The following is a 144,179-nucleotide window of genomic DNA, read 5'->3' on the forward strand; positions in this document are numbered from 1 at the left end:
CATGTGACCTTCAAGCTGATTAGAGAAGCATACTGGCACCAGTATTGGCTTTATCTAATAGAATTAGTGATGCTATTAATGCCTTCCTCACTTGAATGAGTTCTTACTTTTGTAAGACTGGCTTAACTAGCATCTGAGCAGATTCCCCCTTTACGTTTTTCTATCCACATGCACCTGCTTGTCCTTTCCCTGTTGCCATGAGTTTAAGCAGCAGGAAGTCCTTACCAGAAGCTGAGAAGGTGCCATGGCCTTGGGCTTCCCTGCCTCTAGAACCATGAGCCAATATAAACCTCTTTTCTTTATAAGTTATCCAGCCACAGGCATTCTGTTAGAGCAATAGGAAATAAACTAAGACACCCTGAAAGAAAATAAGAATGAGGTCTCCCAAGAAAACACAAGAACTAAAACTGATGGCATGATAATCGTACCATTATAGCATTGGTTAAGATGGAAAATTTAAGCTTTAAAAAATGCTGAACTGAAATCTTTAGATAATAAATTTTGTGCTTCATCAAGTATTGTTGTGTTTTTTTAAAAAAAAGCCTAAATCGTATTCAATGCTTCCCATTCAGGCTTTAGTCATGGAGCTTGATCTGACTGCTCAGCTCCACTTGGATGCCTCGTAAGTTCTACAGGCCCCAGAACATGCTCCACAGCTCTCCAACCAGGTCTTTTTCCCAGCTTCACTGTTTCCATAGATGGCAGCATCGCCCATTCAGGGACTTACACCCCAAACACTGGGGCTAACTCTGACCATCTCCTTAAGGACTTCCTCTCTGCCTCTTCAAAATCATCCAGTAAACTGCTGACTGTTTTTAATTTACTTCAGACTGTAGCTTTCTGGATGAATCCCTCATTCCTGCCTCTCTGGGTGAAGACAATAGTCTCTTCTTTCCTCCCCTCCTCTCCTCCCCTCTCCGCTCCTCATTTCTTCTCTTCTTCTTGTTTTGGATTCTCATCTTCCTTCAGCCTCTGCAGGGTGGTGACAGAGCACTGATTTCAAAAAAAAACTCTTATTCTCTCATATCCTCACCCCGATCTCCTAATCAGCTCCCACCAACCAAAAGTGCAGTCAATGCTCCTACCCATGCCTTCTGTCCTCCTCTCCTCCATTCTCCAAAAGAACACTACTCTCAAACAATCCCAAGGTGCTTGTCGTTTGCTATGTGTTATGGCTTTTCTCACCTTTGTGTCTTTGCTTATGTGATTCCCTTGTCCTGGAATTTCCTTCCCACAGGCTCAGGCAATATCTCTTCCCAGAAGCTTCCCTGAAACCCTCAGCCTGCCTCCCTTTCTCTGATTCTATGGCAGTTCTAACCAACATTTACCCCCCTGAATCCACCCCTTTGTCTTCACTCTGTTGTAACCAGCCCAGGGTCAGGAATAACCTTTGTTGTGTGAATCCTCAGTGCCTGGCATCAAATCTCCCTGGGGAGGGGAGACCAAGCTCTTAACATCTTAAATGTCAGGAAGTGTCACATACAGTTACAAATATGATGTTATTACTTCTGGTTTAATTGCCTGCCAACTCTTTTTCCTTTAAGGAAATTATTATTTTTTAAAAGTTCTTATCATCTGATAAGATATCTCAACTCAAACGAAACTTAGTGAAAAGGCAAAATAAACAGAGCACTGAGAGAAAATGCAATACAAGCTTTAAAGAGGGGAAGGATGCCATCAGATGAAGCTGTCTCCTGTTCCTTGCAGAACAGACTACAGCAGTTTCAGAATTTTGCTCCTCTCTCTGAGTAACGGGCTGCATTAGGGCACTGAGCCACAGACCACATGCCCTTAACTAGAAAACAATGCCCTTTAGTGTTAAGAGGGTGGAGAGGGGACAGGGAAGCTTTTTCCCCACAGCTATCTCCAGTGATGGGCTGGCTGTTTATGAGCTTGTTCTCTGCTGAGAAAGGTACATTTCATTGCTCTCACATTCCACAAAGTACTATTTAGTGTTTGAACAGATGTGGCCAGATGTGCTGGTTACATGATGTTCTAGAAGCAGGAAGGCACTAAATTGAATTCTAATAGCTCGGACAAATAAGTCTGCCCCACCAAACACCTCAGTAACCACTAGGAAATGCCTTGGGCACTGGGGATCACTCTTTGTTAACTAATATGGATCAAGGGTTTGTATGGACACCTGTGAGTTGAGATGTTCAGCAGATGTTCGGATGATGGCTTCCCAAATGACACACATTTTACTTAACCTTGGGAAACAGAAGGGCAACCAGATTCTGAATCTGAGGAGGAGTTAGGGTTATCCATTACAGCTATCCACATGCTGGCTTGGGAAATATATTGCTGTGTGTGCAGGGAAGGACCGCATGGCTGGTTATTTAATGTGACAACCATTCGTGCTTTGCAAAGGGAACACAAAAAGAGGATTTTTAGAGAGTTTGCTGGTCTCTGATGATCTCATAAATATCAAGAAAGACATTTCCATTAAAAATGATCCCATTACTTTCACTGCATTGTAAGAACCTCAGACTTCTGCAAGAAACCAAGATGCCTCCTTGTTTGCTCCTTTTTGCCTAGCAGTCACAGTGAAAGTATCCAAATGACTACAGGATGGGATCTGATTCTAAAGACTTCAACTGGTGATTATAGAAATGTAACACCAGATATGCTGCTATAGTTTGGATCTGATATGGCCTCTGAACTCATGCAGGTTGTTAAACCCTGAGTGGTGCTAAGGAGTGAAAACAACCTTGTTATGGTGTTTAGGAGGTGGTGCCTAGTGGAAGATTCTTAAGTCATTGAAAGTGTGCCCTTGGAAGGTAATTCTTGCAAAGGGATCATGATAAAAGCCCAGTTTGGATCCAGCCTCTTGTCTGATCCTGGCTCAAGATATAACCACTAATTCTGACATGTGATCTTCCCATTGTCATCTGCAAATGCTCACCAAAGGCCAAACCAATGTGGGGTCACCCAGCCTTGGACTTGAGACTCCAAAACCGTGGGCTAAATAAAATTCCTTTTCCTTCCTAAGTAGCTTGTCTCAGCGATTTCATTGCAGTAACTAAAAGTTAATACATATGCCAACATTTTTTCCTGTCTGAACATGAATACACACACACACACACACACACTAATCTGTACATTAGTAAACTGCTGATTGTTAAGGAGCATTAATACTGTGAGTTATCCTTAGTACTAACAATAATAAAAATAATTTACATTTGTAAAACACCTTGTGCTTTAGAAAGAAGTTTCTCAGTTTCCAATTTGATCTTTATAAAGTCACTGTGAAACAGAGTAGCAGCCTATTATCTTCCTATTATTCTATAGATTGGAAAACTGTAGCTAAGAAATTATGTGGCAAAGTTAAGAATTTGCAGTGAATCTTCTGATACTTAGTGCTTGGTTTTGGGAGTCATGGACCTCTGAGTTAGGTAAAAGTTTGAGACAGCAGCTTTGCTAAAATTGGGAAGTATCAAGAGCTCTCATATGTACATTCTACTCAGGGTTAGCTAAGGAAATCACAATTTGACATCTAGGCTATTGCACAGAGGAAACATCCTACGTTTGATTAGGAGGATTTAATGAACTATTTTGAAACTTGAAACATGTTTTAACCCAGTAATTTGTCATGGATAATGCACAAAACAAGCTGCTTAGAGTGAGAATAAATGAAAATTTGCAGGAAAAAAAAAGAAAGAAAAAAGGAGAAGGTGCCAAGGTAAGGTGATCAATGGTGAACTACTCAGTGGTGACCTGGTGCAAGACCACAGAAGGTTCTAGAGTTCTATTGGGTTCCAGCGACCTGGGCATTATTCAAAACTGTGGTCAGAGCTGTGATTATAGAGATCAGAAGAGAATTAGCAGGTGCTTAATATTATGGGGCCACAGTGAGCTGGGACCTAGGTATGGTTTTACAAAACTTTGCAGGTCAAGGAAGCAGTTTTACCCCTGTTCAACTTAGCCACATCTACTTCTTAGTTTACAAATCCTGGGGCTGGGATCCAACAGCAGGAAAGAATCAATTTCCACTATTTTGATCCACTCATCATTTGTCTCTCCCCTAAGGAATATGTTTTCAAATTCAGTATTCAGGGGCCAGCACTGTGGCACAGTAGGTTAATCCTCCGCCAATGGCACCAGCATCCCATATGGGTGCCAGTTCTAGTCCTGGCTGCTCCATCCAGCTCTCTGCTATGGCCTGGGAAAGCAATAGAAGATGGGCCAGGTGGTTAGGCCTCTGTACCCATATGGGAAACCGGGAAGAAACTCCTGGCTCCTGGCTCCAGCTTTGGATCGACGCAGCTCCAGCCATTGCAGCCTTTTGGGGGAGTGAATCAGTGGATGGAAGACCTCTCTCTCTCTCTCTCTCTCTCTCTCTCTCTGTAACTCTAGCTCTCAGATAAATAAATAACATCTTTAAAAAAAACAAATTCAGTATTCAGATACCATTCTGATCCATTGTAGAAGAAGAGATATATAAGTTGTGAATCTAAAGGACGTGTGTCTATGTAGGACATCTTTTCAAGTCTAAAGTGAAGAGCCAAGTTATATTCATAATTCTTAGATACAATGGCTCATTCTACATGGGGAGAGGTAACCAGGATATTTCATTATTTATCTTTGAGGCCAGGAGACAGTAGAACTATTCCTTCCCTTTACAGGTGGGAATGCCTCAGCTGGACTGTGCCTTCTCCAGCTCCATTTATTCATCCTGCTGTTGTTTTAAGGTCTTTTGAGATCTACTCTCCACCATTATGGTTTGTAGTTGATCCCCATTATTCACAGATTCCACGTTTGTGAATTTACTTACTCTCCAATATTTATTTGTAACTCCCAAATCAAGACTCACTCTTGCTTTTGCAGTCATTTACAGATACATTCAAAGTAGCGCCCCCCTCCCCAAACTAATTGGATTGTCCAACGTGCATTCTCAAGTGAGGTCTAACAAGGTATTTCCTTCCTGTCTCAGCTCTCATTCTGTGTACACATGTCCTTTTTATGGTATATTTAGTACCACGTTTCCTGTATTTTTATGCATTTTGTTAATTATCTTATTGTTTTAAATGCCTCCAAGTATTGCAATGCTAAGTTCATAAGTTCAAGGAGGCTGTGATGTATTTTATGGAGAAAAATCCCTGAATTATATAAGCATCATTGATATAGTGCTAGTTGCCATGAATCCAATGCTAAAGAATCAACACTAATTAAAAACATTCAGTAAGATATCTTCAAACAGAAACACATATAACCCAAGGTTACATGTTGATTGGTTGATGGAAAATGTGATCACAGGCTTGCAAAAACATTCTGTATTTTCCCAGGGAGCAATGGTTCAGTATGCACTAATTCAACATTGGCATTGACTTTGTACGATACAGCTATGGTGATTAAGAAGAACTGATTTCACTTTTATGTATTACAAGCTGTGTACTGCAAGAAGTCAGAGTAACTTATGATTAAGCAGGTAAGCTCTGAGTTCAAATTCCAGCTTTATCATTTACCACAAGGAAGAGCTTCTGCTTCAATGCCCCTCCTTAAAAAATTACCCTCATTCATACTGCTGTTGTGAGGTTCAAGGACATGGTGCTCTCTCACACTGTCACACTCAGAAAACGCTTGGAATAATATCTAGAAATCCTGTCCTCAATAATAAGAGCTGTCACTGTTGTTTATCATTTTATAGAGCCTGAAACATGAGAAACCCTCAGAAAAGTTCACAATATCACACAAGAAGAGGCTGAGCTGAGACAGGAACACGCTTCCTCTGAGTCTAACACCAAACTCACAGGGGATGCCAGCTGAGAGAGGAGTGAGAAGTGGTGTTTGGAGCCCATGTGTGTGACTGGTCATCGGCCTAAATATAGAGTTGTGTGCTGGGTCCTGAAATGCAGGATGCGATGAAGTCAATCAGTAAGAGAGAGGAAAAGGGGTGCCTTTGAGCAATTGCAGCCAATTCAGGTGTCAGATCTCAGACCCTCAGTTTTGCAGCTTTTTATAGAAATGCCTGTGGAAACATAATGGTAGGCAGGGGTGACCGCAGTTCAGAATTTCAGACATATCATCTTTTCTCTCTAGTGCTGCAGGGGTTATGCTACAAATTGAAAGATCTAGCTACATGAAAAGGAGCTGACACATTGAGCCAGGAAGTCTTTTCTTGTGAAGAAAGCTCTGATCTTCAAGTTAGCCAATCTGGAAAGGGAAGATTTGACAAGAATAATTCCACATTTTGCACTCACAGAGACTGCAAGCCTAACAAGAGAATTAGGACCATATCTGGGACTGATGAACTAAAAAAAATCCAAATGTGAATCTGAGATGAGGATGGGAGAAAGCGGATACAGAACATTCCAGCACTTCATAGACCTGCCAGTTGGATCACTTCATGTGTGGAGTTAGGAGTAGGCTCCTTGTGGCTAGGTGTGTTTGCAAGACAACCTTCTTAATCAGCATTGCACACATTGTGGTAAGATGTGCCCTCTGCATGATGGCGTTACACTATAGCCCAGGGATGGGACACATTCCTTTGCTTTTGGAAGCAGCATCCTAAAAATATTCATCCAGCCTTGTGAGGGTGAAGGAACTGGAGGGTGGTGAATCGCCTGCCTCCTGGTAGTCTAACCTTTCTGGAAAAACCGATGTTCCCCTTAGCATGAAGAGAAAAGGGAGATCAGTTTTAAGAAAGGAGCTAGTAAGATGAAGAAAGGTTATAAATAGGTGTTTCAGGTACACAAGGGGGAAGTAAAGATAAAAAGAATTATTCATGTACGTTTTAGAGAACCCAGCTGCCAATGCGGAAGGAGAGAAAGCTGTTTTTGCTGTGAGGTGGGCAGCCAGCTGGATGCCGTTCACACGTGCCTTTGTCAGTGAATGGCTTGAACAGTCCTGGGAGGCAGCTAGAGCTTCTCTTGCTTAACTAGAAAGGAAATAGGCTCAGTGAATTTTCAGAACTCACTCAAGGTGACACAGACAGCAAAATGGCAGAGAAGAGAATGAAATATGCATCTGTATGATTTTATGGCTTGAGGTCTTTGCAACAGAAAAGCCCACAAGAACCATAAGAAAAGCTACTATCTATGAAGCACGTTTTAAGTCCCAGATACTTGTCTACTGATTTTATATGCATCAATTAGTTTAACTTTCACCGTGATATGATTAATGTATGATTAAGCCCATTTCAGAGATGTACTAAGTGAGGCTTTTATAAGTAACTTGCTAATAATTAGGAGGACTATGAAAGAAGATATATTGGAAGGAAGATTGCCTAGGCTTCAGAGAAATTCTCACTAACACTTGAATTGGTATTTGGGCAAAGATTCAGTGTGTGGGAAAGGAGGGCAGATGAGCGGGGCTGATTCAAGTGGTAGGGAAGGAGCACTTGATTGTCTCTATTGTGTTATCACAGAGAATGTGGAATGGGCTAGTCCCCAGTAGAGACACTGGGGAGAGTTCCTTAAATAAAGGGAGTGAGAAAAATGAACATAGTATATTGGGGGTAAAGATGGAAAAGTGGTATGGAGAGAAGCTGGCTAAAGTCATCTTAGCACAGTGAGTGGCTCAGCTTGGTGATGCTATGCAAGATGCTGGCCCTCAGCCAGAGGCAAGACAGGAGTTGAGGGGGCAGGGCAGGTGGTCCTGGGGTAGTTGACTCACTGGGAAGCCAGAGTGGATCTTAATGAAGCATATTCCATAAAGATCTCCATTTCTCCAGGTAGTACAGTCCATAGGAGACAGCCTCCTAGACCAGGCACACAGACTTCAAAGTCAAGGATAAAGATTGATTGAACTGAAACTGCCCTGAGCTAAGGAATAGCACGAGACAGGACAAGGGGCCTCCTCAAGGTTTGTTGTCCAACGTTTTGAGTGGTTCTTTAGAATGACTCCACATCCGGCCTGCTCACGTGCTGGACCCAGGAGCATTGTGCAGAAGAGGCACCTGCCCGGGAGTAGAGGCAGGTGGAGGAGTGCCCCCGGCCCAGTGTATACACATCGGCAGCCCAGAGGGCCTGATTCCCTCTCCCCAAGTTGGGGCAGTCAAAATTGAATTATTTTTGCTTCCTCAAAACCAGAGGCCTCACTTCATTAATTCATCCAGAATTAGTATTTACCATAGTCAAAGCATGAGTGAGAACAATCCCTCTGGCCTAACGCATCTACGCATTTGACTATATTTCTACAACGAAGCACATGCATTTCCCTCTGGGCTCTCCAGATTCTCACAACTGTTCAGAAGGTCACTTTCCCCTGCCTCCCTGCTTATGGTGTAGGTGCAGCTGCTGCTGACTGAGCCATGCAACTCCAAGTACGATTGATTTTAAGAGAAAATTGCCCACCTTTTAGAGTAAATAAAGTTGAGAGCAGAGCTGAGCGACTTCATTTCCACTTCCTAGGATAGCAACTGAAGAGTGAGCTTCCTTCAGTTTCAATTGCTCTTCTCAGAAAGTTTTTATTTAGCTTAATAGAAGAAAGCACAGTTTCCAGACCAAAGAGGAAAAAAATAAGACAAGGCAAGGCAAGTAAGTAAAAGACATTTCAGCTCCATTTTTTTTTAGAAAAAAAAAAAAAGGAACTCTCTCTCTCTCCTCTCTGTCTTTCCCCTCTCTATTTTATTTGTATTTTTACCAACAATCAATTGCAATAGATGTTATGAAGCATCAATATAATAGGCAATGGCGTGGTGTATAAATGATAAAAGAAAAGAGGAGGAATGGAACACAGGAAACTGAAATATGCACTCAAAGCCCTTGCTGTAAATAATATATCTTATAAGAAATGTCCACAGGGGAGCTGGTAGGTAAAAATAGTACCACATGTGAAATAAGAGTTGCACTTTTTTTTTTTTTTTTTTTAGAAGCCACTGCTGCTGTGTCAGTGAGCTAAGATGCTAACAAAAGAATGCACTAACTAATGCCCCTTAGATGTCTGTCCTCTGTGTGGCACATGTTGTGTGTTATATAAGCAGCTCACTTTGCCCACCTACATGCCTTTTTTCCTTAGATTAAAGGAGACCATCCTACGCAGAGCTGTCAGGCATCAGTCAGTGTGGGTTAAAATTAACCACACTCAGTGACGCCCAAGTGGGTTTAATCTGAAGAGACAATGAAGACACTGTACTCACAAGTTTAAATAATGGCATATATGTTATTTATTTTCACAGGCTTTAATTCAAATAACCAACAGGACGGGAAAAATGAAAGAATAGAAGATTGCACATTGTATTTCTTGCAGTAGAGGTGTCTCAACCTAATGAGTCTCTTGGATCCTGGTTTGCTTCTGAATATCACCAGGGGTGATTATAGCTTGTGAAAGTAGACCAGAAAAAGGCATGCCTTCCTATGTCTCGGGCTGTAATTAAAGCCACAAGCCATCAGATAGCAAACAGGCCAGCTGCAGCCCTTCAAACCTTTAGCACCCTGGCATTAAAAATAGATTACAGCACAAAATATGTACCAAAAATAATCCCAATAAAAAAATTTGCACATTTGATTATTATAATTGATTTTTTTCTTCTAGATATGAATAAATGACCCAGGCTAAATGCCAGTTCCTTGCAAAGAATTTCATTTAAGCTTCACTGAATTGAAAAGGCTCAACCAGACTCAACATTTCCAACTTCCTAGCAAGTAGCAGAAAATCTACCTGACAGTTGCTATGGAAACACGAACAGGAAGAGTGAACCACCAGCCTATAAATCCACAGAGAAACCTTTCTTAATTGGAAGGCCTTTAACCCACACATTTTTCTCATAGCTGCAGAGCTTATTTCTAAAGAGATTATTAAATTCCTCAATTGACTTATGAAGGATGCTTCCCACTATATTACTGTGCTTTGAGTTGCTCGTTCTTTATATCTGTTTCCAAAATTACAAAGCAGACCAGGGATAATAAAAGTTAACACAGATGTTTCAATGAAAAATCCATATGATGTTCCGAAAATAACTTCAGAGTGGCAATGCTGAAAAAAAAAATAGTCCAATACAAGGACGGAGATGGTGCAGGATGTGTTTGTTTTGAAGCTCTAAGTCACCAACTTCTTCACTCCCCCTGATTTTGACATATTAACGCAAGTGAGAAATCCTGACAACATTTTCTCATGTTTAAGAAGGCTGATAGAATCAGAAGAGCGAATAAATTAGGAGGTGGGATAAGCTGATGTTATACTTGTTCTTGATTTTTTTTAAGGGCTATTTACACTTGTTAAATGCTAACTAGTATGGGACTGACCGAGCAGAAAGCAAACAAACACAGCATAAAGTTTCAGTGGATCTCAACTTCATTGGGGGTATTTTTGGTTGAGTAATTCATTGCCTAATTTTATTTTATTTTTTAAACATTTATTTATTTATTCGAGGGTCAGAGTTACAGACAGTGAGAGGGAGAGACAGGGAGAAAATTTTTCCATCTGCTGGTTCACTCCCCATAGGGCTGCAATGGCTGGAACTGGGCTGATCTGATGCCAGGAGCTTCTTCTGGTCTCCCACGTGGGTACAGGAGCCCAAGCACTTAGGACATCTTCTGCTGCTTGCCCAGGCCACTAGCAGAGAGCTGGATTGGAAGTAGAGCAGCTGTGACTCGAACCTGCGCCCATATGGGATGCCAGAGCTGCAGGTGGAGGCTTAATCTATTATGCCACAGGGCCAACCCCTCATTGCTTGATTGAATGCTGTAATGCAACCTATTGAGAAGCAGGAAGTAGCGCAGAGAACGCAGCGTTTATGCACCTGCCCATATGCACATGCAGCTTCTCTACTTCCTGCTGTATTAAAGGAAGTCCCTCCTCCCAGCTCAAGTGTAGCCTCTTCCTGCATTCGTGGCCTCTCTCTTCAGCTCTCTCTCATCTTGTCTCCCTCTATCAGTGTTTTCCTACAGACATCACTTCCTTTCCTTTTCCTTTTTCAGCCTCCTCCAAACACCTGCCTTTTTGTCATTAGCACTTAGACTTTACGATCTCAAAAACATGAACCAACAAATCCTCTCCATCTCATGTTCAACATTTGTACCACCCTCTCTCTCTCTCTCCTTTCCCTACAGCCTGATATTTGAATGCATATTGTCCTCCTCCTCCTGCCATCCTTGCTCCCTGCCTTACGTCCTAATCTCCTTAGGGTCTCCCTGGAAAATGACTCCTCTTTCCCATCTCCACAGTCTTTGTTTACAGTTACTGACTTCTTACCTGCCACGGTGGACTACACCTGCTTTCTTTATGTTAATTATTTCCTCGTCTCCATCTTATGTCAGTCTTCTGGCTCTACCCCCATCTTTTCTATTGCCCATCCGCTGCCCACACTGTGATGGTCCTCAGGATCTTTCCAAAATTCTCTTCTTCCATTTTGTGCCATTGTTAGCAACCTCAAACACTCCCAAGACTTCTATCCCCATCAATATGCTAATGACTCACTAACACTTATTACAGCCTCATTGTAAAAAGGGGGACAAAAAATATCTACCTCCTCTTGTTGTTGAGAATCCTGGAGACAGCATTTAAAACTTGTCTGACACGTTATCAGTACTCAGTACAAATGTTAGCTATTATTAGTATGTATCCGAGACACCTCAAAGACAACATATGCAGAATGGAACTCACTTCCTTCTTTTCACAGTGTTTCTTCAACTGATTCCTTCTTGGTAAATACTCTACTTACTCTTTAGGCACATTTTAATCACCACCTTTACCAAGGAGCTCCCATTAGCCTGCCTTAGTCAGGAGCCCCTGGTATGAGCTATCAGAGCATGCTGTGTTATAAAAGTTCATATCCATTGCAATTTGTAAATGCCTATTTGCCTGTCTCTATTCATTTTGAGAGGGCAGAAATCATATAGTTTGCTTTCGTATTTTAACCCCAACAAATATTTATTTAGCCATGACTGAATGGAAGTGGAACAGTGTATAAAATAAACAGTTAACTAGAAATACCCCAATTTATCCTTTCATGGTTACCCTGCGAGATCTTTAGTAATTTTCCATTTCTCTTCTCAAATTCTTTTATGAAAATCTAGTTGGTGCCAATTAACCTTAAGGAAATATGCAGTATCACTTAATTTTCAGGTGATACAGGGAGATGGCAAATTATGAGGCTGAGGGGAAGTCTTATGAAAGATTAGGGTATGATATATATAACCACATAATCCTTGTCTAAGCTGATTTCATGTTGCTGTGACTGAACACCACGGACTGAGGAGTTAGGAAAGAAAAGAAACATGTTTCTCAGGGTGTACAGGCTGGGAAGTCATGATCAAGGTTCTGTCCTGCAGTGAGGAGTTTCTTACTGCATCCTGACCTGCCAGGAAGCTTCACACAGGCAAGTGAGGGAGCAAGTGGGTGGGAACACCAGAGAGCTGAGGAAGCTGGACGTGCTTGTTTAGCAAAGCTACTCCCCCAACCCCTCAGTAACAGGGAGGAGCCCTTATGACCTGATCACCTGTTTAAGGCACCACCACGTAATACTATTACCTGGGCCATTAAAGTTCACCATGAGCTTTGGAAGAGACAGTCACTTAAGTAATAACCCTGGTCTATAAAGACAGCATTTTCTCAGAATTTCATTCATCTGGAAAATTTTCCTGGTAATTTGGTCATTAATTATTAATAGCCGGATCATTATTCATTTGCAGAAAATAGTATGATCTGCCAAAGACTCTTCTTTGGTTAACGTGCTTTGGTCATAACTCTCGGACCACGCACTTGGGGGATCTTCAAGCTGCTACCACTAGGGGGCTGGGCACAGAGTTCAGGTCTCAATAGAGGAAAAAAGTGGGGATGCAAGAGCATGTGGTTGCCATCTAACTGTTGCTGTGGAAACACTTATCTCACATCCAATAAACTTGGCTAAAGCACAGGAGTTGGAAGTCCTCCTGGTGTAAACAGATGAGCGTAGTACACTCCTATCCATTCCTGCGTGTCACCTTGTAGCTTACATTCCCATTCAATGTGTTCAGGTGCACACGGCTCTAACTTAAAAAAAAATTGAAAGGTCCAGGGTGGTACAGATTTAAAATGTGTTACTCTGATATTTTTACTCAATAGAGATTCTACAAAAACTTCCATGACACTTGAGGAGTGTACATGCAAGAGTGGAGCTTGGATGTGCAAATTGGTCAAGATGGCGGAATAGGAAGAGAGCACACTGATAGTCCGGGGAGAGACAGTTTAATAAAAGTGGAGATACTGCAGGTTCAAGGAAGAGTAGGGGAAGAAACAGCAGAAGTAACTCTTCCAGAACGAGTGATTCACAGTGGACCTGCGTGGAGAGTGTGGGAGCCCACAGTTCGGGACACCAGCGGCAGACTCAACACACCAGCACTGGGACGCGAGGTGAGCCGAACCTCAATAGCCCGAGACACCGGCAGGCAAGTGGAAAGAGGAGACTAGAGGGAACGACCCTGGGGGGAAAAGTTCACCAGGCTAACTAGAAGAGAGAGAGAGAGAGAGAGAGAGAGAGAGAAAAGTGACTCATACAGACGTGGGTTTGTCTCTCTCCACTCACCTCTCAAAGGCGAGCAAGACAAAGAGCAGGTGCCATCTTGGACATACGTCATAAGCAGAGCGACCTCAGGTCTGCACCGGCCCTGAGCTTAGCAGAAAAACCTGACTGTGGGCGGGGTGAATTAACAGGAGATTAGGACCTAGTAAATTTGTGGTGCTACTGAACTGAGACTGTGAAAAAAGAGATGGTGGGGGAGAGAACTCACAGAATTCACGTGAGTACTCTCCAGAGATGCTACAATTCCGTAACTTTGGCAACCCAGTGGGAGACTGAAGGAGAATCTGAGCCCACTCTGAGGGCAGAACAGATTCCCTGTGTGGTCCTTGGGAAAGAGCTTCTGATCTCTGGCTCCTGTGGGTAAATCATTTGCCTGATAACTACCTCCAACTTCGTTCAGCTGTGCGGAATTACTTCCCTTTTGAATCAAAGAAAGAAAGAAAGAAAGAGAGAGAGATCTACCACGCAAATTGGTCTGATTTTGAATCTGGCCTTGTTGCTTGCTGGCTGTGAGGGTTTGAGAAAACTTACTGAACTTTAGCTGCATCCCCTGTGAAGAAGAGATAATGATACCAATTTTAGGGTATTTGACATAATTTTATGAGGTGATATGGATAAGCTTGTTTACGTCAACAAGTAAAACATGGCTAAAGAAGGGATGCGCTAAACATATTCCATCTTCCTGAGGGCATCGCAAGTGAACATTGCTGCTGCTAAATGTTCCAGTGCAGTGATAAAAGGGATGGGTGGATGAAGCAGGTCATGTATTGTTTTGCCATCTGAAATATCATTTAGAACTCAAACACTAATAACTGTTAGCTGTCATTTTAGCTCTGACCCTGTTGGAACACATAATTTCAAAAATATTTCACTGCAGTAGGTTTTCAACCCACTCTTTAAAATTTAGAAATGGAGATTTTTTTGAACTTCCGCATTGAAAAAACATAAAATGCTAAAACAATTTTCATGGTGGAGCTTTATATTTCAGAGTCATTATATATATTGGATGAAAATAAATTTTTCTGTATAGACATTGGAATTAGATTTTTTTGTTTATTTTACTTCTCACTAAAAATTAAAAAAAATGTGCCCAAGGCATGTATCTAAGTAATTGTGAAGGTAGAAGTTTGAGTCCCTGTTTTGATTCAATCATCTGCACTCTAACTATGGAGATGAATATTTCATATGATATTGTGCCACGTATTTTTATATCAGTTAATTTAGTAATTATCATAACATTGGAATAGATGTAGAGTTTTGGAAGTCATTCTTATTTTTACAGATGAGAAGACTAAACCTCAGAGAAGTAATTTCCAAAATTCCACTAAGAATTAGCTAGAATACAGATTCAAAGCCAGCTGTATGACAACAAAGACTATTCTTTTTCTCTGATATAACTTTCACTTTTAACATAATGAACTTTCCCCTTCTTGGTAGTACAGTACTTTTATAATCCCAGTCTCTCTATCTTCCCTCATTCCCTCCATCTCTCCCTTACCCCTTCCTCCCTCTCTTTCTTTTTTCCCTTTTTGTGCGTATATATTTCTCTTATTTAAAGCACCTATCATTCTGCTTAATATTTAGTAGACTACTTAGCATAATCACTTGTCTGAAGAGACTTGAGAGGCTGGTATTGCGGAATGGTGGGTAAAGCCATCACCTATGACACTGGCATCCTCTATGGGCACCAGTTCATGTCCTGGCTATTCCACTTCTGATCCAGCTCTGTGCTAATGGCTAGGAGGAGCAACAAAAGATGGCCAAAGTACCTGGATCCCTGTCACCCACATAGGAGACCCAGATGAAGCTCCTGGCTCCTGGCTTCAGCTGGACCCACCACTGGCCATTGCATCCATCTGGGGGAGTGAACAAACATAAGGAAGCACTCTCTCTCTCTCTCTGTCTCTCTCCTATGTGTGTGTGTGTGTGTCTCCATCTCTTTGTAACTATGATTTTCAAAGCAACTAAATAAATCATTAAACAAAAAAAGACTTGAGCATGATCATTGCTGGTTCTCTCTTTTGTGAAAGAGGGGGATAAACTGCAGTGCAGTTGGTCATCACTCCCAGATCCCTGTCGTGGCTCCTTTATCTCCTGCTGCTCAAATTTCAGCATATATCCCAACTCAGGTGAGGAAACATGCGTGCTTTGTTTCTGCTCTCTTTCTCAGTCTCAGTGGCATGTCTTGTTGAGTTAAATATGTTTACATATATAAAATTCTATGGGCGATCTAAAAATTTTAGGACTATGAATTTCATCACCAATACAAATTCTGGTTTATAAGCTTTAATATCCAAAACTTCACAAGTAGAATTTTCTCCTAGTAGAAAGTATGGTTTATCTGTATGTAATATTGTTAAAGTTATTTTATAATGGTTTATTACATAGAAATCTCAAAGGACCACATTGAGAGGACTGGAAAAATAATGCACAGGATACAAAAACAGTCTTTTGAACAAATGATGACATATTTACTTGTCTTAATGCACCTATTGCTTTTTCCAAGATATATTTGAAATAAAAATAATTTTTACTCTTTTAAAATCTCTATCATTGTGTGTGTGCATGGCTTATGTTTAAAAAAAAACTTACAAATTTCTATTTCTGAAAGAGGATTTAATGCCAGAGAGAAGGTATATTAGCACCATCACCTTTACTTGGTAAAACTTGTTGGGGAATGACACTTCTGTCTTGATGCTGTCGCATCCCCCTCCTGTTTCCAATGAAGGAGTCAAAATCAAGGGCAAGTCATGAGAAATGAATAAGGCTATGCAACGTTATTTATAGAACTTAATGAATCAGGTTCTAAGAGTGCCTAAGACTTACAGTTGCTTTAGCAACCTGAGGAGCTATATTAACTCTAAGAGCTCCCCTGTCCCCAAAAGCTTTTAAGTTGCTTAAAAATGTTAAATTCAGTCCTCTTTAGTTGTCTTTAGCAATTCAAGTAGAGAAGGAAGGAATTTTTTTTTTTTTTAGTTACAAAATAGCTGAGAAAATGGCCGTCTTAGAGAAGAAGAAATAGGAAGATTGCTAATGAAACAACTTGCCTGATAGTACGTAAGTAAGAATTCAGAGAAAGCTTTTTCCACTATGTCATTTCTATATTTGAGTCCCCCTACAAAAATTTCGTTGTTTTATATAAGATGAATTCATATTTTAAAATATGACTTTAGGTTTTAAATTTCAGTAACTGTAGAATAAGTTATCTTGGATTTTCTGCTGCTGATAATTATTATATTTACAAAGGTATCTGTAGGTAATAGAGACGTACCCAAATGAAGAACAAACTATAGGGGTACAACTCGTAAAAAGAAGGAAAATCTGGCTGAGGCTGAGGCGTAGCAGGTAAAGCCACCACCTGCAATGCCAGCATCCTATATGGGCACCAGGCTGAGTCCCAGATACTCCACTTCCAATCCAGCTCCTTGCTAATGTTCCTGGGAAGGCAGTGATGGATGGCCCAAGTCCTTGGGTCCCTGCACCCACATGGAAACCCAGAAGAAGCTCATGGCTTTTGGCTTCCTTCTGGTCCAACCTGGGCCATTGTGGCCACTTGGGGAATGAACCAGTGGATGGAAGATTCTCTTTCTCTTTCTCTCTACCTCCATCTGTCTCTCTATAACTCTACCTTTCAAATAAATAAAATAAATCTTTAAAAAAAAAAAGGAATGAAACCACAGTGGGTAAGAACTAGATAATGTAGCTTCCCTCTGAGGGAAATTCCATGTGCCCCTCTCCCCCCAGCTAGAGATGCACAAAATTCAGTAGGAAGACAAAATCTTACAGGCCTGATAAGTAGAAGATAAAATCCAGGGATGAACACTGGGTGAGAACTGAGAGGTGGGGAGCACCAGACAGAATGGGACCAAAGGAAGAGGAGCTATTGATGCATGCTTCCAATATGTCAAAGTTTGAATGGTGTTTGTGTGAGAGCAAGTGACTCAGGAGCAGTTTAGAGCTGAGAGAGGTGAAGAAGTTTCAGTAGCTAACCAATTCCTAGGAGACTCAGATAGGAATTCAGTTTCCCTGGGTTAGCAGCATTTGGTAAACATTTTAGTCTTTTCAAAGGGTTAGGAGAACCACATCCAAAGGCTAAGGAGTTCACAGTAGAATTAAGGGACAAACAAAAAATAGATTTATCTTAACAAAGTTTGTTTATGCATTTATTTTTATTTTTTAGAGAGAGAGAGAGGGAGAAGTAGAGAGAGAGAGGGAGAGAGAGAGAGGTCTTACATCTGCTGGTTGGAGCTGGGCAGATCCTAAGCCAGGAGCCAGGAGCTTCCTCTGGGTTTCCCATGTGGATTCAGGGGCCCAAGTAGTTGGGTCATTTGCTGCTGCTTTCCCAGGTGCCTTCACAGGGAGTTGGATCAGAATTGGAGCAGCCAGGACTTGAACCTGTGTCTATAAGGGATACCAGCACTGCAGGTGGTGGCTTTACCTGCTATGCCACAGCACCAGCCCCTTAACAAAGCTTAAAACCAAGCATCTACTAGTTAAAGTTAATTTACAGTAATTTACCTACTAGAATAAGAATCTTCATTCCTTAGAGAAAGATATTAGAATCCAAAGTTTCGGGAAAAATATTCTGTAATTTAATTTCCTTTTTTTTAAAGATTTATTTTATTTATTTGAAAGACAGAGTTACAGAGACAGGTAGAGATGGAGAGAGCGATCTTCCATCTGCTGGTTCACTCCCCAGATGGCCACAGCAGCTGGAGCTGTGCTGATCTGAATCCAGGAGCCAGGAGCTTCTTCCAGGTCTCCCATGTGGGTGCAGGGGTCCAATCACTGGGGCCATCTTCCACTGCTTTCCCAGGCCATAGCAGAGAGCTGGACCAGAAGAGGAGCAGCTGGGACTAGAACCAGCACCCATATGGGATCTCGGCACTTTAGGCCAGGGCTTTAACCTGCTGTGCCATAGCGCTGGCCCCTAATTTTCTTTTGAATGGAAAGGTACACAAAGAGGAAAACAACATGTAAACATAGACCTCCAGATGAACCACCTGTAGGAATTAGCAGTTAGGGATTATTTAATAAAACATATATATATATATGTGTGTATATATATATATATGTGTATATATATATATATAAAGTAATCTGTAGGAATGATGAATGGAAATATATATGAATAAAAAGCATAATGACAGGAGTATAAAAGAAGAAAGAGGGTATAAATGGAATCATTGTTGTGAAATTCTTTAATTTAACACTAAGTGGTAAAATGTTAATGTCAAAATAGATTGTGCTAAGGTCAATGCATGTACTGTAATAGCAGAGAAACTAAAAATTATACAAAGTAATTTGTATAAAAAAGTAGAGGAAATGAAATGGAATAATAAAAACATTGATTAAACAAAATAAGGCAAATAAAGAGAATTAAGGAAGAAATAACACAGAGGACAATGAGAAAATAATATTTATCAATAATAATTATATTAAATATAAATGAATTATAATAAACCTTTTACTTATTCTGGGATTTTCCTCCAAAATTTTCAAGACTTTTTTTTAACTTTTATTTAATGAATATAAATTTCCAAAGTACAGAATATTGATTACAATGGCTTCCCCCCATAACGTCCCTCCAACCCACAACCCTCCCCTTATCCACTCCCTCTCCCCTTCCATTCATATCAAGATTCATTTTCGATTCTCTTTATATACAGAAGATCAGTTTAGCATACATTAAGTAAAGATTTCAACAGTTTGCTCCCACACAGAAACATAAAGGGAAAAATACTGTTTGAGTACTAGTTATAGCATTAAATCTCAATGTACAGCACACTAAGGACAGAGATCCTACATGAGGAGTAAGTGCACAGTGATTCCTGTTGTTGACTTAACAAATTGACACTCTTGTTTATGGCATCAGTAATCACCCTAGGCTCTTGTCATGAGTTGCCAAGGCTATGGAAGCCCCCTGAGTTCACTGACTCTGATCATATTTAGACAAGGCCATGGTCAAAGTGCAAGTTCTCTCCTCCCTTCAGAGAAAGGTACCTCCTTCTTTGATGACCCTTCTTTCCACTGGGATCTCACTCGTGGAGATCTTTCATTTAGGTTTTTTTTTCCCCCCAGAGTGTCTTGGCTTTCCATGCCTGAAATAGTCTCATGGGCTTTTCAGCCGATCCGCATGCCTTAAGAGCTGATTCTGAGGCCAGGGTGCTGTTTAGGACATCTGCCATTCTATGGGTCTGCTGTGTATCTCACTTCCCATGTTGGATCATTCTCTCCCTTTTTTATTCTATCAGCTAGTATTTGCAGACACTATTCTTGTTTATGTGATCCCTTTGGTTCTTAAAGACTTTTTTTTTATTTGACAGATAGAGTTAGACAGTGAGAGAGAGAGAGAGAGAGAGACAGAGAGAAAGGTCTTCCTTCCATTAGTTCACTCCCCAAATGGCCCCTATGGCCAGAGCTGTGCTGATCCAAAGCCAAGAGCCAGGTGCTTCTTCCTGGTCTCCCATGTGGGTGCAGGGGCCCAAGCACATGGGCCATCCTTCACTGCCTTCCTGGGCCACAGCATAGAGCTGGACTGGAAGAGGAGCAACTGGGGCTAGAACCCGGTTCCCATATGGAATGCCGGTTCTGCAGGCGGATGATTAACCAAGTGAGCCAAGGCACTAGCCCCAACATGTTGATAATAATTATCACAGATTTTACATTTCTAACAACGACTTAACAAGTAAACATTTACTTATCAAAGTTATCAATGAATGAGTGAAAGCTGAAGAACTTATCAATTTGATTTCATGCTAAACTTGTTGAAAAGAGATGCCATTCAGCCCCTTATAAACACCCTGCATCAGAAGAATGGGCTAAACCCAACAACATAAAATAAGATATAGAGTGGGGGAAATCTAGGTCAAAAATAATTCATGAGATAAATGCTGTAAGGTCAATCTGGTGTAATAGAAAGCACATATGACAACAATAGCAAGTGCCAGTAATTTTACTGGGTGAGGGTTCCAAGCCAATATACAAAATATCATTCTGAGCATTACATGTACAGTATTGCATTCAATTCTGAGTTTGAATGGATTTACCTATTAGAATACTTCAAGAGGAGAATGAACACAAGATTGAAAAATCTATGAAATCAAGTCCATCAAGCATAAATCTGCAGCTGGCACCGCGGCTCAATAGGCTAATCCTCCACCTAGTGGCGCTGGCACACCGGGTTCTAGTCCCGGTCTGGGCGCCGGATTCTGTCCCGGTTGCCCCCCTTCCAGGCCAGCTCTCTGCTATGGCCCGGCAGTGCAGTGGAGGATGGCCCAAGTCCTTGGGCCCTGTACCCGCATGGGAGACTAGGAGAAGCACCTGGCTCCTGCCTTCGGATCAGCGCGGTGCACCAGCCGCAGCGCGCTGTCTGTGGCGGCCATTGGAGGGTGAACCAACGGCAAAGGAAGACCTTTCTCTCTGTCTCTCTCACTGTCCACTCTGCCTGTCCAAAAAAAAAAAAAAAAAAAAAAAAAAAAAAAAAAAAAGCATAAATCTGCCAATAAGAGGCTAGAAAAGAATGACCTCCGCATAACATGGTATCTGAAGGACCATCATGTTAAAGTATATATAATAATTATTTCCACTACATAGGAAAATAAATTCTGTTGAAACATTTAATGTAACATGCTACTTACTCAGTCTATCCTCTCTGGGTTCTGGTAACCTGATTACTGACTGATATTAAGTAACTATAATTTTTTTACTATAAGCTTTTTTTCATGGGAATTAGATTAATGAACTAATGTGAAATGTGAAATAATTGCTTTTAAAAACAATGAATGCAATGTATATATATGTCTGGTGTACGTAAGAGACATATGCGTACACATCCTACTTGGTCTTCAGTAGTCAACTGATACAAGCATCTGATGATTGTAGCAATAATACTTGTCTCTGGCTTTGTGCTGCCAGTTTATTCTTCCCTTAGTTGCATTCTGCTCTAGTTCATCTTCTGTGTGGTCTTATATTGATGATGGTTTTAAATTGGTTACTTACCTTGTCCATACAATGTTCATCTGCAAAACCCAGAGAAACTCTGGATGTATATAATGGTCAAAAAATCCAACATATATGTAATTAATCCATATTTAGTTATTTCTATATAATGTTATTTCTTTGCTTCTCCTGGGTTATTATCAGCACAGCATGATAGTGAAGAGTGAAATTTTGAGCCAGATGTCCACCATGGAAATACTGACCTTGCTGCTTGCCAGCTATGTGATCCTTGACATATTTTACCCCCTTTTGCTATAGTTCCCATCTCAAGTGTAGAGTCACTATGCAGTGATTCAATGATGTAAAGTGCTAAAATAGTGTCTAGCATTTAATAAACACAGTTACTATTTTAAATTCTTCTCTGATAATCTGAAATGACATCTGGCAAAATTTTATATGCAAGGTACTTGCCATCACTCAGTGTGCCCTTGGAAGTAACATATGTAGTCAAACCCCTTGGTCTTATAGAACACACTTTTGCTTGTTATTTGTATCATGTTTAGAAAATGAAAATGTAATAAAATGCAATGATTATTTGTCTTCAAGCCTTTTTTTCTTACTAACTTGAGTTTCTTGAAGTTAGGCACAAGGTTTTATGTTTACTATAGACCTAAAATGTTCTCAGCAAAATCTTAGACAAATACTTTTTGAAGTTAGAGAGAGGTACCATGATTAATTTAACTTTAAGGAAAAACTGATGATATACCTTGTAACAAAACACAGGCTGTTTTATTAAATACAAAAGGCTGGACTCTATATAGCAAAAATATTGCAGAGATTTCAAAACTATATTAGAAATTTAAAAATCACTTTCCTCTATTTCTATAATACTACTGTTTTTTTGTTCTTTTAATATTTATTGAACACTTAAAATCAACAAGCATTATACTATTAACCAAAAGGAATGTCTAGATCAGAGATAAACAAGAAACCAGCTTGAATAAATAGTTCAAGCTCTAACAGAGTTAAGCACAGTTTTTTTCTATAATGTCAGTTAAGATGCAAAATCATTTGAAATGACTATTGAGCTAGCTAATGAAGAACAAAATACAATCAGTTTTAAGGTCTTGGAGGAAAAAGACTTAGAAAATTCACTCTAATAACACATAGGAGATGGAAGATATTCCCATACCCCCATTTTTCAGAAATTAAAATAAGATATGGAAAAGTAAAGGAAATGTCTTGTTCTGGGGATTTAATTAGTGGTAAAAACAGGAAGAATTACAAAACATTTAAGTTCTAGTTTCTAGTCTACATACTTAGGTTTTCTCATTAGACTTAGAACTAGATCTAATTCTACATCACTTCTGTTTAACTCTATTGCATTAATTAGTCTTCATGATAGCAACATGGTAAGATATAAATAGTGCTAATAAAAATAATTTCTTAAGGCAAGCAGGAACATTTTAAAAGCTCTCCATCTAACTTTCATTCTGTTCTTAGAATTTGATAGCTTTTCCCAAATGACACGAAGTTGAATGCCCACCCAGACTTCTGGGTGTAGCCTTTGTTTTCCTTTGTGCTTTTCATCTAGCTCAGTGGATTTTAATCTGAGGTTCCATGAAAATTACACCATAGGCTCACATACAAACAAAAAAAAAATGCCACAACAATGAACTATATTTTATGAGTGATTTGGATATTTACTAGGTTAATTTATATACAAATGTTATTTATGAGCTAACTTCAGATGGGAATCTTCAAGCAAGATGTTTCTCAACTGTTTTCTTGTTTCAAAGGTTAGCTATTATTATTTTTTTTAACAGGCAGAGTGGACAGTGAGAGAAGAGACAGAGAAAAAGGTCTTCCTTTGCCGTTGGTTCACCCCCCAATGGCCTCCGCAGCCGGCATGCTGCGGCCAGCGCATCGCGCTGATCCGAAGGCAGGAGCCAGGTGCTTCTCCTGGTCTCCCATGGGGTGCAGGGCCCAAGCACTTGGGCCATCCTCCGCCGCACTCCCAGGCCACAGCAGAGAGCTGGCCTGGAAGAGGGGCAACCGGGACAGAATCTGGTGCCCCCGAAGGTTAGCTATTATTATAATCACCAAGCATATTAGCTCTTTATATCTGTTGTAAAGTTGAGTAGTTTATTCTTGAAATAGATAGGAAAACTGACATGGTTGCAATGCTTTTCTTAGTGCCTCCCCCTGCCCCATCTTTCTGGCCCCAATTATGCTTTCCTGCAAATATCTTTGAAGAGCTCCTGACAAAGGCCCCTCCCTCTATGTTGCCACACCAAGAGGGCTATTCATGACAACACAGCATGTAAATTCACTTTACTCAGCCATGATGAATACCCAAATACCACCAGGAAACTGGTGCTAGGACAAACTCAGAATGAAGTGCCATTTAAAGACTTCCAAGAAGCAGATATTAATAGGCAAAGTCATTCTTGTGCTTCTTTACCCAACTACATTTAGAAAGATACTTTGCCCTCAAGTGTGGTTGCATCTGGTTTTCCCACGTACGAATCATAAGAGATATCCATTTCACTCCCTTACTTAACTCTGTTCTTCCGATCTTACTCCCAAAGATCAGGACCAGCTGGAATTTTCTGATGAAATTTAGGGAGATACCATGAACTTGCTCATTCATTATGCATTGTGATGGCTTTCTAGACGGAGATCCTGAAAAGCCAAAAACTATTTTCAACACTTGCTTATGGCTGACATTCCTCGGTGTGCTTTGGGTCTTTCCAATTAGATTCTCTCTTTTGAAAACTGGATGTGACAGAGTCAAACGAGGAAAGAGGCAGGACTCAGGGCATGCATTTATAGTGGACTGGATTAGGGACAGTTTTCTCCTGGAATTTTCATGATTCGCCAGCTTTCTGGTCAGGGAAGTAGAAGCAGTAGTGCTCTTCCTAAACTCAGTTCTGCAATCTGGTTTTGAGAATCATTCCTGGAAACTCAAGCTTAGAGTTGGTCTCTTAACTAATTGTATGAAGCCATCTAAATCATTTAATACCATCTCTGCTAAAACTTCATTAGGTAATATATCTATTTCTGCTTAAGCTACCTACAAATGGATCATTTTCTCAGAAATTGAATCCTTCCCAATACACTCTGAGGGGGACATTGAGGTAGACACCCAAAACTGAGAATTCCTGAGTGGGTAGGAGTCTGAAAACTCTCTCTATTCCTGAATCCCTGGACATTTTCACATAGGTTGAGTTCCCATATGACTACCATGGCCTATAGGATTGGTGAAGTGTTACATGTTGCAAAAAAAGTTAATGCTTTCAGTAGTTTTCATCCTTGGGAACCACAGAGAAATAGCATCCAACTGACGTCTCTAGTCATCAGTTTCATAGGTTTTAGGATGGAATGAAGTCCTCTGACTCATAGCACTAGAGTTGGAGAAGGCAGAATAACCTCTTTTAATAAAGATCATGCCTTAGCAAGCTCATGTTTGGTCAATATTCAGGAGAGTTTCTTGCATATAGAATTCATAAGCCACACATTATCAAGTGAACATATTTTAAAATCAATTGAAGACTTGTAGCATTATTTTAAAAGTCTCTCTTCAGTTTACTTTAACAATTCACCTCATTATTCTTTTAGTTGGGCAGTTATTCCTAAATACTTTGATGCAATTTTATCTTCCTTCTTCTTTAATCTAGCACTTGTTAGTATAACCTAAGGTGATGTGGGTTGTGTATAAGCCATTTTAATTTGCATAATGAGCCCCAGGGCCTCTCTAGCATGAACGAAGAACTAAGTATAATTTTGACAGCTTCTAGAGAGTCAAATTTTTTGGCTCTTTTTGGAGGGACAGGGGAAGAGATCCGTTTGTAATCTTCTAATCAGAGCTTGAAGACAATGCACAATGTCGGCAAAGATGGCACCAGTGATCAAGGATTAGGAATTCCATGAAATCTCACCAGAAATGCCACCTTTGTAGTGAAAACAGGCCTTCATTTTACACATGCCTTTGGGCAAGCCAACAAACTACTTCTACAAATAGCCCTAAGGGAAAGGAGCCAAGGGCATAGGTCTAAAGAAGAGGACATCTCTGTTCAGGCAAATTGATAATAGCAATGTAGGTATCAGATGAGGTAGCTGTAATAATGTGTGCTTTTTAAAAATTTCCATAGATATCACATAATGATCATAATGCTTTATGTGAGTTATATCCTGACTCCATATGATTGTCATGCAAGCTATGGAGTTGATGTTATTATAATTAGAAAATAGAGTCATAGAAATTATATAGAAATATATAGAAATTTATCCAAATCATACAATAAGTTAAGGCAGGGTTGAAACCTAGGCAACTGAATTCAATTGCAAGAACTTCTAGATAGTACATAATTTGCTATGGTTAAGTCTTACCTTCTAGGTTGCTGAGAGAGTTCTATATGGATAATCTAGACTATTGAGTACATCCTCATCAGACACTAGACCAACACACCAACATGGCACTATGGAAACACAAACCAAGCCAAAGTGGCAATAGCTGAATCTGTATAATAAAACATCATAGCTGGACCATGTAATTAAAGAGCAAAGAGACATACTTTTGGGAAAGACACAGGTTCTTCTTTTCAGGAATGATTTTGCTACTCCTTGAGAGATATTGAAAAGCTAATACAGAACAAATAATCTAGTTTTTTTTTTTTTCATTTGGTTACACTGCCGTGTGATGAGAAATGGTCACTTAAATCATTGTAGTGAAGTTTGCAAAAGCTAGTCAGTGTATACTCCTAAATTTGTAACTGTGAGTTTGAGTCAAAAGTAATATGAAAGACATATACTTGAGGTAATCTTAAATTTTCTTTCACTGATAATTTCTATGAAATAGTACATTGAAATGATGATAGAGGTAGAGATTAAATTCTTTGAAATTTTATTTATTTGAAAGGCAGAGTGATAGAGATTTCCATCCAGTGGTTTACTCCCCAAATGGCCACAATGAGAGGGGTTGGTACAGGCAAAAGCAGGAGCTTAGAAGCCCATCCAAGTCTCCCTGCTCCCCACCCCCCGGAGTCCTTTTTTTTTTTTTTTCTTTTTTTTTTCACAGACAGAGTGGACAGTAAGAGAGAGAGAGACATCTTCCTCTTCCGTTGGTTCACCCCCCAATGGCCTCTGCAGCTGGTGCTCTGAGGCCAGTGCACCACGCTGATCCAAAGCCAGGAGCCAGGTGCTTTTCCTGGTGTCCCATGCGGGTGTAGGGCCCAAACACTTGGGACATCCTCCACAGCACTCCTGGGCCACAGCAAAGAGCTGGACTGGAAGAGGAGCAACAGGGACACAATCTGGTGCCCCGACCGGGACTAGAACCCGGGGTTCCAGCGCTGCAGGAGGAGGATTAGCCTATTGAGTCGCAGCGCCGGCCAACAGAGTCCTTACTAAGTTTTTGGAAATGGTTGTTTTGAAAACAAAATTGCATGTATGTCAAAATGTATGGCACCAAGATAAAGTTTCCTTTTGATTCCACTTGCCTTAAACATTTTGAAACACACACACACACACACACACACACATCCTATTATTCTTTTTCTCTGGAGAAGCTTGATTAATGCAATGACATTGTAATTCTCTGATTGGGAATATAGCTTGATATAGTTGGAAGAATAATTGTTTTTTAAACCCGACCATCCCTAGTTTAACTCCTTGCTCCATCATTTACAATCTTAGATAAATCATTGAATTTAGATAATTCACTTCAAGTCTCTGAACTTCAGCTTCCTCCCCTTTAGACTCCTTAGAAAAAGAATGCTACATGGGAGGTTGATAAAAGGATCAGTGATAATGTATTAAAATCCACCCACATACAGGTAGATACTACACAAAGAAGTGATGAGAAAAGGGTTAGCTAATGTGTTGGGAGATTACTCTATGTATTATCTCCTCATTGAAGAGATTAGAAGGAACTGAAGGACATAGGAGATATTCTCCATCTTATATCTCCCTAAATGTAGCTTTAAATTATGAAGTTTTTGGCTCAAATTGTGGCTAGCTGGACAAAAACATGCTTGCTGTTATGCAAAAGATAACATCCACCCAAGACTTGGATTTTTGAGATAAGTCTCAATTAGAAGAGGGAGATGTGGACCAACCCCATGAAGAAGGAATTTATAGAGTGTCCCCAGCATGCCAAAACTTAGCTATAACCACATCAGGGATTATGAGTGCCTGAGAGGTGTGGGCAAAGCTTTGAGGCCTTGAGAAAGTAAGGTGAGCTTCTATTTTTGTCACTTGTTCTATTTTGTCTTCATCTGCCAGACAATGGGAGCTCCTGCCCCATACAGTCACGATGAGGATGAGCGATGTTGTAGATGCAGGATCTGGTCCCTGCACTGGCAGTACAAGCCCAGGATTCTTGTAGCACACAACAGAAGAAATGAAGGTACCTTGATAGTGACAGAATTGCATTTTTCCAGCTAGGATGGCAGGAGCTCATAATAGATTAAATTTGGTGGAAAAGGGGAAGAAAAAAAAAAAAAAGGAGCACCATGGCCTTTGAGATTTTGTGTCATGGAATAATTTTTACAATTTTTCAAAAATATTTATTTAAAGGCAGAATGACAGAGAGAAAGAGAAAGAGAGAGAGAAAGAGAGAGAGAAAGAGAGAGAGAAAGAGAGAGAGAGAGAGAGAGAGAGAGAGAGAGGAGATTTTGAAGTTTTCAATCTATGGATTCACTTCCCAAACAACTGCTATGACCCAGGGTGGCCCAGGCCAAAACCAGGAGACAAGAACTTCATTTATGTCTCCCAAGTCAATACTTTAGCCAGGTTTTGTATTTATTATAGTCCCAGTTTCATAGTGTTTCCAGTTTTTAAAAGGCATAGACTATTTTTTAAAATTCTTAACATTGAAAATCATTCTTTTAGTGTTGTAGGATTCTATGTCTCACCCCACAAATCATGATTAAAGGATTTAATTTTAAAAATTAAGAGAGAGGTGAACATAAGGAATCATAAATACTTTAGATAAGCTTGATATTGACTCAACTATATGTGAAGGGATGCAGACATTATCACCTTAATTTTTGTATATGTGGAGAATCACATGGGGTTTTAAAGATTTGCCTGTATTCCTACAGCTCTTCCCCAGCAAAGATGCGATTTGCAACAGTACATTTTCCTACAAGCTATTGTTCTTTCTGCCATGCAGAGTTGTCGCTCTAAAGTGCCTGGTGCTCCCTGGGGGAACAAATTATGAGGCAAGACTGAGACACTCCAAGCGAGGTTGTTGAGATTTTATGTCACCTTCTTTTTAGCAGAGAAGTTCTAATTTTAAAAGGGCTTAAGGAATCTTTCTAAACATGTGCATGTTTAGCTATGAGACTAAAGTTTGGGGGACAAGAGACATGAGGGAGTGGTTGAGGGATCATCCTACAGAGCCTCTGTGGTCCTGACAGCACCCCAAGACCAGGAGCAAGCTGTGAGAGGATGCAGATGTGCTGAGGTTTTGCATTTCAGCTCTCAGTTCACACATTTTTGGGGCTCCCACATGTGAGGTGGGTAAGCCTTCTCTTTTCCCTCATTTGGGAGACAGAAAAGTAGTCACTTTGTTGGGGCAAGGGTAAATTACAAGAAGACAACCCAGCTGTGTGAAATCATCCATTTCCCTTCTATGTTGGCTCTGACTATCCACAAATGGGAAGAGGAAATCTTATTTTTTTTTTTTCTTAACCAAAAGTTTCTTCAGTTCTCTCTGAAACAGAATCCTTGCCAAATCAACCACACTACATGCCCTGCCCTATAAAAAGGAAGTTAAACTAAAGACCCAATGGAAGCTGGGTGTCTCACCAGTGGATCAGGAAACACGGGCTACATTTGTCTTTTCTTCTTTTTTTTTCCTGATACCATTTCACACATGAAGAAAAAAGTGGAACAAATGCAAATTTGAAAAATGTTGGCAAAATAATTATAGTACTTCTTGAAATACCCAGAGATGCTGGGTGAAAATTCAAAATGCTTATGTATGAAGAAACAAGGCAGTATTGTTAATTTTATAACAGGATGTCTCTTTGGCTTGTCCTACCTGATCCCTATCCCACCACTGCCCAACTTCAGTAAGCAACATTGCTAGGAAGCAAGTCAGATACAAACAAAACAGACAGAGGAAATACGTAAAGTGAGATCGAGGGATGGTTTGGACTTTGGATGACAACGCTATCCCTACTCTGAATCTTCACATTTTAGGTGCTGTAACATGAGTATTAATGAGAGATGAGCAAGGTGTGTAAACAAGCCAGAATTGGCACTTCCATAACAGAGAGGGATGATCAGACTGCACAGATGTAAACGTCATTCTGAAAGCCCAATACCCCTCTTTTCTCTTGTCAAATGTGTGTTCTTCCTCAAAATTATCAAATAGCCTAAGGAATATTTCTCAGCATTAAAATCCTCCCTTTGTTTGAGACATGTCCAGTGTTTTCTTTATATCTTTTTATTCCTCCCTTTCTCTATTTCTATTTGCATAAAAAAATTGGATCTCAGAGGCACTTCTAGGGAATACATAAAATCTGTTCTCTATATTAATAAAAACATTTTTTAAAAAGTATGTGGATGAGCTAACACTGTGGCACTGCAGGCTAAGCTGCAGATTGTGACACCAGAACTCCACGTAAGAGTGTTAGTTTAACCCTGGCTGCTCTGCTTCCAATCCACCTTTCAGCTAATGTGCATGGGAAGGCAGTAGAAGATGAACCAAGTGCTTGAGTCCCTGCCACCCATATAGGAGACCCAAATGGAATGCCTGACTCCCAGCTTCAGCCTCTCCCTGTCTCTCCTTCTTTCTGTTCCTTTGCCTTTCAAACAAATAGATCTTAAAATAAAAATACATGGGAAAATGGAACTAACAGACAAGCTTATTTTGGTTCAAACATTTTTGACATCCAAGCATGGTTTTCTGTAATATGCACTTTTCATCAACATTTTGAGGACCTCTTGTAATTTTTCAGGTCTCAATGTTATCATCATCATTTGCTTTCCCCTCCACTTCAATTCTCAATTCCCTTCATTTCTGTATCTCTTAAAGGTATCAACTCTAATGTTCAATCTGGATACCCTTTAAAATATGTAGGATTTGTTTTGTGCTTTTAATTTTTTAATTTTTTTTATTTTTGGTGCTTTTAATTTGCATAAGCAGTATCGCACCATGGGTCTCACTTTTTCATTTTGTACTCTTTTCTTTCAACATAGTGTTTTTTTAAAAGACTTATTCATTTACTTTTTTTAACTTTTATTTAATGAATATAAATTTCCAAAGTACAGCTTATGGATTACAATGGCTTCCCCCCCATAACGTCCCTCCCACCCGCAACCCTCCCCTTATCCACTCCCTCTCCCCTTCCATTCACATCAAGATTCATTTTCGTTTCTCTTTATATACAGAAGATCAGTTTAGCATACATTAAGTAAAGATTTCAACAGTTTGCACCCACACAGAAACATAAAGGGAAAAATACTGTTTGAGTACTAGTTATAGCATTAAATCTCAATGTACAGCACACTAAGGACAAAGATCCTACTTGAGGAGTAAGTGCACAGTGACTCCTGTTGTTGACTTAACAAATTGACACTCTTGTTTATGGCATCAGTAATCACCCTAGGCTCTTGTCATGAGCTGCCAAGGCTATGGAAGCCCCCTGAGTTCACTGACTCTGATCATATTTAGACAAGGCCATGGTCAAAGTGGAAGTTCTCTCCTCCCTTCAGAGAAAGGTACCTCCTTCTTTGATGACCTGTTCTTTCCACTGGGATCTCGTGGAGAACTTTCATTTAGTTTTTTTTTTTTTTCCCCCAGAGTGTCTTGGCTTTCCATGCCTGAAATACTCTCATGGGCTTTTCCGCCGGATCCGCATGCCTTAAGAGCTGATTCTGAGGCCAGGGTGCTGTTTAGGACATCTGCCATTCTATGGGTCTGCTTCAACATAGTGTTTTTTTTTTTTTTTAATAATCTGTCTACCTTTTTGGTCTGAGTTCTCCTGAAAAACAATCTCAGACAAAGGCTCCTGTGCAGGTAGATTATTTGAGAATAATCCTAGGGTGCTTGTGCAGGGGGACAAAATAAGTGAGGAGATAAAGGAGAAACTTGACATAGGAGTATGTTATGGCATCATTTCTACTCCTACAGTATGATGGGACCTTCTTAGCAGTGTATGAACTGCATCCTCAGAATTTTCTTCTAAGGCATCAAAGTGGGGAGCATTTGTTTATCCATTGGTTTTTGCCTTTTTTTTGAGCAAGTGGGGTCCCTGAGGCTCTAAACTCCCTTGCATTTTGGTCTCATTTGCAAAATCCAACACCACAGTTTCAGAGAAGCCCTATGGAAGAAAATAATGGTGTGTTGTATGGACCAGAGTCAGGCACTACCAGACTGTACCTGGATAAATGTCTTTGAAGTTTGTGCAAAAGTGGTTGCCAAAGCAATGTCTGGAATTCTTGGTGGATCCACCAAGATAAGGAGTAATCTCCAAGAAGTATCTGATATGCTTCCCTACTGCATATGATTTTGCATTTTACTGCATACATCACATATGCTTATACAGTTTCTTCACATTATCTCTTACTCTCTGAAACCATACTTGTATTTGAATGATGATCCTCCGACATGGTAATGTCCTTAGTCATAGGAACAGTGCTCCTGCCCTTGGACCTAGGCTTCAGGTAGTGCTTTGGGCTCCTTCCTTGAAATTTCCCAGGTCACCCTATCATGGGAGGGACTGATCAGGTTGACAGTACCATCAAGGCTGCTATCCTGAGCCTGAACTGCAACTTCCATAAATTTCAGTTTTCACTTATTTTCTTTTGGGTTCTTTCTGACTCTCTACCTTGCTTGTGAGGTTGACCAGTTACCCTGTGGAGCTCCAGGACTCATGCCTTTGGGTCCTTTCAAAACTTTTGGGCCTATTTGCCATGAGATTGGGAATCAGGCATTGACATATTGTATTAGTCTGCTTTTCATTGTATTAACATAAGGGTTTTCTTTGAGAATAAAAACAAAGTTCATTTCAGCATATAATTTAGAGATTATGGTTTAGGACCAGGCAGCCCTATGTTCTGGCATCTGTGGAAGGTGGTCAAGGTGGATGTGAAGGCACAATCACTTGATGAGCCAGGAAACAGAGAACCGAGGCCACATTTGAACTAAAAATGACCAGCACTGTCATGAAAAGCACCCTCCAAGGGTGAGGATCCAATGACCCAAAATCTCTCCTGGGTACCACCTCCAAGCCACCAGGATTAGATCAAGTCTCTACCCTTCATCCATCAACCATTAACATTAGGACATTGGAATTTAAACATCTGCAGGAGTTTGGGGAAGATAAATTCTGCTGTGCCCAAATTTGGGCACACACATTAAATTTGGGAGAATATCTAAGGTGACAAGGAGGATGTCACCCATCCTTTACACTATGTGTCACTCTCAGCTGTTCGTCACCCTACAACTGGCACCCAGAGTGGTCACCCCACCCCCTGCAGGTCAGGCACCCTCTGTTATTGGCACATCGATCTCCTCCAGGGCACCGTGAGGCCTGAACTGTTGCTCTACAGTTCTAACAGGTCTTTCCCAGCAATATTCTTGTGCCTGCTCTCAACATGATGATGTCATACTCTCTCTGCTGAATCTTAAGCAATGACAAATGAAGGAGGGGCATTCATTGAGGACATGATATTGGCTTTCTTTCAGGGCCCAGGGTCCCTTTGCCTCCTCTAAATCCTGACAGTGTATGAAAGAGGTATAGTTAACATGACAGGGAATCATATTTTAGAAATATAGTAATTATGGTGAAAAAGGTCAAGAGAAGACATGGAATTAAATGATATGTCATTATACTTGCATGCTTTTATCTAACTTTAATTTTAACTTTGTTTAAGTTAACTTTAACATGAGTAGAGAGCAAATTATCCTCCATGTTGTCTTGCATTATCTGGGTGAGACTTATATTTGTCATTGTCAATGAAGTATAGCAAGACTTTGAGACAGTCATTGGATGTCATTATTCATGGATAGAGAGATCCAGAATAGACAACAATGTCATGAATAGTGATGTAACCAGCACTAAATAATTGATATGATAGGACTGCATAAGCAAAAAATTAATAATAGGCAACAATAGTCAGTTCATTTTTCTCATATCCAAAGATTTGAACTTGATGACTAGAAATGGCATGATTGACAATAATGAACATGAAGATATTCATGGTTATATTGGAGCAGAAAGAGATTACCTGGACATTGGGACTGATGCTCATATGCACTAATTACACTATTAAAAACTTTCAATTCCTCCTCTGTATCTATTATTTGAAATCAGTCAGTGAACCACTGTACTCACATAGGTTCCTGAATTTTGAATGCAATTTTGATCAGATTATATTCAGAGATCTGAGTTCTGCCAGAAATACTTGCTTTAATCCCACATACCTCCTGAGGAGTCTTGTTCATATATATCGCTTTATGAAATTAGTTGAGATTCTCTATGATACATACCTATGCAAGGAGAGGGATTACTAAATTGTAGCATATACATAAACATATTTCATTTCACTAAGTACCACCAGATGGCTTTCCAGAAGGCAGCTCATTTTTCTCCCATCAACACTGCTTGTAGCTCTAGTTTCTTCACATCTTTACTGTTATTATCATCTGATTTTCCTGATTTTTACAGTCCATTGGATTTAAAGTGATATCTCATTGTTTTCGCTTGCATTTTGTTAGTCACTACTACACTAGAGCATCTCTTTTAATATCTATAGACTATTTGGTTTTGCCTTCTGTATTATCATAATTTGTTCCTGTGTGTCTATTGGTAAACCTACCTTTTCTTGCTGACCTGAAAATGTTTCTGTAGAACGTATAAATTATTCATTTTTACTGCAGATATTGGCAATATTTTCTACCATTGATCACCTATTTGTTGCCATGAATTGGATAGAAATCCTTAATTTAGATGCAATTCAATCCATTGGTTGATTCCAGGAAATCTCCTTCCAGAACCTATTTTCTATTCTAAGGCACTGCAGTATGTAATCCAACATGTATTCATTTACAGGTAACAGCCATTGCAGTCTCTACAATACATTGCTCTCTCTACAGTCCTTCAACCCAAGCGGACAAATGGGAACTAAAATACTTAAATGCAAATTCTAATTTTGAGAAATTTTAGTAGATTTTTTTAAGATCTGAGTTCTGTTAAGCCCAAATATACATAAGTACCCAGAAGACTTTCAAGCCTATATGATACGTCTGCTTGTTTTACTGGGCCAATGATGAAAGTCTTGGGCAGCTTCAGCTGGGAGTCAATTCTTTTTTTCTTTTTGGATTTTCATGTCTGCATAACAGGAACAGATGCTTTGTTCCAGACTATCTTTCCTTTATTTTTAAAAAAAGTTTTATATATTTACTTGAAAGGTAGAGTTATAGAGAGAGGAGACACACACACACACACACAGAGAAAGATCTTTCATCTCTTGGTTCAGTCCCCAAATGGACACAGCAGCCAGAGCCCAGGCTGAAGCCTGGACCCAGGAGCTTTATTGTGATCTTCCACATGGGCACAGGGGCCCAAACAACTGAGCTGTCTTCCACTGTTTTCCCAGGCACATTAGCAGGGAGCTGGATCAGAAGTACAGCAGCTGGCACCTATTTGGGATGCCAGCCTTGTAGATGGCAGCAGCTTAACCTGCTATATCTCAATGCTGGCCCTCCAGACTATCTTTTCAAGGATGATTGTCTAATGAATAATCTTGGAGGAGAGACATAGTGCTTCCCAAAGCTCAAGGAAATCAAAGTTTTAGGCTCTAACTACTAAAAAACTCACTCACTGCTACAAAATGTCACTGGGTCTCTTCTCATTGACCTCTGGGGGATGGGAGTTGGGGAAGAGAAGCAATTTTGGGGTTGATCATGGTGTTCATTGCTACCTAAAAATATTATGTCTTCTGCTACCATTCATGGAACTGCGGAACATATACTTGTTATAGCATTTGTAAGATAAGATCTTACACACTACACAGTTCTTGAAACTTCCTAGAAGTTATTTGTCTGTTTATAACGAGATAATTGTGTGTACTTCTACTTTCATGATCCAACCCTTTCCTCTAGAACTTTCCTTTGAGTTTTCTTAGGGATATTTTAAATAATTACCATTTTTAGTATGTATGACATCACATTCCCTACAGTTTTCTATTATCTCTCTGACTTTTGCACTCTAAGTATCTGTGAAATTTCTTCCTCACCAAACCTTTAAATGATTAGGCTTCAAAGACATAAAAGAGTAAACCTGACTTTCTTCTTATTCTACATTCTCCTTGGAACTGGCCTTATTTGTAACCATTGCTGCAGTTGTCATTATGACTCACAATTTCACCAACTGTATACCCCCAGACCTCTCTTTTGGTCTGCATGGGTACACGCAACTCAAGTAACCTGCTGTTTATTTAACATTTCCATCTGGATGCTATATAGGAAGTAAAACTCAGCACATCCAAAACAGAATTAATGATTATCCCTCTCCAAACTTAACTCTGAGACTTCCTGTCTTGATCATCAACATCATCATTCCAGCCGGAGTTTGGTAGACCTGCATTTAATCAATCATAAAACCCTGTTGATGCTAACTCTTGAATAAATTTTCATGCAGGTCTGATGTTCTCTATTTCCACATTCTAACCATATTCTGAGAAACATTGCTTGTCTCTTTTAGTATTGCAGCAGTTTACTGAATGATCTCTCTGCCTGCACTCCCGCTCCCTGACAAACCATTTTATATTCTATCCAGTGTGACCTGTCAAAAGTGAAAAAATCTATTCATTTAGTTTCCCTATATAAAAATCATTGAATGACCTCCTTCCATCTCATTTACACTGAAGTCCTGCAGCCTCAATGAGACCTGTAGGACCATGTATTTTTTGGACTAGTCTCATCTCATACCATTTTTTTCTTCCCCTCTTGTAACCCTGTGCTCAAATACAATGTACTTCTCTCCTTAGAATACAGGCAAATGGTTTTAGTTGTACCTTGAGAGTCTTATTTTATGTGACAGATTAAGGATGTCACAGTTTTTGGTTTCTTGACTCCCTTTTAAAGGGAAAGTCTGTTTTCTCATCTGTTGAAACTGTACTGGCCATATAACTACTTTAAACGATCCTAGGTATTTCTGAGTCTAAACCTTAAGGAAACTTGGTCATTTTTGTTTTTGTGGTTTTGGGACCCTTGAGCTGTCATCTAAGAAATTTGGCTACCTTTCTTGATAGATGAAGGGGCAAGAACCTATATATAGAGAGATGCCCAGCCACCATAGCTCCTGGATCCTGGCTTTGGCCTAGCCCAGCCCTTGCTGTTGCAGCCACCTGGGAAGTGAACCACTGGGTAGAAGATCTCTCTTTGTCTCTCCCTCTTTCTCTGTAACTCTGACTTTCAAATAAATAAATAAACCTTGGGAAAAGATAACAACCCCTCCCCCCACAAAAAACTACTTAAGCCTTCAAAACAATCACCAGCTAAATGACATATCTATGTGTTTCAGCACTGTTGAGATTCCCAAGGTTTGCAGTGCCTACTAATGTCATATGGAACAAAAGAATTACCCAAGCAAGCAGTGCCTGGGAAAGCAGCAGAAGATGGCCCAAGTGCTTGAGCCTCTGCACTCACATGGGAGACCTGCAGGAAGTTCCTGGCTCCTGGCTTCAGCCTGGCCCAGCCCCAGCTGTGTGGCCATTTAGGGAGTGAACCATCAGATGGTAGACCTCTCTCTCTGTCTGTCCCTCTCTTTCTGTAACTCTGCCTGTCAAATAAATAAAATAAATATTTAAAAATAAAGTAATTGACATAGTATAGAAAAGGAGGTATATGTTTGGAATTCAGAAGATTATTGGGAGTATGTAAATTATTTGAAACTCATGTGGTTTTAGGATATGTGGAGATGTGCTATTCTTCTTGGCTGTGTTAATAGCCTATTTTTTAAAAAAAAATGATTAATTTATGTTTGCACCAAGAATAATGAAATGCTTATTCTCAAAAAAAAAAAAAAAAAAAAGAAATGGTTATTATCCAAAAGAACAAATATCTTAAGAAAATCTATTAGACTTGGAAATTGAGTCTTGAACCAACTACTTAGTAGCTATATTGAATTTAACTCAAAGGGTTGGTTAATTTTTAGTGGTTGAAGGAAAAAGTAGATAGAGCACTAAATGATAAGGAACTAGAAAATGATTCAAAAGCAAAAAAGACATCTAGACTAATGGAAAGCTGCCTGGTAGAAAAACCAAAGATAAACAATGCAAATTGACAATAAATCAAGCTTAGCTCTTGCTGCCAAAATGTATGAAGATTTAGGGAAGTGGCTGTAATACATGTTTCTTTTATGTCTGATTTCTTTTTCCATTACTATAAATCATCTCTTCCATGACCATTGTGGAGTCACCGAGAGTACAAAGTTAACATGAGATTGCAAGTAGTATATTCATAAGAAGGGAACCTCAGAAAATGCGATCTGATTTCATGGTAAGGTAGTGGACTCTGTGTTATGTCATAATCTACTGACTTGTTCTTGCAAGTTTGAAAGATAAAATCACAGACATACCTATAAAATATCTCAATTTCTGTGTTCCACTTAAAATTCTAAAAGATATTGGCTTCCTAAATAAGAAGATCCTGAAACTAAAGCAGTAATTAACTTAACTTCTTTGGTCTCAGTTTCTGTACCATGTGATATTAGAATTACAATGACTTTAAAGTTGCTGAGGATTAAATTGGGTAATGTCTCATTGACATCTAACACAAATATTTGTTGAACTCAGCATGTGGTTTCCATGACGGTAAGGACATGAACAGACTCTGATTTCATTAAACTTATAAAGCTACTTATGGGGCCAGCGTAGCAGGTTAAGCCTTTGCCTTCGATGCTGGCATCCCATATGGGTGCAGGTTCATGTCCTGGCTGTCCCATTTCCAATGCAGCATGTGGCTAATGGCCTGGGAAAAGCAGTAGAAGATGGCACAACTGTTCGGGCCCCTGCCAACCATGCAGGAGACCTGCAGAAGCTCCTGGATCCTGGCTTTGGCCTGGCCCAGCCCTGGCTGTTGCAGCCACCTGGGAAGTGAACCACTGGGTGGAAGATCTCTCTTTGTCTCTCTCTCTTTCTCTGTAACTCTGACTTTCAAATAAATAAATAAACCTTGGAAAAAGAAAACAACCCCTCTCCCCACAAAAAAAAAAACTACTTATAAATATAGATATTTGAGGATATATCAGCTTGATAAATTGTAACCATTTGCTGTTTAAAGAAGATTTTGGCAGTTAATTAAGGTCTCCTGTATACAAAAGAATTCGCTGACTCTATGTGTCTGGTATCAGAGAACCAAAAAAAAAAAAAAAAAAAAAGAAAAGAGAAAAACATCCTGCGAACATAATAGTTTGGAAATAGAAGTCAAATCTAGATTTTTCTAAAATCTGAACATCTCATTTAAACAAGGACAAATATTTAACCTTCATATAAGACATTTAAATAATACATTAATGAATAAATTAATTTCCTAATTTGTTTTGGATATCATCAAAATGTTAAGCTATAATCTATCACACATGTGTTTTGGATGGTTGTTTATAGAAAATCTTTAACTATTAAGTAAATAAGAGTCAACTCATATTCTAAATTCAAGCTTTGAAAATTCTTTTATTTTCATTTCCAGAGTTTTGCCTAGGCAGGGAATGCTCCTACCCCCTTTCATATGGAAATTATTTCCACAATATGCACCATCAATATTCATCAAGTATCACACCAATTAACAAACCGTGAATAATCTGGAACAAAAATTTAATGCATGAAAACCCACAAACATCTAGGTGGCTGTTAATAAGGCTATGTTTGAGGTAATCACACACAAATTTAATTTTAAATATGCTTCCCTTAAGGAAAGAGTATCAATGTTAATTTAAGAATTTAATTTGTATAGTGTTTTTAAAATATTTTCCAAGGCATCTATATGAAAACACCAGGCCAATAAATTTGCTCACCAACCAAAGATTTAATTTTCTTTTATGGAATTAAAATGGACTATGTAACTCTATGGTGGAGTTAATATAATTCTATAATATCTAAGTAGAAAAGTAGTTACAGAAATTCTTTGAATGTATTATTATGTAATTAATAAAACAATTCATTTGAAATTACTACCAAAAGAGTTTTTTTTTTTCCAGCTTTCAGTACTATTAAAGCTTAGTCCAGGCACTTTGAGGTGGATCATTTCTGTGAGTTTGTTCTGTGATTTTATAATTTATACACATTCTAATCACTCTAATTGACTTTCCAAACTTGCTCTCTCATCCTTGATAAACCCATCATTTTAATGTTGTCTTGAGCAAACTTGGTGTCAGAGGGAAAAGAAAAGGAAACATCTCCTATACAACTAAAACCCCACTGTCCAGAATTGTGTGATTTTTCCAGCAACTAAAGAGTTGCAGATTTACAACTAGACTATGTCTCCCTATGCTTACTAAGTTTTTTCGCACTCAGTAAAAGAGTAAAGCAAAACCAATAATGTTGAGGAGAGGAAATTACAAAGACATAAGCTCAAATTAATTGCACTGGAAATAAAGATATAATAGAAGAGATCAACAAGAAGAAAAGCTGATTTCTGAAAGACTAATAAAGGAGATAAATCTGAGGCATGAAAAATGAAGGATCAAAAGACTACAGAGATAAAGAATATTAGAAATGTAAAGGAGGATTAATTATAGCCAGAAAAAAGTTTTAAATGTTACAAGAGAAAATATGAAAAACACTGTGGCAATAAATTTGAAAATAGCAAAAAATATTATTTTTAAGAAAATAAAATTCACCAAAGTGTATTGAAGAAGAAGTAGAAAATCTGAATAGGTGTATCATGATTAAAGAGATTGAATCTACAGTAAAAATTACCCCTGCTCAATTAAACAAAATAAAAACATTCTAGGCCAAAATGACTTTTAAACTTTCATCTTCCAGTTAAGAAAATAATATTATAATATTACATAAGTTCCATAGAGAGAAAAGAAAACAAGGAACATAGCTTTATTCTATTATTATTTTTTTGGAGATCATACAGCATCATAAGTAAACTCCAGTTACTAGAGTATGAGAAAAAAAATTATATTTCAGTAACATAGACGGATGTAGACAAAAACCCAAAGTAACTGTTATCAAACCAAATACAGCAATGTGCATATGGAAACAACTATATGAAAGTCTTGTTGGAGGGGCAGGCACTTGGCCTGATGGTCAAGATGGTGGTTTAGATTCCCAAACCCCATATTGGAGTCCTTGGTTTGAAGTCCAACCTTGGGCTCCTGACCCCAGCTTCCTGTTAATTTAGGCCAGGGGAGACAGTGGGTGATGGCTGAAGTATTTGGGTCCTGGAGACACAGACTGAGTTCCAAGCTCTTGGCTTCGGTCCAGTCTAAGTGGATGGGAAACTCCATCTCTGTCTCTGACTTTGTCTCTCTGCTTCACAAAGAAAAAGGAAAAAAAAAAAAAAACTTTTTAAAAAGTCAGATAATCTTTATCATATACCTAGAATATTTAATCCATTTGCTTTGATTTGACTTATAATTTATTTCTAGTGCTGCAATAAATGGCTCCAGGTTGACCTGATTTTACCTTTATTTTGCTCTTTCCTTCTTGCATTGTTTTCTGAGTAAATGGATATTTTCCTTTCTTGTTATTTTTTCCTTTTATGTGTTCTATTATTCCTGTTCCTTTTTCACACTTTATTCTTACTTTCTTTCTTAATGATCATAAAAACATTCATCTGGGGCTGGCACTGTTGCGCAGTAGGTTAAACATCCACTGTGGCATTGATATTCCATAGGAGTGCCGGTTCGTGTCCCAGCTGCTCCGCTTCTGATCCAGCTTTCTGCTAATGGTCTGGGAAGGCAGTGGAACATGGCCCAAGTGCTTGGACCTCTGCACCCTTGTGGGAGACCTGGAAGAAGCTCCTGGCTTCGGCTGTTGTGGCCATTTGGGGAGTGAACCAGTGGATGGAAGACCTCCCTCTCTGTCTCTCCCTCTCTCTGTAACTCTGCCTCTCAAGTAAATAAACAAATTTAAAAGAATAACAACATTCATCTTATTTTATTTCCTTTCCTTTACACATGTTGATGTTAAATATGAAGGTTTTTGTGAAAAATTTTTAGCAAGTCTGAAGTGTATCTTAAGTTGACAAAAATGAAATGTGTTTGGCATATAAAACAAAATTTGGAAATGGTTATATAGCATTAATGGATAAATCAAGACAATTATCATATGCATTTTATCATGTACCTAATTTTTATAATGAGAATACTTAAAATACAATGTCCATTATTTTCCTTAGTAGGGCACTTTTTTAAAAAAGATTTATTTATCTACTTGAAGGGCAGAGTCACAGAGAGGCTGAGGCAGAGAGAGAAAGAGAGAGAAAGAGAGAGAAAGAGAGAGAAAGAGAGAGAAAGAGAGAGAAAGAGAGAGAGAGAGAGAGAGAGAGAGAGAGGTTCCACTGGTTCACTCCCCAGATGGCTGCAATGGCCATAGCTGGACCAATCCAAAGCCAGGAGCCAGGAACTTCTTCCTAGTCTCCCACGAGGGAGGGCACATTGTTACTAACTATTGTAATTATGTTGTAAAACAGACCTCTTGAACTTATTCCTCCTATGCAAATGAAATATGTTCTCCTTTGACCAAAATGCAAGCAAAAAGTTTATCTGTGATATCTTTATTTTACTCTCATCTAGTAAAAGACTTTAGAAAGCCTTTCCTCTAATCAGTCTCCTTCCCAATTTATATGATAAGGTGTTCTAGCATTTTTGTTTTAGCTTAATATTCTTTTTTTAGATTTTTAAAAAGATTTATTTCATTAATTGGAAGACAAGTTTACAGAGTGAGGTAGAGAAAGAGAGAGGTCTTCATTCACTGGTTCACTCCCCAATTGGCTGCAACAGCCGGAGCTGCGCCTATCCGAAGCCAGGAGCCAGGAACTTCTTCTGGGTCTCCCACAAAGGTGTAGGGGCCCAAGGACTTGGGCCATTCTCTACTGCTTTCCCAGGCCATTAGCAGGGAGCTGGATAAGAAGTGGAATAGCTGGGACTTGAGCCCATGTGGGATGTTAGCCCTGCAGGCTGGTTGGTGCTTTATCCTACTGCATCACAGCACCAGCCTCTCTTTTTTAGATTTTTAAAAATATATTTATTTATTTCAAAGGCAGAGCAAGAGAGAGCGAAATTTTTTTTTTTAATTTTTTTTTTTTATTTTTTGACAGGCAGAGTGGACAGTGAGAGAGACAGAGAGAAAGGTCTTCCTTTGCCATTGGTTCACCCTCCAATGGCCGCCGCAGCCAGCGCGCTGTGGCCGGCGCACCGCGCTGATCCGATGGCAGGAGCCAGGAGCCAGGTGCTTTTCCTGGTCTCCCATGGGGTGCAGGGCCCAAGCACCTGGGCCATCCTCCACTGCACTCCCTGGCCACAGCAGAGAGCTGGCCTGGAAGAGGGGCAACCGGGACAGAATCTGGCGCCCCGACCGGGACTAGAACCCGGTGTGCCGGCGCCGCAAGGCAGAGGATTAGCCTAGTGAGCCGCGGCGCCGGCCGAGAGAGAGAAATTTAAGTGAATTCTTAGCTACGTGAAAATATCACTTTGTCCTTTTTTTTTTTTTTTTTTTTTTTGACAGGCAGAGTGGACAGTGAGAGAGAGAGACAGAGAGAAAGGTCTTCCTTTTGCTGTTGGTTCACCCTCCAATGGCTGCCGCGGCAGGAGCACTGCGGCCAGTGCACCATGCTGATCCGATGGCAGGAGCCAGATGCTTCTCCTGGTCTCCCATGGGGTGTAGGGCCCAAGCACTTGGGCCATCCTCCGCTGCACTCCCAGGCCACAGCAGAGAGCTGGCCTGGAAGAGGGGCAACCGGGACAGAATCCAGTGCCCCGACCCGGACTAGAACCCGGTGTGCTGGTGCCACAAGTTGGAGGATTAGCCTAGTGAGCCACAGCGCTGGCCTGTCCCATTTTCTTTTAAATGTCCTTCTTGAACACTGATTAGCTATTCATTAAGCTTCTTTTTTCATTCTAAATGTCTTGTCTTTTAACCTCTTTTTAGATTATTCCATATCTTGGTTTTCTTAGACATTTTTAGGCATACAATTGTTTATAACATTTAGTTGATAAATTCTTTTGGCATATGTGTTTATCTGCTATTTAATCCAGTCATTGGTTATATTAATTTATATTTTATTTTTTTTATTTGGTTCTTTTAAGCACTTTCATAAATTTTTAAAGATTTATTTATTTATTTGAAAGTCCGAGTTACACACAGAGAGAAGGAGAGGCAGAGAGAGAGAAAGAGAGAGGTATTCCATGCAATGGTTCCCTCCCCAACTGGCTGCAATGGACAGAGCTGTGCCAATCTAACGCCAGGAGCCAGGCATTCTTCTGGGTCTCCCACGCAAGTGCAGGGGCCCAAGCACTTGGGCATCTTCTACTGCTTTCCCAGGTCATAGCAGAGAACTGGATTGAAAGTAGAACAGTCAGGTCTCAAACTGGCACTCATACGGGATGCCAGCGCTTCAGGCCAGGGCATTAACCTGCTGCACCTCAGATCCAGCTCCCACTTTCATAAATTTCTAGTGGATTCTATTTTTTGTTCAAAGTTGTATTTCAAACATCTCTCTCTCTCTTTCTTAAGGATTTATTTATTTTATTTGAAAGGCAAAGTTACAGAGGCAGAGAGAGAGAGAGAGAGAGGTCTTCCACCTGCTGATTGACTCCCCCAGTGGCCACAATGGCAGGGGCTGGGACAGGCAAAAGCCAGGAGCGAGGACCCTCAGGGTATCCCGCATGGGTGACAGGGGCCCAAGCATGAGGACCATTTTCCACTGCTTTCCCAGGCTTATTAGCAGAGCTGGGTCAGAAGTGGAACAGCCGGGAATGGAGCCAGCACCCATATGAGATGTTGGCAAGAGGTTTAACCTGCTGCTACAATGTTGGGACCATCTCCCTTTAAAAAAAAAAAAAGGAATTCTTTCTTTCTTTGAAGGTGAGAGCAAGGGTGGAGAGTGCTGGTTCAAATGACCACTACAGCTAGTTCTGGGCCAGTCTGAAGCCAGGAGTCAGGAACTGCATCCAGATCTTCCACATGGGTCATTTTCTGCTGCCCTCAGAGGCACATTTGCAGGAAGCTGGTTTTCAAGTGGAACATCTGGGACTTGAACTAGCACTCTTATGTGGGATGCCAGTGTTCAAAGCCGCAGCTTAACCCTCTGCCATCACACTGACCCCTCAACCACTGTTTTATGTCTTTTTCTATATATGTATTATTTCTAACTATGCTGCTTCTGTAGAGTTGTTGGGATTTATGAATACATATTACAAGTATGTATCTCTTTAGTTTTCTTTTATACTTAATGTTTATTTTATAGGAAATATGCTGAATTATGAAAGACATTTGATATCCTTGTTCATTAATGAATTGATTTTATTATTTTCAGAAATTTATTTATTTCTGAAATTTGTGGAGAATGACTGACTGCAGGTGTGGAAACCACTCATGGAAGCCAAGAATCTCTTAGTAAATGATAATGCTCTCATTAGACAAGGACAGAAAGTAAGATGTTAGCTCACCACAATTCTCACACCTCTTACAATCCAAACCAAAAATAGAGCAAAATTTATTATTTTCAGAAATTCATGAAAACCCATTTAAATTCTCAGAAGAATGTTAGCTTCATTTATTAGGGTACTAATTTATTATTTCTCTGTGTTGGTGCTTGCTTTTTTTTTTATTTGGTCCAGGTCATGTTTGTACAGAAGAATCTGCATCACCAGTTTTAGCTGAGGTTGGTTCTGATGAGAGCCTGTATCTGGTGATTGGTGTGGAAGAGCTGCTTTGCCCTCGCTGGGGTCAGGAAGGACCAGAGTCCACAGCTGTGGCTTCGTCATAGGTGGACACAACTTAGCCACAAGCTGAGATCAACTGAATTCACGCTGGAAAAATCAGCAACTTATTATCCAATTGCATTTTCCCTTTTAATTTCCACAGGACTTCCAATCTGAACCTTGAGCTTCCCCAAAATTATTCCTAAGCCACACTTTTCCCTTTCTGATTGAGTTTTGGGTTTTGGTCTCTTTTTTCCTTAATTCTCTGAATCAACCTCTCTCCCTTTTTCAAAGATTTACATATTTATTTGAAAGGCAGAGTTATATAGATGGAGAGAGACAGAGGTAGAGAAAGAACTTCTTCCATCAGCTGTTTCACTCACCAGATAGTTGGAATCCTCCAGGCTGGGCCATATGGAGCCAGAAGCCAGGAACTCCACCCTAGTCTCCTATGTGAGTGCAAGGGCCTGAGCACTTGGGCCATCTTCCACTGCTTTCCCAGGCACATCAGCAGGGAGCTGGATCAGAAGTGGAACAGCCAGGACTTGAATTGACACCCTTAAGAGATGCCAGTGCTGCAGGATGTAGCTTAACTTGCTACACCACACAGCACCAGTCCCTCTGAGTTCATTTCAATTGTACCTTTTAGGAAGTACTCAGAAGTTTTTCTTTTTCTTTCTTTCTTTCTTTTTTTTTTTTTCTAGTGATATCTTTTCTTGTTTTTCAGTGTAGTTGTGATTTTTTTTTCTTTTCAGCTTCATGTGGTATAAAGCAGAATTTCTGAAAGGAAGGTGCTTGTGTTAATTTTACCATCTTTTCACAATCCTATACTCTGCCTTTTTAAAGTTTCTGCTGTCGGGGATAGTGTTGTGGCACAGCAGGTTAAAGCCCTGGCTTCAAGCATCGGCATCCCATATGAGCCCGGTTCTAGTCCTGGCTGCTCCTCTTCCAATCCAGTTATCTGCTTTGGCCTGGGAAAGCAGTAGAAGATGGCCTATGTCCTTGGGCCTCTGCATCTGTGTGGGAGACCTGGAAGAAGCTCCTGGCTCCTGGCTTTGGATCGGCTCAGCTCTGGTTGTTGTGGCCATCTGGGGAGTGAACCAGCGGATGGAAGACCTCTCTCTCTGTCTCTGCCTCTCTCTCTGTAACACTGTCTTTCAAATAAATGAAATAAATCTTTAAAAAAAATAAAATTTCTGCTGTTTTGTTTGCTTCACTGTAATAACACCATACTATAATTTTCAATATGGTTGCACCATGGTTTCAGCATGCTCAACCATCACTATTTAACACTTCCACAGTTTTACTAATGTAGATAATAAAATAGGTATACTGAAAGATACACATTTTTACTTATCTATAATATTTCCAAAGAAGCTTGCTTGGAAACAAAATTTCTAATGTCTTTGAAAACAACTGATTGTGACTGAATTTTATAAAGAATTGCTGGTACAGAGGCCTGTGCAAATCAAAGCTAAAGTTTAGGATAATACTATGTGGTGGAATAAGACACCCCAGAGGCTAAATTTTGGGTGCTTCTGCTGTCAGCCTATCTGAAATGCTGATTAGGAGCAAATGACTGATTTCACCATGCTATGTCTAACTAAGTTTCACACTAAGAAGAAAAAGTAACACTTCTGTCAGCTGTTTCAAAAACCATTTATATGCTATATACAAGAGTGAAAGGAGATGTCATCACTTCCATTTTTATACCTGATTCTACTAAAGCTATCTTTGCATCTATAGCTGGCAAAATATGTAATTATAATATATGTATATATATGCACATCTATCAACTGATAGCTATCTATCAACATGTGTATATCTGTGTGTGTGTATGAGTGTGTATGTGTGTGGTGGAAGCTTTTGTCTATCAAACACTCAACTCACATGTTGAAATCCTGACTCCCAATTTGATGGTATTTGGAAATGTGACCATTGGAAGGAAGTTGGTATTAGTATGATTGGATGAGAGCCTTCCTAAGACAAAACATCAGAGGGTCTCCCTTTCTCTCTGACCATGTAAGCCCACAGTAAGAAGGGAACTGCCTGAACACTAGGAAAAGAGCCTTCTTCAAAACCTAACAGTCTGACACCCTTATCTCGGACTTCCAGCTGAGACAACTGTGAGACATAAATTTCTGTTGTTGAAGGGAACAAGGTCTAAGGTATTTTATTATGGCAGCCGGAGAAAGCGAATACTACACACAAACACTCCTTTGACTCAAAAATGGAAAACTTCCAAATGTTATCTAATGAATTTTAATCCAAATATTTAACTATAAAATTCAAAGATTCTCTCCTTTGGACCTCTAAGAAAATTTTAGAAAAAAAAAATTCTGTTTCTTTTTTATTCAAAGTTTAGCTCTTGGTAGCACCAGCATTTCTGGGTTGCTAACAAATAATTCAAACTGCATGCTACTCTTCATAGTGAAGCTTGCTTTTGGCTGGGACACCTAGTGATAACTTTACATTTCTTTTGCTCTATTTTTGGTTTGGATTGTAAGAGGTGTGAGAATTGTGGTGAGCTAACATCTTACTTTCTGTCCTTGTCTAATGAGAGCATTATCATTTACTAAGAGATTCTTGGCTTCCATGAGCGGTTTCCACACCTGCAGTCAGTCATTCTCCACAAATTTCAGAAAAGCTTTCTTCTTTTTTCAGCTGAAAAGAGTAGGATGAACAGTTCTGTAAATACACCTCCAATCATTGTGCTGTATAAATGTCACATTTTACGAGGATTTTTAAAAACCAATATTCTGCCAGGATGATTTTCTGAGATGAAATCCCAAGTACCAGAGAAATGCAGCTTACAACGGGGCAAAAGATTAAGTACAGGTTTGGAGCGCAGTTGAACTCCTATATCTGTAATATACTAGTTATGTGACTTCAAATGAGATACCTAATTTCCCTGACTTAGGTTGTGTGATCTTAGAGTAGAAATAAATGTACTACTTCTTGGGTGTGGTTAGGAAGATAAATATACTGTATCTGAAGTCTGTAGTTTGACTCCCAGGCCACTGTTGGATCTAAGTGGAAAAAGCATAGTGGTTATTATTACTGTTATTACTTCTATTACTACTTTCACAATTGTTTTCTTCTTTAGCTTCAGTCCTCGTGAAATATAAACCTACCTTTGTATCTATTTTTCAGTGCTCGGAGTGTTACTCCTTATATAGGGTTTTCAGACACCCAGCAATGGATTACTTTCTCAGTTCTTTCGCACTTTGATTATATGATTATGAAAAAAAGTGTGAAGTCCCTCTGTGTCTTATTTTATTCATGTGTAAAAAGAAAACAGCCCCTACCTTACAAGCATTTAATCCGTGAGGATCAAGTACATTAAGGAATGCATGTACATATGTAAAACACCAAGAATAGTATCTGCAAACTAAAAGTTTACATCAAATTATATTTTATATTAGCAATGCTTTATAAAGTTAATTTATTAAAGTTAATTTATGGGTTTCTGAGAAAAACCCATTCAATACACTGACTCCTCTTGATTTGTTCCATACCTTTCATGTCACAAGATCATTTCTTCTCTACCCAAATCCCAATTTATTTTCTTTGTTTTATAAAGAAGAGATGTTAGAGAGAGCAAATCAAGGAAATGCCGCAGGCTGTTAAAATGCACACCCCTAAAAAGACTTTTAAGAGAGATATGAAATAAACCATTGTGCCCAAAGAAAAGCAAAGCAAACAGATAATAACTGCAACATACACCATGAAAGAAACCCCAAAGTAAAAAGGCGGCTAAATACAGAGCTAGGGAACAATGTAGGCTCTATAAATACAGACAGAATTTCAGCATCCACTGTTTCACTGTTAGATGTGTTCCCTTTTGAAATGTTCTCATGTGTATTTGTGACAAAGCCATAGTGAGCTTCTCCCATTACCCACAGCTCTTAAAAACATATTCTCTGGGTCGCAATTTTTAACATTTAAGTTTTACTTAAATGCATTTAAAGAGAGTTTGACATCCCTGGATTTGGAAGGAGATAACATAATTCCTATGGCCAAACTACGTTTTAACAGTTAAGGCCCTACTGAATTTCTAATTAATCCCAGGAAATACGTATGGAAAAATAAATTCCATACAAAACCACAATTTGTATGGTATTTGAAAAGATAATGAAGGTTTGGCAAGTGACAATGAAAAATAAATTAGTTGAACTCTTAACTTTAAATTCTAATTTATTTATTTTCCTTTTATCTGCAAGGCAGAGACACAGAGATCTTCCTTCCATCCAGTGATTCACTGTCCGTATGTAGGCAGCAGCCAGGGAGCCCAAGCCAGGAGCCCAGACTTCATTATAGGTTTCCCATGTGGGTTGCAGAGACCCAAATACTTGAGCCATCATCTGCTGCCTCCCTAGATACATGTTAGCAGGCAGAGGGATCAGAAGTGGAGGAACTGAGACTCCCACTAGGCACTCTGATGTAGGGTGTAGGTATTTCAAATGTTAAGTTAACCTTTCTGCCAAATGCCCACCTTGGAATTTTATCTTTGATTTATTTATAGGTAGTATTTTTTCTAAAGATTCTGTATTTATGAATATGCTTAGAATGTTTAATGATGTTATCTTTAATACTAGATTATATAAGTTTTAACTGAACAATCATATCATGAGATTTTGGTAACAGTTCCTTGTAACTCAGGAGAATGTTCCATTAATACTGTTTATACACAGAAAGTCCATTCTATGGTTTCCTTCCTTCCTAAAACTCATGTCAAAGTTTTGCATTTCCCATTTTTTAGAAGAGCAATGTTATAAACTTATTTATAATTCCTTTCATTTTTAATTACTTTGAAAGTATGTAAGAGAGAAAATTGGTTCTGACCCTAGTCCAGAAACCTACTGGAAAGATTATGAGTATTTAGAGATAAGTATACAACATGATACATTTTCTTTGCTAATCTATGCAAAAGTGGCATTGATGAGAATCACAAATTATGAAGCATGACCTCCTTAGTAGATTTGTTTACCAAAGGGACCTCTGCTGATTGCAACTGACCACCATGAGGACATCAACTCTACAGACACAATTACACACTCTTCCACTTCCCAGGCAGAACCAAACGATACAATGACTTGTTTGCTCACCAGGGAACAGAAAGAAAACAGAAACACAATATACAAAAATGCTACTATAAGCGGAAAAATAGCATTACATCCCTTGCCAAAATGGAGAAGAACTCCAGATAAAATTAGAAACGGCAGGCATACAAAATTATTGCATCCTTTCCTGGGAAATGCACTGTTTATGATCTTTTGCAGACTTAAACTGGTTAGAAAAATAAAGAATTAGGTGGAAGAAGACAAAGCCTACAAAATTGGAAAGCTTGGAGCATTAGAGAAAATAGTAATAAGGATAAGAGTTATATTTGCTTAAACTCTTTTTGTGACTTTGGATTTACAATGACAGCATATTTTTAATTAATGCATTAAAATGAGTATGTGAGAAAAGGACTTTCTCTGATATTCACATTTAGTTGAAAAATTTACATTGAGCTTCTTCAAGGCTGACATCACACTGGTGGTTGTTAAACCCAAAAGCTAGGTGTCTGAGCTCATGAAAATTTGCCTCCAAAAGCCCACACCTGTAGACACATCATTTCTGGGTAGAAATGGTGGATTGAAAACCACTGTCATTCTCTTAAATTGTATCAATTATCGACTACAATCTATAATGTACACAAAAGGGACTTTTTAAAAAGTCATAAATCCTAAGTGTTGTCTAAAATAATGTGTCTGTTAAAGAGAACACCTCTGAGAAGCCTAGAGAGTGCTTCAGACGACAGGGCAGAAATTTTGCCATTGGTACGATGGGGAATGCCATTTCTGATTACACTGAAGAAGTGAGAGAATGAAAATGAACACCACCAAGGACAGTTAAGAGCACCTAGGAAAGAGAATTCAGTGATTACCATAAAATAATCTCTTTAGCTCCAAGTTATGATTTAAGATGATTTCTTATTCTCATCAAAATTCTTATTTCAATGTCAGGCCATTAACAAGAAAAGAATGATTTCCTGAGAACTGAAATGAAGACATTTGAGAGGATTCAGATGAATCTGAAGGTCTTGCCCTCTGTACATATCCCTAGAAGCCCATCAGATACTTTCTCCCTTCCCCTTTCTGAGGAAGCTTGCTTATCTGAGCTGGAGGATCCCAAATGACCTACATGGGAAGGGTATGCTTATTTCCAAAAGATTCACACTTCCCATTTCTCATGTCCTCCAGCCTACAGTCAGGTCCAACCAAACCAAGGGAAGTGAATACCAAATTCGACCTGAGAAGATTCAGTTTACATAGTCAAAGAATTGCAAAGTGTGGTTATATGCACAGAGATGCAATAGAAGTATACTTGTCTACAGCGGAAGCAAAATAACATTGAAATGCTAAATGTACCAATATGGGTGCAATTATGAGAGATTCTGAATTCCATATGTTAGCTTGAGAAACTGGGAAAGGCTCTCACAATTTACTTTCGGAGTTGACTGAAGCCTGGACTCAATGTTGGGTTACATCAAAAGAAGCTGAGATGTAGAATTTCATTGCTCTGTTGTAGAAGCATAAATCCTAAGGCTTAAAGAAATAGAAAGGTTGGAGTGACTGATTTGACTGAGCTTGTCCTTACCGTGTGTCTGGGGAGGGCTCTGAGGCTATTGTGAGCACAGCAGCCTTGCAGCAGTACTTTGGTGAGGGGAGTACCTCCATGCTTGGAGAGCTCTAGAGATGTCCTCTGTGGGTTGGGATGAGTGTGACTGCCCTTGAGGGGACACCTGCTATATTGTCTTGAGTGTGTACTGTCCATCCTCCTCTATCCTCCCCCCACAGGGACTGGGAGGCATTAACTAGAGGAATCACACCTTTCAGAAAGTGATATGAGTCCTGTTGAAGCATTGGTACCAATGCTGAGGGAGTTAAATTGCCCTGGAGTCTGTCAATCAAGCTGATGACTTAGGAGGACTGGGGGATAAGTTTCTGGCCTCTTTTGCTCATTGGGTCTAATGGGTCCACCGATCTATCTGGAGGTCCTTCGGCAGCTAGAAAAGACAGACTTGCAAGTGACATAACCCAATCAGCAGTTTCTAACCCCATCTCCTTTTCTAAAGCTGCCTGAACATGTTGGCAATCTGTGTTCACAGTCACATTTCTTGTTCTATTCAAAAGGAAACCACACCCTTCACTCACGCCAAATCCCATTATGTTACACAAAACAGGGTTACAAAATTTCTAAAGCACTCCAAAAATTCTAAGTGTAGGTCTTTTATATTTTTGGAGGGGGAACATTGCTAATACTAGAGTTCTTATCATCCTCCATCTTGTCCAACTCTTGAAGCTGAGCTGTTAACTCTTCTTTTTTTTTTTTTTTTTTTTTTTTCTGATAAGCAGAGTGGACAGTGAGAGAGACAGAGAGAAAGGTCTTTCTTTGCCATTGGTTCACCCTCCAATGGCTGCCACGGCCGGAGCGCTGCTGCCAGCACACCGCGCTGATCCGATGGCAGGAGCCAGGTGCTTCTCCTGGTCTCCCATGGGGTGCAGGGCCCAAGGACTTGGGCCATCCTCCACTGCACTCCCGGGCCACAGCAGAGAGCTGGACTGGAAGAGGGGCAACCGGGACAGAATCCGGCGCCCCGACCAGGACTAGAACCCCGTGTGCCGGCACCGCAAGGCGAAGTATTAGCCTAGTAAGCCGCGGCGCCGGCCTGTTAACTCTTCTTAACTTGAGACAGCTGAAACAGTAGAGGGAGACTGATTTTTCTAAATGTAATCAGAATGTTCCCATGGACTATAATATTTTTTTAATTTCTCTTCTTACTACATAAAATCTACAAACATGTTTTTACATGATTTTTTTCAAATTTGGCATGTACAACTCAATAAAGAGTTAAGACATGATTAACAAATTGCATCACAAAATATTCTGATTATGAATCCATTCTTATGCACTATCTCTTAACAAAACACAGTGTACATGTTAAATTTGAAAATGTGAAATACGTGTGAGAACACAGCTTATCAGGATTTCAGTGAGCATGCCAACAGAATTTCTGCCATCTCAGATCCTATCACGTGGATGCTATCATGCAGAAAGTTGAAGCACACACAGGACTGAACAGCGAGTTGAAACTGCACTTCCCAGTCCGGCAACTGTGCAGTCAGTGACTTCAGCACGCCATTGCCCTGATGTCAAAGGTAGCAAGGTGCTGAAATCTAACACTTATCTCCTCACTTTCGCCTCTTTGTAAATGAGATGACTTGGACTACTTGGGAAGATCCGGGAGTGGGAGAGAAAAGAGAATGAGGATGGGCAGTGACTAGCCATTGTCCAATAGCTGTTTATGGCCAGGACATTGTTGCAGCTTTCTTTAAGGTATCCAGAAAAGGGAAAGGTTAGTCAGAGAATTAACAGATGGTGATATCCATTCAAGTTTTTCTATCATAATCTGGTTTTAAGTCAAAATGACGTAAACAGAAGATGCACAGACTTCCTGAGTCTATCAGTGCACTCTTGATCATCATTTTATTATTATTCTAGGGACCAGCAGTAGAATATATTGCATTATTTTAGTTATTGTGTATGGTTATTATTTCCCTGGGGGGGGACATAACATTAAAGGGACGACAAAAAACCTCAAAACCAGGTAAACTTTATTAATAGAAGGTGACATACCTGGTAGGAAAGTAGGGATTCACAACATATGAGCCTGACATGTGGACACACACAAAAACCGTGTCCATCAGAGAAATGTCTCCGTTGCCTCAGTATGACCCAGTCTCAGAGCAGGTGTGTGCTGATGCAACACAGCACTGATGTTCCTCTTTCAAGGCCTAAGGTCTTGCTGGGGACAAGGCTTTGCTCCCTGTGCAGCGCATCTGCTACTTTCGCTCAACCTTGTGGTCTCACAGCCTTGGCATTGCCTGGCACTCAGTCATATTTGCTTAAATAGTGTACTGGGTTTATATAACTCTTTTCCCTCCTTAATTATAAGGAATGTTTTTTCTTCATAGATTATTTTATAAGTTGAGGATATTGTAAATTGCACAAATCTCAAGGTTAGAGCTTGGTGACTTTTGCAAAAATATCTCTTCTCAGATAACTCTAGCCGTATCAAGGCATAAAGCCTTTCTACTGCCCTGGAGAGTTGCTGCAGGCTCTTTCCCATCAACTGCCTTATTCCAACAGCCACTGTTAGGGTTTCTGTTGCCAAGCAATAGGTTTACTTGTTTTGAACTTCATTTAAGTGTAATCATGCCATTGGCACTCCTGACCAACAGTGGTTCTGCACTCTCTCCGCATTACTGAAAATATCAATATTTCCTTCCTCTTGTTGCTGCGAAACAGTTCATTTTATGAATATGCATAGTGTGATACGCATTCTCTTGTTGATGGATATTTGGTTTCCTTATAGTTCTTGTTTATTTTATGTGAGGTGCTGTGCATATTTCTTGCACAAACCTTTTGGTATACATCCAATTCCCTTTTTTTTAAAGATTTTATTTTATTTATTTGAAAGACGAGTTACAGAGAGAGGTAGAGATAGACAGACTGATTCATTCCCCAAAATGGCTGCCAGGAGCTTCTTCCAGGTCTCCCACATGGGTGCAGGGGCCCAAGGACTTGGATTGTCTTCCGCTGCCTTCCCAGGTGCTTTAGCAGGGAGCTGGATTGGAACTGGAACAGCCGGGACTTCAACCGGAGTCCATATGGGATGCTGGTGATGCAGCCTGGGGCTTTGACCTGCTGCGCCACAGTGCCGGCCCCCCAGTTCCCTTTCTCTTGGGCATACAGACCTGCGAATGGAATTGCGGGGTAATAGGGTAGGTGCATTCTTAGAACTTCCCCAAATGTTTCCTAAGGCCTTATACCATTTTGCACTCAACCACCAATGTGTTAGAGTTAACTCTGTAGAATTGTTAGCCCTTGATATTATTGGCCTTTTCAATTTTTGCCATTCTTATAGCTGTGTAATGATGTCATATTGTCATTTTATTTTGCATATCCCTTACAATTAATAAAAATGAGCACCTTTGAGGCATTTATTGTGAAATATATGTTCAAATACTTTGCCATTGAAATTTAATTAATTGACTTATGTAATATCTTCATATAAAGAAGTATGACTTCTTTGTATTATGTTTTCTCTTAGTAACTTGACATTTAATTAACATTAATGTTTTCTACCATATAATTCTGAGAACTTCATAATGTTTCATCTTATGTATGCACTATCATTTACTTAAATAGCTAGTTGCATATAATTCTTTTTATTATATTGTTATAATGAATGTCTTTGAAAGTGTGTAATATATATTTGTATATTATATATATATACATTATTATTGCTTCTTTTCACCTCATATCAACTTCAGATCCTGTACAAACATTTCTTAAGGAACTCAAACTAGGTCGTTTGAGGCTCTGAGTTTTAATTTTACTTTTCTGTTAATCATCATTTTCTGATGCAAACTATGGCTTTCCAGTCCTCTGTTATATTTTTGTCATATTTCTTGCTATTTAAAAGAAAGATCACTCCCAAATTAATGTGGAAGGAAAGGAATTATATGTATTAAGAAGCTCCTAGGTGCCAGACACCTAGGATATTCATGATTTCATTATATGCTCTGATTAACCCGATGAGTTTCGCTCTGAAGACACTGAGACCTAAGACATCCACACATGCCCAATTAGCAAACGGTAGAGGCAGCATTCAAGTCCAGGTGGTATGTCTTGTAATATCAGTGCTTTCTTCCATTCACCTTCCAAAAATAATTGTGGTGTAACTGATACAAAATTAAAACTTTGGTTAGTCCCACAGAGCTGAGTGTAGAACACATTATTCATACAATGCTATCATTCTTTTTAAAAAGACACAAAATGGAAAAAAATAAAGCCTGACTTCTTCTGTTAGGAGAACTGTCTTTTGTCTGATGAGTAGGTAGACAGAAAGGGCCAGAACTAACATATTCCTTTTTTAAAACCTAATATTAACTTATCAAATTAGACTACATCATACCACATTAATAACCTGCTGAATAAAATGCAGCTCCTACCATAATCAGAAGTAGCATGTATAAAAGGAAAACACTCTTCTTGACCGATACATTAGCATCAAAGCCCATTGGAAACAAGAACAGCTTTTGCTGAGTTCTGAGTCTGATGATATACAAATTTATTTTCACAAGTTCCTGGATTTGAAATAGTAAATGAGCAAAACCATAGCAGTAGAACAGATGCACCTGACTTCTGGGAAATGCTCATCACTGAAGAACGTGAAGGCACCGTGGGAAGGTGCTGAGGTTAATGTATTCTCACAATGGCAGTCTTATGTCTACATCTCATAACGTAGTTTCCAGGGCATGGAAGGAAGGGTTTTCAGTTTCATCATTGCCAAGCTTTCAAGCACTGAACTTTGAGAGTCTGTCTAGTTAGGTAAAGAAAAGTAGAAGAAGTCAATGTAGTGGAAAATATAACAACTAAAGCAGTTTTTAGATCTGTAGAGGGAGAAACCTTAAGTATTTTACTGCTAGGTTAAAGGTAATTTATATTTTAGGTTAAATTTTGATAACATATGTTTTAAGAACTGACCTTTTTTTAAAACAGCAATTTTTCCTAAAACATTTACATTGGCTCTAAGAGGACTCCAGCCCTTCAGATGCATGAGCAAAATCATATCGAATTATCTTAGAAGATTTCAAAAATGTAAGGTTATGTTCTACCATATGTTTACCTGCCCATACTAAATATAAAGTGCATAAGGCTTTGAAATATGAAAAATGAGCCATATGCAATTAGAGGATCTTCCTATTCATGGAAAATAGGATTTTTTTAAACAATTTAACTTGACAGGAAATCAAAGATAGCACAGAGTTTTCATGTATATATACACAGTTAACATTTACGGTTAATGTCTTGTATCAGTATGGCTCAGCTCTTCCCATATCAAAATATTACTGTTAACTCAGGTCCAAACTTTATTCAGATTCCCTAAGTTTTTTTAACTTAATATTTTATTATTTCTGTGATAAAATTTTTAATTTACATTATAGTCAAAGGCTTGATGCTCCACTAAATAAAGAGTTCCAACAAATAAAAAATATAATGATTGTAGTTCAGAAGGAATATAGGCAAGGGCTATACACAATAATCAAATGAAAAGATATTCAACTCTCATATAAAATAAATTTTGGAAGAGTCACAGATCATTAGGACTATTGAAATGTATAATTCTTGACACTTTGTTGGAGAAAGATTCAAAACAATTTTGACAAAGCACTATATTTACAATATAACAGATATAGGCATTTCTTTTTTTTTGATTCTTGATTTTTTTTAAAAAAAATTACCTCTCATATAATGGATAACATGTGGTCCTTTAGTTTTTATCTAATGTCTTCTTTTTCTATTGCAGAATCCCATCCATATAGCATATTATATTGTCACCATTTCTCCTTAGGCTCATCTGGGCTGCGACAGTGTCTCAGACTTTTCTTGTAGTTGATGACCTAGGTAGTTTTGAAGAGTTGCAGTCAGGTGGCTTATAAGATGCTCCTCTGTCAGAGCCCATTCAATAGTTTTTTCTTAGTTATGGTGGGTTATGAGTTATTGGCAGAAAGATCACAATGATAGAGTGCCATTCTCATCCCATGTCAAGAGGACCTACCACCAACAGGGGTATCCCTGTCAACATCAGTCTTGATCACCTGGCTGAGGTCACATTTTTCAGTCTTTTCATTAGAAATTTAGTCTTTCCTCACTGCCACTCCCCTCCATACTACATTGTTCAGAGGGAAACCCTGTGCACAGCCCATATATAAGGAGTGAGGGTTTATTAACAGATACAGAACTATCTAGTTTTTTAAATTTTTTTTATTTAATGAGCATACATTTCCAAAGTACAGCTTATGGATTACAATAGCTTCCTCCCCCCCGTAACTTCCCTCCCACCCACAACACTCCCTTCTCCCACTCCCTCTCCCCTTCCATTCACATCAAGATTAATTTTCAATTATCTTTATATACAGAAGATCAATTTAGCGTACATTAAGTAAAGATTTCCACATTTTGCTCTCACACAGAAACACAAAGTGTAAAATACTATTTGAGTACTAGTTGTAGCATTAATTAAACACCTAAGAGTAATTGTGTATTAATTACAGATTTCAACCAATAGTTTTAAGTAGAATATAAAATGCAACTTTTGTATTGTTGTGGCTTCCCCCCCCCCAACCTCCCTCCCTCCCGTGGCCCTCCCCTCACCCACTCCCTCTCCCATCCCGCCCTTCATCACGTTTCATTTTCAATTACCTTCATATACTAAAGATCAACTTAGTATATACTAAGCAGGGATGTCAACAGGCTGCACTCACACAACCGAACCAGGTATAGGGTATTGTTCGACTAGTAGTGTTGTTTTTGAGTTTCATAGTTAAACACATTAAGGACAGAGATCCTGCGTGGGAAGCATGAACCCAGTGACTCCCGTTGTTGATTTAACAGTTGGCACTCTTATTTATGATGTCAGCAATCACCCGAGACTCTTGCTATGAGCTGTCTAGGCTATGGAAGCCCCTTGAGTTCACCAACTCTGAATTTGTTTAGTCAAGGCCGTATCAGTGGAGGTTCCTTCCTCCCTTCAGAGAAAGGCGCCTCTCTCCTTGATGGCCTAATCCTTCTGCTGGGGTCTTGTTCACCAGGATCTTTCATTTAGATTGTTTTTTGCCACCATGCCATGGCTTTCCATGCCTGTGAGACTCTCATGGACCTTTTAGTCAGATCCGAATGTCCCAAGGGTTGATTCTGAGGCAGGAGTGCTGTTTTGGGCATTTGACATTCTATGAGTCTGCTATGTGTCCTGCTTCCCCCGCAGGATCATTCTCTCCCCTTTGATTCTATCTTTCATTATTTGCTTACACTGGTCTTACTTGTGTAATCTCTTTGACACTTACCCTATCTTTTGGATCAGTTGTGTATTTATACTTATCACTTTACCAAGTGTGCTGGCATTGGTACCTGCCTCCTTGGTAAGGTTGAGTTGAAATCCCCTGGCACATTTCTAGTTCCGCCATTGGAGGTAGGTCTGAGTGAGTATGTGCCGTCCTATATGTCTCCTCCCTCTCTTATTCCCACTCCTATGTTTCACAGAGATCAATTTTCTGTTAATTTTTAAATGCTTAAGAACGGTTGTGCATTGATTGCAGAGTTCAACCAGTGGTCTTGTGTAGAGCAAACCGAGCAACAACAACAAAAACAACAACAACAAAAATACTAAAGGAACAAAATAGTAAGATGTTCCTCAACAGTCTAGACAAGGGCTGCTCATGTCATTGTCTCTCATAATGTCCATTTCACTTCAATGGGTATCATTTTAGGTGCTCGTTTAGTTGCCATCGATCAGGGAGAACATGTGATATTTGTCCCTTTTGGACTGGCTTATTTCACTCACCATGATGTTTCCCAGATTCCTCCATTTTGTTGTAAATGCCTGGATTTCATTGTTTTTTACTGCTGTATAGTGTTCCATAGAGTACATATCCCATAGTTTCTTTATCCAGTCATCCGTTGATGGACATTTAGGTTGATTCCATGTCTTAGCTATTGTGAATTGAGCTGCAACAAATATTGAGGTGCAAATGGATTTTTTCACCCTTTTAATTCCATTTGGGTATATTCCAAGGAGTGGGATGGCTGGGTTCTGTGGTAGTGCTATATTCAGGTTTCTGAGGATTCTCCAGACTGTCTTCCATAGTGGCTTTACCAGTTTGCATTCCCACCAACAGTGGATTAGTGTCCCTTTTTCTCCACATCCTCGCCAGTATCTGTTGTTGGTTGATTTCTGTATGTAAGCCAATCTAATCGGAGTGAGGTGGAATCTTATTGTGGTTTTCATCTGCATTTCCCTGATGGCTAGGGATCCTGAGCATTTTTTCATGTGTCTGTTAGCCATTTGGATTTCCTCTTTTGAAAAATGTCTGTTAAGGTCCTTGGCCCATTTTTTTATTGGGTTGTTTGTTTTGATTCTGTGGTGTTTTTTGATCATTGTGTAGATTCTAGTTGTTAATCCTTTATCTGTTGTGTGGTTTGCGAATAACGCCTCCCATTCTGTTGGTTGCCTCTTCGCTTTCCTGACTGTTTCCTTTGCTGTTAAGAAACTCTTCAATTTGAGGTAATCCCATTTGTTTATTTTATCTTTGATTACCCGTGCCTGTGGGGTCTTCTCCAGGAATTCTTCGCCTATTCCGATATCTTGAAGGGTTTCCCCTATGCTCTCAGTTAGTTTCATGGTGTCGTGACACATCTCTAGTTCTTTGATCCATGTTGAGTGGATTTTTGTATAAGGTGTAAGGTAGGGGTCTTGCCTCATACTGCGACATGTGGACATCCAGTTTTCCCAGCACCATTTGTTGAAGAGGCTGTCCTTGTTCCAGGGGTTGGTTTTAGGTCCTTTGTCGAATATGAGTTGGTTATAGATGTTTGGATTGATCTCCGGTGTTTCTATTCTGTTCTATTGGTCTATCCATCTGTTTTTGTACCAGTACCAGGCTGTTTTTATTATAACTGCCCTGTAGTATGCCTTGAAGTCTGGAATTGTGATGCCTCCGGCCTTGTTTTTATTGTAAAGGATTGCTTTAGCTATTCTGGGTCTCCTGTTTCTCCATATGAATTTCAGCATTGTTTTTTCTAGGTCTTTGAAGAATGACTTTGGTATTTTGATTGGTATTGCATTGAACTTGTAAATTGCTTTTGGGAGAATGGACATTTTGATGATATTGATTCTTCCAATCCATGAGCATGGCAGGTTTTTCCATTTTTTTGTGTCGTCTTCTATTTCTTTCTTTAGGGTTTTGTAATTTTCATCATAGAGGTCTTTGACCTCCTTGGTTAAATTTACTCCAAGGTACTTTATTGTTTTTGTGGCTATCATGAATGGGATTGATCTTAGTACAGAACTATCTAGTTTTTCAAAAAAAATTATTTATTTATTTGGGAGGTAGAAATGGAGAGATAGCAACATGCACACAAATACACATGGTGGGGGGCAAGAGTGTGCTCCCATCTTCTTGCTCAATCCACAAATGCCTGCAGCAGCTAGGTCTGGGCCAGGCTAAAGCTTAGAACTGGGAACTCAATCCAGGTTTCCCACATGGGAGGCAGGAACTCAATTACTTGAGCCATCACTCTGCCTCTGAGTGAACTACCAGGAAGCAGGAGTCAGGAGATCAAACCTAGGTACTCCAATACAGAGCCTGTGAGTCCTTTCATTATTTTAATTTGCAATTCCCTGATGACAAATGATGCTGACATTGTTCATACACCATTGAATGGCCTTTCACCATTGAATGGTCTTTCCTTCCTTGTCAAAAATCATTTGACTGTAGAGGTGAAGGTTTATATTTGGGCTGTCTATTTAATTCCATTTGCTTGTATGTTTGCCTTTTTGCCAGTTTCACAATGTTCTAATTGCAGTAGCTTTATAATAAGTTTTGAAATAAAGAAGTGTGAATCTTCCAACTTTATTCTTCTCAAGATTATTTCATTATTTAGGGTCCTTTGAGACTTCAAATGAATTTTAAAATACTTTTTTCTATTTCTCCAAAAATGTTTTTGGGATGTTGATATGAATGCATTAAACATATTTTAGGTAGTTTTGACATCTTCACAATATTAAGTCTCTTGGGCCATGAATAGGGAATATCATTCCATTTAGTTATGTTCTCTCCCTTTCTCTCTTTTTTTATTTCTTATTTTTTAAAATGTTTTATTTATTTGAAAGGTAGAGTTGCTGTATGTGTAGATGGGCTGTGTGTGTACTTGGGCTGTCTTCTACTACTTTCCCAGGCACATTATCAGGGAGTTGGATCTGAAACCAGTGTGCATATGGGATACTGTTGCTGCAGGTGGCAGCTTAACCTGCTATACCACAACACTGGCCCCTTTCTTCTTTTGAAAAAGATGAGAGAGAGAGGGAAAGAGAGAGAGAGAGAGGAGCACAAGAGCGAGAGGACTGTCATCCACTATGCACTCCCCAAATGCCTGTAATGGTCAAGGCTGCACCAAGCTGAAGCCAGGAACACTGGTCTCCCATACTGGTGACAAGGACTCAACTACTTGAGCCATTAGCTGCTGCTTCCTGTGGTACACATTAGTAGGAAGCTGGAAGTGCAAGTGGAGCTTGTACTTGAACCCAGCTGCTTTGCTATGGGATGCAGGAATCTCAACCACCAGGCCAAACACTGGCCCCTATTTTATAATTTTTAGTGTACAAATCTTGCAATTCCTTGGTTAGATTTATTCCTAAATGGTTACTGGACATTTTTACTTTATTTCCCTTTTGAATGGTTCATTATCTAAAAGTTCCTGTCTTCTGTGAACAGAGAGATTTTCCTTCTTTCTTTGCTATTTAGATGCCTTTTACTTCTTTTTATTTTCTTACTGCTCCACTATTGTTGAGTTTAAATGGTCATTTTTTAGGACACAAGTGTTTTATCAGATATTTGTTCTGTAAACATCCTCTCCTAGTCTTTAGTCAGTTTATTTCATTTTCTTAGCAGTGTATTTTTCAAAGCATAAGTTTTTATTCTGAGCTGGAATTATGAGCTTCTTAACTTTATTTATTTTTTAAAGATTTATTTATTTATTTGAAAGTCAGAGTTACACAGAGAAAGGGAGAGACAGGAAGAGAGATCTTTTACCTGCTGGTTAACTCCACAGATGGCTGTAATGGCTGGGGCTGGGCCAGACCGGAACCAAAAGCCAGGAGCATCATCTGGGTCTCCATTGTGGGATCAGGGGCCTGAGCGCTTGGGCCATCTCCCCCTGCTTCCCAAGCCATTATCAGGGAGCTCAATTGGAAGTGGCACAGCCAGGACACAAATCCACACTGATACAGGATGCTGGCATTGCAGGCAGTGGCTTTACCTGTTATGCCACAATGCCAGGGCCAAAATAGAAGTTTTAAATTAAATCAGACATAAATATTTTCTTTCATTGACCATGCTTTGGTGTTGTGTGAGACACTCATGTACAAACCCGAGGTCACTTACATTTTCCTCTCTATTTTCTTCCACAAGTTTCAAAGTTTTGTGTTTTATACATACATTTAAAATTTATTCTTCATTCATTTTATTTTTAAGATATTTATTAGTACACTGGATTCTTAGGATCACAACAAATGCATGATAATTACTGCAACACAATTCTCATGTTAATGTGATTGTAATACAAAGAGAACAGATTCAATGTAGTTCATAGATACATTTCTAATATAATGATACTTCCTTTTCTCTCTTCCTTCCTTCCTTCTTTAGTTTTTGAGATAACATATTTTTATAGAAAACTCTTATTTCTATAAATACAAATTTCAAAAGTATAACTTTTGGATTATAGCAGTTTTTCCCTCCATAATCTCCCTCCCACCCGCAACCATCCCATCTTCCACTCCCTCTCCCATCCCATTCTTCATTAAGATTCATTCTTAATTATCTTTATATACAGAAGATAAACTCTATACTAAGTAAAGATTTCAACAGTTTGCACATGCACAGACACACAAAGTATAAAGTACTGTTTGAAGACTAGTTTTACCATTATATCTCACAGTACAATACATTAAGCACAAAGGTCCTACATGGGGAGCAGGAGCACAGTGACTCCTGTTGTTGATTTAACAATTGACACTCTTATTTATGATGCCAGTGATCACCCGAGGTTCTTGTCATGAGCTGCCAAGGCTATGGAAGCCTCTTGAGTTCACAAACTCCGACCTTATTTAGATAAGGCCATAAGCAAAGTGGAAGTTCTCTCCTCCCTTTACAGAAAGATATCTCCTCCTTTGGTGGCCCCTTCTTTCCACCGGGATCTCACTCATAGAGATGTTTATGTAGGTCATTTTTTTTTTTTTTTTTTTGCCACAGTGTTTTGACTTTCCATGTCTGAAATGCTCTCATGGACATTTTAGCCAGATCCACATGTCTTAAGGGCTGATTCTGAGGCCAGAGTGCTGTTTAGGGCATTTGTCATTCTATGAGATAACATATTTTTAATTTACATTGTAGTCAAAGGTAAATGCTCCAGAGATAGAAAGAGGCAGATAACAGAGTGAGACAGAGATAAAGAGAAGACAGGTCTTTCAGATGAAAGGTTCATACCCCAAATGAACCTGCAGGTTCATACCCCAAATGCCTGCAACATGCAGGCTGAAGCCAGGATCTTGGAATTGATTCAGCTTTGCCACATGTATGGCAGGGATCCAAATGCTTTGAGTCATTACCTGTTGCCTCCCAGGATGCACATTAGCAGGAAGCTGGGATTGGACCGGTAGTTGAGACTTGAACCCAGGCTCGCCAATACGGGATTTAGGCCTCCCAAGTGGCATCTTAATGGCTGAACCAAATACGTGCTGCTATAATTCATTCGGTGTTAACTTTTTTGACAATTTCAGATCTATTGCTAGACTCATTTTTTGAATGAATTTTCAATTGTTCTAGCACCATTTGTTTAAAAAAAAAAAACTACTTTTTCTCCTTTGAATTACCTTTGCCCCTTTTGCAAAGTTGAGTTGACTATATTTGAGTAAAACTGTTTCTGGATTCTCTACTATGTCCTTTTGTTCTAAGTGTCTATGATTTCACCAGTATCACACCTTATTGATTATTGTAGAGATGTCTAATAAGTCTTGAAGTTGGTTAATATAAATTTTCCAACTCTGTTCTTCTGAGGATTGTTTTGCTATTCTTGGTCTTTTGCTATACTATATAAACTTTATGATTAGTTTGACATTTTCTATGAAATAGCTTGTTAGGATTTTCATTAGTATTTCATTGAATCTATGATTCATATAATTTTAAAGCTAAAAAGTTCCTAACCCCTTTCCTATCAGATTTTCTCATTTTATAGAACACTAAATTAAAATTCTGAGAAGTTAAGTAACTTGATCAAAGTTAGGCAACTGATTCAAGGTAGACTGCTGGTCTGTTTCTCAGTCTGCTTTTTTTGTTTATCAACCTATTGTTTTCCTTCTAAGGATACTATGTTAAGTTCTGTGCACAAATAATCTTTCTATAGAAATATAATTTCACATATAACACAGAATTATCCATTGATTTTCAAGTGTGTACTATTCTGTAGACTTTGAAAGAAATGCAGTACATTAATCAGCTAAGTTATTTTTGCCTAAGAAATACATTTCAGGGGCCAGCACTGCGGCACAGAGGGTTAAAGCCCCACCCTGCAGCGCTAGCATCCCATATGGGTTCTGGCTCAAGTCCCGGCTAGTCCACTTCTGATCCAGCTCTCTGGTATGGCCTTGGAAAACAGCAGAACATGGTTCAACTCCTTGAGCCTCTGCACCCACTTGGGAGACCGAGAAGAAGCTCCTGGCTCCTGGCTTCAGATCTGCTCAGCACTGGCCATTGCGGCCATATGGGGAACGAACCAACAGATGGAAGATCTCTCTTTCTCTCTCTTTCTGTGTCTCTACCTCTCTCCATAATTCTGTCTTTCAAATAAATAAAATAAATCTTTAAAAAAACACATTTCAGGGGCTGGCGTTGTGGCACAGCGGGTTCAAGCCCTGGCCTGAAGCGCTGGTATCCCATATGGGTGCTGGTTCGAGTCCCGGGTGCTCCTCTTCCCAACCAGGTCTCTACTATGGCCTGGGAAGGCAGTAGAAGATGGCCCAAGTCCTTGAGCCCCTGCACCCTCGTGGGAGACCCTGAGGAACTTCCTGGTTCCTGGCTTTGTATTAGCCCAGCTCTGGCTGTTGCAGGCATCTGGGGAGTGAACCAGCGGATGGAAGACCTCTCTCTCTGTCTCTACCTCTCTCTGTAACTCTTTTAAATAAATAAAAATAAATCTTAAAAAAATAAAATAACACATTTCAGTGGCTTACAGAAGGGAATTATTTTGCTCTAGCAGTACAAGTCATCTTTGACTCTCCATTCTGGGACTCATCTGTGTCTATGTTATTATGACGTTGCCTGCATACAAGTAGTGGGGGAAATGGTTGTTGCAACAATGTCATGGTTTGTGAATCATCAGAAGCACATTATCACTTTTATTCATATTTTATTGGCCAAAGTCAGCCAGTGGCCAATGTGACCTCAGTGAAGTGAGAAATATAAGGATGCAATAAGAGTGGGTCTAGAAGGGAAGAGAGTGAATATTCTAACAGTAAATGCTACCCAAATATTATTGCACAGTGGTTAACACCACAGATTGCCCAGTTTTACCTCTTGTTCCTGCCAATTCCCAGCAAGGGGACTTTAGGCAAATTACTAAACCTCTTTCTACCTCAGTTCCCTAAGAGGATAGTATATTAACAACTTTTCAGGGTTGTTGTATGGATTATTGGTGTAACAGAAAACACTTGGCAATGTCTCTTCCATGTGGTGTATTATCTAGGTCTTCCTGTTCATTATTAATAGGAGCAGCTAAGGGAAGGCAACTTTTGTTCAGCATTCATTCCTTAAACATTTGCTTATTAATTACTAAAGAGCACACAATCTTCCTTTGTTATTTTCACTAAAGTATTTACATAGCCCTTTATTTAATGTTTTTGAATTATTTTTGTATGCCAAGTAACAATTATCCAAGTACAGATGTATGGCATATTCACGAAAAAAAAAAAAAACAATAATGGGAAGGCTTTGTAATTTGGTCGTATTTTGCTGTCAAAAAATTCACAGAACTATTTCATTGCCTATTAACTCTGAGTTTTCCTAAATTGATAATGGATTGATTCAGTCAATCAGATACTCATTGAATGCCTACTCTGTGCAATGTTCTAGAGGTAAAAGGAGAGAGTTGAATGTTTTCATTGTTTAGTGATAGACAGAATATGTGAAATATAAAAATATCAGTTTTGAGTGGAGGGAGAAAAGGCGAGGAATAGTGATAAATTAGATTGCAGAAACTTATAAGTATGATTCGAATTGAAGCTTGATGTCCCACTGCAACTTAGACTCTCTTTTACTTAACAGATGGAAATATCCCATTAATTGAATACAGGAATTTGAGGCTACACAGCGAAAACTTATAGAGAGTTGAAAACAGTAAGTAATTTTAAGCTCTTTTAGCATGTTAGAAGTGAAATTAAGTTAATTTCTTTCCTTGTTTAAATGATTAATTTACTGTTGTTATTTGGCCATTCTCTCCAATGATTGCTAGTGGCCTCTAGCAACTTGGAGTTTCTGAATTGTCAGCTTGGTATGCTAAGTAAAATAGCAGAAAGTGTTACTATGCTCAATAAATGCAGAACTGAAATATATCATACAATTCTGGGGTGCCTGAAAACCATTTGTACCTGCATTTCCATCATGCGATTCCAAATGCTGGGCATATTTTAGCCCTTTCTCTCCCCCTGGGGTTGTAAATACCAAAGATGAAGTGGGTTCATATGGGATCTGTTATACTTAGGGGTCTCCATCCTCTATGGCGCACTCAGTAATTCACTTCTTCATGTCAAATCAGACCTGTATCTCTGGATATCAAGAGACAGAGATCTACCAAAGATTTTTACAACCTGAGTGCTATGGAAAATGCATTGCCAACCAATAAAAGTATTACCCTAAATCAGGACCAGCGACATGATTTTCAGATTGCAGCACAAATTGAAAATGCATGGCCTCTTGTTTAAATTATTAAGAGTATCAAAAAGGATGACAGTAGGGCACTAAACTATCCAAGAGTCCCTTTTAAGTTAAAGCTCTATGCATTTGTTCAGTTGATACTGTCATGAAGGTGGCTCTGCCTTTGTTATTTTCATCTCTACTTAAAGGTGAAATCCCTTAGTTGGTCACAAGTTCCTTGGAATAGAGGTGAATGGAAGAATTTTCCATGGCCTACACCACTCCCTATACTTCTTTCTAGGCAGGGCACTATTTGAAACTTTGCCTTTAAAGAGGCATTGGGAACCTCTTCATAGAAACTTAAAGGAGCCATGAAAGTCTGATTTTCAAAAAAACAGAGATCAAATTGGAATAGGTTGGGGCCCGGTGGCTGTGGCGTAGTAGGTTAAAGCCCTGGCCTGAAGCACTGGCATCCCATATGGACGCTGGTTCTTAGTCCCAGCTGCTCCTCTTCTGATCCAGCTCTCTGTTATGGCCTGGGAAAGCAGTAGAAGCTGGCCCAAGCTTGGGCCCCTGCACCCATGTGGGAGACCAGGAAGGAATTCCTGGCTTTGAATTGGTGCAGTTCCAGCCGTTGCGGCCATCTGGGGAGTGAACCAAAAAATAAATAAATAAATAAAAATAAATAAACAAATTTAAAAAATGGAATAGGTTTACAGAGCTCCTCTTTTCTTCCCTTGTTTAAATCTTCTTGGATGGAAAAAGAAAAGAAAATTCACGTCTTACTTAAGTAATTGAAACAAGCAGATTTCATTTTCTCCTAGTGAGAAGGAAAAAGCAAGTTTGTGTGATACATGCACCTTAGTCAGTATTGGCAGAGTTATGATATGGAAACAACCTATGCCCCATATTTCAATTGATAAATATGGGAAAGGCCAATTTCCTAATTTCCTTCTTACTCCATTGTGAATCAGGGGATTCCCCAGGGTAATTGCCCTTTTTGTACAACTAAACTTACTACTTGAGCAATTCACATGGAGGAAAACCATAAAATCCCTATAGGAGTAGTTTGTATACATTTAATTGTCTTGTACTTAAATACATGTTCAGTATCTCCATAGTGGCAAACTAGGTCCAGTGTACAGTAGTCAGTAATAGAATGTAGTTTACGTCCTTCATAATATTGTCTTTTCATTCCAGGCATTAGAGCACTATCCTAGTCATACACACACACACACACACACACCACACGCACACTTTTCTTTCTCCTGGCAACATGCAGTGAAGTTTTGCATCAGGAAAAGTACAACTGCGTTTCAGAAGCTTTTTCAGTATAGAGAACTTACTCTTTCTTTGCTTAAGCAAAATCAACCCAGAAGTCAGATGATACATTTCACTTCAATCAAGAGTTTCACAGAGCCTCAGAGACACAAACAAGATTTATGGTTCTTTAGAAGCTATAGTGTAAAAAACTAAATTACTTCAAAAACTGTATTTTCTTGAAGTTAGTTGCAAATCAAATAAGTCGGAATCTACTCAGCATTTGTATGCTGCCACTTGCCATAGTGCCTAGAAAGATAATAGGATTATTTAACATTGGTATGGCGCCTTGTATTAACTGGTTTTAAAAAATCACTCTGTTCAGTCTTTTGAAATCTTCTCCATGAGCATTGACAGGCCAGTTGCACTCATTTTATAGTTGAGGACACTGTTAAGATCTGAAGTACCCGTGGTGTCCCATGGATGCTGATGCATGTTGTAGTAAATTCTGTTGTCTGAGAACGAGAGGCCTCTGTATTTCCTGCCTAAACTGGTGAGTGGGATTGGGCAGAAATCTAAGCCCTGGACAAAACTAAGGCTTAAACCTTCTTTAGTTTAGCCAGTGAGTGTCAGTCACCTCAATCTTTTGTTTTAACTTAAGTCCTGCTTGAAAAATAAAATGTATCTCTTGGCAGGTGTACACTCATGATTATGGTAGATTAGAAATTTCTGAGTAGATAAAATATATTTCAGATTGTATGTAATTAGCATTGACCTAGCTATCTCATCATTCCCTCACTCCCAAAGGTTGGAACTCATTGTGTCTTAGAACCGCAATGTAAAGGGCCTTGAGGTCAAGATCATGCTGATTCCAGCAGGGGATCATCATCTTATTATATTTGGTACAAATTGCACACATGGGCATGGATTCTCCATTGATAAATGTGTGATATTTCACAGTTAATTCTGGACACATGTCAATCAGAACAATCTACCACTGGGGGTTTCCTTGTTGCTATGGTGGAAAGAAAAAAATGTCAAAGTTGGATCTAGAAATCCTCATGTCTTCCAAGAAACTTTCCAGGATCTTGCTTATAAAATTCAGTTTATATCATTATATTATAGCCCATTAGTACCCAGACATAACTGTTTTCACAGATTATTTTGGATACAGACATTATTGCTGTATGTATACATCTTCTTGGCTCATGTGTGAAATACCTGGGGGTTAAAGTCTCTTTCTTTGCATCTGTCTATGCATATATTTTCACAAGTCCTAATATAGGATTTTTGCACCTAAGTTTCCTGTTTAAGTATGCTAAACATAATTTAATAACATCAATCTTATACACTTATAAGTATCATTTAAAAGCAGCAACCTGAATTTTAAGGTTCCTCAAGATGTCTCCATTTTCTATAATTATTAGACCTGTTTCTAGATGCAATTATTTACATTATAAATGCTTTTAAGGAATTTTCTGACCCAATTTATTTAAAAACTCTGTATGAGAGGGTAGCTATCTGGTGTAGCAGTTAAGAAGTCAGTAGGGATACCTGCATCCCTTATCAGGATGTGTGGGTTCCAGTCCCAAGTCTGTCTCTGATTCTAGTAGCCTGCTTCTGCAGACTCTGAGAAGCAGTGGTGGCTCAAGTACTTGGGTTCCTGCAACTTAGGTGGGAGACCTGGAATGAGTCTGGCCAAGCACTGGCCATTGTGAGCATCTAGGGTGCGAATCAACTAGTGGATGAGAGTCTCAATCTGCCTTTTGCATAAATAAAATTGATCAATTCATTGAAAAAATTCTGAATGAGAATTCCTATCAGTGTACAAGAAAACACAAGAACCCAGCATGAACTCTGAATGAAATAGAAACTAAAAATCATAGTTTGCTTTGAGTTCCTTAGGACTCCATCTATGTCATCTCATTTAAGAAGCTTCTGCAGTTATTCCTAGATCAAGTCAGACATTTCCTGCTTTGTTTCCCTTCTGGAGTACTTTGAACTCTGCTGGAGTTATAGTATGTGGTACACTGTGTGACATTTATTTACATAACTGCTTCTAGTAACAGAATGTAAACTCCTTGATAGGAAGACACTGCATGTTCTGTCTGTGAACTGGGTCCTTTGTATAAAACAGTGTTTATAAGAATGATCAATATACTTTTATTAATCATAAGTGTTTTAAACTTTAGATATTATACCATGATAGAATCATCATATTGGAGGGACTGGAAACAGATGTTTATTTAAGGGAAACATAAAATCAGCTACTTTTTCCAGTGTTTGGAACAGAAAGAAGAAACATGATTGGTGAGAAACTAGAGTTATGACATCTACCCCACAATTCCCAGCAAACTCGAAAGCAAAGTTCTGGCCCCAAATATACATCAGTTCCAGTAATGACCATTTGCATTGAGAGCAAGGAGTAACTGGGAGTGTCCTGAACACTGTGGGGGTTATTTTGTGGATAATGTTGAAGTGGATGATGACCACACAACTATAACTGAAGTAATTTCAAAGATGCCCACCAGTGAATGTTTAGGGAACTCTTCTTTATGTCCTTTTCCTCATAGTCTCATTAAGGGAGGAAGCAATAAATTGGGAAATAAGCTAAGCTGCATCTTCATTTTTTTTCTTTTCCTAGCTTAGTTTTGTCCCCTGTTTATTGAGAATTCTAAAAGATGAGACTGACATTTTAGTCTTAATTTAATTAAGATTTAAATGGCAATCTGCTTACTTCATCTTCCTTTCAATTTGCATCAATAAGCACCTGCCAAAAGAATATTCAGAAGCATGGTGAGTGAAAGTTTGTTTCAGTAATTATCATGTCAAACTCTGCCTTTCTTGCTTTTCTTTTTTATAACTTCCCTACTACCATACTTCCTGTATAAAATGACTTTGATTGTATGACATAATTAAAACTCACTTTTTTGGAAAAGGAAAAAAGAAATATTATTTATAGTTTAAGGTATATTTTGATTCAGATAAGCAAAAATAAGGAAAAATTGCACCTAAAGCAATAGTCAGGGTCTTCCATTTTATCTGAGGTGTTTTAATGATCTGACAGTAGGATGGTCTTCATTTTGCCTTGCAAATAATCCTGGAAATTCTTTAGTCATTAAAAGATCTTCTAGGTCCAGCAGGCTATTGCTTCACCCTATTCTTGGTGATAAACAGGAAAGTCTTATTGGACTTGAACACTTATCGCTTGAACATTGAGCTCTAATCTAAGTTATTCAAGCAGCGGATTAAAACCCTGACATGAAGTGCTGGCATCCCATATGGGCACCAGTTCTGGTCTCAGATGCTTCTCTTCCAATCCAGCTTTCTGCTATGGCCTGGGCAAGCAGTAGAAGATGGTCCAACTCCTCGGGCCCCTGCACCCATGTGGGAGACCCAGAAGAAGCTCCTGGCTCCTGACTTTGGATCAGTGCAGTTCCGGCCATTGCGGCCACCTGAGAGTGAACCAGCAGATGGAAGACCTCTCTCTCTCTGTCTCTACCTCTCTCTCTAACTCTGTCTTTCAAATAAATAGAATAAATCTTTTTTTGAAAAAAAAAAAAAAACACTTATATCATAGTACACTAGATAACCCTTGTCTCTGTAGAAAATACATTTTTTTCTTTCTTTTTCTTCTCTTGTTTCTGATTTAACATACTGGATAAATCCTTTTCTCCCTCTCCCTTTCCCTCTACCTCTCCCTTACCCTCTCCCTCTCTCTCTCTCAAAAGAGATCTCAACCACTGTGTCGCTCTCCAAATGCCTACAAATGGCTAGAACTGGGCTAAAACAGGGCACTAGAACTGCAATCTGAGTTTCTCATGTGGGAGTGAGGAGCCCATTTACTCGAGCCATTACCTGTGTCTCACAGGATGTACACTGACAGGAAGCTGGAGTCAAAAGTCAGAGCCAGGAATTAAATCCAGGTACTCCAATATGCGATGCTGACACCTCAACCATAGGCTAAGCTCCAGGTTCCAAGCCATCTATTTCCTTGCTTCTGCTTTAGGGATGCTGAAGTTCAATCCTGAAAAGCGTATTGCATCTGATGTCCATATGTCAGCCCCTCCAGACCCATTCTACCCATCTCTGTCTTGTTGGATACTGCTTTCTTGGACTGAATCACTTAATCTCATTTTTCCTTTGACCTCTTTTTTGATTCAGCCCATATGAGGCATCGGCAATAGGTGACAGGATAGGAGGAGAGATCAGTTAGAATATTTCTATCCTCAGCTCTGTGTTTTCAGAGGCAAAATTGGCAATGGTTACAATCAATTGCCAAGGGCATAGCTACTGTCAAATGGTACAATCTAAGACTATAGATCTTTCTAAAGTTTGCTAACTCCTTGACCTTTTCTCTCAGTCCTTCCACTTTCCCTAGCTTGTGACTTGTCTTAGGATACTTTTACAATTTTCTCTGGTTTCTCTTTGTACTACCAACATCCTTATAAATGGAAATACTTGTATACTCTCTTCAAGTATCACCTTTTCCCTGCCAGGACCCTGTCTAAAATACAGTGACCTCTGCATCTACATCCACATTCACCTGTGTAAGTTGTTAGATAGATACAGATGGAAAAAAAGATAGATTAAGACATATGCTCACATATTTTAGTTGGTAGTATTATAGTTGACACTTTTCTTATTTGCATTATAATCTTTTCCACATTTTTCCCACTGAACATGTCTTTCACAAAAAGAAAAAGTCAGTATGAATAATAAATGACGATGAAGTCTTGTAATTCCACATCAACCTTGCCCTGGCTGTTACTTGCCAGTATTTCTTTCCATTCCTAGTTAACCTCATAGCTCACAACCTGTCTGAGTGATCTCTAACCTTCCTGGATGACCAAACAACCTTTGCCCCAGTCCTTTCCACCAACTGGGCTCTGCTCTCGATGAAGACAAGAAGTACAACTGTTGTAAATTCTTTCAATTTCTTTTGTCATTACTTACAAATTCCATAGTTTCAATAATATTATATATTTTCCTATTTTGAAGAACTTTGAAACTATTTTTCTTTCCAAGATCTATATATTCACCTCAATGCTTCAAACCACTACCTCTTACTTTCTATAAGACTTGTCTTCATGAGATTCCTTTCTTAAAAAAGTTTTTTTTTTTCCTGACAGGCAGAGTTAGACAGTGAAAGAGAGAGACAGAGAGAAAGGTCTTCCTTCTGTTAGTTCACCCCCCCAAAGTGCCACTACAGCCGGCTCTCTGCGCCTATCCGAAGCCAGGAGCCAGGTGCTTCCTCCTGGTCTCCCATGTGGGTGCAGGGCCAAATCACTTGGGCCATCCTCCACTGCCTTCCTGGGCCACAGCAGAGAGATGGACTGGAAGAGGAGCAACCGGGACAGAATCTGGCACCCCAATCGGGACTAGAACCCAGGGTGCCAGTGCCACAGGCAGAGGATTAGCCAAGTGAGCCGCGGTGCCAGCCTTAAAAAAAGTTTTTTAAAATTAATTTTTAATCTATTTAGAAAGCAGAATGACAGAGGGAAGGAGAGGGAAAAAGAGAAAGAGAGGGAGAGAGGGAGGGGGAGAGAGAGAGAGCGAGCGAGTGAGCTCTCATTCAGTGGTTCCTTCCCCAAATGCTGCAATGGTTGGGGTTGGGCAGGGCCGAAGGCAGTGGCCACGAAATCCTTTCAGATTTTCCACATGGGTAGCAGGAATTGAAGCACTTGTACCAACTGCCTTTCAGGCCCATCAGCAGGAGGTAAATTTGGAAGCATGGAGCAGCTGTGACTCAGACTGCACTCTAATAGGAGGTGCAGGCACCCCACATTGCACTGTAACGTTCTAGAACTGTCATATGCCACAGAATTTGGATCACATGAGGGTTATCCCAGTAGTTTTAGAAAAGTATAAAAACATTGATGATCTTTGAAAGCAAAGTTGCAGAGCACAGAATGAGAGGACAAATAAATGGAGGGAGCAGTGAAAGTAGTAAGGAGATGAATGATAACTACCATGGAGAACGGGCATTTTCCTCTTAAAACGGAAGTCAGAGAATGGAAGATCTCTATGCATAATAAAGAAAAAAATATTGTGTAAGGGTAAGACTAAGAATCAAAGAGACTGATGTGGCCAGCGCTGTGGCATAGCAGGTAAAGCCGCTGCCTGCAGTGCCGGCATACCATATGGGTGTTGGTTTGAGTCTCAGTTGCTCCACTTCTGATCCAGCTCTCTGCTATGGCCTGGGAAAGCAGTAGAGGATGGACCAAGTCCTTGAGCCCCTGCACCACGTGGGAGACCCAGAAGAAGCTCCTGACTCCTGGCTTCATATCGGCACAGCTCCAGTCATTGCAGCCAATTGGGGAGTGAACCAACGGATGGAAGACCTCTCTCTCTCTCTCTCTGCCTCTCCTCTCTTTGTAACTCTTTCACATAAATAAATAAATAAATCTTTTAAAAAAAAAGAATCAAAGAGACTGAGGACTTAAAATCAACCTGATGGCAGGCATTATGGCACAATTTATCAGGGATCTTTAATTTTTTAAAACATATGTCAGAGGCAGAGAGACAGACATACAGAGAGTGATTCCATTCACTGGTTCATTCTCCAAATGCCCATAATGTCCAGGGTTAGGCCAGAACAAAGCTAGGAGCTAGAAACTCAATCCAGGTCTTAACTACCAGGCCAAATATAAACCTCTGGTGTCATTTTAAAGTATCATCCAGAAGCCCTTCCCAAACCACATATCTCAATTTATCATTATCTTCTCAAAAATACCCTTGTATTCTCATATTCTTGAGAATAAATTGCAAATTTCATAGCATGGCACTCAAAACAGGTCCAAGTCTCAATCTTTATTTTTCAAATTTGCCTCTACTTGCTAACTTTTCTTTAGTTCTACCATCCAACAATGGAAACTACTAGGACCTTTCTGAATACATCCCACACTTGTATGCTTTTATAATGCTGTCTCTTCAGAATGTCCTTTTCCCAACTCTGCTACTGAAATTCAACTCATTTCTAAAACCAACTCAAATGTCCTTAGTGAGAATTTAATGCCTTGCAATCATATTCATCTCATGTTTATGAGTAGCCATCTTTCATTAAAATGTGAGCCAAGAATTCTTTGCATTTTGGTGCAAATATAATTTGGGAGTCATATTATAGCCACATTTCAAAATGGAGATGGGGAATGAGATTAAAGAACCCTCAAAAATGTCCAAGGCTAATATCATAATATTTATTTCGTTAAGAGTGCTATATTTTTCAGGTATGGTTATGACACTGAACTTGGAGCTCTCTCAGTTCTTATTTTTAAGTAACTCCCCAAGTGCTTTTGATTGCATCCATTTCTTGTGTACATTCTTCTAAAAATTCTCTTTACCCTTCAGTTGTGCTTAACAGACTACATCTTCCCATGTGATACAAATGTAAACTTCAGAAGCACATCTCCCTTTATTGTACAGAATTCTAAATTGAAGTGCCCCAATGAGTGAGGATTTATTACCACCCAATGTATTTTCCTCTCATTTTGATGATACCACAAACTTCTAAGGTCCTCATAAGCATTAAATACTTTTACTCTGTGATATTGCTATGAGCGTGGGAGGAGAGAAATACTACTTTCCCCTAATTTAGGAATAAAGAAAGAAAAGAGGAGGCAGGTTGGGTTACTTGGTAAGATCACCCACGAGATAGAGACAAGTCAGCACCCCACTTCCAAGCAGGTTGTCATGCTTTGCCCTACAAAGGCTGCTTTCCTGCTGTGTTCCCCATCTACCAAATAGCTTTTAGATTTAAAAATATTCCAATTTAACCACTAATTGTTCTGATCTTTGCCAATACTTTCAAAGAGAAAATTAAACCATGGCAGAAAATTACTGAATTCATGTTGTCTCTTAGGTTACATAAGGATCATTTTTCCCAGGTGGTATATTTTTTATAATATAGACTTTTCGTATTTGGTGTCAAAGTGGAGGACTTTGGTTTTCCAACCCTGATTTTTGTTTTTTACTTAAAGTGAAAGCATATGTGACCCAAGAAAATCTGAAACAGTGTGAGCAGCACATACTTAATTGAGGCTGTTCCCACGGGCCTGCGTATCTGTTAATAGTATTTTAAAAACCTGGAACACCTTGGGTAATAATCTTAATTCCACTCCTCAGAGTGGATTTATATATTTTTTCTTCCTGAGAAATTGAGAACAGCCCATTCATCATTCCCCATTGCTCAGATTATGCTCAGTCTCATCTGCCTTGGCTGATCAGACTTTGAGGATAAGAGTAAATCCCTTAAAGTAGAGGGTTCAACAGAGCAAGCCAATGGGGACAGCCAAATAAATTTCAGTGCTCTGGGAATGAAATGGAATTTGTCAGGAAAATATAATCTCCTCTAGATTCTCCTACCTGCAAACCTGGCCCAAGACTTGAAACCCACCCAGTTGGTGGCTACAAGCCCAGAAAAGTGAGGCACCTGACTCTCTTAAGCCAAGAATCTCTGGAATGGGAAAGACAGGTAAGCAATGAAAAAAGCCTCTTTCTAACAGCACAGATGGCCACTGCCATTGCCGCCAAATGGCTCACCAGGTTTGACAAAGGGGACTGGCTATCAAACAGATGAAGGCAGAAATGACTGTTCTAAATAGTACTGGAAAGTGTGACAGGGATGGGGGAGGCAGAAAAGAACAGAAATAGTCAATTTATGGAAAAATTATTGCTGTCTCCTCCTGGCAACCTGTCCCTTCGACATCTGTCTTCCTAGCACTCTTGGATTTTATCAGCCTTGGCAAGTGGAGATCAGGTGCTTGGGCAGATGATATACTCAGTTCCTGCTGGGATAGAGGCTGAGTCACTGTGTTTTGTCAGTTACTCCGCCCCAGTGATAGATGGGGATGTGAGAAAGTCACCACTTCATTGGCCTGACAGAGTTCTCTCTCTCTCAACAGAGAGTGGGTCTTGAAAACAAAAGTGGATGGCATTCAAGAATTACACAAAAAGAGAAGGCTATTGAAAATGTAGGTGATGGTTTGCAACATTGGATCTTCCAGGGAGCTATTATATGTTAATTATATATGTTAATTCTCACAGCTTTCCCATTCAATCAGACTTATTTTCTTTCAGTATCATTTTTCTAATTCTCTTCATATTTATACATATAGAAAATGTATCAATCTAGGTGTTTTAGAAATGAAATAAAACCTCTGCCTTATTTAGTATAATCCAAAAAAGAATCACAAAACTTCACACAGGAATGATCAACTCACTATACCCAAGTTTTTCTTATTGAATTATTAAAAAAAAAACTTTGTAAGCTATTTGTTCTTATTCCAAAGCATTTCCTGAAAGGGAGTTAATAAAAGTGGTTGTGCACTAATGCTACATAATACTAATACAACAAACATAACTTTTCTGAAAGTTCTTTAATTACAAGGGTAAGATCCTGAGAAATATATGCAAGATAACCTTTGACCCAAGAATTCATTGGAAATTTTTTATGAGACTAATCTGATATATTCAATGATTTATGTATTCAGATATTCATTGAAACATTAGACAGAGCTTACATTAAAATAGGATATTTGTTAAATTAACCATGACATGGTTATATGAAGACTTTAAAAATATTAAATTATGCCATTATTGGTTTGTATGTTGTAAGATATGCTGTGATAACAATAACACACTCTCTCAATCCTGTAGTTTACAGGAATACAGTTTGTTTAGCGACTTCAAGTGTCCATGGTGTACTGATGGGGAATTCTGCTCCATTCCTCTTATTGGGGGGTGCAAGCTACAGTAAGCTGAATAATGAGTCCCCCAGTGGTATCCAGGTCTAAGTCCCTAAAACCTGTGAATATCTCCTTCTGTGGAAAGAGTCTTGGTATATATGATTAAGTTAAGGGTCTTGAGTTAGGGCAATTAACCATGGATTATATAGGTTGACACCAACTGTAACTAAAACTATGTTTATACCTTCACATGATGTTGCCTCTGAGTCGGTATTCTAATATCTTCTTCTTTTTTTAAATATGTAATTTTAAGTATCTATATTAAAATTTTATTTATTTAGTTTAGAAGCAAACAAAGAGAGAACTACAGAGTCCACATCTATTGGTTCATTTCTCCAAAGCCTGAAACGGCCAGAACTGACTCAGGCCCAAACTCGAAGCTGGGAGCTCAATCCAGGTCTCCTTTGTGGGTGGCAGGGATCCAACCAGTTGAGCCATCACCTGCTCCTTCCCAAAGTACACATCAGTAGGAACCTGGAGTCAGAATTCAAAGCTGGGCATTGAGCCCAGGCACTCTGACAGGGGGTATGAGCGTCTTGTCAATCAGTCCAAATGCATGCCCCAATCTCCTCTTTTTTTCCCACATTTTGTTTCTTATTTTTTAAATTTTATTCAAGGTCTATAAATTTCATGTATACAGATTTAGGAACATAAAGATGCTTCTCACTCTTCCCTCCCTCCCACCAATGCTCCCACCCTTCCTTCTCCTTCCTCTCCTCCTTTTATGAAGACATGAGTCATATTGGATTAGGACTCATCTAATGCATCATCTGAACTTAATTATCTTTTAAAAGTATCCTTTATCCAAATACAATCACATCCCAAGGTAGTTGGGGTTAGAACTTCTGTATAAGTATTTGGAGAGCACACAACTTATCCCCTGATATCAGATCTTTGAGAGACATTATTTCCTGTCATCTAAGAACCTTCTCTTTGTTGCAATTGACAGAAGTACTACTTCTGAGATGTTGCCCAGCAGAGCTAAGTGTTATTTGGCCTCTCCTTAAATGCATCTTGGAGAGACTGGATTCTGCTTGGATGAGTGCAAGGATAGATAGACACATGCATTTACATTTGTAAACACATCCTGCAGGCCTCTTCTTTCTGGTAAGAGATCTGCATGTGAGCACATTGATCTTCCCTGTGCATCTCCTTCAAAGCAGCATTTATAGAGGGCTGAAGCTTTCGAGAGAATGGCAATTTACCTCATTCCCTGCTGTAACACACAGCAGGTGTTAATTACTTATTATTTCTATTGATCAAAATGCCCCTAATGCCACAATGACTCTGGGCACACTTACCAATGCTATTTCCCCATGATTTATTTAAAAAGCCTGACTCAAGTGTCTATTTGTTCAGCCAAAAATCTGTGTTCCAAATTGTTATTGGCTCATTCTTCCCAGAATATGAAATAAATTCCCAAAGTTGACCCTCAGTCATGAATTTCAGACATTAACTGCACTGAAAATACAAGGAGGAGTTAATGTTTATTCTGTTACAGAGCAAATATCATGTCATATGTGTCCACAGTACTTGCCCCCTTCAATACAAATTGCTGTCATTCTACCAAAGACTGGGAAAAAATGCAAGGGCTTACATTTACTAAATTGTGTGTGTGTGTGTGTGTGTGTGTCCTATTCAAGCACTTACCAAACAGAGCTAAGCTGGGGCCTCTAGAGATTTTGTGATTAAAATGCACAAACAATGGTTCATGGATACAGCCACTCACTACAGCATCAAGGGAGGTTGCTATTGCTGCCTTTTTTTTTCACTGAACAAAATGATTCCGGATTGGTATTTTACCCATTTTAATTTTGGGAAAGAACAAGAGAAATGGAAAATCTTGTTTGAGTGCTTTAACTGTAAACCAGTTAAAATTCAGGTCAAAGCAGGTGATCTTGGAAGCAGTGAGACAATTTTTCTATGACCTTTCTCCTGACCTTGTCATTTGTAGTAAGTCCTTTTTGCCCTCCTGAGCCTCAGTTGCCTTATCTGTTAAATGGGAAACAAATATCATCTGGTGTATACATATTGCTTTATAAATTAGAACACAATATTGAAGCTCACAGCTACCAGTACAGGAGAGAGGGAAAACTCATCAGTATTACCATTTTCCATATGCAGATCCTAAGACTTAAAAAAGTGACTTGCTCATAGTCACATTCTCAATGAGTAGGGAATCAACATTCATTTCCTGTAAGTACAGGGATATGAGAGATGCTTTTGATATTTCCTCATACTTCAAGATCTATGATTTATTAAAAAATAAAGCTAACTTTTGGAAAGTTTGCAATAACCTGGAAAAATACTAAAGCCAAATATCATTTATTAACACTAAAGAGATCCAAGGATAACATTAATAATTTATATCTCCAGATAATAAAAATTCTATTTTGCTTCTATGTAATTTCATTTGAGCACACAAAATAATATGTGTGAAATCATCTGTGGTGTCTACTTTCTATTAGATGTTCAATACATGTTGGCTGAAGTTAAACTTTTCAATCTATTATTTTCTTAGCCAGTTCATAAGCTGTTTGTTTGGTTTTTCCTTCAAAACTGTTCCCCCTTTAACATGCTCCAGAAATCACTTCTTGAGAATATACCAGATCTCAGGAATGGAAACCTTTTGGGTGGAACCCATTTTAACGACCAGGATGAGAAGTGGCTTCTAGTGTTATGTTTAGAATCTTCTTGGTTTCCAAGAAAGCATACTGAAAATCTAGATAGAAATCTCAGGTTTTAGACTAAGTAAATACTATATTTGTGGCAGCCTAGATGAATTATCTTATCAAATATTATTGATTTCAGCCTCAATGTATCTGGCTATTTTGTCTATATACTGCTCTGTAACTATTCCTCAGTGGCCTTATGTGTGTGGTTTCTTGTAAGCAATATTAGGGTGAGATCCACTCTTTTCTGTTTCTTTTTCTAAAACAAAGAATGTTGACAAAAATAATTCACAGATTGGTTTAGAATCCAATGAGCTGAAGATAAAAGATATCTGTAATAATATAAGAACCAAACAAATATAAATTCCTGTGTCAAACAAACTCTAGGTGGTTTGGCATTCAAACTGTTTACTTTTCTTCTGTATGATCAAAGATATTATAGTTCAAAGCATCACTTACAGTTTGGTGCAGGCACATGATTGAGTTATGATCAATGGAATGAGTGGAGAGTGACAAGCTAGTATAGTCAGGTCTAACTCATAAAAATATTCCATACAAGCTTCACTTTATGTAAGCTGATTTGATGTTGAGGCTCAGAGTAATCTTGGAAGAAGCTTTGTACAGAAAATTGGTCAAAGCTTCTGCAACCTGGGGCCCTGAATGACTGCAGGGGACAGAATCCTTATTCCATCCTGTTACCAGATGGACTTTACAAAAGCAGGAACTAAACCTCTATTTTGTTAATTCACTGATAATTTTAGCTTATCTGGTCCAGTAGCAAGACAGCCCTAATCAACACAAACAATATTTTTTTAAAAAATTATTTATTTATTTGAAAATCAGAGTTACACAGAGAGAGGAGAGGCAGAGAGAGAGCAAGGTCTTCCATCTGCTGGTTCACTCCCCATCTGGAGCTGAGCTGATCCGAAGCCAGGAGCCAGGAACCTCCTCTGGGTCTCCCATGCAGATGGAGGGACCCAAGGACTTGGGACATCTTCTACTGCTTTCTTAGGCCACAACAGAGAGCTGGATTGGAAGTGGAGCAGCCAGCTCTTGAACCAGCACCCATATGGGATACCAGCGCTTCAAGCCAGGGCATTAACCCGCTGCGTCACAGCACAGGCCCCACAAACAATTTTATTAAATATTAGCCTATATCATTTTCTTCTAAATTTGTGCTTATTTTCTTCCTCACTGTTGGCAGCATACTTTCAAATACTAGAAATTTTGATAGCACTCTTGAAAAAATTAAAGGAACAAGTAAGCCAAAATTATGTCCCAGTCACTCCTACAGTATTGAGTTTCAGCATCTACAAAATCACACAGTCATTGCACTATATAGTTGATAAACCTTGAACCCTGTGTAGATAGATGTATTTGTGAAGTCGTGGCTACTACTCTGATCTTTTTAAATATTTACTCACGAGGCAAATTATTGCACATTCTAGTGACCTCATGACTCACATGCAAAGCAAATTGTATCCACATATCACGTTACCATATTTTTTTTTTGACAGCCAGAGTGGACAGTGAGAGAGAGAGACAGAGAGAAAGGTCTTCCTTTTTGCCGTTGGTTCACCCTCCAATGGCTGCCGCGGCTGGCGCTTCACGCTGATCTGAAGCCAGGAGCTAGGTGCTTCTCCTGGTCTCTCATGCGGGTGCAGGACCCAAGGACTTGGGCCATCCTCCACTGCACTCCCGGGCCATAGCAGAGGGCTAGCCTGGAAGAGGGGCAACCAGGACAGGATCCGGTGCCCCGACCGGGACTAGAACCCAGTGTGCTGGCGCCGCAAGGCAGAGGATTAGCCTAGTGAGCCGCGGCGCCAGCACTCACATTACCATATAACCTCTAGAACTCTATAGATATTTGAAACATATTGGTATAAATATCTGGACGGTCAGTTACAGCAGAATTCTGGCTTTCATGTTAATCAATAATTGGCCTCACACAAGCCCACATAATACTCTCTGAGGGTCTAGAACCTAGGCTTTCTGAGAAAACCCTTATTGATAAACCCAAGGAACACACACCAAGAATCTGGTGTAGGATTGGCAGCTCTAGCAGGACTGGTACTTCAAGGCGTGGCCCGCAGACTTTAACAGAAGTGATGGATGAAGCTTTCCTAATTCACACTGCATCACACTGGTCAAGAGATGATCTCTAGCACCTTGACCTTGCCACACTGCCTTAGTGTGCAATTGCCTTCTTGTTTTCTTTGAGTGTCTATCTTTTATCTGTTATACTTTGCTGCTGCTTCTTTTATCCTCAACATTTAATTTGTGGCTCCTAACTCATGTTTATCACTCTATAGTGCCTTGTACAGAACCTGAACAAATCCGGATCCCCACAAGGGTTGATCTATTATCTTGTGATGTGAATATAACAAGGGCTGCCACCTCTTGGCATCTGAGCCACAGTTTTCAAAGCACATTCATATTTTATCCACTGTAACTCTGTGAAATCTGAGGGGCAAAATTCCCATTTGTGGATGAGGGAACATAAACTAAGAGAAATAAATTACTTTTCTGTGTTTTCATGACAAATAAATGACAACTCTGAAACTCACTCTACTCTTTCCTAAATTCCGATCTAGCCTGCAGAGTCACACATAGTTATAGTGATGATAAGTAAATAGCGGGTATTTATCCTAAAGAGGCCATAATCATATTGGCACCTTTTAAAATATCTTCAAGAATAAAAACAGGAAATATAAGGAATTGTACCCTAATGGTCTATTTTGAACAGTTAAAATTAGTATTATTTCAGAATAAAATACTTTTGGGTATAACTTAAACAAAGGTAATACTTGGTCCTGATGAATAGAGACATTTAAGTCAGAGTAACAATTTTTTAAAAACATGCATTTTGTTTATTTTAAAGGCAGAGTTACAGAGAGGGGAGGGGGGAAGAAAGATGGAAGGAGGAATGGAGAGAGCGAGAGAGAGAGAGAAACATGCAAGAGAGATCTTCTATCTGCTAGTTCACTCCCCAGATGGCTACAACAGCCAGGGGTGGGATATCTGAGTCTCCTATATGTATGGCAGAGGTCCAAGTACTTGGGCCATCTTCCACTGCTTTCCCAGGTGCTTTAGCAGGGAGCTGGATCTGAAGCAGAACAAACAGTGCTTACGTGGAATGCTGGCATTGCAGATGGCAGCCTAGCCCTCTGTACCACAATACAAGGCCCAAAATAGCAACTTTTTAATCCAGATGTTTAAATGATACTTCATATTTGCACAAAAAGGCCTTTGGAATCTGTGTGAAACAAAAGACTAAGATGGAAACAAATCCTAATTGGGATAACTTGGAGTACTGATGAAAGTACAAGAACATTATTTATGATCTGGCATTCTATTAGTTAGTAGTCAAAAATTGTAGTGCCTCCTTGGACCTAAAGCTAGATTCTAGCTCCAAGTCTTCCACACACTTATGGAATAATCAGAACTCTCAAATGGTATAGAAACACAATGTGCCACATCTAGATCTGGTTCCTCAATACTCTTGATTGTCCAATATCATGAATTTTTACCACAGGAGTGGCCATAGCCACATGAGGTAAGGAGCTTGGGTACTTGGATGAACACATGGAGAAGAACATCTCAGTTACAATTATTGATATTCTTGAAGAATCAAACCACAGAAAGAATAAATTATCAGAAGGAAACTGGTTGATAAAAAACATGGCACAATCTCAGTTTATTCCTGTTATTCATTTACTTGGGAAATGAAATAATTCCCCTTATTTTTCAGACAAGTGGTTGATTGCAAAGACAAAAGAAAGGGATCAAAATATTATTTTCTTATCAAATATCTTAGAATTTGGTATTAAGTTAAAGCTATTCTCCAAAAGTGATGATAACAGATTCCTATGTCTAATTTGCAAGATTAAGAATGATTTATGACATTTACAAAAGGAATAGAATCAGTTAATTTTGAATTCTACAATAATGTATATCATATGTACAGTCAGCTCTCCATATCTATGGGTTCTACCTCAGTGGATCCAACCAGCAAATGAAAGAAAATCATCGAAAAAAGACTGCATCTGTTTTGAACATGAACTAATTTTTTTCTTGTCATTATTCTCTAAACAATATGGTATAACAATTATTTGCATTCATTTACATTGTATTAGTTTTCACAAGTAATCTAGAGATGATTTAAAATATATACGATGATGTGCAATGGTTATATGCAAATACAGTACCACTTTATATAAGGGACATGAGCATTCTTGGATTTTGATATTCATAGATGGTTCCTAGAACCATCCACCTCCCTACAGTGGATACTGAGAGATGACTACCGCATGCTTTCACATACTCCTTTTATCTAACTTCCCACTTCCCTCCCTCCCTATCTGTTATAGGGTCTGAAGCACAATTGCCTGTGTTAAAAAATCTAGCTACAACAGCAAACAGTGGAATACCTTTCAATAAGTTGCACAACCTCTGCGGTTTTTATCTGTTGTGAGATGAACTGAGTACATGCAGACTGAAGCAGTGGAACTGTACCACACACATCTCCCGTGGCAGGGAATAGTCTTGACTGATGGCTCTAGCAGCTGACTTCCTAAACCCACTGCCACATTCAGCAAAGGTGCTAATATGTCCATCAGGATGAAGAACACCTTTAATGGGTAACTTTGATGTGAGGCTTTCCCTCGTCCTGGTTGGAACTTTCTTAGCATCTCCTAAAGTTTGAAACTCCCCTGCCAAATCTCCTGCATTGCTATCTAAATGTTCTCCCTGTTTTCTTAGGTACTGTAATCTGTATCTTTCACAGCTATTTTTTATTCTCAATAAACTATTTTACTCTCAATAAACTATTTTACTCTCAATTAACTATTCTCAATTCACTTAGATGTCTATTATCTTGGAGGATCTAAAGTAACACAATGTATGTAAAGGGCTTAGCACAGAGAAAGTGCTTGATGCACAGTTACTATTATTGTTCATAAAATAGGTAACTCAATAACTAGAATGATAATGTCTCACCTTGGAGTACTGGGAGGACCTAGCAGTCAAGATTAGAACTTTAGAACACCTTATAACTCAGTAAATACTGTAATATAATCACTTGAACCTAATATATAATATAAAAACAATAAAGCATATGATTTACTTTATAATCCATGGAATGGATGAAGGTTTAAGTTTCTCTTGATGCTTATTTATTTATTGTTCATGTACTTGAAAAGCAGAGCATATACCGGTTGTGCATGCAACAGAGAGAAAGAGAAAGAGAGAGAGAGATAGATTTTTTTTTTTTGACAGGCAGAGTGGACAGTGAGAGAGAGAGACAGAGAGAAAGGTCTTCCTTTTTGCCATTGGTTCACCCTCCAATGGCTGACACGGCTGGCGCGCTGAGGCCGGTGCACTGTGAAGACAGGAGCCAGGTGCTTCTCCTGGTCTCCCATGGGGTGCAGGGCCCAAGTACTTGGGCCATCCTCCACTGCCTTCCCGGGCCACAGCAGAGAGCTGGCCTGGAAGAGGGGCAACAGGGAAAGAATCCGGTGCCCCGACCGGGACTAGAACCCGGTGTGCCGGCGCTGCTAGGTGGAGGATTAGTCTATTAAGACGCAGCGCCAGCCTGAGAGAGATAGATTTTTTTCATCTGTTAGCTTACTTCCCAAATGCCTGTATAAGCCAGGACTGGACCAGGGCTCAAGCCAGAAGCCTGGAACTCCATCTGAGTCTTCCAGGTGGGCCATCTCCTAGATGTGTTATTAAGGTTCTATATTGCAAGTGGAGCAGCTGAGAGTTGAACCAGCACTCCAATATGGAATTTGGGTATTTGAAGTGACAGCTTATGCCACTAGGCAACAACGCCCACCCCAGATTTCAGGTTTTTTTTTTTTTTTATAGTTTACTTACATTTATTCTAATTTCAGTGATGTGATAAAAAAAAGTTGAAGGGTTAAAGAAAAAAAGACATCTGACTTAATCAAATGGTGAACATTTGAATTCTACAAAACATACACAACTAGGCTAGCTTTTTCCCATAACTCCTGAGGCTCTGAGAAAAAGGAGATAAGATGAAAATAGTATGAATGAAGAAGTAGTCTTGAATAACCAAAGTAGCAGAGCATGATTTTCGATTTTTGAATTCTTAGTACCAGCCAGACATTCATTTTAATATTTATTGAATGTTGACCCCAAACACAATCTAATGCAAAGTGATTTGAGGGGCAGGTATTTGCAGCAAAGTCAAAAGATGATTTATGATCCTTGTCATTGGGTTGCTCAAGTCTTAAATGAATCTCCATATGTGAATACCTTATTAACAAATCATAATAAAGTACAACTTACGAGCAGAAGTGTTCTAAACACTTTGATAAGTAGACAATAACAAATTCAACCATAAAAACATTGGTTGTCATTAGTAAAACTTCTGGACTTATCATCATATATCAAGCATTTTATTTAACTTATCCCATGAAATCCCCTCAACATTAACTGTGAAATCTCTATATTATGAGTGAAACAAGTGAGACATAGATGAGAAAACAGACCCAGGATTCTAACTTGCCTTTAACTGGAGCCAAGCCCTTTGTTCTTAAACATGGGGCATTGAGAATGCAATAAGGATGTATCCCATAATTCAAGCAAAAATAACCGTCTGAAGAGACAATTAAAAGGAAACTAATTTTGAGTAGTTAGCGTCTGCTGAAGCTTTCACAGATGGTAATAGAGAACATCCCAAGTATGCAACAGAGAAGAAGAGCAAAGATAAGAATGGGAAGAATGCAAAATATGTGCACCAGAGAGAAAAGTAGCAGGCGTGTCAGTATTCAGTATTCGAAGCTCTGTTTGGGGAATAGTGAGAGATAAGGCAGTGGGAGCAGAGATGAGTTGGACAGCCTGAAGGATAGATAAGGTCAGATTTGATACCTGCTTTTTAAGGAGCTGTGTTCTGCTGGGCAGCTGTGGGTCCTGGCTCAGTTGATTTCCTGCCCCCTGTAATCCTGGCATGAGGGCACTGGGACTCTGGAAACAAAAGACAGAGAGTGAATCAAGAAAACAACAGAAAAACAAACAGAAAAGCCAGCATTTACAAAGAAAGCACCGGATATCACTGGGTGGCATCTTGTTGCAGACACATGAGGAGGAAGGGTGGCCGCGTGCGGTCCATGGCTCTCATGCACTGGTTCATGCTGGGCAGGGCTGTTATAATGCTGGGGAAATACCTCTGGACAGAGGCAGTGGCAGAAACGCTTTACATCTCTTTCTGCATTTGTCAGAGTCTTTGTGTGGCTTCCATACTGTCCTGCCTGGGTACAGGAGTCTAGATTCAAGGTCTTCCGGGACCTCATGCACATGTAGAATTGCTTCTTTCAGGCAGCACAGCAAACAAAGTGAACCCAGGCTCAAGCAAGAGCCGACCAGATGGGACCATTGGGCATCAGTCAGGCTGTCCAGAGGAGTTTTGCAATTGTTCCCACCCCAGCCTTTCCCAGAACAAGGGCTAATCCCCCATAAAAAAACCACACACACAGAAAACAAAACTGGAGTTGCATCCTCCGTCTCCCACATCCCCATGTGTTTTCAGCAGCTCTAGTCAGCCTCAGCGCTGGCAGCTAACGGTGGCAGAGCACACTGCTGCCATGCCACACGGCTGCCTAATCAGCGCCTATTGTGCCGTGTAAAGCTGCAATGATGTGCCTCTTAAAATTTTGCCACAAAACACCTACCATCTGACACTGAACAATTAGCCTCAGGCTTGCGGAGCACAGGGTAGGCGGTGTTACCACATTTGGGGAATTGTTATTGGAAGAGCCACACGGCCTGGGAACAGGCAGTGACCTAGGCTCTTCTACAGCAAAGGATAGAAGTGTCATTTTTTACTATTGTCAACAGCTGTTAATTTTCCAGAGCATTTTCTCTGAAGAAAACCACTGTGCTGTATTATCATCTAATCCATTACAATTTACCCCGGAGGGAAATGTTACCCCTTCTCCAGACTGAGAAAATAGCACCTCGCTGAGCGATTTCTTTATGTGTTTGACTGTAGAAGAATATCTGTGACATTTCAGTCCACCAGATAAACACAAAGAAACCCCTGTGACATCTCTGGGTGTTTTACATTCTCTAATGTCCCGTCCTTTGCACAAGGTCCCCTTCCTCACACAGAAACACACAGATGCATATGTGAATACACACACAGGCATACACACCCACAGAGAGACACATGTGGATATGTGCACAGAGATACATACAAACTCACACTCCCTCACGCAGCAACACACAGATGCATACATAGAAATACACACACTCACACAAAGGCACACACAAGCACACACTGATAGTAACAAGCACGTACACAGGGACGATACACAAATAGACACCGGAAATCTAATTCAAACCCAAATCCAATTCAAATAACACAGATAATACTGCCATGATGCTCCTAAGAGAAAAATGAAAACTTGACATTTTCTCAAGCGTTGGAAGCAGGCAAGGAATTGCGTATAAATTGGAATTCTAATATAAAAAAAAAAAAGCCAGGGGGTGGGTGCTGGATACAGCAGTTAAAACATTGCTTGGGGAAGCCTGCATTTCGTTGTTGGAGTGTTTGGGCTGGAGCCCTGGCTTTGCTACTGATTTCAGCTTCCTGCTAATGAGCACCCTGGGAGGCAGCAGGTGATGGCTGAAGAACTTGAGTCCCTGCCACCCACGTGGCAGACCCGGATTAAATCCCTGGCTCAAATTCCCAGCTCCTGCTGCAGAGCCCAGACCAAGCTGTGGTGGCCCTTTGGGAAGTGAACCAGCAGAGGGGCAATCTGTCTCTGTCTCTCTTTCTCTCTCTGCCTTTCCAACAAATTAAAGAAATTTAAAAACAAAACCAAAGCTTATGCTATATCATGTAGCAATATAAATGCAGGTTTGAACAACAAGCATTAAAAACTTGGATTATTCTTGGACTACACAGATACATAATGGTGGGGGTGTGGAGCACAGCCCGCTTCAGAGAGGCTTGGACAGGGGCTTTTCTGAACCCTAAGTCAAACCATTGTGCTTTCTCTGATGTGATGCTTTGTGGAGGAGGAGGAATTGTTTTGGGGGAATCCTGCACGTTCACTGGAGAGGGGCTTCCAGGAAAGCCCATGCAAGGAATGGAAGGTTTGGGGATACTGGTACTGTTTAATTTTTAAAATTCTTTAAACATGGGAATAAGACAGTTTACACCTTTCTCAAAACCTGTTTGTATCCATCTGTAGTCTCAGGAATTTCAGACAGATCTCCTGCTGCAACCCAATGCTAGAAAAATAACAGCTGGGACGTAGACACCAAAACATTTCAGGGGCTGCTTTGGGTGACCGTGGTTTTGGTGGTCTGTCTCACCATCCTGTTCTGAAACCTGAAAAGTTTTGAGGGATGAACAGACAGAACTATTTTTACTGAATTTCCAGCTGGGTCTTTCAGAAATTACAATCTCCCAGTATGTCACTACTCACGCTATTTCTAGTCCTGTTTTAAAAGAGATTTGACTAAAAATATGGAGATTCAGATTCTAGCAAAAAAAAAAAAAAAAAAAAGGAAAACCTTTAATTTGCAATACTTTGTAGAAATACTAAATACTTACGTATTTGTTGGGGGTGGGAAATATTGGTCAAGGGAAGGTCTGTTGAATATTTTATAATACAGAAATGGCTAGAATAGACCTGTTCCCTACTCAAGCACAGCTTCATCCTGTCTGACATTCCCAGGCTACATTCAGTGGTTTACATTTTTATATTAGGATGCCTTAAAGCACCATCTCTTTTGCTTTTATGATTCTGCAGTTTTCCTCAATGTATAGCGAAATGAGCTTGAAGAAAATAATTGAATGTAGAGGCCTAAAATCACTGGCAGCACATCATCTAACAAGCTCTAACCACCGTGAACTCAGCACTGATGAGACCACCTGCTCCAGGCAGACAGATGGAGGCCCTCTGGGGGTCACGACCCCCCCTTGTAAAGAAAGCTGGAGTCACAGACAAGCATGATTTTGGCAGGTGAAAAAAGACCCAGGCATTGACACTTCACAGAAGACAGTTGTGACTTTGTTAAAGAAATGTCAGTGTCCCAGCTCCCCCTTCCCCTCCATTCTCTATCATTTCCCTGGGTTGCGCAGCTACATTCTTCCTTAAGCACGTGTCACTAAGAAGAATAGGATGAGAAATTAGCATTCTCAAAGGCTCTGGCAATCATGCAGATGGAATATGCTGAGTACGTTGTGAAACAAAAATAAAGCACAAAGCGTGCTTCTATTTGGATCTGTGCTCCTAATAGCAACCCTACTGTAGTTTCAGACTTGCAGGATTGAAGGTAGCACTGAGAGGGTAGCAGGTAGGGGAATTGGGGGAAGAGACAGAGGTTAGATGGGAAAGAAAGGGGCATATGGGACAGAAACCATCTTCAGGACGGTATACATACACCACGAGGAGACAGACACCATGAGGAGCTTCCTGGGGTGGTACAATGAGATAGGAAAATTCAAATTTTAATTGATTAAAAATCTGTTCTGTCTTCCAATAAACAAACAAAATTCACATTAAAATAAAACTATAGAGGATTGTGGATTATCATGTTGTCCCACACCATGTATGGCTTTTCTTTTTATAAAGTGTTTGCATTTTAAAGAGTTTTAAAAAAATCCCTTTTCTTTGTTCTGGAAGCTATATTTCCCATTATTGGACATTTTTTTTTGTTTGGAAGCAACAGATAAACAAATCCATTCATTCATCCGTTTCTCCACTGTGGGGCACTGTCTTGTTGGTCATTTAGGATGATTGGTCCCCACCAACTAAACACCTTGCGCGTTCACCAGTCATTATAACAAGAAAATGAAAGGAAACAGTCTCCAACTCATTCTGAAATGTTTTCTGGGGATTCTCTGGCTCCTATCCGCACTTCCAGGTTGGGAAGTCCTAAGAGAGGTTATGGAGGTTATGGATATCAAGAAACAATAGGATTTCTAATGCCAAGAAATGGACAGTCTGGTAGAGCGTAACCATTTGATTGACATGCAATCATTTGATTGACTTTTCATCACACAGACTTTCCATTTTAAAAGTTCTGAGTGATAATCAGTTTAGAACTCAATTCTTCTGCCCGAGTTCGGACTAGAGCTGTGTCCTCAAATCTTTGGTGTGAAGTCTGGAGTCAGCGAGGCAGCTGGGGAGATATGTGTCTCCTCAAAGGTCACACTGACTCCATCTGCTGTTGACAGCCCCTGGAGCTAGAGGTTCCTTGTAGCTAGTCTGTAGGTGACCGTGGAGTGCAGGTGCAGAGTCACCCTCTCTCTGTACCTCTATGGCTGGAGACTTCCTCCTTCAGAGGAGAAGTTTTGATTCATTTCAGCCCTGTCAGCAGTTCACATTCCTGACCTCTTGTTTGGGCTGAATTTCCCATCATCTGGTCTGGCAGCCTTTTTTTTTTTTTTTTTAAGGTTTGATTGATTGATTTGAAAGGCAGAGTTACAGAGAGGCAGAGGCAGAGAGAGAGAGAGAAAGTTCTTCCATCTGCTGGTTCATTCCCCAAATGGTCACAACGGCTGGAGGGGGCCAATCCGGAGCCAGAAGCTTCTTTCAGGTCTCCCAATTGGGTTCAGGAGCCCAGGGACTTAGCTCTTCTGCTGCTTTCCCAGGCCATCGCAGGGAGCTGGATCAGAAGAGGAGCAGCTGGGACTCGAACTGGCGCCCATATGGGAATGTCAGCACCGCAGATAGAAGCTTAGCCTACTATGCCACAGCGCCGGCCCCTCTGGCAGCCCTTTGAGAATTCCTGTATCTCACGCTATGTCTGCCTCTGTGCTTCCTCCCTGTAGAGCCAATGAACAAATGAGCTGCTTCTGCTCAACTCTGAGGCCACTGAATACTGGGATGGGGCGAAGGCTATCCCAATATGCTTCCCAGATCCCCAAATGCACGAGTCCTTTAAGCTATGAGTCATAGGGCATCTATTAATGCAGATCACAAAAGGCAGCACCCTGTATGTACAAATAGTCTTTCCAACTTCAGGACACGAATTTCAAAACAAAAACAAAAACAAAAACAAAAAAACAAAAAACAAAACATAGTGAGACAAAAAGGACTGAAAAACAACCTGTTCCTGGGCTCCTGGGATGTTCTCCCCAACTTAGCTTTGCACTACAGGCAATACCAAGGGGGCCTGCAGACTGTAGGATTCAGAAAACGTATATCCAGGGCTGGTGCCGTGGCTCACTTGGCTAATCCTCTGCCTGAGGTGCTGGCACCCAGGGTTCTAGTCCTGATTGGGGTGCCGGGTACTAGTCCTGGTTACTCATCTTCCAGTCTAGCTCTTTACTGTGGCCCGGGAGGGCAGCGGAGGATGGCCTAGGTGCTTGGGTCACTGCACCTGCATGGAAGACCAGGAGGAAGTACCTGGCTCCTGGCTTCGGATCGGCACAGAGCTGGCTGTAGCAGCCATTAGGGGAGTGAACCAACAGAAGGAAGACCTTTCTCTCTCTCTCCTCTCACTGTCTGTAACTATTCCTATCAAATAAAAAAAAAAAAGTACATCCAGAAAGATCTCACCATCTCTGTTCTAATCTATAGCAATCAGGAAATTCCACTGCCTATGATTCTAACATTTAATATTTACATAACAGACACAGATACCAAGATAACAGACACGGATACAAAAATACCAAGGAACTAAGTGCCTTGCGTCCACTTTTTCTCCCCAGAGGTTTTGCTTTGATTTTTACAGTAATCACTGTGTGGTTGTCATGACTCAGCATCAGGCTGTCTTCTCACAGGACACATGTGTTTGAAATAGTCAACAACAGAAAGGAACCAGGGGCCTTCTCGTGCAGTCATACCGACTTGCTTGTCCACACCTCGACCAATCACTGGCGAAGAGGAAAGACATGATGAGCCAACCCAGACCCACAATAACTCACATTCAGGGGAGGACTCCATTACCACAAAACTATGAGTAAAACCATGATAGGATACTTTCAGATAGAAGAGAGTTTCAAATATCCAATGATGAAATGAATTGAGCTACCAAATAAGTAACATAGGATTGAATTATAACCCAAAGTACAACATAAATAAAACTAAATACACAAATCCATACTGATTAATAGAAATGATTTTAAATTGCAAATAACATAATATGTAGATATAAACTCATCCTCCAAGCCCTTTGAACATGGACAGATTTTTTTTCCTATGAACAGAGATTGGCAATGGAAAACAGTTAACTTGATATAGAGGAATCATATAAATAGATCGTTGTTTCTTTTTATTCTTCTAATAAACAATAAATTTCTTTAGCTTGACCTGATGTACCTCCAGATAAAATGAGAGATATTTCACCTTGGTAGTCTTCTTCCCCAGACCTATAACTCAAGTCTAATGATAAAAAAAATCAGATAAACCCAGATTGAGAGGCATTTCATGAAATGCTTGGTGAGTACTCAAAACTGTGGACGTCATAATAACTAAGTGAAGACTGAGAAATTGTCACAGGCCACGGAGCCTAAGGAGACACACTGACAAAAGGTGATGTAACCTGGATTGACTACTGGGATGGAAAACTGATATTAGGTAAAAACTAATGTGATCTGAATAAAATCTGAAGTTTAAGAGTAACGTACTAATGTTAGTTTCCTGGTGGTGTTAAATGAACTGTGGTGTTTTAGTCTGTTTGATGTGTTTATAACAGAATACCTGACACCGGGTGATAGTTGAAGAAAAGAGGTTTCTTTCGCTCATGATTCTGGAGGCTGTAAGCTTTAAACAGCATGGAACTAGTGCTGAGGACCCCCTGGCTGTGTCACAAGACAGCAGAGAAGCAGAGGGGGAACCGGCCTCACTCAGAAGGGCACATGTGACAGGGAGGCAGCCAGGGATTTGGGAGAAGACAAGCTTCCTGTTTTTTTTTTTTTTTTATTTCATCTTAAAGATTTATTTATTTGGAAGAGTTACAGAAAGAGAGGGAGAAAGAGAGAGAGAGGGAGGGAAGGAGGGAGAGAGAGGGAGGGGGAGAGACAGAGAGAGAGAGGGAGGGAAAGAGAGAGAGAGGGAGAGAGAGAGAGAGGGAGAGAAATCTTCCATCCGCTGGTCCACTCCCCAGATGGCTGCAAGTGCTAGGGCTGGGTCAGACTTATGCCAGGAGCTGCTTCTGGGGCTCTCATGCGGGTAACAGGAGCCCAAACAACTTGGGCCATCTTCTGCTGCTTTTCCCAGGCCATTAGCATGGAACTGGATTGGAAGTGGAGCAGCTGAGACACAAACTAGCACCCATTTGGGATGCCAGCATCACAGGCGGCTGCTTTACCTACTATGCCACAACGTCAGCGCCCACTCTTTTTATAACATTCCACTCTCCTGGGAACAAACCCACTCCTATCAGACCTCACCCATTCCCGGGAGATAGAATTAATCCATTCATGAGTGAAGATCCTACGACCTAAGTATTCTTTTTTTTTTTTTTTTTTTTTAAGATTTATTTATTTTACTCAAAAGTCAGAGTTAAACAGAGAGAGAAGGAGAGGCAGAGAGAGAGGTGTTTCATCCCCTGGTTCACTCCCCAGTTGGCCTCAATGGCTGGAGCTGCGCCGATCCAAATCAAGGAGCCAGGAGCTTCCTCCAGATCTCCCACAGGAGTGCAGGGGTCCAAGGGCTTGGGCCATCCTCTACTGCTATCCCAGGCCATAACAGAGAGATGGATTGGAAGTGAAGCAGCCAGGACTTGAACCTGCGCCCATATGGGATGCCGGCACTGCAGGCGGCGGCTTTACCACAGCGCTGGCCCCGACCTAAGTACTTTCTAGACTAGGTTCTACTTTTTAAAGATTCTGCTATTTGTGACCGGGTTGTGGCTTATGGGGTAAGGCTGCCGCTTGCCTTGCTGGCATCCAAAATGAGTACTGGTTCAAGTTCTGGCTGCTCCATTTCTCATCCAGCTCTCTGATTATGCACCTGAGAAAGCAGCAGAAGATGGCCCAAGTGCTTCAGCCCCTGCATCCATTGGGGGAGACCTGGAAGAAGCTCCTGGCTCCTGTCTTCGAGCTGGCCCAGCCCCAGCATTGCAGCCATTTGGGGAGTTGAACCAGTGGATGGAAGATCTCGATCTCTGTTTTTTTCTCTCTCTAACTCTGCCTTTCAAATAGTAAAATAAATCTTTGGAAAACAAGCAAAAAAGATTCTGCTATCTCAACAGTAGACCAGACTTCTCTTATATGAACCTTCAGGATATAAATCACATCCATACTAAAGCACATGATAATGTGAGATTCACACCTTTGGGAAAAACTAAATCAGGGGCCAGTGAAAACTTGTGCTATCACTTCAACTTTTATCTAAATTTGAAATTATTCCAAAATAAAAGTTTGCTTAAAAAATCAAGGAAAGAGTAGAATTTAGTTTGCCTTAACAGAAGGATATAGCCTGATCAGAAAGGATTTTACATGCTGTGTATAAGGGATTCTTGAAGAATGTTGGGTGAAGTGGGAGGTAGGGCTTTTAGATTTTTGTTCTGGAAAGATTAAATTGGGAGCCCCATCAAGGGGCTTGCAACAATAGGCCAGAAGGGAGGTGTGGTGAGCTTCAATTCAGAGCCTCAATAAGAAGACGACTGTCACAGCCCAAAATAGAAGTCGTGTGATTCTGTGTGGGAGACCAGATATGTGGGTGTACTAATGAACAAGAGATGACATGAGAACCAATCTTTGACAAGATTTCTTGTCAAATGCTGAAAGGGCCATATAGATGTTATATATAGAGATATTATATAAAAGTAAAACATAGATCATTGTTTAGATTTGGTTGAAATAGTTCTAATAGGATCCCTGCAGTTTTGTTCAGAACAAAGGACACAGCATTGTTCGATTTGAAAATAATGTTGTAGGGGCTGGCATTGTGGTGTAGCAAGTAAAGCCACTGTCTGCAGCGTCAGCATCCCATATGCACATCAGTTCAAGCCCCAACTACTCCATTTCTGATCCAGCTCTCTGCTATGGCCTGGGAAAGCAGTAGACAATGGCACAAGTCTTTGGGCCCCTGCACCTGTGAGGGAGACTGGGAAGAAGCTCCTGGCTTTGGATCTGTGCATCTCTGGCCATTGTGACCAATTAGGGAGTGAACCAGCAGATGGAAGACCTCTCTCTTTCTCTCTGCCTCTGGCTCTCTGTAACGCTACCTTTCAAATAAATAAATAAATAAATCTTTAAAAAATAAGAAAAATAAAATAATGTTGTAAATTTGGTATTTAAAAAACAAACCCTAGTTTTACATCCTCTAGCAGGCATTAGCTATGTAATCTTGGTCCAATATGTAGACCAAGTTTTTTTCCTTGACAATGTCATGGGATTTCTGAGATAGCTATCAGAGATGTTCCTATAAAATTACTATATTGGGAAAATTACTGGATTAGAAGATGACTAATCAGTTTCCTCTCTGACCTGAGGAGAGAATTCATATTTGTTGATTGCTTACTACTCTAAAAATGTTCTCATTAATGATATTTTTATCATATGTATCTAATGTTGGCTTAAAAATATAAAATTACTCATTAACAAGAATTTATCTCACATTTGGCTCTCTTATGAACTTTGTATGAATTGCAAGATGAAGATAGATGCCTTCAGCTTGTCTAATCAAATTGTTTTATGACTACTGAAGTGTTTGCAGTTTTGAAACTTTTTATAAAGAGATGTTTAATACTTAAATATTACTATGAAAGTAATGAAAAAGCTTGTTCTACAATGGATACCCACTAATCAAAAACAGGCAAAATGTTGACAAAATTTTATAAACCTGAATTAACTTTTTTGGTGAACTATTACTAAAACAAATGTTCATTCCGATTATTTATGCAAGTGTTCATTCTGATAATTAACACAAGCCATTATTCTTGGTAAGGCAAGATGAATAGTTAAGAATATTTAAAGAAAGTTTCTAAGATGAGAAATTTGATGCTACTTCATTGCATAAAGGTGCCAAGAAAATAAAACTTATCACTTAATTATGCCCACTTATTTTTTTCCTGAAGGAAGCTGAGATAAACATGTTAATCATAGGGTTTACTTTTCTGTAAGACATTTAGTTCCTGTTGCTCCTAGCTCCCAAATTATTTCAGATCAGAGTTTCTTTTGACATTATAAAATAACTTCTTTTGGAATTAAAACAGACTGGGCATTATAAATATTTTACTTATTAAAATGCAGACTTTTATGTTGATGAAGTAAGCTTTTTGAAAGTAGGAGTATATATTATATGAGAACTCTTCCCCTCAACTTGCAGCATCTCAAGTCACACCAAAAATCTCAATGTGGATCCTTGAAAATAAAAATTCACTTTTGCAGGACAGATAGGCATTTCTGATGGCAGTTGAATTTAGTTATATTTTAAGGTCATAAAAGAAACTTTCTAAAAAAAGCAGAAAAAAAAGCATTTTGCAAGATATGTGTCATGAGTTTTTAAGCAGTTTCTACCATTTGCAGGATATCTGTTAATGTCTACTATCTGGAGGAATTAGAAGGCCTTGCTTTATAAAATAGAGTGGTGATCCAAATCTGATCAACCAGCACTCACGGAAGTTCACTTCTGTGGAGCATGTTTGCTTTGCTTCAGTTGTGCCTTTATTGAGTAATTTCTTCTCCTTTAATTTTATGAAATCCAGAATTTCGAAAGCATACATTAAGATCTAAGCAAAGGCACTGTGTGTAATTACACATACAACCCTGTATAAAATACACTAAAATCTGCGTAAGATCTGAATGTCACTTTTGAATGACTTATTCTGACAGTTTAAGAAAAATACAGAGGGAAATGCATACCTGTATTGGTTCATACCCTCATAATTCACTTATAATTAGTTTCAAAGTAATATTCCCCTACTTTTAATTTCTGTAATAACTCACTGTTTTGCTCTAGGTTTTCAAAACTTCTTTCTTCCTTGCATCTCTTTCCTACTATTAAACTGATACTTTTCAATTATTCTGGAAATCTAGGTCTTAATCAAACAAAAAGGACACCACTGCCTCTGTAAGTTCCATCTCTGTGTGTTCCCATGGTATCTTTTAGTCACTGGGGTGACCTTGACTTTTAGTTTTGAATCCATGATCCATATTATAAGTGTCACCTGAGCAATAACAAAAAAAAGAGAAAAGAATAAATGAACTCGATATTAAAATATTCCAAAGGTATCTAAAAAGCCCAAGCAACACTTGTGCTATTTTTAAAAATGTAACATCAGAACTCACAGTCCTTGAACTTGAAGCCTGTTATTTCAGACCACTGAGCCATGTTGCCACTTTGAATAAGTAGACAGACTTAGAAATGCCATGCAGTGGGGTGTGATTTTGGAAAATATATCGTGTCTGCAACAGAGAAGCAATGGTGCCTTCCTAATTGGCCTTGTTACCATCATTTCTTCAAACCGACTTACCCTGCCTTTATGTCACTGAAAGACTATACAAAGATCCACTTCTAACTGGCAGAGGGAAATACAATGTAAGACTTCTGTTCTGATTTTATACCCTCAGAGAAAGTGCCATTTCAAAATAAATGCACCAATGCCTTAGTAGATTTTGATATGATTAAGAATGAATGTGACCTGCAAATACGAAAAAGAAGAGATTAGGACATAAACAGTATCTCTAGTATCTATAAGTATTTTTAGTATATTAAAGGATATTTGGCAAGTATTAGCAGTTCAATTTTTCCTTCTGACTCCCTAGAAATACAAATTTCATTAATAGAATGTAGACTACAGAACATAAGGGCAACTTTAAAAGTTTGTGGAAAGCAGAATTAAAACAGAAGCTCATTTTGTTGCAAAATATTTTAAGATCAACGCATGTGAGAGGTCTTCAAAAAGTTAATGAAAATGAACATTATGAAAAAACTATGCATAGATTTCAAATATTTTTGTACCAAGAAACTCATCTTGTACTTTCATTTTCCTTGAACTTCTGGATGTACCCTCATATTAGAAGTCAGACACTGTGGATTTCCTGAATTGTCCACTAGAAACCAGTCCTCACCATTAATATTTTCAGCAGAGTATTGCCTTACTTACTCATGAGTACCCTGAGTATATCAGGGCATCATTTCTTAGTTCCGTTCTTTCATCGGAGACTGAAGTATGTTCTGAGCATTCCTTGTGGCACATGTTGTTAGTTAATGATGAAGAAAACTGACATGGCAGCAAAGTTTATATTTGATTTGGGGGAAATAGGGATCAAACTTACTCCACATAGGCTTTGATACTCTATCCTTATAAACAAATGTGGGCCGGCGCTGCAGCTCAGTAGGTTAATCCTCTGCCTTGCGGCGCTGGCACACCGGGTTCTAGTCCCGGTCAGGGCACCGGATTCTGTCCCGGTTGCCCCTCTTCCAGGCCAGCTCTCTGCTGTGGCCAGGGAGTGCAGTGGAGGATGGCCCAAGTGCTTGGGCCCTGCACCCCATGGGAGACCAGGATAAGTACCTGGCTCCTGTCATCGGATCAGCGCGGTGCGCCGGCCGCAGCACGCCGGCCACGGTGGCCATTGGAGGGTGAAACAATGGCAAAGGAAGACCTTTCTCTTTGTCTCTCTCTCTCACTGTCCACTCTGCCTGCCAAAAAAAAAAAAAAAAAAAAAAAAAAAAGTGTACCTCAGTTAACTAGATTTCCTGTTTATTCCTAGTTTATGAGGGTATAAATTGTAAGGCTAAACATTCAAGAAAAATATCAAATATATTTTGAAACAAACAACACTGATTTAATTTCTTCTTCTTTCTGTAGAACAATAAGTAATAAAATATATAGCCTTCCTACCCATCAAAAGCATTTATCTAAACTAGATATATGCCAATTGAGTTGAAGTAAATTTATATAAAGTGTATTTTTATTATGGCTCAAAGAATAAAATGTCCTAAAATTAGGATACAGTCTGACAAATTTTAAGATTTAATGATCTACCTGTCATGTTAATGAGAGGTGACAGAACAAATATTATGGGGAATTTTTCTGATTAGAATAAACATTCAGTATACTTTCTGTTTTTATGTTCTATTACATAGGTACAACTTAATACTTTATCCCTTTTAGTATTTTTTTTTTTTGGTTCTACTTAATACTATTGGTTGAACTCTGTAATTAATACACAATTATTCTTAGGTGTTTAAATTTAACTGAAAAGTGATCTCTGTTAAATATAAGAGTGGGAGTAAGAGAGGGAGGGATATGCTCAATTGGACTTGCCCCAAATGGTGGAGTTAGAAATGTGCCAGGGGATTCCAATACAATCCTATCAAGGTGGCATGTACCAATGCCATCTCATTTCCAAGTGATCAATTTCAGTTCACAATAACTGATAGAATGAAGAAGGAGAGAACGATCCAACAATGGAAGTGGGATACACAGCAGACTCATAGAATGGCAGATGTCCTAAACAGCACTCTGGCCTCAGAATCAGCCCTTAAGGCATTGGGATCTGGCAGAAGAGCCCATGAGAGTATTTTAGGCATGGAGAACCAAGACACTCTGGCAAAAAAACCCAAAAAAACAAAAACAAAACAAAACAAAAAAAACCACCTAAATGAAAGATCTCTGCAAATGAGACCCCAGTAGAAAGAACAGGCCATGAAAGAAGGAGGTACCTTTCTCTGAAGGGAGGAGAGAACTTCCACTTTGACTATGACCTTGTCTAAACAAGATCAGAGTTGGCGAACTCAAAAGGCTTCCATAGCCTTGGCAACTCATGACAAGAGCCTAGGGTGATTACTGATGCCTTAAACAAGAGTGCCAATTGTTAAGTCAACAGGAGTCACTGTGTACTTATTTCTCATGTAGGATCTCTGTCCTTAATGTGTTGTACAATGTGAATTAATACTATTACTAGTACTCAAACAGTACTTTACACTTTGTGTTTCTATGTGGGAGCAAACTGTTGAAGTCTTTACTTAATATATACTAAATTGATCTTCTGTATATAAAGAAAATTGAAAATGAATCTTTATGTGAGTGTATTGGGAGAGGGAGCGGGAGAGGGGAGCGGAGCAGGTTGGAGGAAAGTTATGGGGGGGAAAGCCATTGTAATCCAAAAGCTGTATTTTGGACATTTACATTTATTAAATAAAAGTTAAAAAAATTAAATGGGGAGAACATTTGGTAAAGCAGTAAGATGTTGCTTGGGAGGCTGACAATCCATGTCGGAGTGCTGGGGCTCTACTTCTGGCTCTGCTTTCTGTTACAGCTCTCCTGTTAGTGTATATCCTGGGAGGCAGCAAGTAATGCATTAAATAACTTTGTCCCTGCCACCCACGTGGGAGGCCAGAAAGAGTTCCTTACTCTTGGCTTTTGCCTTTCCTAGCTCTGCCTGTTTGGGACCTTTGGAAGTGAACCAGTAGGTGGAAGATTTATCTCTCTGTCCCTGTCTTTGTCTTTCTATCTTTCTTCTTGTCAAAAAAATGGAGGTAATAAATTTTAAAAATTGAAATAGTATTTTTACACAGAAGTTATCGCTACATGAAACAAAGCATAACTTCAATTGCAATCATCTATAGAGGTAAATAAAATGTTAAACATTCCCCACCAAAAAAAAAAAAAAAACCAAACTGCAGCTTTGCCTAAATACTGTAGGGCCTGTTCTACTCATCTAAAATGACACTGATGATGCAAAATTGGTTATACCAACATAGTAAGCATTAGTATCACCCAGAAAATTTGCTGGGCTTTTTCTTTGTTCTTCTCCTGTGGGTAAGTGACCAGGTGCCTTTTTTTTTTTTTTACCCTAAAATGTGGGAACTGAGGAAAGATCCTGCAACTTTTTCTTCTTTCAGTTCAGAGACTGTTCATGCCTATGTTAATACAGGAAGAATGAGAGAAAGCCACTAGACAGGAGCCCTCCAACACAGAGGGTTCTCTCAAGAGTTTGGGCAAGCCTAAGAGTTATTTTGGGTTGACTTACTTTGGAATAGTCTATATGATTCAAATACACACTGGAAGATCACCAAAGCTAAACACAAGAAAAGCCTTGATAGATTTATATGCATGCTAAAGATCTATATAAATGAGTGTAATTTTAGAATCAGAAGGAAAGCTTTTCCATGAGCAAATAAAAACTTATAGAAGTCCTGTGCAATAATACAGGGGTTGTACTACTTTTGAAGACCTGCCTCTGCTGTTATGTTTAATACCTATAGCACTTGAATCTAGGAAAATATTTCCTGTACTTTTGCAGACAACACTACTGAGGCACAGAACTTTTCTAACTGGTTTAGGCTGGTATTGAACAGAACACATTCACTTCCAACTCAAGTCGGTTTCAAATATTTGCTTTGTCCCAACTCCCTGATCGTAGAATATGGCTGTAGTGTGAGCTTCATGGTATCTCCTGAGGGATTCCAAATAACTTTTGTAAATTAATCAGCTTATGGAATGTCATATTTCAGTGATTAACATGTAATTTTAGAACTCATTTTACTATGCCTTATGAGTCAAATTTTAGGTTAGGAACCTAAATACATTACTGTCAATGGGTCACTGTTTCACAGACAATTTAATGGGAAAAGTTTATCAAGTGACCGTCATTCCCTCATTACTTATAACAAACAAAAATGGAATTTTTCCTACAGTCAAATGAAATTTATTTTGCTATCAATTATCATTTAAAATTAGAATTGATATGCTATAATACTGGGGTGAGCAATAGGCTTAGCAGCTAAGAAGGCAGCTGGGATGCCTGCATCCATGTATGAGTGACTGGGTTCCAGTTCTGGCTCTGCTTTTGATTCTGGCATCCTGCTAACATGCACCCTGGCAGGTAGTTGCTGATGGCTTAAGCATTAAAGTCCATGTCACCAATGTGGGAAACTTAGGTTGGGTCTCGGGTTACTAGCTTTAGCATGGCCCAGTGTAAACTATTGCTGACAACTGGGGAGTGAATGATCAGATGGTAGTTGTCTTTCTATGTCTGTGTGTGTTTCTCTTTTTGCATTTCAAATAAATAAAACAAAAATAAAATTATAATTAGCAGTGCTATACTATAATAGCAAAAGCTCTACTCTTCGTAAAGCATTTATTGTTTAATATCAGGCAGGAAAAACTAGGCTAATGTATAAATCTGGCAATTGCTATATTATTTGCAAAACCTCTCTCATAGTCTGCTGGAGAAATAGTACAGACTACAAAAAGCTCTTCAGAGTGCTGGTATCATTTAATTCTGTCATAATTAACCTTAGTTTTCCACTTCATAGTCTCAACTACTATCTGTAGGATAAACATTCCCACTTTCCTGAAATACCTTCACAGAACATTAAGAGTATCTCCTAAAAAACCCTCCTTGACGAAGAAGGAGCAAGTCACAAGTCAACCAGACCTGATGCCCTGTCGGTCTGTCCATTAAAACTTGATGATATGTAATCTATATCTACATATAAATTTAAATATATACAGATACAAATATTATGTAACATACTTACATAAACATATATGTAACATGAAAATTCTTCAAAAATGTTGTGAAAATGAAATTAAAGGATAAAAGCAAGCAATATAAATTTTCTCAACATAAGCAGCATCAAGTTCAAGACCCTTTTGCAAGCAACGGTATCATCTATCTAGTCCATCCCTAAAGAACTGAAGGCTTTGGGAATTCCTTCATGTCGATGAAGTTTTCTATGTTGTTAGCTGGAAGAAAAGGACGCTCTTTATAGATTTTCTTAAAATTAGGGGGAAAAAAGAGGTCAGAGGAGCCAAATCAAGTCTGTGAGTTGAATGCCTAATGATTTTCTGCCAAAACTCACACAAAATTGGCCTTTCTGGATGAGAGGAATGAGCAGGAGCATTGTGATGGTGGTAAAGGACTCTGTGCTGAAGCTTTTCATGTTTTTCTGCTAAAGCTTGGGCTCATTTTCCCAAAACACTCTCACAATAAGCAAATGTTACTGTTTCCTTCAGAAAGTCAACAAGCCAAAGGTCTTGAACATCCCCCAAATGGTTACTTGTCCTTTGCTCTTGACTGGTCCACTTTTGCTTGGATTAGATCATTTCTGATGCTTGGTAGCTGTTACTTTAATTGTTCTTGTTCTTCCGGATCAAACTGGTAAAGCCATGTTTCATGTCCTTTTACAATTCCTGGGAGAAATACTTTAGGCTCTTGATCCAACTTGTTTAAAATTTCCCTTGAAATCTCTGTTCTTATCTGCAGCAGATCTGGATGCAATAGTTGTTATTGATAAGAGTGGAAGCTTGCCCAGTATGTCCAGGCTATAAACACTACATTTCCATTAGTTACTTGATTAGTAGCCATTTTGGTTATTAGAGTAACTACTTCAATAAGGCTTCTCTTGTGTTCCAGTAATTCTTATTTACTTAATAATGGCTCCAAAGTACAATAGATGTTAGTAAGCAAAGGGGGTGCATAAAACATAGAAAGAGAGATTAACTCCAGTATGCGGTAGCAACACTCCATAGAAAACAGAAAAAAATTGTATATCAACAGTCGGGACAAGGGCTGATCAAGTCACTGTTTCTCATAGTGTACATTTCACTTCACCAGGTTTCCTTTTTGGTGCTCGGTTAGTCCTTATCCCGACTGTTGATGTACAATTTAATACTTTATCCTTTTAGTATTTTCTTTTTTGTTCTACTTAATTCTATTGGTTGAACTCTGTAATTAACACACAATTATTCTTAGGTGTTTAAATTTAACTGAAAAGTGATCTCTGTTAAATATAAGAGTGGAATAACAGAGGGAGGAGATGTACAGTTTGGGACATGCTCAAGCTGACTTGCCCCAAATGGTGGAGTTAGAAATATGCCAGGGGATTCCAATACAATCCCATCAAGGTGGCGTATACCAATGCCATCGTACTAGTCCAAGTGATCAATTACAGTTCACAATAGATCATAATGATAGGTCTAAGAGTCAAAGGCATCACATAAACAAGACTAGTGTCTGCTAATACTAACTGATAGAGTGAAGAAGGAGAGAAAGATCCAACATGGGAAGTAGGATACACAGCAGACTCATAGAATGGCAGATGTCCTAAACAGCACTCTGGCCTCAGAATCATCCCTTAAGGCATTGGGATCTGGCTGAAGAGCCCATGAGAGTATTTCAGGCATGGAGAGCCAAGACACTCTGGCAAAAACAAGCAAACAAACAAACAAACAAAAACACCTAAATGAAAGATCTCTGCGAATGAGATCCCAGTAGAAAGAACAGGCCATAAAAGAAGGAGGTACCTTTCTCTGAAGGGAGGAGAGAACTTCCACTTTGACTATGACCTTGTCGAAATAAGATTGGAATCGGTGAACTCAAAAGGCTTCCATATCCTTGGCAACTCATGACAAGAGCCTAGGGTGATTACTGACACCATAAACAAGAGTGTCAATTTGTTAAGTCAACAACAGGAGTCACTGTGCACTTACTCCCCATGTAGGATCTCTGTCCTTAATGTGTTGTTCAATGTGAATTAACGCTATAACTAGTACTCAACCAGTATTTTATACTTTATGTTTCTGTGTGGGTGCAAACTGTTGAAATCTTTACTTAATATATACTAAATTGATCTTCTGTATATAAAGAGAATTAAAAATGAATTGATGTGAATGGAATGGTAGGGGGAGCGGGAGTTGGGAGGGTTGCGGGTGGGAGGGAAGTTATGGGGTGGAAGCCATTGTAATCCATAAGCTGTACTTTGAAAATTTATATTTACTAAATAAAAGTTAAAAAAAAGAAAACAGCAAAAAACCATAGTACATATAGGATTTGTACTATCTGAAATTTGCAGCATACCTGACAGGTCTCAATGTATCCTCTATGGGTAAAGAGGGATAACTGTAAACAGAGATTATCTCATCAGAAAACAAGTAAAAAAATAAAAATGAAATCAAAGCGAACAAAGGCCTGTTTCTATATCAATATCAAAGAATATCATGTGAATAACTAGACTATCAAAAGCATTAGAAGATACTAGGGGAAAACTATATTAAGAAATAATAGAATTTCTTCAAATTTGTGAAGAAACATCCTTTCAAAGGCTTAAGAACCTCTCTAAGTCCTGAAGGGATATACAGGAGAAAATCCATACTCTGCCATGTTAGAGTGCAACAACAAAATGAAATAAATCATGACTTTCATATAAGAAAAAAGATACTAAAGAATAATAGAATGAGATTTTTTAAAGTCTGAAAGGAAAAATTAAACCAATCATATTAGTTTTCAGCATCAAGCAAAACTACCACTCAAATACAATGGAGAACTAATTAAAATTTTAGATAAATAGGCACTAGCAGCCCTGCAGTACAAGAAATGCTAAAGGAAGTAATCCTGTTTAACAGAAAGTGATAACAGAGGAACATTTTGACATTATGAAGTGAAGAAAATCTCAAATACAATATGTGTGCATAAGTATTAAAACTAACTTCTTTCTTTATATATTTCTTAAAAAATATTGAATTGTTACAAAACCATAACATAGCTCTGAACTCTGGGGTTATTATAAATGTAGGAGTAATGTTCATGCAAAAATAGCACACAAGATTGGGAATAATTGAAATTATACTATTGCATATTTTAGGTGAATTCGTACAATATTAATTCCAAGCAGATTTTAATAATTTAAGAAAGTACTTTAATACTCAGAGCAGGGGCCGACATTGTGGAGGAGTATATAAAGCTGCCAAAAATGACACCAGCATTACATATGAGTGCCAGTTCATGTCACAGCTGCTCCACTTCCAATCCAGCTCCCTGCTAATGGTGGAGGAAAGCAGCAGAAGATGGCCAAGTACTTGGGCCTTTGCCACCTATGTGGAAGACCCAGAAGAAGCTCTAGCTCCTGGCTTCAGCCTGGCCAAGCACTGGCCATTGCAGCCATTTAGGGAGTGAGCCAGCAGCTTGAAGATGGATCTCTCTCTCTCCCATTCTCTCTGTAACTCTGCCTTTCAAATGAATAAAATAAATCTTAAAAAATAAAACAACACCAAGAACAACACTAAATCCTAGAAGGAATATAGAAGAATACTTAGGAAATAAAGGGCATATAATTAGGAAACGAAGAAGTCAAATTACCATTATTTGCAGATGACATGGTTCTATATAGAGAGAACCTAAAGATTCCACCAAAAGAATATTTGAACTGATAAGCGAATTAAGTAAATTTATAAGATATAAAATCAACACGCAAAAATCAAGATCATTTTATAAACTAATAATGAGCCCACTGAGAAAGAAATTACAAGAGCAATTTCATTCACAATAGCTACAAAAACCTCAAAATACCTTGGAATAAATTTAATCAAGGATGTGACAAACCTTCACAATGAAAATGACAAAACAATAATGAAAAAAAACCACAAACAATGGAAAGAATTCTCATGTTCATGGATTAGAAAACATTATTATTAACACATCCATACTATCCAAAGGAATGTACAGATGCAACACAATCTCCATGAAACCAATGAGGGGTGGATGTTTAGTGCAGTGGTAGAGGAAGTACTTTGGAAGTCATATGGCACATAGGACAGAATACCTAGACTTGAGACCTAGCTTACTTTTTTATTCCAATTTACAGTTAATTCACACCATAGGAGGCAGCTCAACTAGTTGAGTCTCTGCAACCCATATGGGAGAATTGGGATTGAGTTCCCAGCACCATGGTCTTGCCCAGTCCCAGTTGTTATAGAAATTTGAGGAGCAAGAAGACTCCAAATAATCAAAAATAGAACTGTGCCACAGACATCACAATACCAGATTTCAAGACATTCTGCAGAGTTATTTTAACCAAAATAACATGTATGATGGTGGCATAAAAACATATACATGGAAATTCCAGAAATAAGTCCACATATTTACAGTCAAATGACATTTTACAAAGGTATCAGTAGCATACATTGGATGAAGAGCAGTCCTTTTCTTAAATGATGCAGGGAAAACTGAATATTCACATGCAGATTTACTCTTGACTCCACCCCTCACACAAAAATCGAAGATCTCAATGTAAGACTGAAACCATGAAACAACTAGAAGAAAACATAGGGAAAAAGTTCAAGACATTGGATAAAATCCCTTCTAGGAAATAAAAGTAAAATTAGACAAAGGCGGATAATATCAAATGAAGATACTTCAACATAGCAATAGAAACAATAGAAACCAATGGTGAGAGACAATCAATAGAATAAAGTATTTACAAATTTTTCATCTGAAAAAAGCAAACAATCCAGTTAAGAAATGGGAAAAAGATCTGAATGGACATTTCTCAATAAAAATATGTGACCAACAATACATGAAAAAATGTTCAACATCACTAGCCAACAGGGAAATGCAAATCAAACCCACAGTGAAGAGTCATGTCATTTCAGTTAAAATGGCTATTATCAAAAAAAAAAAAAATAACAAATACTAGGAAGGATTTGGAGAAAACAGAACCATACTACACTATTGGAGGCAATGCAAATGAGTGTAGCCACAACATATAACAATATAGAGGTTCCTCAAAAAACTTAAAAGTAGCTACAGTATATGGTCTGGAAATCTCATTTCTGAGTTAATATCCAAAGGAAATGAGATCAGATATTAAAGGGACATCTGTACTCTCATGTTCATTGTAGCACTATCCACCATATCCTAGATGTGTAATTAACTTAAATATGTGTCAATGGATGGATTGATAAAGAAAATGTGGCACATACACACTATGATATTATTCAATCATAAAAAAAGAGTAAAATCCTGGGGCTAGCATTGCAGCATAGCAGGTTATATTACCACTTACAACACTGGCATCCATGTGGCAACTGATTTAAGTACTGGCTCCCCACTTCCAATCCATCTCTTTGCTAATGTGGTTGGGAAAACATATGAAAATATCCTAAATGCTTGAGCCCCTTTATTTATGTGGGAGACCTACTTTGAAGCTTCTGGCTTTAAGTCATCCCAGCCCTGGCTGTTGTGGGCATCTGAGAAGTGAACCAGCAGATGGAAGATCTCTTTCTTCCTTTCCCTACCTCTCTCTGCAACTCTGCTTTTCAAATAATTAAATAAACAAGAATAAACCCTGACATTTGAGGCAAAATGGATGAAAATAGAGATTATTATGTTAAGTGCAATAGACAAATATCAAAAGGCAACTACTGCAGGTCCTCTCTCATATGTACAAGTTTTAGAAATAGCCTGATTTCAAATAGTGATTATCAGCAACTGGAAAGGTTGAGGTGAAAAGAGAAGAGGTTTATAAGGGATAACAACACTCAATTAGATAGAAGTAACACATTCTGTTCCAAAGTATAGTAGAGTGACTATAATTCACAATGAGGTATTATATGCTATTGAAAGAACTAGAAGAGAGGCATAGTTAATACACAAGGAATACATAAGGAAATGGAAAGTATAGTTTGATTGGTTTACAACATGTGAATGTGCTGAAATACTGCACTGTACCCTCAAAATGTACATTTGAAAGTATATTACATGTTAATCAAGAATATTAAAAATAATTTAAGAAATAAAATTAATTTAAAAGATAATTATTTATAAGTTATCTAAATTAACTAAATGTGTTTACTTGTAATTTTCAAAATAACTACTTCATTAAAATACTTTAAACAGGACTTATTTCTGATCATATGGATAGGATTAAGTGTCTGGTAATAATGATAGATAGAATTAAAAAGGAGTGAATGTTCCTACATGGAAAGCGGTCCACATAGAAGACTCACAGAATGACAATCACTTTACTTAGCATTCTGATCTCAGAATCAGCTCTTAAGGCAGTGGTCTGTCTGAAAAGCCCACAAGAACATTTCAGGCATGGAAAGCCAAGAGACTATGGCAAAAATTATCCCACATGAAGGATCTTGGTGGATAAGACCCCAGTGGAAAAAAGTGATCATCAAAGAAAGAGGTGCTTTTCTCTGAAGCGAGGAGAGGACTTTGCTTATGGCTTTGTCTAAATACTGATCGAATTTGTGGATTCAAAAGGCTTTCATATCCTAGGCAGCTCATGCAAGAACCTTGGGTGGTCACTGACATCATAAATAAGAGTGTTGATTTTTTTTTGACAGATAGAGAGAGAGAGAAAAAGAGAGACAGGTCTTCCTTCTGTTGGTTCACCCCCCAAATGGCTGCTACGGCCAGAGCTATGCCGATCAGAAGCCAGGTGCCAGGTGCTTCTTCCTGGTCTCTCATGCGGGTGCAGGGACCCAAGGACCTGGGCCATCCTCCACTTCACTCCCGGGCCACAGCAGAGAGCTGGACTGGAAGAGGAGCAACTGGTACTAGAACCTGGTGCCTATATGGGATGCTGGTGCCACAGGCAGAGGATTAACCAAGTGAGTAACGGTGTCGGCCCCTAGTGTTAATTGTTAAATTAAAAACAGGAGTCACTGTGCACTAACATACCATGCAGGATCTCTGTCCTCAGAGAGTTGTATTATAACTATGTCTAAGTGTTCCCAAAAGATGGATCACTCTTGGGAGCTTCTTTAAAGTTAAATAAGTTTCAGGAAAAAAAAAGAAATTAATTTTAAAAAATGGGCTTATTTCTAAAAAGGTGGAAAAGAAGGAACAGGAATACCAAAATAAATGAATAAAATAATAATGGAATAAAAAACATGAAGTATAATAGAAAATAATTATAGTCAACAGTTCAACCAAAAGAAAAAGACTGTCAAGTGGGAAAAACAGAATAATAACTTTCAGTTTCTTTGAAATACATGTTTTTTGTGATTTATTTATTTGAAAGAGTTACACAGAGAGAGAAGGGGAGGCAGAGAGAAAAAGAGGTTTTCCATCTGCTGGTTCACTTCCCAGTTGGCTGCAATGGCTGGAGCTGTGATCTGAACCCAGGAGCCAGGAGCTTCTTCCAGGTCTTCCTACAAAGGTACAGGGGCCCAAGCACTTGGGCCATTTTCTACTGCTTTGCCAGGCCATCGCAGAGAGCTGAATCAGAAGTGTAGCAGATGGGAACTTGAACTGGTGCCCATATTGGATGCCAGCACTGCAGGTGGCGGCTTTACCCACTATACCACAGCGCCAGCCCCTGAAGTACATTTTTTAATGAAATTCATTTGTAATTGATAAATTATCTCAATTTGTTTGAAGATCTCTCTGTTTTCCACTCTAGTATAGAGATTTATCTAGTATACAGTTATAGAAGAAAGTTATTTTTCCCCAATATTTGGAAGAAATTGGGAAGCAATGTTGTGAATAAAGTAACTAGGGGATTATTTAGACAGGAGAGATTTCAGATACTACTCCACTGAATAGCCCCATACAAGAGAGAAGAGGAGGAATGCATGCCTACAAAGACAAGTTGTGAGAATAGCAAGTAGAATGGTGTTGTCCTCAAGTTGTACCACATTTTAACTTTGGAATGAGAAGATATGGTGGTGTGTGCTGATGGGGTGATAGATTTTTAACAACAAATTAAAGAGTTTTAGGGGTATGAAAGAAAAGTGAGAGTAAATGTAGAGAGTTTATTGGTGACATTTAGATATGAAGCACAGGAAAAAGAGAGGACAGTAGGTAGACAAAGAATGGCAATATTAATTGTAATATAGGCATTGAAGCATGCTAAGTTAATGATAGGAGGGATAATATTAGGAAGAAAGAGGCTAATAATAAAGAATAGAAAGCGTTCCACCAACAATTAAAATTCAAGGGTACTTCAAAATCTTCATGGGAAATCAAATTAAAAGATATGTTTTGGTGCAAAAATAGTGTGAAATCCCTTCAGAGTGTTTCACAGCACATAATTTCCATGAACTTTGTAGGCATAGATTTCAGAATTTTTTACACTAAAATAAAATTATCTTTTAACTCAATTTTTCATGAAATTTTTGAAGCATTTCGGTAGATTGCAAAATGTGAAACTCCAAGGAGCAGTGCAGAATATGTAGGTATGTTTTTCATATGTTTAAATGTCTCATATGTATAAATATTTCATATTTACTACGCACAGAGAAGAAGAGAGTCCCTGAGAACAAGGGATAAGGAAAGGCCAATAAGATGGTTGAAACCTTTTAATTCCTCTCTATTTAAAGATACACAGTTGTCAAAGAATGGAATGCACTGCTACATGATTTCAGAGATGACAAAGCTCAAAGTTTTGCTTTGAGAGGGGATGCCCTGAGTAAATTAGGGAGAATGTTTTTGACATTGAAATGGGGGGCATTGGTTGATGGAATGAGAAACCAGCATAATATTTAGGCATTGAAGTCTCCCCTTGTGACAGCTATACATCAATGGAAAGGAATACTATGTTCCTAGGTTTTTAATGGAGAAGAGGTGGTAAGTAGATGACCAAACTTGGCAGTAGAGAACTTCTGAGCATTAGGAAGAAATATTTGCATAAGAGTATGAGAGAGTAATTGCTAGGATTCAACAGTGCCCCTAGATACTTGGATAGCTGAGCCTATGGAATAATGATCATTTTCTTCTAGAGTAGGTTACTGTAGAGTGAATATGGAGAGAACAGATGTGTTTTGGGCCAGGGAGTACAATAAATTTTCAACGAGATAAAGTAGTTAGGAAATGGGTCATGAAATTAAGTCAAGACTTGGTGGAATGATCTGAGAATAATGAAAAAGTGAAGACTTTTGTATAGATTTATCAGCTCTTCTGTGAAAACTTAATCCCTATTGTGGTATTAAGAGATGGGGCATTTTGGGAAGTGATTGTACTTGGCTCCCATGAATGGGCTGATGTCTTATCAAAAGTCTAGAGGGAACTGGCATGGGCCTTTTATCCTTCTGCCCTATGCCCTGTGAGGACACAGCTCAGAGGTGTCATTTTGGAAGCAGAGAGAGCAGCCCTCACCAGACACTGGATGCCAGACCCATGATCTTGGACTCCGCAGCCTTCGGAATTGTCAGGATGTAAATGCCTATTCCTACAGATTACCAGGTCTCTGGTATTCATGATGGTCTAAGGCAACCTCCACTTACCCTGTGGAAAATGACTACCTGTGAAAATATAACGTGTGTGAGCTACTTTTCTTTACATGCCGACTGAGAGGGTTAATGATTCAGTAGAAGAGTGAGTTGACTTCAAATTTGCTGAAATTTAATATTGACCAATGATTCTCAAAAGGACAGCAGGCCTATATCAACTGCATAGCTGTTAGAAATGCAGTTTTGGGGCTATATCCTTGATCTAGTAAATCAGGAATTCTGATAAAGGAATCCAGATGCTTGTGTCCTAACAAGACTTCTAGTTAATTCTATGTACACACAACTTCAAGATCCCAGCATGGCTGGATAGGAGAACATTGAGAATTTTTTCATTTGTGCTTGTGAAAGGGATCTGAGAAGTAGGCTAGATGACAGAAGCTATTAGCAGCAAGTTGTGAAATAAGACACTAGATTCCCTTATGATCTTCAAGCAGAAAAGTTTATTTTTTTTAATTTTTATTTATTTATTTATTTATTTATTTTTGACAGGCAGAGTGGACAGTTAGAGAGAGAGAGACAAAGAGAAAGGTCTTCCTTTGCCGATGGTTCACCCTCCAATGGCCGCCACGGCCAGTGCGCTGTGGTTGGCGCACCACGCTGATCCGATGGCAGGAACCAGGTACTTCTCCTGGTCTCCCATGGGGTGCAGGGCCCAAGGACTTGGGCCATCCTCTACTGCACTCCCTGGCCACAGCAGAGAGCTGGCCTGGAAGAGGGGCAACCGGGACAGAATCCGGTGCCCCGACCAGGACTAGAACCTGGTGTGCCGGCGCTGCAAGGCGGAGAATTAGCCTAGTGAGCCGCGGCGCCGGCCTAAGCAGAAAAGTTTAAAATGTGCTGTGAAATATCCTGTATGTTGGGCCTGGCATTGTGGTGCAGCAGCTTAAGCTGCCACCTGCCACACTGGCATCCAGTATGAACACTAGTTCAATCCCTAGCTGTTCCACTTCCAATCTAGCTTCCTGCTAATGTGCCTGGGAAAGAGGAGATGAAGGTACAAGTACTTGGCCCCCCCAACCTACATGGCAGACCAAGATGGTTCCTGGCTCCTGAATTCCCATTCCTAGCCATTATCACCATTTGGGGAGCAAACAAGGAGGTGGAAACTCTCTGTCTCTGTACCTGTCTGTGTGTGTGTGTATCCCTCTTTGTTTGTAAATTTCTGCCTTTCAAATAAATAAATATAAATTAAAAGAATAAAAATCATCTATAAAGAAATTTTTCTCTTTCCACAATTTTGTTCAGCAGTGTATCTACACACCAACTAATTAAAATATTACTGTCTGGCCGGCACCCTGGCTCACTTCGTTAATCCTCCGCCTGCGGCACTGGCACCCCGGGGTTCTAGTTCCAGTTGGGGCACCGGATTCTGTCCCGGCTGCTGCTCTTCCAGTCCAGCTCTCTGCTGTGGCCCGGGAGGCAGTGGAGGATGGCCCAATTGCTTGGGCCCTGCACCCTCATGGGAGACCAGGAGGAAGCACCTGGCTACTGGCTTCAGATCGGCGCAACGTGCCCGCCATAGCAGCCATCTGGGGGTTGAACCAATGGTTCTCTCTCTCCCTCACTGTCTAACTCTGCCTGTAAAAAAAAAAAAAAAGAAAGAAAAAATATATACTGTCACCGTTTGAAAGGCTAATAATTGTAGCATGCAAAGCAGTTCAGGTTGACACATAAAAGTCACTCATTTACTCAAAATATATTTGTGCGTATACTGCCTATCAGAAATTAAAGTCAGTGAGCCCTGGAAATTGAACAATATGTCAATTTAAAACTCCTGCATAATCTATGGGACAAACAGAGGCATAAACTGTTGCAATTATTAAAATGCAATTGCAGAGTTAACTTCCATTTGTTAAAAAGAGTTTAATGTGGATAATAAGGAAAGAAAAGTCCAAGGTGCCTAGTGGGCTCACACAAGTTTTTATGAAGTAGGTTACTACTACCAAATTGGTTGTTTGATGAGAAAAATTTTCCAAATTGAGAAATCAAAACAAATCAGGCAAAACTGCATGTACAAAACCAGACAGACATTTAAGGTACATGATATGGTTTGGGAGAGTAGTCTGTATGTGTTTGAAGCACCTTTAAAAGAGTAGACTGAGCCAGTACATGTACCTAACACATGCTTAGAATCACTGAAACTATTTATAGACAGATATATGTATATATGTATATATGTATATGTGTATATATGACTTCTGAGAACTTTAATTTTCTGCATACAAGGATGTTCTCCTGCAAACACAACTAAAAAATCAAAATGTTAACATTAATATACTACTAATATCTAATCCTCCAAGCTCATTCAAGTTTTATCAATGCTCTTTATAGCAAATAGACCATGACCAGTATCACATGGTGTGTTTAGTTATCGTTTCTTCTTTTTTTTAAAGATTTATTTTATTATTTATTTGAAAGACAGAGTTACAGAGAGAGAGGTCTTCCACCTGCTGGTTCACTCCCCAGGTGACTGCAATGGCTGGAGCTGCACTTATTTGAAGCCAGGAGCCAGGAGCCTCCTCCAGGTCTCCCATGCAGGGCACATGGGCCCAAGGGCTTGGGCCGTCTTCTACTGCTTTCCCAGGCCATAGCAGAGAGCTGGATCGGAAGAGGAGCAGCCAGGACTAGAACTGACGTCCATATGGGATGCCGGCACTTCAGGCCAGGGCTTTAATCTGCTGTGACACAGTGCTGGACCCTACTTATCATTTCTTATCAGACTGTTTAAATCTAGAATATTTATTTTGTTATTCTTTCACTTTCTTGGCTAATCTTTTTGAATAGTGTATGTCATAGTAATGCATGTTTCTCAGTGGGTTTCTCATGATGTATCTTCATGATTATAGTCAGATTTTGCTTTTTCTTTTTTTTTTTTAAAAAAGCTTTATTTATTTGAAAGACATTTTTACAGAGAGGGAGAGGCAGAGGCAGAGGCAGAGGCAGAGGCAGAGGCAGAGGCAGAAGCAGAGAGAGAGAGAGAGAGAGAGAGAGAGAGAGAGAGATTTTCCATCTGCTGGTTCACTTTCCAAATAGCCACAATGGCCAGCATTGAGTTAGGTCAAAGTCAGGATCCAGGAGTTTCATCCAGGTCTCCCATATGGCTGCAGGGCCCCAAAGACTTGCACCATTTTCTGCAGCTTTCCCAAGCACATTAGCAGGTGGCTGGATTGGAAGTGAAGCAGCCAGGACTTGAACTGGTGTCCACATGTGATGCTGGCACTGCAGGCAGTGCTTAACTCATTATGCCACAGCATTTGCCACAGCTTTGCTTCTTTGATGGGAATTTCACAAAGTTATGCATATTCATCTTCATCTCATTTCATCTCTTCAAGAAGTTAACAATGTTTTGATTTGTTCCAAAACTCACCATGTTAACTTTTTTCTCTTTTCTTTTCTTTTCTTTCTTTTCTTTTCTTTTCTTTTTCTTTTTCTTTTTCTTTTTCTTTTTCTTTTTCTTTTTCTTTTTCTTCTCTTCTCTTCTCTTCTCTTTTCTTGACAGGCAGAGTGGACAGTGAGAAAGAGAGACAGAGAGAAAGGTCTTCCTTTGCCGTTGGTTCACCCCCAATGGCTGCTGCGGCCAGTGCGCTGCGGCCAGCGCTCTGCACTGATCCGATGGCAGGAGCCAGGTGCTTCTCCTGGTCTCCCAGGCGGGTGCAGGGCCCAAGGACCTGGGCCATCCTCCACTGCACTCCCGGGTCACAGCAGAGAGCTGGACTGGAAGAGGAGCAACAGAGACAGAATCTGGCGCCCTGACCGGGACTAGAACCTGGTGTGCTGGAGCCGCAGGTGGAGGATTAGCCTAGTGAGCTGTGGCACCGGCCACCATGTTAACTTTCATAACTTCATTAAGATGGAATCTACCAGGCTGTTCCACTGTAAAGTTACTCTTTGATTCCTAAGTAATTAGTCCATATTTTGTGGGAGATACATTTGTAAATATGTAAATATGTTTCCCATATTTATCAAGTTATAACACTGGGGCCGGTGCTGTGGCACAGCTGGTTAAAGCCCCAGCCTGAAATGCTGGCATCCCATATGGGTGCCAGTTCTAGTCCCATCTGCTTCTCTTCTACTATGGCCTGGGAAAGCAGTAGAAGATGGCCCAAGTCCTTGGGCCCCTGCACCCACGTGGGAGACCAGGAAGAAGCTCCTGGCTCCTGGCTTTGGATCGGTGCAGCTCTGGCTGTTGTGGCCATCTGGGGAGTGAACCAGTGGATGGAAGTCCTCTACCTCTCTCTGTGACTCTTTCAAATAAATAAAATAAATCTTTTTTCAAAAAAAGTTATAACATGTTCTGGAATCCTATTTATGCAGTTTTATTTAGTGAGTTATAACTTATTATTTATTTTGAAATTTTACAACCAACAAGTGGGAGCCCCTTCAGTTGTTCCTGCAATGCTTTGAGCATATGCATCTTTAGTATCTTTAATATTTGAGATCATATTACAAATTCCCTGCTCTACCTGAAATCAAACCTGTTCTTATTAAGCCAGATCTGTGACCTAAACTTGATTATTGCAATTGTGATGTTGTTGTTCCCAGTCACCTTCAGTAGATTTGAGCTAAGGAACTTATGTGTAAATATAACTATATATGTACAAATAATGCATACATACGTACACACAATACTTATGTTGACATCTGTTCTGTGTTTACACATACTTGTTGAGTTCACATCAAAATTGAGTTCACATCCAAATCCAACTCCACAATACAGGGTTCTTTTCCCCCATGTTTATTTATAATTATCTTCTCTAAGATTGAGAAATTTCAGCCCTGTTATCTTTATTTTCATACTCAATCAGTCACCCTATATGTACCAATCTCTTCTGGCCACCATCAACCCTGTTCCCACCAATCTCACCACATATGCTTTTTTTAAAAAAAATATTTATTTATTTATATGAAAGTCGGATTTATACAGAGAGAGAAGGAAAGGCAGAGAGAGAGACACAGAGAGAGAGAGAGGTCTTCCATTCACTGGTTGACTCTCCAACTGACTGCACTGCTGGAAATATGCTGATCTGAAGCCAGGAGCCAGGAGCTTCTTCCGGGTCTCCCATGTGGGTGCAGGGCTCCAAAGACTTGGGCTATTTTCTACTGCTTTCCTAGGCTATAGTAGAGAGCTGGTTCAGAAGTGGAGCAGCCAGGACTCAAACCGGTGCCCACATGGGATGTGGGCACTACAGGCAGCAGCCTTACCCACTATGCCACCAAGCAGGCCCCCACATACACTTTTTATTATACTCTGGCTCCCAAACCCTGCATAGACCACCATAACCTTCCTCATGTTGGAAGTTCTCCTCAACCTACCAGGCTCAGACACACCAGGTCAAAATGGTCCCTAATAACAGAAGCCTCCATAACCCCTCTTGGGCTTTGATTCTCTGTGGTAGGCCTCCTTCCAAAGGTGGCCATCCTCTCCTTATACCAACACTGTCTAACAAGAATGCTACATACCCAGCCCCCACATAGACATCCTTCTCAGTCTGCTGGATCTCTCGTGTCTCGCCCCTTGCCTGCTTCCCCATTTTGTGTAAGAATGTCTTCCTCAAACTGCTTGAGCTATTACACCTGCAGCCATCCTTCCTACATAGTCAATACAGTGCACCTGCTCAGCCTCCAACATGGTTCCCTCTCTGAAACACCCTTCTTCAGTGCTTTCCATACTTTACTTGGTTCCTCCTAATGATTTTTGGAATGAATTTTCAAGAAGGGCAGAGTTGGCAATCGGGAAGATAAAGGACAAGCAGAAAAGCAAGAGACACTTCTGTTTCTATACGTGGAGGGGATGATACATGGGATACACTGGGAAATGATAAGGGACTTGTATAGATGCATTGAGGCTAGCAGGATCTGTTGTGAAAAAACAGCCTGACTGTAATACACAGAGGATGCTGATAAAGGTCTGCAACATGACAACAACAGCATAATTTTTTTAAAAAGAAGAAATATTTTTAAGGCTAGAAGAGGCTGGTGATGAACTAACTAAGCTGTAGGTAAAAGGAATGAAGGGGTCACTGTGGATACTGAGTATTAACTCTATTTGGCAATTTGCAGAAGGTGGCATTTACCCATTTTATCATCTGTTCTTCTAAACAATCAATTCTCTGCCCTCTTCCAGTACCTTAGATAGTCTGGTCTCTGACATTCCTGATACTATTTTTTTAGTTCTGTATTCTTTTTTTTAAAATCACACTATTATTCCTATCTCTAACAGACTAGTATATCCTTCACTTTTGTCATGAAGTACTTGATTAGGAAAATAGGTAGGCATCTATTTCCCAGATATCTATTTTCTCAAATGATGTCAGATCATGAAAGCAGCCCAATTCTTCATTTTTGTCCCTAACAAATATAGCTTTTGTCATACTTTTTCTTTAATCCTATGCTAAACAAAAAACATTGTAATAATATTGACAAAATATGGCTATCTGATTTTGCAGAATTATCTAAAATACAAATTGCCAGTAGGTCATAATATCAATGGAAAGAAAAGAAAGTAACATTACTAAAGAGTTATTTAAATTGCAGTAGTCAGCAACCGTGAACTTGAATATTAGTTAAACTACTAAACTAAGCATTTCTCTATGAGGAAGTATTTTTTCCAATTAAAAAATGGCTAGAGTGAACATCTAAGAATACAATAGAAAAAGTAAATAATATTTTGAAATCAAAGTTTTGAAACATGCAAGGGAAGGCAACCTTGCTTGGTTCTGGAAGTGGAAGTCTATATCACCAATTTCTTTTTCATTTCTTGTTCCTGCTTCAATATCCATAAGTTATTATCAGCGGAGGCACAGCAAAAGCCTCTCAGTCATGGATGACTCTTCCTCACTGGCAGTAGTAAGACACACTAAATTCCTTCTCCAGGGAGGGTACCTTAAAAAAGTCAGCTAATACATTTAGGGCAGAGGAATCAATAGAACCTACAGAAAGCTTGGGAAAGGAAATTGAGTATTTGGAACTTCCTGTGCTATAACTTTGTCTGGAAATACCAATAGGTACCTTTTCATATTACTTTATCATTTCCTTTCTTGTTAATTTTCAATGGTTTAATTTTGATTTCCTAAGTTTCATTAGAGAACCTGATACAAAGAACTCATTAAGTGTTTTCTACTTAAACACATTTTATATAATTTTGTTCTTTCCATAATTGTTACAAACTTATCATATTAAGACAGAGATTCTGGTATGTCTGACAACTCTTACAGAGTTTATTATTAAGGGAACTTATTGTTGGTCTGTTAACTTTGAAGCACTGGACATGAATATGGAAGAGAGTAAAATGATTATTAAGGATGTATATTAAAAGAGTATGAGTATGTAGTATAATAGTGATAAGATGTGGAAATATGTAACTATCACCGTTCTGTGAATTGGAGTTATGTATTCTTTTAGGATGTAGAAAAAGTAAGAGAGAAATCATTATAAGCTAATGTAACATGTAGAGGATTCTGGCTGTTGCAGCCAGCTGGGGAGTGAACCATCGGATGGAAGACCTCTCTCTGTGTGTCTCTCTCTGCCTCTCCTCTCTCTGTGTAACTCTGACTTTCAAATAAATAAATAAATCTTTAAAAAAAATGTAAAGGATCATTCCTGACTGATAATGGCATGGTTTTATCTGCTGATTTGTATTTATAGAAAAAAGATAATAGCCTTGCAAAATCAAATTTTCCATTTATTATTCTACTTTTGACTTGGTTATAATGTGAACTTTTCCCAGAAATGTTGCTATTGTTAAGTAATGATTGTAGACAACAACATCGTGTGATTGGTAGGATTGAAGTGCTGTCCCAGAAATAGATATATTACTAAAAATATTCAGGCTTTGTATTCAAGGATTTCCATTATTCCAATCCATCCCCCCTTCCTACATCTATTCAATATTCCTTCTGGCAGAGACATCACCACATATTCAGAAAACCATTTCTTTTACTCTTGGGCTATGAGGAAGTCATACTGACCCTAGGCGCCATATGTCAAATTTTGGTCAATAGAATAAACTCAGACACCATGAATAGTGCCTTGGGAACTGTCCTCTAAAGCCTTTTGCATGATGTCCTTTTCATTGGAATCTCTTGGGTTATAAGCCAGTTGAACTTTTGGAGAAGGCCCTAGAAGTAGATGTCAATGAAAGAATGCAGGATTCCTGAGGTACTAGGAATGTGAAATCACTAGAAAACAATGTTTGAAACTGTGAAATGAACTAAAGTTTTATTGGCAAGCCACTGATATTTGGAATTTTTTCTGCAAAAACTCATGTTATTTCCTCTATTACATTCTGTGCACACAGACTGAACTCCACCCATATTGTCATTAATGGCATGCCTTTTGTATTTCTATTCCAAATTACTCTCCTGACATTTACATGGATTACATTTCTCATGATGTCTACTTTCCAAGATTCTGAATGTATTTTAAAACAAATCAAATACTACCTTTCTATAGATTTTTCTTTCTCATCTCCAACTAGATTAAATCTTTTAGTCCATTAACATTTATAAATAAAAATTTACTCTCTTGGATCTTCTTATACACATATCCCAATAGCATATCAATCTGCTTTAAAATATACATTCAGTTTTATACTATGCATTCTGTATCTCTCCAATATTATATAATAATTTCTGAAATACAAATATTTATTGTATTAGTACACAAACTTACTGACTTAAAATATGATAAGACCAATATATCTAGTATTTTGGCCATATTAAACAAAGTTATTTATGGTAATGTATAATTGGAATCCTGGCACTAAAATTTATAGAATATTTTTTGAAGCTTCTCATTATATCTAAAGGAGTGAAGTAAGACTTGACCTAACAATGTGCTTGGGGATAAAATGAGGGATATTAACCATTAGAGGATTACCACCAGAAATCTCACTAGGGAATCTAGAACCAACCACAGAGACACACAAAATGTTAAAGGAATTTCTAAGGGCTAGCGTGTATGCTCCCTCCAAATCCGTATGTTGAAATCTTAATCCCCAAAGTGATGGTAATAGGAGGTTGGTCCTGTGAGAGTGATTAGGTCATGAAGGTAAGTATCTTATATTGGGATTACTGCCCTCATAAAATGGGCCCACAGGAGATCCTTGGCCCCTTCCACCTTGTATAGGCACTGTGAGAAGGCAGCAGTGTAGCATGCTGGAAGAAGTCACAAGAATCCTACCTTGCTGACACCCTGATCTCATTCTCCAGCCTCCAGAATGGGAGAAATAAATTTCATACTGTTTATAGGCTACTAAATTTATGGTATTATTTTATGATAACATTAACAGACTAAGATAAGAACATTAAATAATCCCAACCCAAACATGCTAGTCTGGAAGAGCTATAATCTCAATCTACAATAATCACAGATTATAATTTTTATATTACTTTTATGTGAAAGATAAAACATTTAATTCTTAGATTTTATAAACATGTAAGTGTTGCTTTTAGTAAAATATTTCTTTTAGCTAAATCTTTTGTGTTTCCCTTAGATTTCAGCAGTAAAGAGATTTATCTGCCATTCAGGTCCCAGTTTCTGGCTGGCAAAGCTTCAAAGTAGACTCATGTACATTTCTGACCCCTGCCCTTATGAGAATTTCCATGTTTAGCAATCTATTATGCAGTAAATTGTCTTGGCAATATCACTTGATTTTTCTCATATATAATTTTTCTCCTTGATTAATCCAATTCTGTTTCTCTACTAAATTCATTTCAGAAAAGATACTGCTTTCTAACTGACATCTTTAGATGAAAAATATTATTTAAATATATTAGATATATTGGCTTTTTGCAACAGGTACAGGGTTCAATTGAAACAATAGGTTGAGAACTCTGCAATCTCCAGTCTTGGACCACAGCCCTAAACACAAAAGGAAGGCAAATATCTGAGATAAAGATGCATCATAGTACATGAATACATTTCAAATACTTGGGATACAACTCTGATCATCACTTAATGGCCATTTACAATTTAGACAGCAAATATAGTTGAGATGCCTTGCAAATACATACAAGATGTGACACATACTTTTGAATGTACATTTTCCAAAAATGGTAAAATGAAAGAATTGATGCTAAAGCAATTCCAATTATGACTGCAGAGAAACATAAAGAATGCAATCAGAGGGAAGCCCCTCGATAAAGCAAAAGCAATATTAAGAAGAAAGTTTATAGCAAATGGTGCCTACATCAAGAAACTGGAAAGGCACCAAATAAATGAACTATCTATGCACCTCAAGGATCTAGAAAAGCAGCAGCAAACCAAACCCAAAACCAGTAGAATAAAAGAAATAATTAAAATTAGAAAAGAAATAAACAAAATTGAAACAAAAAATACAAAAGATAAGCAAAATGAAGAGCTTTTTTTTGAAAAAAATAAACAAAATTGACACACCATTGGCCCAACTAACCAAAAAAAGGAGAGAGAAGAATCAAATCAAAAATTGGAGATGGAAAAGGAAATGTAACAACAGACACCAAAGAAATAAAAAGAATCATCTGAAACCACTACAAAGAGCTGTATGCCAATAAACTGGGAAACCTAGAAAAAATAGATAGATTCCTGTCACATACAACTAACCTAAATTAAACCATGAAGACATAGGAAACCTAAAGAGACCCATAACCAAATCCGAAATTAAATCAGTAAAAATGCCATCCCAAAAAAGAAGTTGTCAGGACTGGATGGCTTCACTGCTGAAATCTACTAGACATTAAGAAAAGAACTAACCCCAGTTCTTCTCAAATTATTCCAAACAATTGAAAGGGATAGAATCCTCCCAAATTCTTTTGATGAAGCCAATATCATCTTAATTCCTAAACCTGGAAAAGATGCAACAAAGAAAGAAAACTAAAGAACAATCTCCCTGATGAACATAGACACAAAAAATCCTCAACAAAATCCTGGCTAATATATTCAAACTACACATCAGAAAGATCATTCAGGGGCCGATGCTGTGGCTCACTTGTTTAATCCTCCACCTGCGATGCTGGCATCCCGTATGGGCACCGGGTTCTAGTCCCGGTGCTTTTCTTCCAGCCCAGCACTCTGATGTGGCACAGGAGGGCAGTGGAGGATGGCCCAAGTGCTTGGGGCCCTGCACCCGCATGGGAGATCAGGAGGAAGCACCTGGCTCCTGGCTTCTGATTGGTGTAGCTGCGGCCGTAGTGGCCATTTGGAGGGTGAACCAAAAGAAGGAAGACCTTTCTCTCTCTCTCTCTCTCTCTCTCTCTCTCTCTCTCACTGTCTAACTCTTTTTGTCAAATAAATAAATAAAAGATCATTCACCCGGGCCAAGTGGGATTGACCCCTGATATGTAGGGATGGTTCAGCATTCGGAAATCAATCCATGTGATACATCACATAAACAGATTGAAGAACAAAAAACATATGATTATCTTAATAGATGCAGAGAAAGCATTCAACGAGATACAACACCCTTTCATGATGAAAATGCTAAACAAATTAGAAGGAACATTCCTCAACACAATCAAGGCAATTTATGACACAGCTATAGCCAGCATATTGATTGGGGAAAAGTTGGAGGCATTCCCCCTGAGATCCAGTACCAGACAGGGGTGCCCACTCTCACCATTGCTATTCAATATAGTATTGGAAGTTTTAGCCAGAGCCATTAGGCAAGAAGAAGAAACCAAAGGGATACGAATTGGGAAGGAAGAAGTCAAACTATCCCTCTTTTCAGATGATATGATTCTTTATTTAGGGGATCCAAAAGACTCGACTAGAAGACTATTGGAACTCTTAGAAGAGTTTGGTAAAGTAGCAGCATATAAAGTCAATACACAAAACTCAACAGTCTTTGTGTACACAGACAATGCCACGACTGAGAAAGAACAGTCAGGAAAGTGAAGAGGCAACCGACAAAATGGGAAAAAATATTTGCAAATTATGCAACCAATAAAGGCTTAATAACCAGATTCTACAAAGAGATCAAGAAACTCCACAAAAACAAAACAAACAACTGACTTAAAAGATGGACCAAGGGCATTTTTCAAAAGAGGAAATCCAAATGGCCAACAGACACATGAAAAAATGCTCAGGATTACTAGCCATCAGGGAAATACAAATCAAAACCACAATGAGGTTTCACCTCACCCTGGTTAGAATGGCTCACATTCAGAAATCTACCAACAGCAGATGCTGGAGAGGATGTGGGGAAAAAGGGATACTAATCCACTGTTGGTGGGAATGCAAACTAGTAAAGCCACCATGGAAGACAGTTTGGAGATTCCTTAGAAACCTGAATATAGACCTACCACATGACCCTGCCATCCCACTCCTCGGAATTTACCCAAAGGAAATTAAATTGGCAAATAAACAAGCTGTTTGCACCTTAATGTTTATTGCAGCTCAATTCACAATAGCTAAGACCTGGAATCAACCTAAATGCCCATTAACAGAAGACTGGATAAAGAAATTATGGGATATGTACTCTATAGAACACTATAAAGCTGTAAAAAAACAATGAAATCCAGGCATTTACAACAAAATGGATGAATCTGGGAAACATCATGGTGAGTGAAATAAGCCAGTCCCAAAGGGACAAATATCATATGTTCTCCCTGATTGGTAACAACCGAGCACCTAAAAGGAAACCTGTAGAAGTGAAATGGACACTATGAGAAACAGTGACTTGATCAGCCTTGTCCTGACTGTTGATGAACAACTTAATTTTTTACCTTTTAGTATTTTTTTGTTCTACTTAATACTATTGAATGAACTCTTTAATTAACACACAATTATTCTTAGGTGTTTAAATTTAACTGAAAAGTGATCCCTGTTAAATATAAGAGTGGGAATAAGAGAGGGAGGAAATGTGCAATTTGGGATATGCTCACTCGGACTTACCCCTAATGGTAGAGTTAGAAATGTGCCAGGGGAATCCAATTCAATCCCATCAAGGTGGCATGTACCAATGTCATCTTACTAGTCAAAGTGATCAATTTCAGTTCACAATAGATCATGATAGGATTAAGAGTCAAAGGGATCACATAAACAAGACTAGTGTCTGCTAATACTAACCGATAGAATTAAGAAGGAGAAAATGATCCAACATGGGAAGCAGGATACACAGCAGACTCATAGAATGGTTAATGTACTAAACAGCACTCTGGCCTCAGAATCAGCCCTTAAGGCATGCGGATTTGGCTAAAAAGCCCATGAGAGCTTCTCAGGCATGGAAAGCCAAGACACTCTGGCAAAAAAAAAAAAAAAATCTAAATGAAAGATCTCTGCGAATGAGATCCCTGTAGAAAGAACAGGCCATCAGAGAAGGAGGTGCCTTTCTCTGAAAGGAGGAGAGAATTTCCAATTTGACTATGACCTTGTCTAAATAAGATCAGAGTTTGTGAACTCAAGAGGCTTCCATAGCCTTGGGAATTCATGACAAGAGCCAAGGATGATTACTGAAGCCATAAACAAGTGTATCAATTTGTTAAGTCAACAACAGGAGTCACTGTGCACCTGCTCCCCATGTAGGATCTCTGTCTTTAATGTGTTGTACAATGTGAATTAATGCTATAACTAGTACTCAAACAGTACTTTACACTTGGTGTTTCTGTGTGGGTGCAAACTATTGAAATCTTTTCGTAGTATATACTAAGTTGATCTCCTGTATATAAAGATAATTGAAAATGAATCTTGATGAAGAATGAGATGGGAGAGGAAGTGGGAAATGGGATGGTTGTGGGTGGGAGGGAGGCTATGGGGGAAAAGGCATTATAATTCAAAAGTTGTACATTGGAAATTTATATTTATTAAATAAAAGTTAAAAATTAAAAGTTCAAAAAGATATAAGCTAGTTCTAAACAGACAAATACCATATGTTCTCTCTGATCTCTGGTAACTAATAGAGTACCTAAAATGTAATCTATAGCATTGAAATTGACACTTTGAGATGCAATGATTTTGAAAAATCTTTGTCTTGACTGTTGATGATGGTTTTCTTTTCTTTTTCTTCATACTACTTGTTAAACTCTTCACTTAGTATAGGGTTAATCTTATGAGTATAAAGTTAACTGAAAATAGACCTTCGTAAAAATAAGAACAGGAAGAAGAGAAAGAGTAGGATGAAGGCTGGGAGTGTGGGTGGGAGGTAGGTTAGGGCAGAAAAAATCACTATCTTCCTAAATTTGTATATATGAAATGCGTTAAGTTTGTATACCTTAAATAAAATTCTAGAAAAATTTTAGAAAAATGAAAAAAACCAAAGTGAGGAATACATATTATTTGAAGAAACCATCTCATTGTCTCTCTTCAGTCTCTGGTGGATGTTTGTTGTTAAAAAATATGAAGACATATATGAAATGTTAATATTTATATGCTAAACTGTACAGTGATATTTACATATTACAATGATATCATATATTTTAATTCTTAAACCATCCTGTGAACTTGTACTTGAGAAAGACCACTGTGGCATCGCTAAGAGCTGTAACAGAGTGTAAACTCTCAGTCACTGGGCACAGTGACATCCTCTGCCTGTCCTTAAGAGGCCGTTAAGCACTCCTATTGAATGGTTCTCCTCCAGGTAGTGATTTGGTGATCCCTCTAACTCTGTACAGTGGTTCCACTTTTTTAAACACATGGTTTCTGGGTTTATCTTGTCATGATACTAGCTGGTTGCAAAACCAAAAATGGCATGTTGAATCTTGAGTAGATTTGTACTTTGCGCTATATCTTTGCTTTCATTGGAACTCCTTCAGCAGAGGGAAGCTTGAGAATGTTAGTTTGTTTGTAAGCCATAGGAAAATATTGAATTTGATGATCGGTAAGCATAATGTAATAATTAATGGATAAATAAATTTATTCCTGTGGATATGTGATAACATTGAAGAAAAATATTTAAGAAGCTAACATCTTGAAATATAAGAATAGAACTAGATATAATAATTGTATTGCTTTTCTCCTTTAAATTCATTTAACTATATTCACCTACTGCTTCACTCACTTGTTAATTTCAATAAGCATCCACTGAGCACTGAACATAAACTAGGCATAATATTAGGAGTGATTGCAAAGAGATGCATATGAGAGATACTGAGATAGAATAATTTGTCTCTCCATCTGGTAGTGTTTGTCGAAAAGTAGGTGCTCAGTAAGCATTTGCTGAATTAATTATTCAATAAATGATCAATCTAACATTGCAGAATGCTCTGTGGTAGGGCTACAATAATTACCACAGAGGTGATGGGACTGACAATATTTTATATTGTATTGGGCTATCTGGATTCCAAAAAGCTATCCTGGGTATATTTTGGCTGTTTCTTGGAGAGATAAAAACCTCATGTACTGATTTGTTTCCACTGTTCATTAATTCCTTAGCTAAATACTAAAACACCTAGAACAGTGCCAAGTACCAAAGGAACAGTCAATTATATGCTATTTAATGATGGTGATGACAATAAAAGTTACAAGTCTGGAAAATGAATAGCAGTGTGATGATCCCATTTTAACAAGCTGGATGGGTCTTCAGAATTGCTGCATTTGGGAAATTGGGTCTCTCTCTTTCTCTCTCCATTCCTCCCTTGCTCCCCACCCCCTTGCCTGCTTTATACCTAATGAATATTTTCTAGAGGAACAGAGGTATTGTTGTCATGAAATATGGCAGTTATAATCCTTTTCTTGATAATAGATTTCTTTCTAAATGATATGGGTTTTAGCGAGATAGCCATAAAGAACATGTGTGAATTTGTGGCAAGGGAGTTTTAGATTGGTCAGCTTATCAGAGTACAAAACTTTCAGCCATAGGTAATATTGTGATATTAATGAATCAGCAAAATATTTCTTATAGATATGTTACAATGCATATACCTTTTGTTATAACCTTTCTTTCACGTGCCATAAATCTAGAACAATAACAAATACCATCTAAAAGAGATAGTCAACAGATGTCTAGTTTTACAAGGAAAAGGAATATTTCAGAGAGTACAGAAAACTAAAGGCTGTGAGAGAGTCAGGCATTGGCAGCTAGGAACTCAACTCCTAATTAGTAACAAAGTCTAAAAGAGCTTCACACATATTGGGAAACAAGAAGTAGGCCTATACTCAAAGCCAGGTGTTTGGATAGTCCTGACCCTACAGGGAAGACTGTGACAACTGCTTTTGACTCTTTGATAAACTCTTGGCCTAAGTAAGCTACAAGATGAAGACAAAATCTTCAGGCAAAGCAACTGGGACAAAGTAGCATCTACTCCATTTGCAGATGTGTAAATATCCCAGTGTCATGACAGCAGGATTCTAGAACCTCATTCAAGTTTGTGAACTACCAGAAATCAGAGACAATATCTATTTTTTATATAATAGAGGGAATCATGAAAAAAGGATGATTAAAATTCAGAACACAGGGAAGGCATTTGGCAAAGTGATTCAGACACTGTTTAGGAAGCCCCCATTCCATGTCAGAGTGCCTGGGTCAAAGTCTCAACTCCATTCCCAACTTCAGCTTCCTGGTAATTCATCCTGGAGGCAACAGGTGATGGTTAAATTAGCTGGGTCTCTACCATCCACGTGGGAGACCCAGAACAGAGTTCCTAGTTCAGGACTTCATTCTATCCCTTCCCCGGTGGTAGAGGGCATTTGAGGAATGAAATAGTGGATGGGAGATCTCTTCTCTCTCTTTCTCTCTCTCTCTCTCTTTCAAATTAAATAAGTAAAATCTTAAAAAGACAAAACACAAATTTATCTTTACTTGAAATGTATTTAAATTTTAAGGACAAAAAATTTAATTTCTGAACAAAATAGTAAGATGGAACACCACAGAATTCATCATAGGTATTGATTTAATTTCATGTAATTTAATTTATTTACAGAATTTGAATAAATTCTGTTTTAAAGTTAAATAACATTTTAATACTCAAAGATAAATGAAACAACTCCTTAAAACAAATAATGATTTAAATATGAAGTGACATTATTATTTCTTAAAATAAGCAAGAGTTTAGGTAACGAAACATAAATGTTACAGGAATTTCACATGAGCAATTCCCTTAAATAAAATTTCCTCTTTCTCCCTCTGCATCCCACCATTTCTTCTTCTCTGGAACCCTGATTAATACCTAGAAAATAGGGAGGGCAGAGTGAAACTAATATTTTAAATGTTATGGCTGGTAATTTTGTAGAACTGAACGAACAGGATCCTTAAGGTGGATTCCAAAAAACTGAGTAGAATAAATACAGAAAAATACAAGCTCATGGTGCAGAGACTGCAAAATAATAATCTTTAGAAAGAAGGATAAAAAATTTTCAACTTACTTTTTAGAAAATCACGTTTGGCTAGATAGCAGAAGATTTAATCACGAACAACAACCTAAAGGTGGAGATAACTGTAAAGTGCTCATGAAGTAAGAAACAATTGTAACTCAGTATTTGTATGAGTAGCCAAATTATCAGTCATCAATAAGTAAAAATTCAGTAATTTGTAAGAAAACTTACCAACCATCAGCCCCTCAATAAAAGAATCATTGAAACATTTTCTCAGAAGAAGGAAAAGTGAACATGTTAGAAATCATCAGACTTAAAAATCAGTCAGAAGGTAGAAGTAGATAAGATATAGGTTATTTTAAATAGTAGATATAAAAATTGTGGAGTGAAAATGTTATGTGTGCTGCCAAACTATTGAAAACAAAAACTTTAGGCAACAAAATATATATAGGTCAGAATATTTCATTGGAATTGAATTTAGTTAAGCTATTCATTATATTAGAAAAAAGGAATACCAAGCAAATCTTATATTTACTTAAAAGTAACAGTTATTGGTGTATCTTAAATAAGTTTATAACTACTAAGAGAACAAAAATGAAATACATACTTTGTAACCAGCAGAACGAAATTTTGGAGTGTAAAAAGACTTTAATAGATTAAAAGACTATGAGAGAGGAAAAAATAAGGAAAAAAAGTGGTAATCTGAAAATAAAACAAGTTTGAGGTGAATCTTGACAAAACACCCACCTCAAAAGAATAAAATCTTTAAGCATTAATGTCCATTATAAAGCCAAATTAAAATATTAAGTAGAAAGAGGCAGAAAAATAAATCCAAGGATATATGGAGCAAAGTCATAATATCAGAAAAATATAATTTTATTGTAAACACACTATTAGGGCTGAATAATGGAAATTATTTAGTAATAAAGGAAATTTACTTCAAGAAGATGTCACAAATTTTTATGAACTTTAAAAAATAAAGAGAATGTTTAAAGGCAAAAGTGATAGATACACAACAGAAATTCTGATTTATAGATACTTGCAGAGAATATTTTCTACCAACCCTCTAATAGATTAATCAGGCATAGAAAAGAGTCTTAAAGATATATAATTGAATGAGAAAGTTAATGAACTTATTATTGAAAATATTGCAAATAATATATATTATTGAAAATAATATTGTAGGCAACCAACAGATAAAGTACTTCAGTTTCAATAATCCTTTTACTCGTTTTTTGTTGTATTTCTTATATATTATTGTTGGGTTGTTCTGCTGGTTGTGTAATTGCTCAGGCTATTCTTACATAACAGTGGTAAATAATAGTGGTATTAGTGGGTGCTCTCTGTCCTTGGATTGAGAGGTATTCTTTAACGCATTATATTGACTTTCAGTCTTGTACAATCAATAATATACCTCAGTTTCACTAAGAAATGTTTTAAGAAATGATAGCAAATATATTGTTAGGATGTTTTTCTCTGAAGGCCTATGATATATGACCTGCAATTAGCTTAATGTTCCTGTCCTCTCAAACTTTAGCTGTTGGAATCCTAAATCCCAGTGTGATGGTTTTAGGAAATGAGGCCTTTGAGACGTGTTGGGTGGTCCAAGTGGAGCCCTCATGAGTGAGATTTGCCTCTAGTTGTCTTCCTAACGTGTGAGGATTCAATTAGAAGTTGATAGTCTACAATCCAAGAAAGCTCTCACCAGAAGCTGACAATTCTAGTAACCTGATCTCAAACTCACAGCCTCCAGAATTGTGAGAAATGAACGATGGCTGTTTGTAGGCCACCCACTCTATGGTGGCTGTGATATATCAACGCGACCTGCCTAGGGCTTTATCCTACTGTGTCCTTTAACACCAATCTTCCCTTGCATTTCTTACATGGAACTCACTTTGCTGCAGACTATTTCTCATTAAAATGTACTATTAAACTTTATTTTCTGGTATTTTACTTCAGCTGTTTTACATTTATAGAAATTGCCTAATTCAAAAAATACTGTTTACAATCTCCCGTTTCATGAGAAAAACTAAACATCAGCATTGGTTATGTTGGAAAGCAGTGTCAACGAACACTGACTTTGGCTTATAAGACTTAGCAGTATCCTCATTATTCATGTCCAAAAGAGGGAGATAAAGTTAGAATGTTGAAATTAGATAAAGTTAGATGTTAGTACATCACTAGGCTCTTCTGACCATTAGATCCTCTGGTGAGCAGATGAGTTTTCAGTTGTTTGCTGATGCAAGCACGTTCATCTTTTAGATACTCTCTAGGGATGAAGATGGGACACAGGATAGTAAATCTGTACTAACTGTTGGATGTTCTGTCTTCCACATACTTTCTCAAAGTGTTAATAACCAGGCTCTCTATACTTGCTGAGCCAGAGTCTGAGGACTAAAGCACTTTTTTTAAGAAAAAAAAAAAAAGATTTATTTATTTATTTATTTGAGAGTCTGAGTTACAGAAAGAGAAAGGGAAAAAAAGAGAGAGAGGGCTTCCATTCACTGGTTCATTCTGCAGATGGCCACAATGGTTGGAGCTGGGTCAATCCAAAGCCAGGAGCCAGGAGCTTCTTCTGGGTCTCCCACATGGATGCAGGGGCCCAGGCCTTGGGCCATCTTCTGCTGCTTTCCTAGGCACATTAGCAGAGAGCTGGATTGGAAATGAAGCAGCCAGGACTCAAACCAACGTCCATAAGGGATGCCAGCACCACAGGCAGAGGCTTAACCTACTATGCTATAGCGCTGGCCCCAGCACTTCTTGAAAGAAGAGTAAGTTTCAGGTTTCTTGTACTCACTAGCTCAGTATTATCTCTTCTTATTTAATTGTCACTTAATTAGGTCCCATTCACTTTATCTTTTCCAGAAAACAATTTATCTGTTAATTTTCCTTTTTTCCATTATCAATGCTGACACTTATTGGTTCTTTCACATATCTCTTTAAGGCTATTTTGATGAGATTTTATAAGGGATAGTATAAAATTTCCAGTGCTTACTTTAGTATTTTGAACATGGTGCTTATCAGCATAGATTTTAAGTGACTGTTGACTAAATTATTGAAATTTTATTCATTACAAATTTTCTCAATTAGTAAATAATAGTTCACAGATGTGAGCATGATTTGTTATAGATACTGTTCATTATACTCATATATAGATTAAAAATTTTAGGAATTTGTCTCATTGTAGTTGAAAGTCAGTTTACCTTTTTTTTCCATAATAAATAATTTTAAATGTCTAATCTATGGCTCAATAGGCTAATCCTCTGCCTGCGGCACTGGCACCCCATGTTCTAGTCCCGGTCAGGGAGCCGGATTCTGTCTTGGTTGCTCCTCTTCCAGTCCAGCTCTCTGCTGTGGCCCAGGAAAGCAGTGGAGGATGGCCCAAGTCCTTGGGCCCTGCACCTGCATGGGAGACCAGGAGGAAGCACCTGGCTCCTGGCTTCGGATCAGCGTGGTGCGCTGGCCTCAGTGTGCTGGCAGCAGCGGCCATTGGGGGTGAACCAACGGAAAAAAGGAAGATCTTTCTCTCTCTCTCTCACTGTCCACTCTGCCTGTCAAAAAAAAATTTTCTAATCTATAAAGGTGATACAATTTATATTAGTTAAACTTAAAGTTTTATTTCCAGAAGCAATAATAGACTGTTGTGAATTTGTCAGCTTCCTCCTGCCACCAAAAATTATTTTAGAGCTCTTAAGAACAGTGTTAGTAAAGGATGGGAGATACAAGATAGAAACTCACATTGTGTATACAGGCTCAGTTTGAAGAAAACCTACTACACTCCTGAACTATTATTCCCTTGGCAAGTTTTTGGATCACTAATAATGTAGAAATCATCATGATTTTCTGGATAAAGACATTGACAAGATCTGGTTTGTAGGGTGACACATAAGGAGATTGGAAGTTGTCACATCCTTCCAATTAAAAGTAAAAGGTTAAGCAAAGTTAAAAATCAGCAAGTCTTGATAGATTCATCAGAGAAATAAAGTCAGAGGGAGAATTACTGCTCCCCCAAATTGCAGAAAGGCAAAAGAGAATCTCAACAGAGAAAAAAGCTACCAGCAGAAACCTCCAAGATTTTCTCCTGATGAAGGATAAGAAAATCAGAATTATAATGCCCAAAATATCTGGACACTCGGAAAACTACAGAGTTGGAAAAAAAAAAAAAAACACTATAGGAAGAGCCATTCATCAGGGCCTCCCACACTTTCATGATTTTTATTTATTTTGTTGTTTATCCAGGAATGCTACTAGATTCTCAAAGTGAATTATCAAGGAAAAGTTTCTTCATACTTAGTGCAGGGGGAGGGGAAGGGAGCCATTTTGAAATAGCCAAGAACTACATCTGATTTCTTAGAAATTGCACACAAGAACAAAGTGGGGCCAGCGCCGCGGCTCACTAGGCTAATCCTCTGCCTTGCGGCACCAGCACACCGGGTTCTAGTCCTGGTTGGGGCGCAGGATTCTGTCCCGGTTGCCCCTCTTCCAGGACAGCTCTCTGTTGTGGCCAGGGAGTGCAGTGGAGGATGGCCCAAGTACTTGGGCCCTGCATCCCATGGGAGACCAGGATAAGTACCTGGCTCCTGGCTTCGGATCAGCGTGGTTCAGCCGTGGCGGCCATTGGAGGGTGAACCAATGGCAAAGGAAGACCTTTCTCTCTCTCTCTCTCTCACTGTCCACTCTGCCTGTCAAAAAAAAAAAAAAAAAAAAAGAACAAAGTGGGCTGAAATATTGTGTTAAAAAAAGATAAAAATGCACAAATCTAGAATTCTATATTCAGCAAAATTATCCTTCAAAACTGAAGGAATAATAGATTGAAGAGGCATCCAACAGAATGAGAAAAATATTTATGAGCTACCTATCTGACAAAGGATTAATAACCAGAATATATCAGCAACTTAAGAAAATCAACAACAAAAAGCAATCCAGTTAAGAAATGGGCAAAGGACCTCAATAGGTCATTCTCAAAAGAAGAAATATAAATGGCCAACAAATATGTGAAAAAAATACTCAATGTTACTGGCCATCAGGAAAATGCAAGTCAAAAACACAAAGATGCTGGCGCCGTGACTCAATAGGCTAATCCTCCGCCTTGCGGCGCCAGCACACCGGGTTCTAGTCCTGGTTGGGGTGCCGGATTCTGTCCCGGTTGCCCCTCTTCCAGGCCAGCTCTCTGTTGTGGCCAGGGAGTGCAGTGGAGGATGGCCCAAGTACTTGGGCCCTGCACCCCATGGGAGACCAGGATAAGTACCTGGCTCCTGCCATCAGATCAGCGCGGTGCGCAGGCCGCAGCGCGCTGGCCGCGGCAGCCATTGGAGGGCGAACCACGGCAAAAGGAAGACCTTTCTCTCTGTATCCCTCTCTCACTGTCCACTCTGCCTGTCCAAAAACAAAATGAAACAAAACAAAACAAAAACAAACAAACAAAAAAACAAACAAAGATATCATATCACCCGTGTTTGAATGGCTAAGATTCAAAAGACAGTAATAAATGCTGGTGAGGATGTGGAGAAAGGGTGACGTATATAAGCTGTTGGTGGGAATGTGAATCAGTGCAGCCACTGTGGAAAACAGTGTGGAGATTTCTTTAAAAATTAGAAATTGACTTGCCATAGGGTCCAGTTATCCTACTACTGAGTATATAATCCAAAGGATATGAACATGTTATATCAAATTGATACCTGCACTACCAAGTTTATAACAGCACTGTTCACAATAACAAAAATATGGAATCAACCGAGGTGTGTATCATGAGATGAATAGAGAAAATGTGATACATATACACAATGGGATATTTTTCAACTATTAAAACAATGAAAGTCTACTATTTGCATGAAAATGGATGCAATTGGTGAACATCTTGTAGACTGAAATAAGCCAAACCCACAAAGGCTACATGTTCACCCTTGCATATGGAGCTAAAATTTAAAAACAAGGAAAAACAAAAACAGAGGAGAGAGAGAAAAAGAGAGAGAGACAGAGAGAGAGAGAGAAAGAAAGAGAAAGAGAGAAAGGCCTATGTGTATCAGTATTGCTGCAAATATAGCTTTGTAAAACTGTTTTGTCAAACCAATGGTTAAAAATATCACTACAATTTTAATGATCTGTGATTACTTTAACATTTACTTCATATAGGCGAAATGATCATTTTTCCATTCGATTATTATTTATGACCCTTATCATCTATAGTTCCACTAGATTATGGTCATTTTGCTTTTTAGTTGTTACACTTTTTATTTGGTGAAGCACCAAGCCTTTTTGTAATGTAAGTTTTAAATGTTATTTCAAAAATGAAAGGAAGGAAGGAGGAAACGAAGGAAGGAAGGGAGGAAGGAAGGGAGGGGAGGAGCATCATTCTATTCCGAGAACTGTGTCTATGAACTACACTGAATCTGTTAAAAACTAATTTTAAAAGGTGATGGAGTAATAAAGACTTTCTTAGAAAAACAAAACTTAGAGAATATGCTGCCAACTTATATTGTAGGAAGCAACCAGTTGAGGCCAGTGTCACAGGTAGTAAGAATTCACCAGAGCAGTTAAACACAGACAGGAATGATCTGATTTAGATTTATTGATAAGCCCTGTAGTGGAGCAATAGGTGAACTGGTCAGGTAAAGGCTCACTGCTGCTGCAGCATGGATTATAATCATGGATATCTATATTGCTGCTACTAGTGAGTTCCTTATTGCTAGGGATTTTTCCCAGGGGTTTTCGTATTGCCAGGAGCCCAGGTAACCTGCATAGTTTGCTGTCTTCTAAGAAACAGTAGAAGAAATTATACAGAGAGAATGACACTGATGATAGTTCAGAAAATTGGATCTCGATTTTTAAAAAAGGAACATAATCAGAAAAGGAATAAGTGAAGGAAAAAATAAATGATTTGCTTTTCTTATACCTAAATGATCTAAGAGCAATTTACCCAAATGGTAACAATTTTATGTTTGGTTATGAATGAAAGCACTTCAAAAAGTTTATGGAGGAGTGTGCTGTTATCCTAGCTGTTGAATGATGTCTGCCCTCCACATCAGAGTGCCTGGGTTGAATTCTCAGGAGCTCAGGATCCTGACTCCAGATTTCCACCAAGGTAGACTCTCGGAAGCAAGGGTGATGGCCCAAGTAATCGGGCTTCTGCCACCCAATTGGAAAACCTGGATTGCATTCCCAGGTCCTCTTCCAGCTCTGGCTCAGTCTCAAGCTGCTGCAGGCATTTGGGTAGTAAAGCAGTAGCTAGGAGCTCTGTCTGCATATCTGTATTTCTCTCTCTCTTTCTGTCTCTCAAACACAAAATAATTTTAAAGGTTTGTGGAAAATGAAATTGAAAGATAAGTTTATTGTGGTACAAAATAATTTTTAGAAGCATGCATACATGAGATCTTCAAAAGTTCATAGAAAATGAGTGCTATAAGAACACCATTCATGGTTTTCAAAATATTTTTGAATCAAATAAGTTTAAAGAACTTTTTTAGTTTATTCTCATTTATTTGAAATGTAGAGACAAGGACAGAGACAGAAGGCAAAGGCAGAGATAAAGGGACAGACAGAGATCTTCCGTTGGCTGCTTCACTCCTCAAATGCTCACAACAGTCAGAGCTGGGCCAGGGTGAAACTGGGAACCTGGAACACAGTCTACGTCTCTCATGGAGGTGGCAGGGGACCCAAGTACTTTAGCCATCATCTGCTGTCTTGCAGGGTGTTAGACATAACTTTTAATTCCATTTCACATGAAATTTCTTATGTATCCTCATATGTTTATATATTCATATATAAAAGTATGTATAGTTGCTTGCCCTTATCTGCAGGAAATACAGCCTAAAACTTCCCTGAGTACCTAAAGCTGTGCCTGAAATCCTATAATTTAAATTTATGTCTATCTTAAGTGAGCACTTACCGTACACTGTCATCAGAACTTTTCCCATTTAAGATGTGACAACAAAACTATCACGCATTTCATTTCCTTTCTTCATAATTTCACAGATAGAAGATTTGTTATTCTGTAGATCATAGCAATCTAACCATATAATTTTCATTCCTTATTATGTCAAGAACTTTCATTTTTTTTGCTTAAAGGAAACACTTTACAGCTTCTTCTTGGCATAACTGAATGGCATCAGTAATCTTTCACGCTGAGGCCATTATTAAGTAACAGCAGTAGCACTTGGACACATGCCTATATACATATGTATAAGTGCAACAAATGAATAATAATCATAGGAATAAGGGGGAGGATTTAAGTTACTTTTTTATATATGATACTTGCACTGCATGAAGTGGTGTAATGTTTTTTGAAAATGGATTTGAATTAGTTGTAAATGAATGTTGCAAACCCCAAGGCAACCCATAAAAATAAAAAAATCAAAAAATCCAAAGAAAGTATAACAGACATGAAAGGGAAAGAGAAAATGAAACCATAGCAGAATGCAATTAATCTTGAAGTCAGAAATAGAAAACAGGAGGCCAGTGCCGCGCCTCACTAGGCTAATCCTCAGCCTGCAGCGCCGGCACACCGGGTTCTAGTCCTGGTCGCGGTGCCGGATTCTGTCCCAGTTGCTCCTCTTCCAGTCCAGCTCTCTGCCGTGGCCCAGGAAGGCAGTGGAGGATGGCCAAGGTCCTTGGGCCCTTCACCCGCATGGGAGACCAGGAGGAAGCACCTGGCTCCTGGCTTCAGATCGGCGCAGCGCACCGGCTGCAACGCGCCAACTGTGGCGGCCACTTAGAGGGGGGTGAACCAACGGAAAAAGGAAGACTTTTCTCTCTGTCTCTCTGTCTAACTCTGCCTGTCCAAAAAAAAAAAAAAAAAAAAAAAAAAAAAAGGGAAAAGCCCAACATCCATTAGGATTAAATGACACACTTCTAAATAACATATAGGCCAATGAAGAAATTAACTTTGAGGAATTAAAAAATATTTTCAACTAAATAGAATTGAAAATAAAATATCCCATTTTACAGGATGCAGCATATGCCATAGTTAAAGGAAAAATTCCAACACTAAATTCATATAATAGAAAAATGAAAGATCTAATCTAAATTTCCACCTTAGGGAACTAGAAAAAGAAGAGCAAATGGAATGAATACAAAGTTAACAAAAGAAAACAGATGCTAGCAAGGATGTAGAGAAAAGAGGTACTCTAATACACTGTTAGGGGGATGCAGATTGGTGCAGCCATTATGGATAACAGTATGGAGATTCCTAAGAAAACCAAAATTAGACCTACCATGTGACCCAGCTGTCCCAAACCAAGTGAAATGTCCCAAACCCAATGAAATCAACATATGCACTCCCATATTTGTAGCAGCTCAATTCATAGTATCTTAGGTATGGAATAAACCTAGATATTCATCAACTGATGACTGGATAAAAAATACAGCATATATACACATTGAAATATTACTCCTCAGTCATAAAAAATGAAATCCTGACATTTGCAACAAAATGCATACAACTGAAAATCACTCTACTAAGCAAGAACTAAAAAGATAAGTATCTCATGTTTTCTCTTATTTGTGGTAGTTAATACATATAGAGATGGGGGTTGGCGCTGTGGTGCAGCAGGATAGCGCCCTGGCCTGAAGTGCCAGCATACCATATGGGCGCCGATTTGAGACCTGGCTGCTCCACTTCTGATCCAGCTCTCTGGAAGACTCTCTCTCTCTCTCTCTCTCTCTCTCTCTCTGCCTCTCCTCTCTATATAATTCTGACTTTCAAATAAATAAATAAATCTTTAAAAATACATATAGAGAGAATAAAAACTGTGTGGATGTCATATCAATATAAATATAAGCCATATAAATATTGCTTCACTGAATTATGCCATATGTACGTTAATATATTCTTTCCCACAATAAACAAAAATGAAATGGAGAGAGGGAAATAGTGGGGACTCTTGGGATCCAGTAATGTTTTGTTTGAAATTGGGTATTGGTTGTTAAATGTGATTGGAGGACAAAAAAACACAATTATCTGTACACTTAGATGGATTTCTTGGTATGCATACTGTGGTTCAATAAAATGTTTTTACAAATAACATAAATCAAAAAAAGAAAATAAATAAAATTTAGGGAAGAAATTGAAAGTAAGTAATTAGAAAAAAATCAACAAGAACAAAAATTACTCCTTGGAAAAGACTTATAGAAAAGATAAATATCTAACAGACTAAGGAAAAAAGGACCTAAGACAAAATTACTGATATCTGAAAAGTAAGAAGGAGGATCACTATAGATCCCTTGGCTATTAAAATGATTTAAAAGAGAAGATTATCAATAACTCTATGCCCACAACTTTGATAGACTAGATAAAATGTACCAACTCCTTGAAAGACACACAAGTGTCAAGATTCACACAAGAAACATTTTACAATCTAAATAGGCTTATGTACATTACAGAAGTTGAATCAGTAGTTAAAATCCTTTCCAAACAGACAGCAGCAGTGCCATGTGTGTTCCCTGGAGAATTCTACCAAGCATTTGTGGAGGAAACTCTAACAGGTTTTCACGGTGTCTTCCAGAAGATACAAGCAAGGATGCAACTCAACTGATTCTATCAGACCAGAATTACCCTATGCCGAAAGAAAACACTGAGACTTGGAATATTTTTGCAATTTATCCAATGTCACATAGCTAAGTCTATCCAATATCAAGCTTCACCTTTTTGTCTATTTGCACACACACACACATACACACACACAGCTGTATCACAGATATTTGAGATCTCCAAGCATTCTTTTCTCTTCTAAGAGTCTGTATTTCTTATTGACCCTGAGTCTACAAACCTAACTATTCATTTCTTGTCTGGTGATAGACTGAGGTTTGAAAAACATAATTCTATACTGTTTGCCTGTAAGAGTTTTAATGGACAATGATGCATCATTACAATATTTTCTTTAAAAAAGAAAACTGCTGGGGTTAGCACTGTGGCGTAGCAGGTTAAGCTGCCGCCTGCAGTGCCAGCATCCCATATGGGCGCTGGTTCAAGTCCTGGCTGCTCCACTTCTGATCCAGCTCTCTGCTATGGCCTGGGAAAGCAGTGGAAGATGGCCTAAGTCCTTGGGGCCCCTGCACCCATGTGGGAGACCCAGAAGAAGCTCCTGACTCCTGGCTTCAGATCAGCTCAACTCCAGCCATTGTGGCCATTTGGGGAGTGAACTAGGGGATGGAAAATCTCTTTTTCTCTCTCTCTGACTATTCTCTCTTTCTGTTTCTCTCTGCCTCTCTAACTCTGCCTTTCAAATAAATAATCTGTTTTTTTAAAAAAACATAATTCTAGAAAGCTTAGCTCATTTTCTGTTTTATGCTTCTGTTTTCTAAAATACTTTCCCAAGTTTCATTTAAAATCTACTTTTTTTCTACATCCTTGTCTGTCTATTTAAACTGTGTTTAAGGTATATAAATTTCATGCATTTCGTATATACCAGTGTAGGAACATAGTGATTCTTTCCACCCTACCCTCCCTCTCTCCAATGCTCCTACTCTTCCTCCTCCTGTCTCTCCAATTCCCACTCTTAATTTTTACAAAGATCTATTTTCAGTTTACTTTATACTCATAAGATTAACCCTTCAGTAAGTAAAGAGTTCAACAAATAGTATGAGATAAAAAACACTATTTAAAAAAAGCTTAGCTACTATCTTTTAAAAAAGTTTAAATTGTGGCTTGCTAGCAAGATTTTTATACTAATCTGGGTTGCTGGCTGTTGTTAGCTGGAACAAATTTACAAATTTGTGAGATAATATTCTCAATAAGCACTAGGGAATAAATAAAATTTTAAAAATGAGAATCGAGACATAAATATGATGATATCAATGTGAGAACGCATATGGGTGTGAAAATTCTAACTTCAGTAAGAAATGCAAAACACAAATTATTTCATTTAGCAAATTTGCTGGTGCATGCTAGACTTAACTTTAACATGATATGACTAGCCCCTGAAAAAGCATTTCTCTTAGGTTACATGTACTATTATTAATATCATCAACAATGAAGAAAATAATTTCAATTAAATTTTATAGAACTAATTCCTTCTTTCTTTACTACTTATTTCAGTATCATTTTGAAGTGCATCCAAATTCATTACAGAGCACATGGATATATTATAGCTCCATTGAAATACAGTTTCCAGTATATTCCATCTCATTGGCAAAAACATTCAGTATTGTCTGATAATAGCCTATTTCCACTCTGTGCTACATAACCTTTTACCATGATATTTTAACTACATGCTGTGACAGTACAGCTGAATCTGAAACCAAAAGCGTGGTGTTATAAATGGGGCCATTTTCCAAAAAAAAAAAAAAAAAGAGTGTAGTACAAAATGGAAATTGATGAGACAGAAAAGGGAGCATTAGTTCAAAAATATTGTGGAATTCATAGTTTAAAAATTTACCTAAACAACTCAAATTAGTATAACAGTGCTGCCTCATTTACATATTTATACTTTTCTTTGACTTTATCTCACTTGTGAGGTAAAATTATTCATTTTGATGAAAGTGATTAGTTATGTTTTTCTAGTGATCTGCTCTCAAAA

General features: G+C 38.9%; 1 long non-coding RNA gene across 1 annotated transcript; it reads left to right on the forward strand.

Moving 5' to 3' along the window:
• The first annotated feature begins 12,124 nt into the window (after nt 1-12,124).
• On the forward strand, nt 12,125-86,227 carry LOC138844873 (uncharacterized). Its single transcript, XR_011381277.1, has 4 exons — nt 12,125-12,259; nt 12,985-13,272; nt 67,272-67,343; nt 85,908-86,227. It is a non-coding gene; the product is annotated as an uncharacterized lncRNA (long non-coding RNA).
• Nucleotides 86,228-144,179: the final 57,952 nt, after the last annotated feature.

This window comes from Oryctolagus cuniculus, chromosome 13 (assembly GCF_964237555.1).
Source record: "Oryctolagus cuniculus chromosome 13, mOryCun1.1, whole genome shotgun sequence".
Taxonomy (NCBI): domain Eukaryota; kingdom Metazoa; phylum Chordata; class Mammalia; order Lagomorpha; family Leporidae; genus Oryctolagus; species Oryctolagus cuniculus.